A 130,854-nucleotide genomic window follows, 5' to 3' on the forward strand; every position below is an offset into this window, starting at 1 on the left:
ACGTGTTTCACATGGTTCTAAACTTAGCAGCGAGCCAGAGTCAATATTTCCACAATGGGGATCCCCTACAAGAAATTCTATCAACAGCTCTTGCCCTCTTGGCTTGGTGTCCGAGATCCAGGAAAATCCCTCTGCCCAGCCCCACCTGCAGAAGCTATACTGCTGCACACACAATTCCTACCCATGGGCATCCAGAAATCCCTATATAGCCACAAAAAAAAACCCCAACAACTGCACCAGAGGAGGCTTACCTGTTTGAGTTCTCAAACACTCCAAAAATTTCAAACCCTCCATATTCAGCATTTTCCTGCCAAAAAAGAGAACGCAGCCAGGGAAACTACACACAGACTCACATATTTCAGCTGCCCTGCATCAAAAGGTAAAAGGGGGAAGGAAAATTAGCTCATTACTGGATCTGGCTGTACTTCTGCATCCCTAACACGTTGTCAAAATGTTATCTGCTATCTTTGATATTGTTTTAATGTTGGAGGAAGGATAAAGAAATTCTTCTTGCAGCACTGAGAAATATTTTTGATTCTTATACACAGCAGTCAGCTGGTGTTTCCAGAGTTTTTACACAGCTTTTTTGCATTTCAGATACAGCTTCTCTACCGGATACCTTCCCAATGACATCCTGGCAGCTCAGAGTACGGAGAGAGGAAGGAGTTGATGGACCACCTATATCAGCACCACAAGGGGGACACAAAAGGGAGGAAAATTAGGGTGGACAAGGATTCAGAATGCCAAAATACTGAAATATATACGGGAAAGCACACATAGAAAAATTGGATGCTAGAATGAGGCTGTAAATAGAGGTTTATTAATTTCTTCCATAATTTTAGTCAGTGTGTCTGACAAAATACAAATATCTGACTCCAATAGGAGTCTTTATCTTACTATGACACTAGTATAACTTATTGTGGCCCATACTATCCAAACTATCCAGACTTTTTCCTATTTTATAACACAATTGTGTTCTTCAGCTGTGTTTAGGGTCAGATCACATTTTCATTACACCACTGCCATTTCAGATCATATATTTCAACTTCCCATTTACCAGCATGAGCATAACCCTGTAGCTGGGCTCTGTTCCTCAAAGGAAGCTGAAGCACCCCACTGCCACGGGGTGTGTGCTCCCTGCAGCCCTAGGATAAGCTCAGTGCAGGCTGCAGCTCTCTGGAGCAGATAAATCCCAATGGCACCTGCAACAGAGTGCAGGGAACAGCATGAAGCACCCCAACTGCAATTTCCCAGCATTTCATGACAGCAGGTTTGGGGAGCTCCCATCTAAGCATCCAGTTGCAGTTCTACATATAAAACTAATCAGTTTATGATGAAGTTACTCCATTCTCCTCCAATATTTAGCTGCCATTCTGTATTATTTTACTGGCTCCTTGCTGAGGGGTGTGAAAGGAGTTATGTGCAGGCTGAGAGAGGGCACCAATGGATAAAATCCTTAGTAACTTTAATTTTAGCCAGTGGCTAAAGCAGAATGACTTGGGGGACTCTGATGATAAAGGAATGACATGGAGGAAAAGGCTTAGAAAACTAAGGAGGGAAGTGAATGGCAAATGTACCCTGATGCACTTGGTTGAAAACAAAATGCAAAAAACCCAGAGATGGCTTTGTTGTGTTTGGGGTTTTTTTCCCCTCATTTTTAAGTTCTAGAAAGTACAGTTGGTTGACAGAGAAGATGGGACAGCAGAGATGTGCCAGTCCACAGTACTGCTGTCCTGATTTCATCATCACTTGTCTCAAAACTCATCTCTCCATACCTCAGTCTTTACATCCTGTTCACAGTCTCACCATTCTAGAAAATTTTGAATGGCAGAGGAAATCCATCCATCTTCACAGTGAGCAGAAAGGCTCATACACACTAATTTGTTTCCTTCAAAGTAACACTTTCATCTAGTCTTTATTAAAATATTAATTGACTAGAAAAAAATCACTTGTGAAAAGCTGACAATGGCTTTTACTCTTTGGGGAAATTTTAGCAGCCCGTAAGAGAAAAAACAAGGTCCCTTCATACAGACACAAACACAGCTCATGGAGAGCTCGTGGAAAAGACTTTGAATAAGCTGCTTTCATGGTTTGAAAATCTAATTGCCAAAGAGACTTACAGCGGCCACTGTGAGGATGGTTCCCTGCAAGAAACAACACAATAGAAACCATTGGAAAAGGATAAAGGAAGGGGGAAAATGAGAAGGAAGGAAAGGACAAACACTAAGAATTGGCACTCCCACCCATCAAGTAGGTGAAGGCTGCCAGAATTTTCCATCTGGAATTCCCCTGACCCATTGCAAGGCAGCAAGGGCCTGGCTTCAGGGCTGCAGCGACATGATGAGGGTGACAAAAATGTCAGTGTGATCCTGACAGGACTGGTTCCCAAGGAGAAGAAGGAGGTTTGACAGCAGGGACTGCTCTCCAGTTCCCTGTCTCTGGCTTTAGAGGCAGTACCAATCTCAGTGAGTGGCTTGATCCTGTTAATGAAAACTTCTGTGCATCCACATTCCCTTAAAGTCACCCTGGTAACTCTGCCCCTTCCACCTGCAGTTCTCTCCCAACAGCCCTGCCACTCAGTCTCCAGAAATATGTATTTTTATGGAGGAGTCTGGGTATTTTGGAAAGAGTAGACTATGGAAAGATGACAGCAAGCAGGAGTTGGGAACCCTTCAGATCTGTCCCACTTCCCAGCTACTGCTGTGACCCAAAGCCACTGCACCACTGCTCTGTGGGACAGGGAAAGCAACAGAAGCTCCTGTAGGACTTTGGAAGGGACTGTAAAGATCATCCAGTTCCCACACCCCTTCTGTGGGTAGGGACACCTTCCACTAAACCAGGTGTTGGCATATTTTTTTTGGCTCTGTCACTTTACATTTATTATTAAAACAGTCCCAAGGCTGTGGCTACATCTCAAGTGTAAATAGCGCATTTGTGTACTACACCAGTTTATGGAGTGGGTGTCTGTATGATGGATTAGTAAAATTCCACAGCATGTTTTAGGAATCAAACACAGACCCTTAATCAAAGAGGTCAGACGCATCAAGTGTATTATAAATTTGCTCTCAGCACAAAAAGCAGATTAAAACATTAATTTTTGGTCTCAGCATGTTTTTGATTCAAGCACATTAACTGTCTTTTCTCCCCTGTATATTTTCAAAAGAATGACTTGTTTATAACAGGTTTAGGCAAACTGGTGTTAGAAAGGGAAGATGACCCTTTCTTTCATTAAATATCAAGATCTAGACTTGCCCTGTTGGAAGCACAAGTGCTGAATTTATTTATGTCAGAGGAGTGGAACACAAAACTCAGAGCACATGGATTAAAATCCAGCAGTTTCCTTGAGCAGTAATAACCATCTAACCAGGGCAGCAGTAGCTAATCCTCCTAGCACTTGTGGCTTTTTCCTAGCCCAGGTCATATGCCTGGAGTCACACACTGGAACTGAATTCTGATCACCAGCACAGGGCAAGAGGTTCAGGACAGCTTCCCAGGAAGAAAAGGCCAGACTGCTACCAAATCACTGCCCAGGCCCTCCTGCCCCCTCACCCCTGCTCTCCACAAGCCACGTCCTGGGTTTATCTGTTCAATAGAAATTCATTCTACAATGAATGCATGTTCTATGTGCAGTGTTACAAAATTCTGTGAAGCAAGAATGAACTTCTCAGGTCTCCCAGTTGATTCTTGGAAGCCCATTAAGGAATCAAGCGAGATGCCTGTGGGGAATTGCAAATGAAAGAACCAAGTATTCTTTACTGAAGTTGTCCAGATCAGCACACACAACGAATATTTGCTGGGGATCAAGTGATCTTGGTAGCTCATTGGCACCAAAGATTGTATTTTTCTCTGTAAAAACATCACAAGCTAATTCTTGGTGCAGAAGGGATTGGTCTCAGGGCAGTTTGCACAGCTCCATCCCCCAGCAGCTGTGCAGTGTTACCATTTTCAAAAGACTTACCAGCATTGCTATCTAAGGATCTTGCCTGGGCTGCATGATCCAGAGGCAGACACAACAAATTCTCCTCTGTAAATGTCAGTACTCACACCTAGCGAGCTCTGCTTTCCCATTAACACACAGATGGAGGATCAGACCAGAGATCAAATGTCAGAGTTACCCATGGCAGGAAATTTATTCCGTTTAGATGGAAGTGAAAAAAAATACTGAAGCTTTTTTTTTTTTCTAATTATGTCTCTAGTTTTGTGCAACATGACATAAATTTAAGGTCAAGAGAGTAGATGGAGGTTTTGAAAGGAGTTCTGATTTAAATCCCCCAAGAAAGATTGAGGATGATCATTAATAAATTGTGGCTACCTTGATGCACCCAGAGGAAACTGCTGGGAGGCAGGGGGTGGAGGCTGGACAAATTCACCGAAGAGAGCCTGATGAGTTTAAGATGACTCAGCTGTCAGAGGCACTGGGAAGCTGAATTCACTGCTCCCACCCGTGGTTGCTATCTCCACCAGCTGCAGACCTCAGCCAGCATCTGCCCACCTCTTACTGCAGACAAAGTGCAGATGTGTGACTCCCTCTCACAACATGCTGGACAGGGATTCGCATCCCTACTAGCCAGAGTTGGTGTCAGGGCTGAAACTGGAGCTGGACATGGTTTGGCACTGGCTTAGCAAGGAAATAAAGGCAACCTTCTACAGCTGTGCAGGAGAACCCCCTGTTCCTGCACAGTTTCACACCAGCACATTGTGCTGAGTGCCTTTTCCATATTCAAGCAAATGAGCACTGCAACGTTTATAAAACACTTGGTAAGTTCACATTTCATTTTTGCTATCTATTCATTTGGCATCCAATTCATATCCTCTGGTCTGACAGCACTGGCCACCTCTCCAAAGCAGGTTTTGAACTTCAGGTGTGTCTCAGCCGTCCCACTCTGGTGGGTCTTTCTCATCTCTAGTTTTCTAAATGACTTCCCGAATCAGGAAAATGGGGAGGATACAACAACTTTCAAAGTCACCTTCAGGAGCAAAGAATACAGGGCCCAGAATAAACACACATTTAATTTCTTTGCAGCATTGGGGGGCATCAGAGAATACAGAAGGCAGGATCTGGAACAAGAGCTACAGCCCTAGAATTACACCAGCTGTGGAAGCACATTTACCGTTGTTCGGGCTGTGTATGTGAAACCTTGCATGAACAACATATTTGCTATACAGTGTTAACACAGCAAGTGTCAAACACCAGTGCATGCTCAGAAGCAGTGGCAAACAGAGCTGGGAATCCAAAAACCATACCATGGTCTGCAAGGGACAAAACAAACAAACAAACAAACAAACAAACAGAAACCACCAAAAAAAGGCAGCTCAAGGTCTTGGCCGTGTTCTTCATTCTTCTTTGGTTCTGTATTTGGAATACAAGCAATACAGAACTCGCATTATAGCCTTCGTATCTCCGTTCACAATATCTGTGGATACACAAACCAGAGACAACAAAACCAGATGGGAAGTATTAGCAATCCCTGGAACAGGATGAGACTGCACCTGCCAAAGACAGTCTCCCACATTTCCCCAATTATAATGTGAACTTGGACAATCGAATTGCAACAGGAAGCAAAATAGGAGCTACAGAGGTAGAAACTAATAATTTATTAAATTAACATGACGAAAAGGGACTTCTGCTGCTGGAAGACAAATAAGGGCAAATAATGCAGAGTAAGAAATTCACTAGCAAAGAGCAGAGTAAATAATTTAATAGGGTTTTATATCTTGAGGGTTTTATGATTATTCTATGTCAGGAATCATTTTTTTGTTGTACACTTTTTTTGCTGACACTTTATTTTTTTGTTGTAATATTTCCATCATGTTTTGCTGCCATTTGATGCGTTGGTTTTTATTGGATTTTTGGTTTTGTTTTGTTTCTGTTGTTTGGGGTTTTTTCATTTAGTTTTCAGCTTCTTTCCTCTTGGCTATATAAACTGCTCTTTTATTTAAAAATCTCAGTGGAAGAGGGTAATGGATTCAGAGCGGTTTCTGTTCTTATGGTACTGTAAATCACTAGGAGAAAGACTAACAAAGAAACACTAGTAAAATTAGATCCTTGAAGATTCTAAATAGTGGAGCTCTAGCAGTGACTCCTAAATAATATTAAATTCACTCACTAGCTGAGGATTTCCCCAGTGAAGGTAAAGGACTTGAGGATGCTGGCATCAGTATTTCTTATATTGATCAGCTCTGTGTTTGAGGCAGTGCAGAACAGCCATAGGGGAGAAAGGAAAGCCAGAGGGGAGGAAGAAAAAATTTATTTCTTTTCACACAAAAGGTGAATCTCAGCATGGAGACCTGAGCCCACACTCATAACTCTGTTAATGTTAACATAAATAAAAGCTCTTTAGCTTTCCAGGCTCCTAGCTCTGTGCAGCACAGCAAAAAGCTCACAATTTGCAAATGCCCAGCATGCAAACTGCTGACATCACCAAAGCAGTAGTGGGAAGAGAGAACAAAAGGAAAAACAAAGGAAGCCCTAAATCCTCTCTTTCCCTCTCCATGATACCATGTGTTATGTACCCTACACATGCACCCACTCACAAATAACTAACAGGGAGCTAGAACTGGAATACTACTTGTTATTTTTAATAAAGATTTGACTTCCTTTTTCAGCAACAAGCTTGTAGAGGAATGCAGGGATTATGTGCCTTGCAAGAGGTCAGACTGCAACCATAGCACCACCCATTAATTAACCACATCCTTCCTCCCATCAAGAGCTGTCACCAAATTTTTCTGTGGAGTATTTTAATTGGAAAGCTGGACTCATCCAAATGGAGCTTGTTTGTTTGTTTTTGTGGTGGAGAAAGAAAGAGGAGTAGGCATGTACATTGATTCAGTGATTGAAGCATTCACTAGAATGAAGGAGATCAAGCTCCCAAGCCTGAATAACAGCCACTAAGAAACTGTGACTTTCATATTCAGGAGACTGACCCACGACTCTTCTGAGTTTGAATAGACTAATCAGTGTTTCTGATTTTCCAGAGAAATTCTTCAAGGTATCTTCCCACAGAAACAAGCTCGCTTTTAATGCATTGAAAGTTTTTATGAGACAGGAAAATAGCTTTGCCTCCAGTTCAGCTGCTGTAATTTCCCTAGGAGCTGTCACTGGTTTAAATTTTAACAAATACTGAATTACTAAACAGTTTAAGTTTAGTGTAAAGTTACTAAACTTATAACAACCTGAATTTTTTAGTATAGAAATAATGATTTTTTTTTTAAAAAAGGTCTTATACCTCTACAGTTCATTCTGCATGAGGAGCTGTAGGGCGGCCATATAATGAAATGTGCCAGTGTCATTTTCAGAACCTGCTTCCTGCAATTACCCAAACTTTTGCTAAGCTGGGATGTTAGCAGTTCTATTCCAGGTAAGTTTGCATGTCATGACTCACCTTCTGAGTTCACAGGAAAATTCAGAAGGCCTCCCTCTGCCAGCAACTCCAGTGCCAGGTTAACATTGTGGAGCTGTTGGAGACAGAGATATTAATATAGCTGACAATATTTTCTAACCAACAAAAGGTTTTAAAAAGTATTTCTCTAGTAGCTGAAGATACTGATTCATAAATATGTACTCATATTCCTCTCCTTAGTTTTGATGAAGTGCTCTTCAGGATTTTTACCAATTATCATATAAAATTAGATGTAAAATCCATCTCCAGCAAAACATATCCCATGGGGTGGGCAGAAGAATCCATTTATTTAAAAATAGACCTGGCATGTGAAAGACTTGTGTTAATGGGGAAAACAGGCTAGATTCCTAACTGGATCTAATGGATGCATGAAGTACATTTCTGGGTATTTTTAAACAATGCTCATATGCTTACCACACTTGGAACAAATGAAAAGGGAAAAGTTCTCTATATTTCCTTCAGAATTGCAAAGATCATGTATGATTGTTAGCTACAAGTTTCTGCTGTACTTCTAAAATGTCTATTCCCATTAATAGTAGTGATGATATCCTTAATAACACTCATCAGAAATTAAGCCCACGTCTATGAATGAAGGCTGAGGTTTTTTTTCTCATTTTTCCTCACTGCTTTTTCTCTCCCTTCCCCACATAAAAGCAGCATCACACACATAAGCAGTAGTTGTAATCTATTTTCTTAAATTAATATCACTTTCTAACAGCTTAAGGGTAGTTGTTTACTTGCCTGGTAATTAGCAAATTCCCTTCCTCTAAAAGAGTAACAAGACCTGAATGAAGCTCAGATTGTCTCTTCCTGCCTTCCCTGAGCTACTGGGAAATTTATCCTTTGGGATAAATTGTTCCCTGTTATGTTGTGACAATAAGCACAGGAGTCCCCCCTGCATAAGCCGGGCAAAACCCCTGTGCTCTGAAGTGAAGCAACAGATTTATGTTTCACCTGGTCTTCTGGTTTACAAGTAACTGAGGCTGCCTGTTTGGATTCAGGTTTGTTTCCTTCCTCTGACAGTCAGCAGACTGGAGAGCTTAAGACCATGCAGTTCTACATAATTTGCTGATTGGAATGAATAAATCAAATGTTTCCTTAGTGAACCAGCACAGGCAAAAAGGGCACATTTCCCTCTCTGTAATGCACATCACAGATTTTCAAAGAATGGTAACATGTACATTTCAAAAAGCATCTTCAGACAGAAATACCAATAATTACCCAAGAAAGGGAAGCCTTGAAAATAAGGTGCTTTTTCCAGCTGTGCTTTCTGACTCAAAAGAGCTGGACAGTTTTCTAGAATTTACAGCTGGACAGCAGCCAGGACATCTGGGATGTTTCAGCTCTGGGCCTGTTTTGGCAAAAGAATCAAATTCACGCAGTTTTGACAAGCACATGAGCCCTCCTTCATCATCATCATCTTCATCTCATGACTGCACAGCTATCACCCCTAGTTTCAGCCTGAACCATGTTGTGATCCTATCCTTTGTCTCAGAAAACACACACCTTTCTACACTCACGAACACCCAGAGCTGCACTTCTTTACAGTTGCTTGTAAATGCCTTTTTTAGCAATGAAGACCCCAAAAAAACCTGCAGCAAACCTGTCCATGTGCAGTGTTAGCTTCTTGCACCTCAAAACTGATCACCTCCTAAATTCTTGTCATGAAATTGTTTTGGTTAGAAGGAACTGTAAGGTGAATGCACCACACTGATCCCAACAGTGCATGTGGTTGTCACCATTCCAACAACAAATGAGATCTTTTAAATCCCAGCAGAGGCTACGTCTTTCTACTTTACTGCACCAATTAATGTCTAAAATACCAGGGAGTTAGAAAGCTCAGGGGAATTGAAAGACACGTTTTGTGTACAAATGACGGCTGAACTATGGCTGATCGATATTTTTAGTTGTCAGCCCGATTTTCATTCTGTAATGAGCATCAGAGGAGAAACAAATTGGAAATACCACTTTGGCAAGCTGTTCAACAGCAAGTCCAGTCGTCAGGAGTAACTTTGCTAAAATGAAATTACTACATTTTGTAAATGTAGTACATTCTATGTAAAGAATTGTACTGAAGCAGTAACAAACCCCATTGTATTCTTCTCTGATGCCAGTGACGGGCAGGGTAAGAACTAGGAAGTCTGAGTTTGATTTGTACCAGAATTGTACCAGGGCTATCTCATTTCCAGAAAGACATCTGTGAGGCTAGAATAGGGCTGAACCAAAAGGAAAATGGTTATTTTTGAATTTTAAAAAAAGACAATATTCAGTGGCTTCCTCTGAATAAAGCTAATGGAAATGTTAAAAATTTCTGTCCAACTCAATGTGAACAGACCAAACAATTTTGAAAACTGAGTGGAAGAGAAAGGGAAGAAAAACAACTGTAAGGAAATGCTTTGATTATGTCTGATTAGACACTTCAAAATGTATTTTCCCTTTTCTTGGATTAAAAAAAAACCCACACTTTTTTCCTACTACTTTAAACTGTTACCAACTGACAGCAATAAAATTTTGACAACATTTGAACCTAGGTGTCAAACAATTGTGCTTTTAAACTTTCTGATGAAAAGCTCCATGGGAATATTTATTTGTTAATATAGGACCTATGAGAATTTTGTTTTACAAATATATATTACCCAGGGGCATTAACTGTGCCAAGGTTGGGAAAAAGATGAAAGCTTCATCTGCGCGGGGAAGCCGTAATGCAAACCATGCCAGAGGAGAGATTTTCTTCTCTGGCAGCTCTCAAGCAAAAAGATCTGACACATTTCACTTCCAGAGATTTGAGCACAAAACAGGAAAAATATCTGCAGTTTCAAGATTTTCAGAGCTACTCAGAGACCCAAATGAATAAAAGCCTACCCACACCAGAGACAATCTGAAAATACCTCAAATATCTCAAAATATATCAACATTCCAGACCTGTGGAGGAGGCAGCCCAGCACACATTTCCTTCTGGCTGGTGACAGCTTTTACTTTTAAAGCACAGATGAAATCTGCCTGGTAGAGGTGGAAAAAGATGCCAAGCAGGTCTGGCTGCATATGTTACAGCCCCCAGCCTTGGGGGAGAAAAGGATGTAAACTCTCAAGAGCTACCCAGACACAGACGGGCCTTCAAAATGTTCTGGCCATATCTTGATTGAGGTATATTTTTAGGGCAGCATAAAGGAGCTCACAGGGATCCAGTTCTGCTATGCAAGACGTGCCATCTCTTCAAATCCTGTTTGCAGGACAGACTGGTAGAAGAGAACGCACCCATTTCCCAGCACACAGAGCCCTGGATTTCACCAGAAGGCTGCAGAAGCATGGCCAATGCCAAATAAGTGCAAGTAACAGGTGTTTGCCTCCCATGAGAAGCTAATTTTGAAGAGGACACCGACCTGTTCTGAGATATTTTGACAGCACCAAGTGCCTGTGTTGGCACTGCCCCAAACCCCCCTCCTGCAGACACTGTGGGCTTGATAATTCACACACAGCAGCAGCAGTGCAAGCAAGAGGCAGAACACACTGTTTTATGGCTCGAGCTCTAAATAATTACAGAACAACCTACCATTTCCATGGTGCTGGCCGGAGTCAGGAAGAAATTCCTTAAATTCAGAAAGTAACCCTCTAGTTGTCCAATTAGGAGAAGTAAGATAACCCCATCTGAAAACTAGATGAGAATTACCTGACTATTATTTGGTTTTAGTAAGCTATTCCAGTAAATGCCATTCTAGCAACAAAGGAATTTAAATGTCACTCAGGCAAGCAGACCCAGCTCCCTCAACCCCTTCCACAGTGAATTTCATATTTAGTTCAGTAAGGCTCCCAAATTCATATTTGTGAAAATACAGCCTTGGAAAAGGACAGCTATTAAAAAACTATTCCAAGTAGGAAAACATTTCAGATGAGCACAAATGCATAACTCTAAATAATATAAAATTGTGCCTAGTTACGTATGACAAAACACTTGAAAACCTTCTTTTCTTACAGTTGCCCACTGGAAAAATTCAGCAGAGCACCCCGTTCACCAGAGCCCAAGGTGCTCAGCCCAAATTCTCTTGCAATTTCATACTCTAAAGAAGCTCTACAGTCAGAGGATGAGACTTTGAAATGTGATGAAAATAAGGCTTTCGTACCATGAAGCAAATGCAACATCAACAATCACTAAATACAGCAATCAACTTGATTTCCACTTTAATGTTCAGGAGACCTTAATTTCCATCCTGACGAAGAGAGCAGAGGAGGGCTCTGCTTAGGAGCTGGGCAGACTCTGAAAATTACTCCCTGTACCATTACAAAGGGCAGCATTCAATGCAAAGGCTGTATTTTTGCATGAATTATTAGCTTCAGAAACTTCAGAGACCAAAGCTTGATATCTTAACCTAAACCTGGAAATCATTATGTTGCCAAATTTCAAATTGACTGTATAAAAAGGAGAATTCCTAATGGTGAGAGGAAACACCCAAACAGCCAACAAAACATGGGTACCATGCAACGTGGAGCACGCTACCTGAGATTCGATGTCTTTCACATTTAATCCTAATTTTCCAACATGCTGGTCAACAAATTGCAAAAGTGCCTAAAGAAAAAAAGGGAAGAAAGGGGGAAAGGAAAAAGTAACTTTTCTAGTATTTAAGCTCAGCCTAACAGATTTTGATGTCTACTAAAAAAGTAAATTACCTTTTTTGCAGCATCCAGTTTATCTGGAGCACAGCTAAATAATTCATCAAAGGCATCATCTTCTGTATCAAAACAACATTAATTGGTTTCATTTTTAATAACTGAGAGATCAGAGCTTTAATGTGGCTACAGAAGGAGAAAGGTATTTGCAATTTACAATCCAAGGAGGAAAAGAGTAACAGGGAGGCAGAGAAAGATGCTGCTTTTATATTTATCAGAGGACAGAATGACAGGCTTCCCTTCAGCCTGACCACATCAGAGAAAACAATTTACTTCATTCAGTTCTGTAATTTTCACCTGCAGAGGTTCTCAGTTTGTGCTGCCACCAGTCTGAGCACTGGCTAAGTTTCATAATACTATGGTTTATTTTTTTTCACTTAGTTTTTTTTTTTTTACCCTGAACTTCTGGGATAAAATGCAGGGAGCAGAAGAGCTATGTGTTTTACTGCTCTCCTCAAACAGAAATGTCAGTTACACCAAATTTGCAGAAAATTACCAATCCTCCTTCCTTCAAAAAACCACAAGCAAAATACAGAGACTCTGCCCTTCCTCTGAAAACTCAGAGACCTCAAAAACGGCCAGTTCTGCCACCCAGTTTAAAGAGGGTGAGAAGCTGGTGCCAGCAGAGCTGTGCCAGAGAACTAGCAGGAGTCTCACACTTCCAAGGAAATGAGATCCATCCAAGTCCCACGCTCACCTCCCCTTTCTGCCCCGGTGCAGCAAAAGCAGGATCCATCTCCTCACCCAGCCACAACCCAGCTCTGGTTCAAGCATGAGCAAAATATTTGAAACACCCTAAGCAAGGAGAAGCACTCTGGCAGCTCAATTAAATGGAGAAGCAGCTTCTACAGCACAGGAAAGCAGAGACAGCTTTGCTTAAGGGAAATTTCTCCCAAAAGACAGAGACAGAGAAGCTTCTTTGTGAAAGGGATTCCTCGGGCTTCTCTGTTCTGCGGGTTGCTGTGGGAGCAATGTCAGGGAATAGGTGAATCCATCAAAGAAATCAGAGAGAGCCCTCTTCTGGAGCCACGCTTTGGGATTTCTCTCTTTGCTAAGAAAGCTGTGTCAAAAATAGAGAGAGAGAGCATCTTGAAGAGTGAATTGCAGATTTCTCTTCCTAGCATAATCAACCCACTACAAAAAACACCTAATTATGGGTTTGGGTTTTTTCTTCCTTTGTTTTTTTTTTGTTTTTTTTTTTTTTTTTTTTTGTTTTGTTTTGGTTTGGTTTTGTTTTTTTTTTTGGTTTGAGGCAGGGGGTGAGAGTTGGAGGTTTTTTCACTTTTTCAGCCCACGCTATAGAACACTCAGTGAAATAAGTGATAAATAGATATTAAATTATATATGTATTGTTTACACCTCTGCAAAGGATGAAAATGGCAAAATAACGGACGCAGCAGAGAATTCAAATGGTTGCCTTGGTTCTCTAGGGGTGCAGTGTGCTCATTTGCAGCAGGGAAGAGCAGCTCACACTGAAGCCCAGACCTTCTGCAGGCTTTGCCCAAGGGGACATTTTTCACCTCAAGTGTTTCCCAATCCTCAAAAGCCCTAAGGGTAAAAGCTCTGGGGATGTTTGACTGAGCTGCCATCCATGACCCAGTAGCAGTGGATTTCAAAATCTCATTTGCAAACTGTGGGAAGCAAGGTACAAAAACCGGTAGAAATGAGAAACTCATTTCTGAAACCTTTATAAATAGTTCCAACAGTGAACATGGTCCATGCACAAATCCAAGCTGGCATTTTGCCTCCAGCCAGGTTTCTTTTTTGGGTCACCAACCCACCTTCATGCCCTGTCTGCCCTCCTATCTGTTGCCTGTAGCCCACAGGCAGTGACCACCCATTTACTGCCTGCCGGTGTGAACAGGCAGTAACAGAAGACATTTGGAGAAAACCACCAGGAGAAAATCCATGAATCTCCATTAACTTTAGTGGGAGCATACTGATTTTATCATGGGGTAAAAATGGATCAGGACATGGTGTATAAAAGCACATAATGAAACACTGAACTTGGCAATGCCAGCACTTACTTGACTGCGCTTCTATATTCTCTCTGGAAGTGCAATAAAAAGCAAGAATTAGAAAAATGATTCAGCAGAGCTGATCTTATTCATAAGCTTTGCTTATCTGCTATCCTGTAAAGCAGGAGATAAAGTTCAAAGTGGCATTAACTTTATGTCAGAGTGACTTTCCAACAGACATTTTTAAGTAGATTGTATATCTGTGTGGGGTCTAGGAAGCATATGAGATTTTAACTGACCCACACACCTATGAACATTTATTTTACAAGCACAATCCTCAATATCCTCTTCCAATAAGCTGCTCATGATATTAGAGCTTGAAGATGTTTTGGCATACAAAAAATGATAGTAGGAATATCTGTTTCCAGTTCTTAGAATGATGTGCATGTTTTTTTGGTATATAAATGGTGTCTGACTAAACTGCCTTAATAATGGCAGTACCTCACACACTCAGCAAGTTAAAACATTTCTTTCACAGTAAAATAAGAAAAGAACTGCCTCCTTTCTATTTATTTACAAACAAAATAGCAGCAAATTTAAAATAGATTTAAACCTTTGTGGCTTTAGAAAATTTCCAGTTTTATCTGGCACAGGTAAATTTGCAGTACTGAAATTTTATTACTATATTTTCTATGAAATTCCATGGCAATAACAAACACTAAGTTTAAGGAATAATCATGCATATTATTTTAGATATAGAATAAATAAAGGTATTGTACCATAATGCCAAACAGGAAGAGGGGAATAAAAAAAAAAAAAAAAAACAGAAGAAATCAGAGAAACAACTAAACAACTCACATGCATATACATGCCTGGGCTCACACCTTTCTCATCATCATGATCCCGGCTACTTTTTGTAAGGGGGAACACACCCACAATGTTTCTTTTCTGATTGACAGTGTAAAAAACAGGAATATCCCCTCTTACTTGTTTTCTGTGATATATTCCACCGCATTTGATGTCTTTAATCCTCTGGAGATGGTCTGTTGAAAGGACAGTAAACAGTGTTGGGTTTATCACACAAAAAATAGTCTATAAACAGGCTTTCATGACCTGTTTGCTGCCTTACATAATTATCAGAGGGCATTTATTCAATAACTCCAGTACCATTAGTACAGGTACTTTGAGAGATTTCTGCTTCCTTCTGCTCTCTTCAAACAGGAAATCTCTTACTTCCCCTTCAGAGGAAGTCCTCGGTGTTTGCTGCTCTTCCCTTTCATGAAATAAAAAACATTCTGTGTTTACATACACTGGTGGTGCTAATTTTTGCAATTATAAATTGTAAATAAATAAATTAAATACACATAATAAAATAAAAATATAAAAATATAAAAATAAAATAAATAAAAATAAATAAAAATATAATAAATAAATATTCTTCCAGAGTCTCAGAATTGACTTTAAGAAACAAAATAGAGGAAGAAAACATGTAAATATCTGCATGTAGAGAAAAATACCAAAATATTACCCTAACAGAAAGGGGAGTAAAAACTCCCATCACCTAAAGAAAGAAATAGTCAGCATTAAAAACCTTCATGATTTATGAATACAATCTTCTATTTTAAAATATTTAGAGACAGTAACAGCAGAATTTCTTCATTTTCTTCTTTACAGAGATCAACATCTGCTTTCACTTTCGACCATTCCCTTGTTTGGCTGAGGAAGAAAAACAGCATAGTGCTTTTCCCCTTTTAAAGACAGAGTATCCAAACCGAACACTCAGTCTAATCCAACAAACTCAGAAATTGAAAGGTGTGGTTCCCAGAAAATATGAATATCTCTTTCACAGCTGCACACACATTTCTTCTAATTCTAAGCAGGTTAGCCTTGTGAAAGGACTCTAGGATCTACTGTAACAAGTACTGAAAATACAAATACCTCGATGGTGATTGTCTCCACTTGAACATTTGGAGGCAGAGCCAGGGTGGGTTCAAAGTGCTTTGCTATTGCAACCAGAAGATGCAGTGTGCTCAGTAAGTCCTTTGCCAAGATAGCTATAAATGAAGAAAACAATGCTCAGTGTGTAAAACATGTGAACTTCCCTCCAGCATCATGACTTCTCCCTGTGCAGAGAACCCCAGAGTGATGGAGGGCCATAACACTGGTGGGACACCAGACTGCAGTTTGTAAAATATCAAAATTTAGCAATAACACAGCTTAAAAGTGAGATATACAGGGATGCTGAGGGCTCTTAAGTGATCCACAAGCCACACACTTAGAGGAGGCAGACCCAGGCGGGTCAGATATTTCTGTCTCACTTTTTGATTCAACTAATAATTGAAAACAGGTTGTTTAATTACTGTTCTGGCAGCACATTGCCTTACAGCAGCCTTATAGCACAAGAAGCCTGTGATGGATAATTTTGATTTCACTTCTGCACCTACATTCCACACTCCATTTCAGCTGACTTTCTTCCAGTTGCAAACACTTGGCCACAGCTTCCAGAATCACTGAGAGTTTCTTTCGCTGTTTTTTTTCTGTTAATGCGATCTTCTCAACATCCAGCTTGAGAGATCCTAAGTTTTCTTTTACAGGGGATCCGTAGGAAGAAGAAGGATGTATTTTAACATCATTGTAGGAAAAAAGAAAATATTAGAAACAAAATGGCAGTGGAGCACACAAAGTCTTGTTTTAAATGTTCAGTATCATTTAAGAGCTCTGCAAAAGGGAGAGGACTCAAGTCACTCCTTGTAGCATCATCCCCCAGCCCTAGCTCTTTCAATTTCTTCTACAGAAATCCAAGGAGTGAATCTTTCCTCTAGATAATGTACAAAGTCAATATCAATTCATATATAGAAGAAATCCAAGTTCATTGCTGAAGCAAGTAAACTATGAAAAATCAGCCAGTTCTGCTCATGCTGCTGCTCTCAGCCCTGGTGGAAAGGAAATAGATTTAAAAGACATCCCCAAGGAGAGTGAAAAGGAAAAGAAAAATGTAGTAGGGACAGGAGAGATGGAGAAATAGAAATAGGTAACAGGCTGCTCCAGGAGGCCACATCTTTATACAAGCACCACATAGTGCCAAAGGCCTCTTAGATTTTACTACTTCCAGAACCAGAACAGTTCTTTGGACCCAGAGCTTTTCTTTTTTTTTTTCTTTTTTTTTTTTTTTTTAAGGCAGGAAAACATATGTTGCCATGCTGATTCCACCCAATGTTTCTGGTAGCACCACAAGCCACCTTTGTGTTCCTGGTTTATGTTCCTGGTTTGTGTTCATCCTTCATTTCAGAAGTGCTGAATTTCCCACTTCATAGTTAATCTTTTCATTCCGTCAACCAGCAGGTATTAAGAGTTTCTTAGAAGTAAAATAACCATGTGAAACAATAGTGGGAATTTGTTCAGAATTGTGATTATCACAGCTGGCCCTCAGTGCAGTGAGAAGTGATGACAGGTCCCTGCTACCTCAATTCCTGAGTGTCATAGCCTCAGACCCATATATCACAAAGTTCTTCACCTATCTACTATTCTTCCTGATCACAATGCTCATCCTAATCATTGCCAACAACCTATTCATCCTGTTCATCGGCTGAGAAGGAGTCGGAATCATATCCTTCCTACTCATCAGCTGATGACATGGACGAGCAGAAGCCAGCACTGCTGCCCGCCAAAAAATACCTCTGTGAAATATCTCTGATTTGAAAGTTCCTCCATGAATATGTCTGCAAGAACTAAACTCAAAGGAGCAGCTCACCCAGGAGATGATGAAGTACCAGCCCATCATACAGGTCCTCCTCCAGACTTTTAACTACTATGTGTTCCTCTTTCAGAGTTCTGTTGATCCAGTCGGTCAAGAACTGCAGGGGAAAACAGAGCAATTATAATCCTGTTGTTCAGACAGCACAGCACTTGGTGCTATATTCTGTTTCACCTCTCTCTTCAGTCCCTTATCTTAGATCTTGGTTTGCTTTCAATCTCCACTTCCTTTCTGCTTTTTGGTTGTTTTCTAAAGGGTTAGTTTTTCCTAATTATCAAGTGAGACAGACATCTCGCTACTTATATTCCGAGGAATTATGTTATACAGCTTGGGAATGAGACTCTCTTCCCACTTCCACCAGGGAAAAGGCTGCACAGTACATTTCCCATCCCCTGCCTTCATCCCACATCACAGAATTCACACAAATTCAACTGCCAGGCAGAAGTTTGTAAGAAAAGAGGCTTGGCTCATTCTGTGGGTAGTTTCTTGTACTCATCGACACTATTAACATTCCTCCCTCTCATCTCCTGGTTTTGTTTTCTTTTTCTTTCTGCAATATTGTACCACTCAATCCCCAAATATCTCCTTGGAACTTTCTTACGTGGCAGTCCTCCCACTGGCCTTCCAATATCCTTCCTGCCCTTGCAAAGGGGAAGCTGCTCAGGAAGCCAGGTCTGGCTACAAAAGGAAAGTGCTCCTCGATGGAAGAACAAAGCAGTTCCTCAGTGCTTCTCCAAGCATGTGTTTTATTCACATGTCTTGAGGGAAAGGGAATATGACCTGGTGAAGCAGAACAGAAAAGCAGTAGCCCCAGCTGGCTGCCAACATGAACATCCTTCTTGTAAGAGGGAAAGGTATTGCTTTTATTGCTGTGATTGTTAAGAGTGAGTGTCTGGAGTGGATTATATCCTTCTCACTTGCTGTAAACAGAGGAGAAAATTCGTACCAGATTCCTGTAAGCTTGCCAACATTAACAAAAATGTAAGAAGGGTTTGAAAAGAAAAGTCTCTGAGAAGCTTGAAACTGCACAAGAAATAAAAAAGCCTGAACTGGGAAGCTGTCAAACTGTAAAGTGCATCCTCAGCTGAGAAGTAACAAGAGCAGAAAGCTGTGCTTTTCAGCTGATGCTGGGTGACACTTTGGATGTGCGAGGGGTAGAGCAGAACCCCAAACACAAGAGTCCGGCCAGAGGGAAGTCAGAAAAGCAGCAAGCACTGCTGAGCACCCCAATGGCATCCCTCCTTTGCTCTCCCAGCTTGACACATCCTGCATCCCTCCTTTGCTCTCCCAGCCACGTCCACAGCCTGCAGCTCACACAGTTCTGCTTTCTGCCCAGTTGTGAGGGCCCCACTCAGCTGCAGAGCAGAGCCTCATGTCTACAAATGAGCAAAACAGGGAAAGCAGAAAAGGAATACTTCGAGAAGTTTGCTGCTGGCTTCCGAATGTAACCATCTTCTTTTTTACATGCAGCTGGATATTTATAGCAACTACAGGGAGACATTTCGTGTTTCTCAGTTCTCCAAAGTCACCTCAAAATGAAAATGCAGTGAAAGTCTCTCTCCCCAGTGAGTTTCTTTGCTTCCCTTGTTCTTCCCTTGAAGATTCCTCCCTGTCCCTCTCTCCATCCCAAATGTTTCTCTAGAGAAGCCACCAAATCTTTAGATTAGGAAGGCAATCAAGGGGCACTGATGGAAGCCTGGAGGACTTTGTCTCCCTCAGGACACAATTTCCATCTCCTCATTACCCAAAGAAAAGACATTAGACAGTGATGGACATAATTTCAGGAATATTTGACAGGAAATGGATTAAGCACTGAAGCTCACAGAAATTTTCATAACTAAGGAAAGCTCTTCATTTTTGGCAATCTCAAAATAACAAATCCAGTCTTTCTGTAGACAACATAATTGCACTTTGCAGCACCACTTTTCAGACTTTCCCTTTGGTATAACAACATCATGAAAACCTGACACAAAATCAAATCTTTTTGATCAAATGTGCATGAATACCTAATATAGAAACACACCTACCAACATGCTTATAAATGCTACAAAATACAAACAATGGCACATATCTTAAGCTGCTTTTCATAATATTTATAACAATTTCAGCACCTCTATAATGCAAGGACTGCTGGTCTCATAAGACACATGCCACTTTTCTTCCAGGAAGTTTTATTATATTATTATTTTATTATAGGGACTGTGCCATTAGAGAAATTGAAACAGTGATTGAACACACTAGGGAGATTTTCAAAATTAGATGGAAATAAAGTACTTGCCTCTGGAATAGGACTCATCCTATTTACCTAGTTACCTCAAGAAGGTAATGCACCATACAAGGGCCTCAAAGCTTTCATCCTGAATTCCTGGTGACTTGCATACTCTTCATCCCATCCCCCTCTACTGTGTGCTAACCTTGCCATCTGAGCCAGTTGCTGGTGAAGGCTGCTGCAAATCAGTAGAGTGCTCCTAAAAGTTACCATGGGATCAGTGCAGCAAACCTGCACCATATCTCTCTTTAGTCACAGCAAATGCTGACATGGGTCTGCTTGAGATCCCAAAATTCCCAAGAATCCCTGGATTCTTGTAGCTGTTAGTTACCATCACAATGAAAGAGCGACTGGGTGCTTCTGGTGTGGCTCACCCACACAGCCCAGGTTAGGAGAGGTGTCACATCAGAAGCCACTCAGGTTTGTATCTGCACTCCACACCCAGCAGTGCTCACTGCATTGCAAGCTTGATCCTGTATGGCCCCAGCCATCCTGATGCTGTCCTGAACAAAAGTTTGGCTTCCTTTGTGTGGAGCCCAAATGCCAAAAGCAGAGCTCATTCCCATCTGTAGAGAGTGGGGGACTGGAGTCAGAGGCTGGGCAATTTACAGGGCTGAAAGAGGTTAAAGAACAAGGTTCTTTGTTTGCTTTAGCACAACTCAAGGTGAGGGTTAAACAATGCAGTAAAAGAAGTGGTACCAGCTTCAATTCTTCCAGTTTGGGGTTGTTGCTTGAGGTTGGTTTTATGAGTTTCCTCTTCTCGCCTGTGGAAGGAAGCAAACGAGATCCATCACAGTTATCAGACATGACTAAAGCACGTGTGCAGCTAAACCTGCCAGCAGTTTGATATTCCCAATATGGCTAATTGCCCGATGTAGAAACATTTATTTTTCATTTTAGCCAATTCATTATGAGCAAGAAACTGGTACAGCAGACTACTAAGCCTGCTGTTGGAAATTATGCTTCAGTGTACTTCAAATGAATAAGATCTAGATGGACAATTCTAGAAAGAGGAAAACACACTTGGTCAGATTTACATGTGTGAAATTTAAAGTTCAGATAAAGAACCAGCTGGACTTTGTGTTGCTTCTTCATGATCTGCCCCCAAAGAGTCAGCAGCCAAATTACACACACAGAGCTTACTCATTTCTGATACACCCATGGGATCACTGCTGAAAGATACAGAATTCATGTGTACAGCACATTTTCTGTTTGGCCCTTCAGGTGGTTCTTTGGCCTTTTTTCTGTCCTGGTTCACAAAGCACATACCTTTAGCGATGATGTCTTCAGTTAGGAATCGATCAAGTGTAGAAGGCTGTGTAAATGCATTTAAAAAGTCTGGATCCATTGTCTTTAATCACTCCTGGTAAACTGATGAAAAACATTGGGGGGAAGGGAACATGAGTAAGGGACATAAAAATCAAAATTAGTGCTAAGAAAACAAACAAATTGAAGGGTGGGTTTTTTTATCAGTTACTATTTCATCACTAGCTGCTTTTAATAAAATCTGAAAATAAATTAAAATGTGTGCAAAGAAAAAGAAGTTAAAAACAATTTTCATTTTTTTATGTTGATCATCAAAATGTAGGAAAAAAAGACATGAAGACCTGAACTAAAACTTGTTTTAATCACATCTAATTGTATTTTCCCTGTATTAGATAAGTAAAATCCTATTTCAACTGAAGTGAAAAACAAGCTTTCAGTTCCTAGGTATTCATGGATATTTGCTAGAAAATATAAAAATTATCAGTACTTAAGGAGTATTAAATCAAGAACGCAGGAGTTAAATTACTGAGACAAGTTACTAAATAGAAGCAGCTTCCTTTATTGGACCAGCTGGTACAGATGTGGGGAGACAAGGACAGCTCTTGGCATCTGAATAGCCTCTTTTACAAATTCTAGTATAGAGCCATAGAATCAGTTAGATTGGAAAAAACCTCTGAGATCATTGAGTCCCAACTGTTCACCCACCACTAAACCGTGTTCCCAAGGGCCACATCTGCGTTGCTTTTGTATCTTTCCAGGGATGGCGACTCCAACACTTCCCTGGGCAGCCCCTTCCAATGCCTGAGTGCCCTTTCAGTGCAAATATTTTCCCTCATGTCCAACCTGGCCCTCCCCAGCACAGCTTGAGGCCATTTCCTCTCATCCTGTCCCTGTTCCCTGGGAGCAGAGCCTGCCCCCCCAGCTGTCCCCTCCTGTCAGGGAGTTGTGCAGAGCCAGAAGGTTCCCCCTGAGCCTCCTTTTCTCCAGGCTGAGCCCCCCCAGCTCCCTCAGCCCCTCCTGCTGCTCCAGCCCCTTCCCCAGCTCCGTTCCCTTCTCTGGACACGCTCCAGCCCCTCCATGCCTTTCTTGTCCTGAGGTTCCCAGCAGTGCCCCAGGATCTGAGGTGTGGCCCCAGCAGTGCCAGCCCAGGGGACAGTCACTGCCCTGGCCCTGCTGCCACCCCATGGCTGGCACAGCCCAGGTGCCATTGGCCTCCTGCCCCCTGGGCACACCTGGGCTCCCGTCCAGCCGCTGTCCCCAGCGCCCCCAGGGCCTTTCCCAGCTTTCCAGCCCCTCTGCCCCAGCCTGCAGCTGCAGGGGGTTGGTGTGACCCAAGGCAGGACGGGCCCTTGGCCCTGTGCAATCTCAGAGCACTGGCCTGGGCTCATGGATCCAGCCTGTCCGGGTCCCTCTGCAGAGCCTTCCTGCCCTCCAGCAGATCCACACTCCCACCCAGCTGGGTGCTGCCCACGAACTGCCTGGGTGTGGCCTCAATGCCCTTGTCCAGATCCTCACTAAGGACATTAAACAGGACTGGCCCCGTGCTGAGCCCTGGGGACCCCACTGGAGCTGGCCCCACCTGGATGTGGCTCCATTCCCCACTGCTCTCTGGGCCCAGCCTTCCGGACATGCAAGAAGCGAAATGGCTCTTCATAAACTAAATGCACACTGATTTAAGTGCCAGAAATCAGAATTACAAACTGCAACTCTACTATGGCCTGCAGAGGTGAAAGAAAGTACAGGAGGATGAGGGCTCAGGACACTTAGAGCAGACAATGGGTTCTGGCATGAGTAAGAGAACTCATCCTTCCCAACAGTCCAAAAATCTTTGGATGTCAGAGCAGAGCAGATGTAATGATCAGACTTTTACTGCCAGGCCACTGTAGGAGAGGGAGAGGGGATGCTGACTGGTTTTGTGCTTTTTTTCAACAGAAAATGAAATGCTCCAGAAGTTCCTGCAGGAGAGTTCTTCCCCTCCCTAGCCACGGTGCCCACATTGAGAGCCCTGTTTCCTGACTCTTCCTGTGAAATGAATGGGAATGGCACTTTTAAAAAACAATCCAGAGCATTTAAATCAGTGGCTAATCCTAGTTTGAGGAATGGAGTTCCCTCCATTCTGTTACCAGAGACAGCCCTGGCTGGTGTTGCAGGTGCCTGAAGGGAGGTGCTCCCACCACCCAGAGCAAGGCACCTGCTGAAAATGCAGTGGCACAGAACATCTCCAAAGTGACATTGCTCTGCTTGACAGCTTTATACACCAAACAGCACAGTGCTGCTCTGAAGGCTTCCACATATTTCCCACAGACTCCAGTCAGTATGTTATGAACATGTGTTTTAACAAAGATTTGTCAAAGCTGAGAGAATATCAGTAGAAAATAGCAATTGGATGCTTTTGCACATCAATCTGGTAAAACAAATTGGTACAAAATTGCCAGCAAGGCACTAGGAGAAAGGGTCACAAGAGAATTAATTTCATTATGGTGGTGGCAAAACTGAGTGCTATCTGTAAAAAGGTGCTTGATAAAAAAAAGATAGGAGAAATTGAGTGATGTAGTGCCTGAGGAACAACTGAACTGTGTGAGATAAGACTGCCCAGATGAAATTAACTGAGAGAAGTTAATTAACAGAGAGTAACCCGAAGGACAACTTATTTTTAAATTAGGTTTCTGACAGCTGTGAAGCCTTGGGGAAGTCCAGCTTATAACAGAAGTGATCTGTGTGAACCACAACTTACTCAGCTTTGCAATATTCCATTTGTGTATCTTTTACTTCCTTCAACTATCAAAGTGGTGTGTGTTGCCTGCCACACCCCAGGCTCTTTTTGACCAAGGAACCTGAACATCAGAAGCCACTCTAAAATTTGGAAACCTGTAAAGAAAGGCCTGAAATTCAGAATTTGCAATAAGGTAGTGTAATACCCTCGAGGGCCTCAGTCCTGTGTGTCAGTCAGAGTTAAAGTTGGTACTCTGGGTAAGAAACCAGAACCCCAAAATCCATAAACAGTGCAAGGATATAGAGACACTTCCCAAAACACTTGAACAGTCTGCAGTTCAGCCTTCCTATGGCAAAGCTGGGGGCCTGGTCCCTAGGAGCTGCCAGCACATTTATTCCCCATGAGCTCCCTGCTCACCCCTTGAACATGTGTCTGTCTCCCAGCCCTCAGCAGGGAGACAGACACATCTAACCCCATCTCCTGTTCCTTGCTCTGACCCAGCAGCTGTCCCTGAAGGCACCAGGCAAAGACTGACTGATCCACATTTTTCACACCGCTGTGTTAATGCTCCGTGTCACTCCTGCCCTACAAGCCCAAAGCCTCCATCTCTTTCCAAAACTGAGCAAAGACAGCCTACAGTTACCCTTCCCTGGAAAACCAGCTGCTCATCCCCAGTGCTCTTTTCTGAGCTTCCTCCAGCATGATCACAGCCTTTTGGAAGTGCTAGGAAGCAGACCTGCCCAGATTTAGAAGGGTGCACTGCAGCATGCACAGTGGTCTCTGCTCCTCTCCTCCTAAGTCCTGTTTGCCTTTTTCATCACCGCTGACCCTTTATTGGGAATTATGTATTAGATCTCCAGGATCTTATTCCTACATAGCAACACACCACTAAGAGCCCATCATTTATTGTCTTTCAGCTCACATTTATCAGTATTGATTTCCCACAGGCATTTCAGAGCCTGAGAACTACAGTTCTCCAGCATTTAATAGACTCATTGCTTATTACTCTTAATTAGCATTCACAAGCAGCCCTTCATGTGGCTGTGCAGCATATTGGTGAAGCTCGGTCCCAGGCAACAGCCTTTCAGAGAATAACATACTGCAGGAACAACACAAAATGGAACATGCCAGGGCTGGGACACCTCCTTGGGTGAGCTTTTAATGAAAAACAGGAAAGGTCAGAAGAGTTGTTCTCACACACAAATTTCCATATTTGCTGCAACCAGCCCCTGCTGGTTAAATTTGCTGCTCAGAGCTGTGGCTGACATCCTGGTTTTCCAGCCCCTATCCTTCTGCACAAGTTTTTTTATCAATACTTGGAATACATCGTAAGAGACAACTGCTTGAATACTGACTGTACAGGCATTTCATTACAGCATCTTTAAATAAAATATAGGCTTAATTTTGGACTATTCAAAGGAAATGGCATTCCCTGAATGAAATGCTCATTCCCTGAGAATGCCATGGATGTACAGGCTTTCCTTTAAATTTGATTTCTCATGTGCCACCTGCAGTGGCTGCCGAGAAGGGAATTGTTCTTAGGTCAGGAGCTAGGTTATTGCACAAACTTGCAATGTCACAACTACTGATAAACAGCTAATTCTCCAGCTGAGTCAGAGCTCCCTTTTCCTCCATGAGCCTTCACAGGGTCTGGCTCCCAGACATCCCCAAGGCACCACACAAAGCACTAATGGGGGTCTCTGGCTTACAAATCAGCTGTAGAATATTCACAAGGCACTTTCCAATGCTACCAAACTCTTTCACCTGTGTCATTTCCTGTTTGAAAAGACAAAAGCCCTACTCTGCCTAGCTCAAACAAGTAAATCACATGAAGGAGTAGAAAAAAGCCAAATAGGAATGTTAACAGTAATATTTCCACCTTTGGAAAACCAGAATTAAAAAATAAATAAGGAGAGGAAAAGAATGCATATTGTGCACCTAGTTTAAAACTTATTTTCACTTCCCTGGGTAGTACCAGACTTCTCAGGAGCCATCTTTGCTCAGAAGCATCAGAAGAGATGTTATCTTAGTAAGAACAATACACACACAGAAAATCTTCCAGTTAAGAACACTAATTATGAAAAAAAGTGCCCAAAGGAGCCCAATTTTCCAGACTTACTCTCTTTCAGTGACTCTCCAGAAGCTGTTCCAAGACCTTGTCCCAGCAGTAAGGATGCAATTTCTCGGGGAGAGGGCTGAGCCCAGGCTTGGAGGTCTCCCTGCAGGGCAGCACAAAGCACACAAAGGGGAAGTTGTACCGCAGCGCTCTGCTCTTAAAAACGAAACCATGGTCCCACCCGGAACTTAATTGTGTGTGCTGGTCCCTGCTGCAGAGACTGCAATAAACAAGAACACAAGTGCAGGAAACATGCAGCCCTGCAACTCCTGGAGCACCAGAAAGTATTAAAATGATATGATTGTTCTTGGATGGCACTGCCCAGCATGACTGGGCTGCTCTCCCTCTGGGGTGACTCACAGAGCACTTGTGCTTTGTATATAATCAAAAACTAGACAGAAGCAGGTAAGATCATGTTGCAATACACCTCTACTTGATGCTCCTTCAAGTATTTTATACAGCAGAACAGCACCACTCTACAGCAGAAGGAGAAACCTAGAAAATTTATTTATTTATCCTTAGAGAGTAAGTTAGCCACACCAGGGCCAAAAACCCAGATGTGAGATATGACTTATCTCCAGCAGGCAGTGCTGCTGCTCTTCCTCCCCTTTCACATCAGGGATTAAAGAGGGAGAGCTCCCTACAGAAGCCACTTTCCCTGGACATTTCCTCCAGGTGTGAGTTGCATTTTTTGTCACACCTATTTTCCTCCAAAACCTGATGCAGTAACCAGTGCATGGAGTATCCAGACTCATGTAGAACAGCAGTAGTCAATCCTGTATGAATTGCATTTGATTTCATGTCTATGATGCCTAAAGATTTTTTGCTTTTTATACATTTTTTAAGTATTTAAGTATTTTAAGTATTTGTAGCTTTGCAGATGACTGTTAAAACATGGTTATATAGTTCCTAGAATTTTCCGACCCTGTCTCTTAGATTTTAGAGTAATAAGCAATCCCTTTTAACATTCCTGAAATTCTGTTGAGTCTTCTGAGTCTTGAGTCTGTCCTTGTTAGAGGTTCTCAAGAAGAGAACCTCTAACAAGGACATTTTGTTTTGCAATCAGAATCTGAGGAGACATCACAAGAAAACAGGGCAAAGAAGTCTCTGGATGAGCTCCAAGGGGCTGGCCCAGGGTGGGTGTTTCTGTAAGTTCTCAAAGCACATCTCATGCACACATCCCCACCACAAACACCTGGCCCCCAGATGAAAATAGCCCTTGAAGAACAATTCAAGGATTCAATAGCAATAAGAAGTTCTGATAATGCATTTTCCTGCTCCTTCACATGGCCCTGCTGTATTGGAGAGCCACTCTGTGCACCACAGCAAAGGGAAGCTCACCATCCATAAGTTCTTCCCACAGATATTTCCATTGAGAATTAAAAAAAAAGTAGAAAACATAGTGATCATTATTTGTTTATTTGAATAAATAGTACAACTGTCAAAAACCATGCATAAACATTCCTGCTGTGAATTTTAGCAAACATAGCATTGCATTGTAACTTGCTTACAGTACACAACTCTTATCACTAAGATGGACGTCTCCAACATATGAGAAGTCCAGAATTTTATCTGCAAGGCTGGTTTTTAGTAGTTAGAAATCCAGAGTAAACACTGTTAAAAACAGTAGAAAAGACTCTTAAAAAACACATTAATACTGCAAGTACTGGGGTGTAGGGAAGAGGAGTTAGAAATCCTATATGGTTTAAATTGATTTAAAAAATCTGCCACTGTCCATTTTTCATCTTGAAAAATAGAATGCAGCTGAGAACTATCTGAGCTTTTTCAGTGGTAATACATCTCACTGTAACTGAGTGTGTCAAGTAAATGCACCTAAAAGTCAAGTTGTATGGACTGGAAAAAACAGACATTCATTAAGTACTTACAAATGTGGGAGCTTTAATGCTGCAGAGCATTCAGCATTCCAAATGAACTCAAAAGGATTCAGACTGGTACCCATATGTAAAACCCCAGTAACACAAAGATATCATGAATAACATCTTTAACACTGACTCAGCTTTCTGAGAGGCAAAGAATTATGGTGCATGTGTCACAGAAAGGCATGACAAAAGCAGGTGTTCAGAGAAGCTTTACCTACATGGCTCCTCTTGGAAACTGGGCTCACTGGGATGAAGCCACACTTCAGTTCAATCTGCCCTGCTCACAAATCTGGTTAACAATAAATACAGTGTCTACAGAACAGTGAGCTGGCCAGACAGCCAGGAGCCAAGGAATGAAACAAGTATTTTCCCTGTGCAACATCTACCAACAAACAAGACCACAACAGAACAGGCTGTGACTCCTGATCCAGGAGCAGTCCTGGCTGACAGGGATATTAACAGAAGGAATGCTAAGGGGACCAGAAACACAGAATTCAACAAAACAGACACTCTTTTATAACCTGTCATAACCTGCTCACCTCTGCTTATGGCCCTGAAGATGCCAGCTCTATGATCCCAGCTCAGAAACAACCATCCCCCTTTCTAAAGCCAAATCACCCTCACCCATCTCTTCTTTTTATCTTCTGTTTGCTTTTGATATTAATACTGCTAACAATTTCAAAAACTACACTCTCTGGAGGTCTTTCCCAGCAACTCAGAGAATATAAACAGAGCTAGCACCTCCACATCACCTGAAGGAAGGAGGATGGAATAACAACTCTTTAACAGACTTGCTTCCCGCAAATAACCCTGCATTAAACTAAAAGTTTGAGAGACCTTTCAGCTCAGTGACCTTTCAGCCTCTTTCTTTCCTTTATTTCTCAGCACAAAAGTTAGACCAATTTCCTTCACCTGTCAGGAGAGCTGTCCACCAGGCCTTAGCACCTCTCCTGGTGCAATTCTCCTCTGTTGGTGCTGTGGTGCAGTTTAGTGGCCCCATCTGAACTGCACATCCTTGTTTCAGGCTCAGTATAAACACTGAGAGGTCAGCTCCTTCCTAAAGCACAGGCATGCAGAGATTCCTCAGGAGAGCCTTGCAGAGCAGAGGAGATCTAAATTTTTCATGCAAAAAAAGGGCAACTTCCTTCCATCTTTCTTTTTTTTTTTTTAAGAGGTGTGAGGAGAGGTGATCCAAGTAATCCAAATACTAGAACTCAGAACCCGAAAATACAAAGCAAAGAAGCAGAAGCTCATTTCTCTCCCTCTGAGATGAAAAACTATTTGAAAAAGGAAGGACAAAATCCCAATTGTAAAATTATACCGTTCAAATAGCATGTTTCCTCTTGAATCTGAGCTCAAAGGCAAATAATGTTTGGTGTAAAAAAAAAGATATTTAGGGAAAGAAGATGCCGACTTACAACAGGACTCAAGTGAGCCCACGGAGCAGAGCAATTGCACCTGCTCTCCTTCAGGGCACTCTGCCTAGTGCTTCAGCCAAAGGAATGGATGCCCATGAAACAAAAGTTGCCACTGTGATACATAAAAGCAGCAATCAAATCTCTCCTCTCTGTGCTCAAAGGAAAGGGGTGATATTGAATGCATATTGCACATATAATTTACTCTGGAAATGCCAATCCCATTTCCTCCACAAGGCTCTCCTCAAAAAACCACTCAGATGGCTCCTGTTCCAGCACATTCCCTCTGTTAGTTTCAGGGAGGACAGGGAAAAATGCACTAATCCAGCCTGTGCCTGTGTGACCAGCTCTGGACCAGCCTGACTGAAGCTGCCCAACAGGTGACAGTGGCCCTAGCAACCAAAATTTCTCCTAGAAAAGATATTAAATAAAAAATAGACACCAAAAGATTAGTTGGTCATCCCGTTGCAAGACTTATTCTGTGTAAACACTGAATGAAAGCAACACTGAGCAGAAAGAGGTGAACACAAAAACTGAAGCTTTTGCCATTAGCTTCAAACAGGGCCTGTAATTCCCCTCAGCCAACCCACCCAACAGAACACACAAACCCTTATTTAATAGAAAAGGCTCAGCTTCTAAATAAATTCCAAAGGTGATTTTCTATTGCTAACACTCTAAGCCTGGAAAATCATGAAATGCCACTTGCAACCAGGGAGTATGCAAAAGAGAGTCTTCTGCAGAAGCAAAGAATCTTGAGCCATGAGGAAAGTCCCATATTTTCCCTGCTTATTAAAATAGTTAGTGGTATATTTCCTTTCTCAAAAGAACATTTGTGGCTTATAGCAAACAACAGATCCGTTTGGCAAAAGTGTGAAATACCTACACATTTTCAAGTGACCTAGAGGATACACATGCATCATTTTTAGTGGGATTGTCTTACAAACAGCTACAGAGAGAACACATCAGCTGTAGGAAGAATGCATGAAGTACATAGCATAAGGCACAATGGGAGCATGCAGAGGGCGTGTTTATTGTAACTTCTGCCTGGGGAGGTTGAAGGATGAAGAGACCTCAGCAGCTTCCAGGATCACTCAACGTTCTTGTACTTGGTGAAAAGGTTGTACAGAACCCTGAGGGTAGACTTCAGGTCCAAGTTGACAACATCTGTGGAAGAAAAGGAGAAATCCTTAATTTGCATTGTGTTTTCCCTCATTTGTCCTAACAGGAACAGAAGTCCCCACTTCTCTGAGCTGATGGAATTGTGAATTAAAAAAATCCACAGAGTTCTGATCTCCCCAAGCCTTTTAAATGGCCTGCACAATTTGCTTCAAAACAGCTTTACAATCCTACAGTCACAGGTAACTTCTCTCTGGGAAACAGGAAGGTAATTCCCTTCCCCAGGTACAAGTGGCTACAGAGAAAGTCTGCTTCTGTCAGAGAGCTGGGATAAAGGCTTTGGGAAATACTCCTGATGACTTCCCAGGACACAGAAACAGTTAACAAGCAGTCACACACCTCCTGAGGTACTGAACCACATCCACAGCTCTGCAATGATATGGTCCATGAATTAACAAAGACTGAATCCTTAGCAGACTCCAAGCATTTATTATTTAATAACCCCTCTTATCACGCTCAGCCAGGGAACAGGTCAGGAACAGCTCTCAAGAAAAAGCTTTCCTGTTAGCACCTCTCCACCTATACTACAATAAAATGCCAAGAATGCAGGGATTCTGGGGGGAGGCACAGGACAGAGAAGGCAGAAGAGGTAGAAAAAAAGTTTGGATATAACATGTCAGAAATGAATACGAAGCAGCAAAAAATACACAGTGACCAATATATATGGAAGCAGAAGTGTGGAAGAACAGATAATTTAAAAATCATCACAAGTCCTAGGAAGACAGCAAACTGTTAACAGACCAAGCACAATTAATGTGAGGTCCAAGGGAAACCCCCCCACTGTCTGCTCTGAAGACTCAGGACCTCTCCACCCTCCCCCCCCCCCCCCACACTAGATACCACTCTAACCCCTACACTTCATCTGGTATTTTCAATAATCTCTCAAATATTCTTTCTACCCTTTTTGCCTGTATTATTTTACACATTTCATTTATGATTTTCAGTTCACATTTGCAGAAGAATCTTCTCCTGCCCCAAAGAAAGATCCTAATTGCTGTGAAGTCATGCATCCTGGAAAAAGAAATGTCCTATTGGGAAAACTGAAATACAAAACTTCCCATTTTTCCAGGTATCCTAGAAAGTTGATACCCAAATTAAAACAAGCCAACCCAAATTAAAACACAAGCTTAACACTGAATGTTTTCTTATTTTTCTTTTTTTCTATCTTCCAGTGGTGAAAATTCCATTTCCATTCCTTGACAATCCAGACCAGTGGTTAATAACCACTGCTGCAAAAGTTATACTGTAATTCCAGTCTACCATTTTCCTAACTTTCAGACCTTGTTATGTCTTTGGCTGCTGCATTAGACTACCGAGTGTGCAGTGCATCCTGCCTGTGTGGGCAGCAGCAGTGTTCCTTACTGATCAGTGTCTAACAGGTATTTCCAAGAATAAACATATCTCAGCCTCATGCTTCCTATAATAAGATAAAATATGCACAGCTATAACATTACCAACAGCAACAACTAATAAAATGTTAACTGAAAGTGGCCATACACTCTAAAATTACTTTAAAATATTCCATTAATTTAAAACTCTCACAGTCCATAACGACCTCATTTAGAGGATACTAAATTAATCCAGCACAACAAGGGTTCTGCTGCAATAACTCAGCACCAAGTTCTGCTGCTGGCCCAATCCACTGAATTTAGCTGGAAGAATAGAGAAGAGGAGATGACCTGTATGGTCCTGGTTTTGTTTACACCTGTACACAGACACACTACAAGATTTAACAAGACCTATTTCTTGCAAGCACTGCAGAAAGCATGGGCTATAGGGGTAAAAATGATGTTGTGATCTAGACAATGTTTTTCCTTAAATCCTACAAGGAATTGAACTGGTTGGACAGCCAGGCCAACCACCTCAAATCCTGGGGGCAGTTTTGGGAATCTCACATCAGAACAGGCATGGAGCGTGTCCAGAGAAGGGAACGGAGCTGGGGAAGGGGCTGGAGCAGCAGGAGGGGCTGAGGGAGCTGGGGGGGCTCAGCCTGGAGAAAAGGAGGCTCAGGGGGAACCTTCTGGCTCTGCACAACTCCCTGACAGGAGGGAACAGCTGGGGGGGATTGGGCTCTGCTCCCAGGGAACAGGGACAGGATGAGAGGAAATGGCCTCAAGTTGTATCAGGGCAGGAATCCCCAACTATGTATTGGGAAAATTTCTTCAGCAAAAGGGGCTGTCAAGCATCAAAACAGGCTGCCCAGGGAAGTGGTGCAGTCCCCATCCCTGGAGGAATTTAGAAGCTGTGTAGATGTGGCACTTGGGGATGTGGCTTAGTGGTGAACACGATGGTTCTGGGTTAATGCTTGAACTCAGTGGTGTTAGAGGTCTTTTCCAATTCTATTATTCTAATCCAAGAGGAATTTACTACCCAATTCATGCTAAAGGGCGTGATCCACCTGACAGGCTTCCCAGCCTATTGATGACCAAACAATGGATCAGAGTGTGGCATTAACAGAGCACAATTATACACAGAATTCTTTGGCAGAACTTCAGATTCTCTGTCAAAATGAATTACTGTTCTGTGAAACACATATTGCAATACATGGCAAGATCTTACAAATGACACTACGGTGACAAGCCATTCCCAGGCTGTGACTGTCCTCTCCAAGGGAGCAGTTTTTCAGGAGCCACAGTCAGTTTCACAGATACCACACGAACACACTCACTCCAGCAGCTGGGAACTGCTGCCAGGAATGGCCACACACAGAGAAGAGGAAGGAAAACACAAGAGATGGTACATCCTGCAGCAGCAAAAAGCAAAAAAGGAATGTTGTACGAGCTAATTTGGCTCTCCAGCTTATATTAATTACATTTTCAATCAGTAAAACACTTAAAAGCATATTTTGCTCTGTATTGAATCTCCACAAGCAAGATCCGCTATAGTGTTTTACCATTCATGACAGCATGGGAATGTAGGAAAGCCTTATGAAAAGGTAACCTCTTCTGGTTTTCATCATTCTTTTCAGCATTTTCAGGAGCACTTTTCATCCCCCAGTTTACAACAATGTACTGACAGCATGTATAAGCCATTTAATACTGTCTTTTGCCTTTTCCCCCCTCTACAACCATCTCCTCTGTTTTGTTAATCAATTTACTATCACCACTTTTTCTCATTTTAAGTCAGAACAAATGTTTCTTGAGGGGTCCTTATTTTCCATTGTTATGCAGAAGCTTGTAACATACATGGTCTGTAACATCAGGAATAAAAATTGCTCATTTAGCAGTCATAAAGTTTTAATTCCTCTTTTTATCCCTAGTGCAAGGAACAATGCAGACCTCATTAATAATTAATTTAAAAGTTCAGAGACTTAAAGGGGAAACCTGGGTTTTACACTTTTTAGTTCTGACCCCTTCATCCACATAAATCAAGAAGATTGTTTTCTACTGGTTCTCCTAAAAAAAAAACCCTAAAGCCTTCCAGTTATATGTCACTAAAATCCAATCTCAGGAGTCCAGAGTAACACCAGCTGCAAGAATCACAAGAATTAGACCATGAAAAGCTTTCTGCTTGGATTGTTATTGCAAACACCAGCTGAATTGATCATGTAGCACAGAACAGCTCTTGAATGACTCACTAAAGCTCCACTTGGACACCTCAGTGAATCTGCTCCAGACAAGAAGCACGGGCAGGATATACCCCAGGAAAAGACAGCAAATCCTTTGGAAAACCCTCAAGGGGCCCATTCACAGCTCCACCTTGTGGTACTGATGCTACTTTGAATGGAATTGCACTTGAAATACACCTGCTTGATGACTTTGTACACAATTTAAAGCCACAGTGGCACGTCCATACCTTCAGGGCGAGCTTTTGGCTTCTTCAGGCCTCCATCTTGCATCAGCTCAAAAGCAAAAGAAACATTGTGCACCTGAAAGACAAAGGGTTTACAATCTCAGAGTTATATAGGCATCAAAAGCCTTCAATAAAATTTTTTTAGATACTTTATTCTCTCTGTACTTGATAATTTTATTTAAATCAATATTAAACATTTACATGATTAAGCATAGCAGACCATGAAGTGCTTGGTGATAGCAGTTCCTGGGCAAGCTGTGCAGAGAATCTGCAAAGTAAGCTAAGTACAACTGTACACAAAGAGTTTCTGAACAAGCCCCCAGAGATCACACAGGAGCACAAATTCAGAGGAAAGAAAATGGACAAAAAGGGAAAATGAAAGAAGGTAGGTGTCTTCATTTAATCTCTCCTTTGAGGAACAAAAATTACAATTTAAAGAGATCTGCATAGCAGATTTCTTGTCAACGCTTACTGAAGTTTAGGCAAGGTAATTAACATTATGAATTCTGTGCAGTTTTGTCACTGCACATGACAGTTCTGGAGAGACACAGATTACTACTCAGGACTTTATTAATAATCTCTTTTACCTGCTGCAGTTCCTCCTCATTCATTGTGACAAAACCAATCACTTTCAACACGGTATTCTTTTCCCCCCAAAACACAGAGCCTACCTCTCCTTCTTCAATTTACAAATCCCCATTCCTCAAGGCTAAGTCTCCACACAAAAGCTGGAATACTGTAACTTCTGGAATACTGGGTAATCTTTATGAATTCCAACCATTAATGATAAAATTGTAAACAAACAGATGCTGGCTGCAACTCAGCACCCTGCATTTCTACAAGAGCAAAAACTGAAAATAATGGGACAAAGAAGCAAGAGAAAGCAAAATGGGATGTGTGAGATGTAGTAGAGAACCATCCTTCCCAGAGATGCACCTTTGCTGAGGGGCTGACAGCAGCAATGTGTGCAGGAGCCATTATGAAAACCCCACTTTAAACAGCACTCACAAAGCATTCCATCTTTAAACTTTAGCCAATGTTTCCAGTTTTGACCTAGCCCCCTCCTGCTGCAGCTCAGCCAACACAAAACCTGTCCTCTGCCCTGCAGAAGCTGGCAGAATGAAAAGCAGAAGGCACCTGCAGGACTGCAGCAGGACCAGGCTCAGGGCATGCTGATACACCATCACCAAATATACAGAGATGCATGTGCAGGTCTGGGAACAACTGCAGACAGAGGCAAACTTTTGATTGTCACATTAAAACACAGCCTAAACACTTTTCTCATTGTGAGCACAAGGAGGGACACAGGACAATGGAGAAGTGTGGGGCTGAGAGCAAAAGACCTACACACAAGAATGCTTCAGGGAGTACTACAATCTAAAAAATTACTCTGGTTATGCAAAGTACTACACAGTACAAGCATTCATTATTGAATTTATTCACCCTGGATATTTGTAAGCTTTATGTGTTGTCTGATGCCAGGAACAGAGTACCTTTCTTCCTTAACTATGAGGAATTTACCCCTTCATTTCATAATTTTTAGTGGTTTTAACCATCAAGTGCCACAGCCTCTTTGCTACATCTCCAGAAGAAAATGTACCAGCTTCTCTTTCACTTTGCACAAGGAGAAAAGATAAAACAATTGGAAAAAAAATGTGATAATAATGCAGAAAGAGCATAACCTCAAGTTTCTACCCACCTTTTGATCAAAACTTTCAGGTGTTAAGTAGAAGTTGTGAAGAGGAACAAAATAGTCCTCAAGGAGACCCATGAGCAAAACCAAGTAAACACCATCTGCAAACTAAAGACAAATATGAGGAGAAAGCATCTGTTTGCAAATCAGCATTCATAAACAAGAAGAAAGAATGCTTGGCCCAAATTATGTACCTTGATTTTTTTTTTCCTTTTTTTTTTGCTAGCACAGAAGTGTGAGATGGTTCAGGAGTCTTTTCTTGCTTTCCTCATGTTCATTTAATTTGCTTGAGGAATCCTGCCAACTTCACAGCAGTAGTTAAAAAACCCCAAACTTCCTGGGGCACATTATACACCCCCAGTCCCACTGCTACAGTATCAGGAAAATTTCAACCACAATCCCTCTTAAGTTGTGTGTGTTAGACATTCAAATCTTTGCCCTTAATCAAAACTTGAAAATAAGTCTCCCCTGTCACAGGTAGGAAGTTGAATTCAATAAAAGAATTTTTTTTCCCCCAAGTCAAAACAGATTGTTTACGGTTGCAGAAAACACTAAATAAAATCCCACGTATTTTCAGCCACCCTATTCAGTGTTCCTACCAGACCAGATGGCCACTGCCTGGCTAAAGGGGATAATGTTATCCAGTTCTAAGACTTCCCACTTGTGATCATGATATGGCACATGTGACATCCTCTAAAAAATATATTCTTGGGTATGGCTAAGGCAACAATTTCTTGTGACAGATCAGATCCAGTTGCCCATTTATTTCAGCCAAGCTGTAAAATAGCAGTGAATGAATGACTGGTATTACAGCAAGCCAGGCTCAAATGAATTACCCATACTCCTGGTATAATTCTCTGGATATCATTGGATACGTGTTTATCATTTTGCTGAGACAATAAGATAACCATCTCTCCGGCTCAGTAAACTCCGGAAAGAAGATCTGCTTCTGCTTAGCCAAGCCATGTCTGAAAATTTGCAATTTACACAGATTACATCAAAGAAGACAAAGCCTCCTACCTGGGTTTCCAACTCTGTTACTTCCAAATTCAGTTTATTCAAGTGTTTGTTCACAAAAGTGATCAGAGACTATTAAAAAAAACCAGCAGAAACAGTGATGTCAGACACTACACTCAGTGCTGATGTGAAAGGGTTAACATAACCTTTAAAGACATTTTTCAAAACACCATAGGCATGTTTGCTGCCTGCTTTTGCACAAATAAGTACACAGGACTTATTTGTTTGCACCAGATGCCAGAACTCAGCAGATGGTGCTGTTACATGCAGCTCTCCCAGCAAATCAGGCAAACTTTAATGGCCTGGGAAAATGTGATGACCTCGGTGCCTGAAGATGAAGTGAGCAATAGGTGCATTTACTGTCCCCACTATTTTTTTCAGGTTCTTGAAGGTGCCAACAGCAGAGTGGTGTGCACACAACTCTGTTCCTGGAGGGATGTGTGCAGCCAGCACGTGGATTACAGCCAGCATGCAGCCCTGGTCTGGGATTTCTATTCCAGATGCAAATCCTGCCATCACAAACAAGACCTGTGCTAATGGATTGAAGCACAGATCTGTCAGCTCACTTCCACCACTTACAGAAGGGACACGGAGCAGAGTGTTACCACTTTTATTGTGTGGAAAGGGTTAATTCCTTATCCACTTAAAAGGACTTTTAGAAAAGACATTTCAGGCTGGAAAGATAAAAATCTTCCTGAGACTTCAAAGCATTATTTTAAAAGCACACATCCTTTATTTCACACAAGGGGAAGGGACAATTTACAACACTGATCTTCACATACTGCTCTCCTAATAAGCAGCTTAACAGCCAGGCTGGAACAATCTGATGGAACTACATGGAGTCTCTTATTTATTCCCCCAAAGCAGCAAGAGCTGGCAGAGAGAGATAAACAGCTACATTACCCCTCTGCTCTGTCTAACACAAAGCCAGGCCAAAAATACATCTGGATGGACGTGCTGTGCAATGATGCTCAGCCTTTAAGGACAAACCAAGGGACCACAGGAATAAGTGCTTAGCACCTGGGCAAAAGCAGCTCTTTTGTAAAAGCTTTATATTCAGCAAACTTCTTTATGGGTGAAACACATTTTAATGTTTGTAAAACATCACAGTGATCCTTGGGGATAAACACCCCTTTCACTACTTCAAATTCCTCTTCTGTTATTTGCTGGATGCTTCTTGATATCTTTCCAGAAGCACAAAAATAAAATGCAATGTGGAAAATAAAGCTGGAATTTTAGTTTTTACCTTTTTGACTACGCTGAGCTTGTCTGGTGCATGATCAAAAAGAGTGTCAAAGGCATCACGCTCTGGTTTGGGGGAAAAAAATTAAAATCAGATCACCTCCAACAGCACAAGTGTGGAAAGCAGGTTTCCTGTCCAAAACCTAAAGGTTTTTCTCCTCAGAAAGTCATGTAACAAAGACCCAAAGTAAAAGTCAGCACCCTACATGCCAGAGCAAACTGCCCGGGGAATTTTAGAGGTAACTGAAAATAAACATATTCACTGATTTCACTTTTCTGCCATTCAAAATTGCTACACAAAATATGTGGGTGAAAGAAAAATTAAAATGAAACACAAATTATGACTATACCCCAATCCTAACTTAAACAGCTATGGTTGCATCCACATTCAGTGTCAAATTCAGATATTGATTTGGTTAATTTAAAATTACTGGTAGTACCCCTGACATCAGTAAAGCCTAGAACTGAAGTCAACTGAATTCTGATTCAGCAGTGTATGAAGAGCAAAGCCTACATAAAGCTTTGATTTAAATTTAAAGATTTAAATTATGTTTCTACCTTCAAAGCACTATCAATATCTAATCAAATCTGTTTTCAACATAGCTTTTAACAGCTTTTTCATAAAATAAAATACTTTTTATTTACAGAACACATTTTAATAGTTTTCTACTGTCAAATAAATATATTTATTATCTAAATTCCTTTAGTATGTGAAGGTACATTATTTAGCCCCTATAGCTCCCTGACATTACTCATTTTCCAGTGCCTTATTAATATTTAATGTAGATATGCTGCAAGAGGAGAAATTATAGTTTTGACATATTATAATGGGCAAATAAAGAAAATAAATTACTTCCTTTCATCCTTTACAGGAGCATACATCTTAAAATGAGAAATGACTTAATGCCACTAAAAAATAAATGCAAAAAGGGAAATCTCTTGGCAGCAGCAGCAAAAGAAGTGGGCTTTGTTTAGAAGACCAGACATACAGTTGGTGAGGCCTAAACTTCAAAGTCTAGAAAATACAAAGGAGATAAGATTCTCCACGCAAAGGAATTAGATCTGGTCCTACCCATTATGCTCCACATCTGCATGGAGTAACAAAACCTGCCCCCACAACACATTCCAACCTCATGGAATTGCTCAACCCATTGTCTTGGTCTGCTCAAAGAAAAAAATTACCAGATTTCTGTGCCTGACACAGATCAAACAGAAAAAAAAAATTCAGATTTAAGTTTGTTACTTACCAAATCTTCCCATCATCATTCTGCAAGTCAGAGAATTCAAAAACATGAAGTCAGTTAATGAATAATCAGTTTGGGAAGACAAGAGAATGGCCCTAAAAGGAGTTGCCCTTCAATATGCAGAGGGTCAACAACTTGTGCAAGTTCAGGAGTCTGAGCACATCACAGAGCAGACCCAATGTGCTGCAGGAATGCCCCCAGCAGAGCGCCAGGGAAGTCAGGGAAATCCATTTGAAATTAATGGAAATACTTAGTTAAATCTTGCACACAATTATGACTTCTTATCTGTACTTTTTATGATGAAGGGTGAATGACTGAAAGTGCTTGTATGTGTATTTCCATAAATATAATCTAAACCACACAGCTTACAAGAACCAAAGCCATCTATCTCACTTTAACCTGTTTTCTCTGAAGAAAACACATTCTATGTGAATATTATGTAAATAAAACTGCTATGTATGAAATACATACATAGCCAGTGACATCACCAGACATATGTAGATGTTTATCAGCTGAGAATCAGGCCCTGATTTGCACAGAGGAATTGGAAAGTATTCAGTGAATGCTGGATTCTGCTGATCACTGCATTTTTCATAGGTGTACTTCTGTCTGGATATGCAACACATTAAGCAGTAACCTTCTAATACTGTGTAATATCAATTAGCTCCATAAAATATACATATAAACACACAGACAAATCTGCAAACATCTTTTTTGCTAAAAAATGTCCAAGCCCCAGCCTGCAGATCACATCTTGCAAACCACATCTGGAGGAGAGCACAAGCTCACTGCATTGTTCAAGGGCACAGGAGAGGGGAAGAATTTTGGCCCACAAACCTGAGGCAGAGCTCTGATCCTATAAAAACCACTATGAGATCTTTAATGTCCACACAGAGATGTTATGATCTCATTTCTGTGCGCTTCCATCTGAAAGATCTACCCCACTAAGCACCACATGGTGCCTCATTTTATCTTCAAAGCCATGGGAAGCTAAGCCAACTCTACAGGGAGCCAATACACCGATAAACTGAGGGAGGGCTCATGTAAGCCCCTCTTAGAAAAGATGCCTTCAGGCCATGTGAAGGAAAACCTCAGCTTTCAGTTGAAGCCAAAATGTATGTCTAGCCTTCTCCTTATAAAAAGGACTGTAAAAATATACAGCAAAGTAAGCTGGTACAAAAACTGGAGAGGGAAGAGGTTTATTTATTTATTTATTTTTGCTGAGCTCATCTCTCCTTACAGTTTTAACTGCACCGCTTCAGTTTAGAGAGCTAGGTCAAAGAATTGCCTTTTTTCAAATGAATTCTCCCCCAAAATATCTACATTAGCCCTTCAGTTAATAGAGAAAATAGCGCTAAGCAGAAAGTAGAGATACAGAGCTACATCCAGCAGGCAGGGGGGGAAAAAAGGCTCACAAAAGTCACTTTCAGTTAAAAGCTTCTAAGACACAAGAATTTCCAGAGAACACTTCTCCCTTGTAGCATATTTTCAGAGACCAAGTCATTTCCATGTGGTTAAAAAAGCACCGCATGAAAGGATTTCATTAATTTAGCAAGGATGGAGGGTGATTAAACTCCTCTCTCATGCTAAAAAACGGCCTCACATCCTGAACAGAAGTGTTTTGTGCTTACTCTGTGGTGGTCGTCAGCTCCTCTGAAACATGAGTGGTCTGAAGGAGGCCTTCACGTTTCTGCAAAGGAAGATGGAATTAGCAAAGGAGCTCATCAAGGGCTCATTCAGCACCTTGCAGAGCACCAGAGGACAGAACTGGATGAATTCACAAGTTTCACAGAGGCAGAGGTGAAACAGCCGACACAGGAGGATTCACCCCCAGAACAGTGGCATTGATCAGGCTGACAGCCACAGGGATGTTTGGGAAATGGGTATTTGCACCTGTATTTGCAACTAACTGCCTCACTGACAATCCTCCTCCTCAGACCACCGTCAGCATCACGTCTGGAATACAATTTGGAGTTTGTCAGCCCCACCTTAGATCCCTGCAGGGCAGCTGGTCGTGTCACGGTGCCAACCAGCAGCTTGGCACATCTGGCAGCCTGGCTCTTCTGGGACACAAAGGACATGGATGGCTGGTCCCAGGCCAGGGCTCCAGAGTGCTGGCACAGCTCTCCTAGCACAGGCACGGCACTGGGGCCACTGCCACACACCTGACAGGGACACACACATCCTCCAAGGAAACACAGGGAACACAAAAAGCTCAGCTCATGATTTCACAATGAACAGCACTTCCCTGATACCAGGCTGTCTCTCCTTGGCATAATTTTCTGCATGAATAAGGAGTCTCTACCCAAGAGAAATAGCATGTGTTGAGACAGTCTCAAAATACCTCAGAGGGTGGAAGTGCTTTCACCTGAGTGAAAAAACTCGCTAAGCATCTCCATGGGTTCCTTTCAAAACTATGCCTGAATGGAGGAATTTCTCTCCTCCCTTCTGTGTGCTCAAAAATCTGACAGAATGAGCTCAAATCTCAGCAGCCATCTAGGAACCAGGTCTGTCAGAATGACTTAGGGGAGGGTTGAGGGAAACAACCCCCACAGGCACAAGCTCTGTACATCTTTACCATCTCAGTTGAACCTCAAGGAAGAATTTATTAGGGAGAACAGCTTTGAGCAGAAACACATCCTTCCCCAGAAGTAGTTTGTGAAGTCAGAATTGAAATCTAAAAACCTGTAAGAGGAGTTCCTGCCCCTCCACTCCCTACTGAAGAAATGAAGGCAGGCAGAGCTGCTGGAAGGGAGGGAGCCTGGCTGGAGGCACGGGGGGAGCTGTAACAGCTCCACGCCTGCTGGGGCCCTGGGCTTTGTGCTGCCAGCTGGCCACATCTTCACAGCCCTCACTTCCCTATCACACTCCTATCTCATCCTGCTCCCCCGAGGGAGCCACGGGAACGGCGCCAGGAGCTTTGGGGGGAAAGCCAACATGACAGCATGGGTGGAAAAATGAGGAGGCATCTGACAGGGCAGTGATCTCCTGCATACAAAACAATGCTGTCTTTATTCCATCCCACCACATCTCTGCTTTTTAACTCAGGATCTTCCAGGCACCCTGAACCCCAGGGAGAAGATGGTGTAACCTGTGAACAAAACCTCAGTAAGTGATGACTTATGAGTAATGCCTCCAAGTGCCTGATAAGAAAGAGGAATGGATTCCAGCACTGGCTCCCCAGCTGGTAGAAAAGGAAGCACTGCTCCCCCTCCCAGGCAGCCCAGCATGCTTCTCTCACAGCAAGCCTAGGTCTCCTGACCTTGCAATCCAAAAGCAAATGTCATTCCTCAATAAAATACTGATTTCTTCCACCACTGGCACCAGACACATTTATTCTTCATCCTGCCTTGACTCTGACCTTTCAGTCTGCAACTCACACGAAAAGGGAATTACTGCAAAAATACCCCAGATCTCCCAGCAGCATCAAGGTGGGACATGCTGCAATTTTAAGAATGAGGCTGACACAAGCTAAGCATAAAAGATGACAATTCCTGAGCTTTGCAAAAATAATCAATACAGTGAGCCTTAAGGACAATTTTTCCACTTAGTTCTGAGAACTTTTTTTGTTTTCCTGAATTAGGGTATTTCTTCACCATGCAAGCTTACATTTAGAATAGCAGGCAGTCAAGTCAGCTGGAAAAACTCAGTATTTTCAGTCCTCACTGGAAGCACCACCAAAACCAACAGTTTCTCTCCTCCCTTCCTCACTGGGGAAGGCTGGAATGACAGGCATGTGTTGAGTGACACCAGCATTAAAGCATGTATATCACCCTAGACTCTTAACTCAGCTCTTAGAGTAGCTCTCACAGAATTTAACTAGAAGGCTCACTTGAACCCTTGCTCTGCCAGGACCCTGCTTGAATAACTTGGGCATACATTGCCATGGTTCCTCAGTTTGCTATTTCACATGAAGACACCAGCAAGAAAATGAATTCTGGAGGTGGATTTCAAAAAGGTTTTCACGTTACTTGGAAGTAACTGTTTCAGGAACTCTGCTCTTGAGAGGGGCTGTGCCATGGAGGCCATTATGAAATAATAAAAAGATAAATGTTTTTCTGCTGGGTTGGTCTTGTAGCTGTTCCACATAATATAGAAAGACAGCTAAAGGTCCTTCCTGCCAAGGAAGGTAAAACAGAAAGTCATCTGCAACATGTTTGTGGGTTTCTGAGCAAACTAACAGTGCAGGACCAAAAAAGGATTGTTTGCATTGTTTGACAGACCCAGACTGAGCTACAGGTATTTCTCAGACTCGAAATAAATTATTTTTAATTAAAAAACATATGCAACACCTTAAGAAAGTCTCAGTCTGTCACCTCAAGATGCTAAAGGAAGAGAAGGACTTAATGGAAGAGCAGAATTACCATGGAACTGTGGAGATCTGGATAAACACCTTCCATGTAGCACAGTGCTGTCATAATATTATCACACTTTGTGGAGTGGGACACTGAAAGTAAGAGGAAAAAAGAGCCCACAGCACTGACACAAGCTCATAAGGTGTTCTGCATTGCTCTGGGATGGGTGTGGAAACGCACACATCTTGGCTGAGAAGTCACTTGCTAAACCACTTTATTTTCATGGTATAAGCACAGTCCTTTTGGGGAAGAAGCACCTCAGGGATCTGCACAGTGTGAAGACAGCTCAACAAGTGGATAAAAATAATCAAAGTCACCCATGAAAATGAGACTTAGCTAATTTTGCAAATTTCAGTGTGGGTGTGTTCCTGCACCATACTCCCACAGCATCTTGCATGGCTTTCTTGCTGCAGGGTCAGTTCTGAAAGACTTGCACAGAAGTCACTTAAACTGTTTATTTACCCCTCAAATGTATATCCAAGCAAAAAGAGGCATTTAAATGAAAACCTCTCAGTTGACACCTTATGTAAACTGTGATCTAGTTTGAAAGAAAACCCTGTTCATTGTTGGGATATATAACAAGAGATCACTTCAAAACAAATTGGTAATAGTGGCAATAATCTTAATAGTGGTTTTCTTGTTTGGATTAGGAACACTATTCACCTCATCACCATTCTGTTTGTCATTGGAAGAACAGAGGCTAAATAAAGTCCATTTAAAGAGATCTGTGTTACTGAACCAGCATGTATTTTTAGACTAGATTATGGATGCTGAACAACAAAAATTCAGTTTACCAAACTAGAAGGCAGAAGGTTATTTTTCCAGAACAAACATGCTCTGTTTCATACCACTCCTTGCTTGCCATTTAAATAAAAAAAGATTAAGAGTTGCAAGCTTTTCCTAGCACTGGGTTAAGGGCTAAGAGAAGCCTCCTCTTGCACAGTGCCCGCTGTGCCCATGCCCAATGCCACGACTCCAGGCTCTAGATCCAAGAGCAAGAACCTCGAGGATTTGACTTAAGTCCCACTTTACCTGACTCCTTGGGGACACAGGTGTTGCCCTCTCTCCTGCCTAGTCTCTTGTCAGCCTTTATGTCATCCTGTCATCTAGTCTCTAGATCCAGGGACTCTGCTGAACCAGATGGAGTCTCCTCTATATCCCTCCAACAGGAAAAGAAGTGAAAACCTTCTCCACAGGCATCTCCACCTCTGCTGTAGAGGTGGATGGCTCTGAAGCTTGAACTAAGGACAAGGAAAGGGAGGCTTTATCTCTCTACCTTATATTTTTTTCTGCCTTAGCAGTTAGAGAAGACACTTCACTGTACAGGGCAGAAGGAAGTTTTTCACATCAGAGTGTGAGAGAGCTGCTCACCAGCTTATATTTATAGATTCCTCCTTATCTTTCCAAGACCTACAATAGAAATTTAAAAATAAATTTAAAAATAAATCAGCCTCCTTTTTACATTCATGTTACTTTATAACTAACTCACTGTTCTGTAATTCAAAATCACCTCCTATAGATAATACACACATTTATTATGAACCAGGGAGCATCCATCAATTTCTCATTTACATCACACCCTGCATGTCTAGAGCATCCAGGCTGGAAAACACCATTACTTAAATATAAAGCAAAATGAAGCTCATCTCATCAACCACCCTGCATCTTGGGATGGGATCACTTTGTCGTCTTCGTTCTTGAAAGAAAACTCACAGCTGGAACAGTAAATGGCACTTGCAGAGTGAGTGCCACAGCAAACAGGCACTTGCAGAGCAGAGTGCCAGCTGGAACACGTCTGCCTGGGATTCAGCAGCTGGGAGAAAAACTGGGTTCCCATGGGAAGCTTTCACTGGGCTAGAAGGCAAGGAAAAAGAAGAGGTACAGATGCTTGGAAGTAGAGCCTTTGTAGAAGGAAAGGTCGACACAAAGCAGAGAAAGGAATAACCAGAGCAGTATCTAGGGCAGGGGGGAAGCAGCCAGGGTTCCTTAAGTCAGATCTCTCCCCCATATCTAAGGAAAGCTAACAAAAACGCAGGACTTTGAAAGAAATGATGAAAGTCTATCAGGCCTGCCAAGGAAAACAACGTGTCTAAGTCTGCACATGAAGTCATTGGGGAAAAACAACACTGCTAACAGGCATTCCAGACTGGGGAGATTTTATGTCCTGAAACTCCTTCCTGTGCTGTTTAGGTTTCAATGGCTTCTCTGCAAAAATTGCATGGCAAAAACAACTGCACCCCAGTGACGGAAATTGCAAGCCAAATGCTCCCTTATACAAAATCCCATTGCATGCTTTGAGCTTGCTATTGCAATAGCAAAGGGTGGCCCCAAACCCACCAGGCATGGGCTGTCCTCGGGGTCTCATTTAAGCACATGCAACCCAAAAATGCATTCCCAAGCATGGGACTCACCAACCAAGTGGGACTCACACCCATTTTCTGAATGACAGGAGATGGGAGGCAATGGGTGGGAGCAGCCCAGCCCTGCAGAATCCCCTCTGCTCCTCCCAGAGCTGGTACTCACCCGTACAACCACCACCTGCACAGACACGTGCTCAGGCAGCCGGATGGGAGCTCGGAAATGCATGGCCAAAGCCACCAGAAGGTGCAGGATGGAAATCAAATTCTTGCCATGGATGGCTGCAGGGAACAAGGGAAATGAAGCAAGTGAAAGGACACTGAGGTTTTATTTTAAACAAACAGCTCTAGCGGGAAAAGGCAGTGAAAAATGCTTTTGGTCAACACAGTCTTTTTATCCTTCTTCCTCTTTTATCTGAATTAGTAAGGCCTACAATGTAACTTCACAAGTAGCTAAGCCTACATTCAGCCCTTCCTTTAAGCATAACTTACAAGTCCCAACCCTCTCTGATCACAGACAGACAGACCCAACTGCTTGGTTTTCACAGCGCTGGAGGATACTGGGGAAAAATGTTCTTAGCAGACTTCCTAAGTGATAACACACTTACTGAGACAGAAAATACAAGAAAAGTCCTTACAGTCAACATTCCACTTGATTGTCCAGCCATGGGGTCGGAGTAAATCATGGACAGCTTCCAAGACCGTCTGCAACTTCTGCTTCTGACCAATTTCAGATTGTGTCACCTCTGCCACATTCAGTTTACGGTCAGCCAATTTTTCTGCATTTGAAAAACAAGCAAAATAAATAAATAAAAAGGGTAGGCAAAACCAGATTAAACTGTGTAGAAATAAGCGCAGACCAGTGGAGTCCACTAGAACTTTTCTAACAGAATTATTTTCCTTGGAAGGAAAAATAGCTGGAAGTAAAACTTTCACCAAAGTATGTCAGCTTCAATAAAAATGTGACAAAACTGGTAAAGTCTGGCTGAACACACTCATCAATCAGGTGTCAAAATATGTAACAACTTTCACCTAGACATCAAGCTAGCAGCAATATTCATTATACCTCCCAATTTCTTTCACTGCAGGAAAACATTTGGCACAACACAGCCTTTACTCACAAGGAATCTGAACAGGTGTAAAGGTCTTTTTTAAAGCTAGTTTAGGACAGTAAATGGGAAATATTTTGTATGAACATTTACTTCAGTTTGACAAGCTTTATTTCAAGTCAGCTGAAGGTATGAATTTAAGCTAAAGCACATTTTGCATCCTCAAACCCTCAAAACTCCTATCACCCAGGATTAGCTCAGTGGAACTAATTAAAAAAGTAAGTTGGTACAATCTTGTCATGTTGTTGACATTGTCACATCATAGTTGATTACTTCCAAAATGAAATAAACCAGGAAAATGTGTAATATTCCATTACTAAAATTTCAGTTCTACTTATGTAATATAACTATTTGTGGCCAAAGTCAAAGACAATTCGTTCTTCTCTTCCTCTGTGTTGTGGCCCTTGCAAAAGAGACAAGAGCTAAAATTCTAAAAAAAAAACCAGGGAGCTGAGGAAGGTGGGGTAGAGTCCTCCAGCCATCAGAGCAATGGGAACAGCTCATCTCTGTTCTCGCTCCACACACATAAAAAAATGTGGCCAAACTCACTGTGCTGATCTGTCCAGGATGCCAGGACTGGTTGGCCACATTCCAGTTATATACTCTTCCACTCTCTAAAGAAAAAACATACTTCACCAAAACTGTTTTCACAAAATTAAGAGTCTAAAGAATCTGAAGACTCTTTCAGAAATGTTTCAGAGTTGTCAAACTTCCTCTTTTTCCAATAATGGAGATATTTCTGCTCTCAAGTTCAAGAGTATGCTTCTTCTGGATGTTTTATCTAGCTGAAGATATCTGTGTTGTTTTTTTTATTTGTTTGTGGGTTTTTTTGTTTGGTTGGTTTTTTTTAAGTGGCAGCAATACAAAAGTGTTGTGGCAGCAATACAAAAGTAACCCAAAGAGAAAAGACTTGGAGGTTATCAACTAACAAATACTTTGAACGTCTTGAATGTTTCTAGCAATCTAAAGTAGGGATTTTTTTTAATCAATATTATTTTATGAAGATCATTAAAACAAGCAAAATAAATTTTCAGTCACATGTTAAGGCCTCTGCCTATTCTCAGTCCAGATAATCTATCAGTCAGCAAACAAATTTATTTCCTTTCACACTAACATCCATGTGTACCAGGCCATTCCAGCTTCTCTGAGTGGCACTGCTTGCCCCTTGATAAAATTAACTAAACAAAGAGCTCCACCTCCATCAGTCACTTACTAATATCTTACTTCAAACCACTTCAGCATAAGCCCAGTGACAAGCTGTTCTTTTATCCTCTTTTGGGGGGCCTGGCTATCAAGACAAACACCTCTCACTCAAAAGGAATGGTTAACTACTCCTTGAAGTTTAATGACCACACCTTGTTAGTTTTTCCAGGAAGGTGAGGGAAGGCACAAAGACACTGCTGAAGAACAGCACAAGACTGGGGCAGAGCTGTGGTAGCTCCAGGTCAGGGGAGATGCATCTGCTCTCCAGTCAGGGGCCCAAAATGAAGGAAATGAGTGAAAGGTGGCGCAGTAAAAGATCTCAGGCTGCAGTATGTCCAGGTCCATCTTTCCTCCTGTCAGATATGCTAAGTCTGACTGATCTACACAGAGAACCATAGAACCATTTGGAAGGCTGGAAAAGACCTTTAGATCACTGAGTCCCAGCACTAACCCAGCACTGCCAAGTCCACCATTAAACCACATCCCCAGGTGCAAGCCAGTAGCCTGTGCCAAGGCTTAACCACTCTTTCAGAGCAGAAATGTTCTCAATATCCAACCTGAACCTCCCCTGCACAGCTTGAGGGTGTTTCATCCTGTTCCCTGGGAGCAGAACCCAATCCCCCCCAGCTGTCCCCTCCTGTCAGGGAGTTGTGCAGAGCCAGAAGGTTCCCCCTGAGCCTCCTTTTCTCCAGGCTGAGCCCCCCCAGCTCCCTCAGCCCCTCCTGCTGCTCCAGCCCCTTCCCCAGCTCTGCAGAGTTATGAAGAAAAACTGGACTCAAGCACATACTCCCCAGTTAAAACTACCTGTACAATGCTGATCCATACAACATTTGGAGGCTTCTGGCTGCAGGCTAACCCTGAAGTGTTAAAAGCACTCTTGCTTCATTCCTCAAATCATTGTTTTTGAGGAATTTCAACTGCACGAAAGCTAATTGTCATCAACTAATTTTAAAAGCTTGTGGATGTACATCAAAACACCTCTCATTTAAGGGGCCTGTGCAGAAAATCCAGCAGCCAGTGAAACAGCAGCACCAGGTCCCCCTGCCCCACTGTGACACACACACCCCACAGCCCAGCCCACTCCTGAAAACACATCAGAAGTGAGCTGAGAGCAGTCTGCCTAAGAAAAAGTGTGGATTTATACAGTACTGGAAGTCTCAAGCCTCTTTGCTTTCTAAAAGCATCCCCATAAATCACTGGATTATCCTGAGTCTTCCCAACTGTGCTTCCTGCCTCCACACACACATTGCAAAGATGGAAGGGGGCTGCAAAATTCCAAATTCTCAACAGAGTGTATCCCTCATGTGTCATTCACACAGAGGTGCACATTTTGAGCACATGTCTGCTGCCATGCATTCTCTTTTTCTTTCCCCCTCCCCCAAAAGTAATACTTTTAATCAGGACCTCAACACAGCTCCCAGCCCAAAAGCTTTCAAAAGCAAAGTACACTGACAAAATTTTGGACCACGTGGCTTCTGCTTGGCCCCACAAACACAAATCTCTTCACTCCTTTTCTACCCCACATTTCAGCTGCCTGGACTACAGTCAGTCCATGAAACAGATACCTAGGAATTATCTGGATTTCCTCCCCTCTCAGCAGACAGCCTGAGGAGAACAGATGGAGAAGGTGAGGCAGCTTTCAGTGACATCAACATATCCCTGAAATGCTGAGTTACTGCACAGTCTGCAGATTGGGAGAGGTTAATTTTGGGCCCTCCCAGTCTTTGGTGTCACCTTCTCTGACAGGGACTCACCCAGCAGCTTCTGCAGCACCTGCCCATCATAAAGGTCCTCTTCAAGCTGTTTGACAATGATCCTCTCCTCCACCAGCACATCATTAATCCAGTCAATTAGAACCTGCAAGCACAAAAAAAAGGAGACAAATGTCTAAAACCAACCAAAATACGTTCCTTTCATTCAAGGCAGTAATCAGGACCATAAAACAGATGAACTGCAAGCACATTTATGTATTTCGAATTTGCAGAGATGAGACCTGAATTTAAAAAAAAAAATTAGAATAAAAGCATCTGATTGTCCCTTATTGTTTTTAATTCAGGTCTTGACAACAGGACAAGGCATTTTATCCTCAGCTATTGCAGAACACAAAAGTCCAGTGTAAAAATCTTGGTCAAATGGGTCTGATAATAATTTTACCATTTTAACAGTTCCCATATGCTGACCACCATAACCACGAAAATCATTCAGTCTCCTGTAAAACTGGAATGAGCATAAAGAATCTTCAAAAAGAAAAGGAGCTGAGCTAAGTTTCCCAGGTACCAAAGACAACTATTTCTGAACAGTCACAGGAAAACAAGCCTTGACTGTTTGAAGCTGGTAGTAATATTCTCCTCCAATTTACTACTTGGAAATTTAAATTATTTTCACAAAAATAACACAGTTCTGTGGGAAGAGACACAATGTTAGCTCCTGCTGCTTTCTAGGTTCCATAAGATAAGAGTATTGCCAATCACAGACATGAAAAATCCATTGACTAGAGCCACCTGAAACAATGAGCTTCATTTAAAGATTCTGTAATCTTCCAATTTGCATCTTACAAAGCTGCAAATTCTTTAAAATCACTTTCTGATTAGACCCCAGATTTCTGCCTCTTTTTGGCACCTGTGATGGCTAAGAAGGTTCTGGGGTTTTATTATACAAGAGATTGTGAAACAAAAGCAAATAAACAAAATATACGCAGGCTTGCAGTGGAAAACACCACCCTAGAACAAGAATCCTAGAACTAGAGCATTTGAATATGTTTGGCACAAGGACATTCAGCCTAGCTGCTGATGTTCATTCAACCTAAAAACCTCAAATAAATCTGGCTAGGCTTAGTGACCCTGAAAAGGTTTACAACCCAAACATGAAATACTAATGCTTCATGTACCTCCAATCCATGTCTTTAGTACTTCCAAGGCATGGTGAAAATACACAGAGCTGAGAGTCAGCTCTAAAAATAGGGGCAGTGTGTAAGTGGCAAGCAAGCTTTAGCTGAGTGATTTGGCAAGTGCTCATTCCATAGAAAGCAAGGATCAGCATCAATGATCACCTAGGTAAATCACCTTTGCCCTCTAAACTGTCCAGAAGGATTAAAAACTCAGTAATAAAAATTACTCTTCCAAAGATCTGCCATTGAAAAGAAAGGTTTTCTGGTAAGTTATTCACTACTCAGTATCATCAACTTGTGTGAGAGGTGGTCTTGTCTCACACAGGTACAAGAGGGGAGGTGAGTGAGGACATATGGGTACACAAGGATGAGCTCTGCAGCAGCAGCATCATCATCACCCCATGGCTCCCCTGGGGCAAGTCAGCACAGGATCACCACTGCTGGAAGCCAATGAGATGCACAATACTAACTTTCACCTCGAAAACTTCACCAGTTATACAGAAAAATCAATCCTAGATAAAAAGACATCATCTAGAAAGAGATTTTTTAAAGGTGACTGCCTAATTCCATAATTATACAAGCTTGAAACACAGACATCCATTAAAAAATCAACTGAAGAAATCAAAATCATAAAATGTTTAGGTCTTCTGTAAGACTTACAGAACAGACTTTCAAAAATTATCTGAAGCTCAGCAGAAGATATTTAATATAATCAGACCCCATTACAGGCCCTATAAGAAGAGGTTGGATTTTAAGAAGTCCTCAAAAGCTTTGTTAAAGGAAGACTCAGGATGCTAAACTATTTGAAACCATTATGAAACATTTTAATTTGTTTGTCCTGTGCTGAATGGTACTGAAGCCAGAATCTAGAAAATTCCAAGGAATTATAAATAAAAGACTAAAATGTAAGATCCAATATCCCATTTCCAAGAGTGTAGATACACAGGAATCACAGTACAGGGTCTTAAAAAAGGAAAATACATACACTATATGCTAATTACATGTTTCACAAAAATTTAGAACTGAAAAACTTTAAGTAAAAAAACACAAAAAAGACAAATTAAACAGGTCTAGCCATAATGATTTTATTATTTTAACAGTTTAGTACCCAAATCAAAGAAAAATATCCCAAAGAACATTCTAACTTCTCTACTATTCAGACTACAACTCAGCTTCAGCTCCACTAGAAAAAATGAGTTTGCAAAGGAAAAAAAAAAATCCAGGTGGTTTTTTCCAACAGCTGCTAAAGACTGCAAAGTACTGCAATGGAAAAAAAAAATCCCAAGCCTTTCTTGATTCCTTGATTATGTCTTAATTAGAAACCTGGAAAAGTTTTTTTTTCTTTTTAACTTTTACAGATTTTTTTTCTTTTTAACTTTTACAGAGGAAACACCACATTGCTTGTTGAAGCGTTGTAGGAAGAGAAATAGTTTCTGACTCTGCTCACGGAACGTCAGCTCATCCAGTTCTTTGTGATTGCTCCTTCATAAAAATGCAGGAGCAGGAAATATTCAATAACCTGAATGTCTCGGAATTTTAACAGCCTGACACAGGCACATTGGTGCCTGGTGGGAAGCAGACAAGATCTTCTCCTACGCATGGAAAGATGCTTAACCTCGATGTGTCTGGTCTCACACTCCTCTACCCATTCCTTCCTTCCCGTGCTTGCACTTCATACAGCTCAATATTACATTTTGGGCTCATAAAAAGCTGCTTTTCTATTGCCTTCTATAATATTTGGGGCTAGGAGCATGGTTTTAAAAATTTAATGCGCTATTCTGATGTCCTCACAACTGTGCCTGACACTTCCTGCACGTCTGCACTCATCTAAGGCACTTTTGAACTGGGCCAAATGCTCAGACATATGCACTTGTAGCTGCAAAAATTCACAGTTCAAGGGCATCAGGACCCCACAGTCACCCCTGTACAGTAGTGGAAAAAATGCAAAACAACTCAAAATACATGAACACATCTGGCATAGCGGGAAAACAGGAAGCCCAGCCACCAAAACCAGCCCAGAAAGAAAACCCTGGCTTCAATGACCCACTTCCCCTCAGCTTCTCGGGAAATCAGGAAACAGAGATCAAAGGTATGAAAGTAGCTTCAGGGCTGAGCATGAAAGTTAATAGCAAAAATTCACATTCAGGCCTCATGGCTAAGCACAAAGCACTGGCATCCTGAAAGCAAGGAGAAGGCTTCTTGTTGCCAAAAGCAGATCACAGAGCATTTAAGGAGCTCGGTTTCATCTGGTCACACGTGACAAACCACTGTCAAAGGACAGTGGCCTCATTTTGGTTTTCTCTTCACCTCAGTAAATCTAAAAAAAGCCATAAAACCAGAGATGGGAAAAGTCTGTATCTTCCAGGACAGTGAGTGTTTTACTACAAATGAGAATGTTTACTCTTTTCAGGAGTGTCCAGAGCAGCAGTGCTTGGATCTGTATAAAGTTTTGATGAGTCTTTTAAAGGCTAGAACTTGTTGCAGTTATAAGTCAATCTTACAGACAGCTTTGCAGGGAGGAAAACTACCTTACAACTGTGGCTTGCTGCCTGTGGTCAAGGCACTTTCAGACAGGACCAAACCCTTGCAAGCTGATGTTCTAAAATTCTGCGTTCAATTAGCCGAAGCTCTTTCTCCTATTTTTCCTACTGAAATACAGAAAACGAGCAAATATTGGACAACAAGTAAAAGAAGCTCACATATTTCAGACACTAAAAATAGAGCATTTTGCGAATGCAGTATTTATACACACATATAAATAATAACAGTAACTCATCTCTCTTTCCCTGATCTGAATTTTCAGTTTTAGGTCTGTTCAGCCATCTACCAAATTTTCATTACACACAGGGCAAATGAAGTGAGTTTAAAAAAGCTGCTGGCCAGAGAGGGAACTTCGCTGAACACTTCATACTGACAAATTGTGACTATTTTTAGTAAACTGTCCATGGTGATAGCATACAACACTTACAGGCATAACGGTTTGCATATGTGCAAGAAGACTTAAAGCAGGTATTTTCACATCCCCAACTAAGCAGCCTTCAACAAGGAGATTCTCTGTATATTTGCTTTACTACGAGAGAGGAATGAGGCTTTTTCTTGTGTTTTTCATCTGCTGGTCTCTGTATTACCACAATGCTGTACAGTCTGTCCCTCTAGAGTTACAAAAGCTCTGTCAAAATCACTTCCAAATGCCCAATCTATAATGCATATAATTCCTATGGCATGAGGTTAGCAGAATTAAACCAACATTTGGTGGAGACAAAGAGGTACTAAAGCAGCTCAACAGCAGATATCTCTGCTGCTTCTTTGCACTGAGATCCATTTACCCCACTGCATTCAACTGGCAGGACAGAAACACTCAGCATCAGTAATGGCAAGCTGTTGGCACATCTAACTCTGGTACTGAAAGAGACCTGGGCTGGCCCCAAGGAAACTGAGTTCCACTGCCAGCTTTGAAAAGGCACCAGGATCTGCTGCTGCTATTGGCACATTCCTGTCTGAGGGGAAAGAGAGAAGGAACCACTTGGAACTATAAAAACCTCCATCTATTCAAGTTCCCACTCCTCACTACTCTACGGAGAGCGTTCCTTTCAGGCTCTGCGGGGCAGACACTTTTCTGCTGGCTGCGTTTCTAAAGCACAGCAATTCTCATCCAGCACTGGGACTCTGGAAAATGCCATTACCACCAAAGAAAACAAGGAATAAATTACTCTTTTTTTTTTGCATTATCCAAACTCTGTAGTATAAAGCAAGTTTTGCCAGCATAATTCAAACCACCCCTTGGCTTACAGACTGACACCAACACAGTGTGCATTCGCACCAACACCGCTGAATCGCTGTAAAAACTCACTGCAGAGAGGTATGCAAGTTGTTAGCAATTACCCAAATTACACAGGCATTCTACAGAACACATCTCTCCTTCGGGGATGAGCCCAAGGAAACAATCTCCAGTTCCATGCTGCTCCCTGCACCAGCTGATCCCATTCCCTTGGAACATCTCTCCTTGTGCAAGTGTGAACTGGCCTAGTGACCCTGAACCTGATTCTGCAATGCACTCAAACATTATCCTCAAGCGTTGTTCTGGCCCTGGTTTTCATTCCTCCCGGAGGCTTTCAGGTTTTTAATATGAAAAAAAAAAAAAACTTGCTCGACTACAGCATCTAGGGAAGACTTAGACTTGTATTAAATTCAGCAGGAAAATTCACAATTTAAAAGCAATTGCAGTCTCTGTATCAAGTCTCCTGAATCCCAGAGGACATCTGGTTCCTCCACTGCAATGACTCTTTGATAATATCACTGCTCCACTAGCAGAGAAACCACATTACATTCTGAGAGGGTGATGCAACACCACTGCACCTTTGAGAGAATTAATGGATTTAGGTACTAACAAAGAAAGAATGTGCAGTCACTTAATTTAAAACCACAATGTACTCCTGGTGAATTAGAATAACAGAAATTTGAGCACAGCTCCTTGCTAAGCTTAGTCTGATGTGGTTTTGTGATGCTAAACACATGATTGCAGTGGTAATAACAGATCACTGGGCTTGTTTTAAAGATGCACCAGGTGACCAGTTTGCTGAGGTATTTGCTGAAGCAGTTCACTTTGGGGAAGCAGCCAGGGTGTGTGCAGCCAGGGTGCATCAAGTTTTCAACAGGGAATATGCCCAAGCTCAGCCCCCTCTCAGGAAATTATATACTCTATCCAAAGTTTTCATAGCCACACGGATATAGCTGGACTGTCATTTCCAACAAAATTATTTTTAGAACTACTTTAAGGAAATGAAGCGAAAGTGCAGTGGGAGGAGTAACACCAGCACAATGCTTTTTTGAAAGACATCCCACTTGTTCGGGCTCGCCGTCCCTTCTCTTCACGCTCAAGCTGGCACAGTGTTAACCCCAACAACTTTCTGCATAGAAAAGGCTCTCCTAAACACGAGTCCTTCAAGAGCAAGCCCTCTGTCATGCCAGGTAGGAACTATGGGCACTGCTGAGTCAGGAAGTCTCATGTAACAGCAGCACATCTGGGCACACCATGTCAACACCTAGGGCAGCTGTGTCCATCGACGAGACAAACTCAGAAGCACCTGTCCCTGAGCCAGCACACAGGTAAACTGAGGGCAGACTGCAGGGCAAGAAGAACCTCAGTTCCAACTTTCCCAGGACACAAGAGGTCCCTTCCTTGTCTCCTAACATTTCAGTCCTACTCTTTCTTCTCCTGAAACCTCACTAATGCTTTGCAAAGCTCCTTCCCAGCTTTCAGAAACAGAAGGTACCTACATTTTATGTGTAGGGACTGCAGACAGACTCAAGCCAAGCACTGACCCTTGCTGTCATCATCACAAGGACAGAAATGGACAGTGGAGCTTAACTCCATAACTCCATGGGCACCCTGACATTCAGCCTTGCCTTGTCCCTCTCACTGTTTCTTTTAGCCTTACCTTGTTTTTGACCTAGCTCTCAGTTTCCACCGCTGCATTCCAGTAACAAGTTGCCATCCCTCAACTGTGTTCTTGGGTGACCAGCTCGCAAATTACTCCAGCTCACTAGTTAAAGGTTTGAAGAAGGACCAAAGATTGATTTCCTACCTTGATCAGCTCCTTGAACTTGGGGTCTTCTTTTGAGTTAGGATCGATCATAGTGCGTTCTTCATTCTCCTCTGTTCAAGTGAGAGGGGAAAACTTAGTGAGCTCCACTTCAAATGTGCACTGCTGAAACTGCAACAACTCCACACCACTAAGGGACTTGTCAGCTGACCAAGAAATGGCAGTGCCTACTCATCCTCTTAGCCAGGGGATGTCCAATGACCCCAGTGTCAGGCAGTTTCAGAGACACACAGAAAGACAGCACAGCCCCACTTCCCTAAAACCAGGAATGTCTCCCCTGACCTTCCCCTGCTCCAGCCCTGCCCTGTGCAGAATGCTTCAGGAAAATCCCTGTCCTCATGTGGGGCACATTCATAGTAACACACTAAAAACCACAGTGACCTACTTTTCTCCTTCTCCTCAGTTTGAATTTAACTTCTAATTGAAAACACCTGTCCCAAATTGCAGCACCTGGAAGAACAGAGTGAGCTTAATGCACTGCACTCAGTGCAGTTGCTGAGATCTGGGCTGAGAGTTTGTGCCTCCACCCTCTGGTTCCCCAAAACTTGGTCACACATCTGCTCTTGAGTGCAGGAACTCCTCAACCTTTGACTAAGCTTATGAAATAAAATTACCCCACCTTGTATCAGTTGTGCTGGTGCATGGGGGAAGAACATAAAGATTTCACAGGTGTAAAGTCTTCTATTTCTTCTGCTGATGACATGTGTGAGAAGTGCTCTCTAATGGCCAGAAGGCAGGCCATATTCAATCCCATCTTCCTATTGATTTTTCAATTCTTTCTTTCTTCTTATCAAGGCAACAAAGTTTTGGTATCACCATTAGTCAGGCCATTGTCACACTGCTCAGTGAACCCCTAAACCCTGGCAGTGACCAGCCTACAGTGACTTCCCACTGCACAGCCAAATCCCACTGCTGTCAGATGGGAAACATGACACATCCTGGACTTGAGGCTGACTACACAGTAGTTAGTAACCAGTATCTGACTGGTTACCTTAGACCTCACCCACACATTTTGGGGTCAGTATTTTTCAGGGCTCTTCATTTTTATCAAAAAAAAAAAAAAAAAAAAGACTGTGCTACCTAAACACACTTGAAAAATTTTCACAAACCAATGAATAAGACATTAATTCTTTTGCTGCCTTTTTTCCCAGCCTGTTCTTTACTTCCTCATTACTGCCTAGGGTGAGTCAGGCAGTCCATCATAAGGAAGTGACACCCACTACACACCCAAAACTCTAACCCTGAACAGGACTTGACCCATAACAGAACATGATTTACCACAAAACTCATGGTGATCATGTCTTTGCAGGACAGGCCTTCAGCAGCAGTACTGCATCTTCTAAAGACATACCCAGCTTTAGTGGTATCCAGAAGAAATCACTGGAGACACTCCTGGTCCAGACATATCAACACAGAGCAACCACCCACTTCATCTTGGGAAAAAATACTTTGCATTTCCTACTACTCTCCTAATCAGCAAATCCAAATGAATAACACTTTCTCAGTTTAATGTACTATTTTATTATTTATCCTGATGTTTGCTTTACTCTTTCATAATTAGCTTACCTCAACTAATTGCATAGATTAAGAGATATGTGGCCAGGAAAGACAAAAGTGGTTTATTTCAACAAGTTTCAACACTTTTTGCCATTAAATTATGCTGTTTCTCTTGTAGGGACTCAGTGAGGGAATGGGGATGGAGGTGGGAGACAGTCCATAAACTACCTTGCTTGGCACTGCTCTTCAAACTCCATTTAGCCTTTTTAATTTCTAGTCTACAAGTAACATTTTTCAATATTCACTTCCAATCCCCTCAGCTCCAACTGGACGATCTACATTCTGCACTGAAGCAATGACGTGGGGGCCACAGTGGCCCCCTTCACAAACCATCCCTGCAGCATAAAACTTTACCTAATAGTGTATCTTCTGGATGGATGTCCACAGTGCTTGGGCTCATTGGTGCATTGATGGCATTTTTACCTTCTTCTTGGAGGTCACTCACTGGATAGAAGGGAAAAAAAAAACAAGAGAAAGAGTGTAATAAATGCAGAGTTGGTGTACACGTAGGGGTTGGGCATTCATAGTAACAGACAACATCTGGTAGATCCATTTTAGAACAGGAGCACAGTTCATGGCATGAAGAACTGCAGCCACAGTGGAAAATAAAATCTAAGTAACATCCTTTTATAGCTTCCTATTAACAGAGCTACCACAGAAGTGGCTGGAAACTTTTAGCAAGTAAACCAATTCTGTGGTAAGAACAAGCTCAGAGTGCTTGTTTCTCCGGAAGAGGTGTGAGCTTTGCCTGCAGGATGGGCCCAACCTAGAGCAGACATCAAACTGTAAAAACAAACCCCTTTTCTTACAGCATGAACACTCATCACTGCCCTTTCCAGCTGCAGAACATGCAACTTGCTACTGGCCTTGTTAAATCCTCAGAGAATCCCAGGCAGACCCACCAAATAAAGATGAAAATGTATTTAATTCCAGTGTTGCCACTTGATAAAACAGATGTGCCATGATCTGCTGAACACAAATTGGAATTTTCTTACTTCAAGCTGCCCTAAACTTACAACTCTCACTGGGAAGCTCAGTAAAGCACGCATCACAAATAAAATGGATGTTGAAACACTTCCCTGCATCCTGCCATTAGGAAGGAACTAAACTTGAGGACAAACACTGAATAGTTCTTCAGTACTTTCCCAGAGCTTTTCAGTAAGAAAAGCACCAGCATTGCTGTAACACTTTCACACTCTCCAAGGCACATGTCCCCCCTTAAACTCAGATGACACTGATTACAAGGCATGAAACCACAAGAGCCCCGTTCTTTAGTGACAGTTCTGTGTAAGCCTGAACTACAATGACTTGGGGCAGCATTTGTGGTAGTGCAGTCTCCTTTGGGAGGGGTCCCACACTCTTTTCAGGGAAAAGCAAGGACATTGAAATAAATAAGGTTTGCTAGGCAAACTTTTCTCAGGAAAGAAAAGGAGGAACAGTTAAATAATGGTCACAGTATCTCTGCAAGCTCTCCCCTTCAAGAGCAGCCATTATTCCCCTTTCCAACTGGAAAAACATTCCACAACTTGACATTAGCATGCAGTCTGTGAAGGTTACAAAACCCTGCATCAGGACTTGCTGTTTTTCTGCCTCACAGAAGTGGAAAAGACAGAGATCCTACCGCCACAGAGGAAGACAGGGAAAAAGAACACAGTGCAATCCCCACTTCTTCCCTCACAGAAAATTGAAACAGGTGCTTAAAACAAGTTCTCACATTTCTTAATTGCAGTCTCAAGAGGTTACTTAATTTTGGTTCACAGCATGGGACTGATCACCACTAAAATCCTTGTTATGGAGTGCAAGCAACAAACCCCAGTCTTGTATTCTGAGACCTGATGGTTTATGCCCCATGGTTCCCCACTGCAAACAGAACACAGCGTTCTCAGGCCGAGAGTTCTCCTCTTCTAAAAAGGTGCTGGTACAGAAATTCTTAAGTTCCCCTTTTCAGCATTCCTTCTCCTTCTCTTGAAAAAGTCCACAAACAAAAAAGTCAGGGAGCAAGAAGGCTTCCTACAACAGATCAAACCAGCTCTAACAACGTGCCTTACCCAGCCCTGTTTGCTTTATACCCAACTGCAGCTTTCTCACCCCAACAACTCCTACATTTTGGTACCACCAGGAGGCACACGACAATTCACGTGAAAACTGAAGTTTGAGTTTTAAAATCCTGCTACGACTATAAATGCCCAAACTTCAATTAAAGCAGACTTACTTAGGAACTACCAGCCTTGTTTCTAGACATAGCACTTTTCATTATCACATCAGTGCTGTCATTCTGGGAATGCCAAGAGTTCAGGGCATCACTGTTCCCAGGGCTCTGCAAATGCAGAGGAGAGCTGCTAAGTTCCTCTGGGCAGTGAATGCATGGCACAGTGTATGTATATGAAAAAAAAAGATGCATACATTTCAAGCCAGAATACTTCTAAATGCAGCTAAACTAGATTTATTCCCAAAAGTTCAAGTAAGGTGATGCACTTATTTTATTTTAATATAAAAATTATCTCTATTCTTCCTAACAAAAACACCTGCTTTCCGAGCAATTTACTAAAACGGAAGAAAACATTAATGCAAATTTGTGTATTAAGCCCCCATCCCTCATGACATGAAGAACCACACAAAACCTTCATACTTGTCTTCAGACCTTGTGCAGCTGTGCCAGATCCCATGGGACCAAAACATCCTCTCTCACCTCTGCCAGCAAAGCAAGGCTCTGCCAGCAGAAAGCTTCCCAAAGCTGCCTCCCGGGGAGAGCCCGGCACACCAGGTGCTCATGAAGAGATTCCTGCCACAGAGGAAGCGTTTCCTACCTCCTTTTTTGCGCCTCCTGCACAGCAGTCCGGCCATCCCAGCCCCAGCAGCAAGGACAGGTCACAGGCTGAGCCCATGGGGTGTCTGAATGCTGACGGAGTGGCAGCAACTGGATCCGGCACTGCCACCTCCAGACTGCCAAACCCCCTAATTTGGGCATGGTGACACGGGAGCAGGCACTAGGATCAGCTCCCAGCTGCCGGGGACAGGGGCCAGCAGGGAGGACACAGCCCTTGGCTGTGGTCCCAGCCAGGAATCCCTCCCTGTCCCAAGAGAGCCCGGCACCTGCCTTGGCCCACGCTGGCTGCCTAAGGGCAGGCACCTCGGGATGCTGCTTGCTGTGCATGGAGCTTCCCAGGAAAGTCACCTGCACCTCCTGGTGAGGGCACAGCTGGCCCCAAGGGACACACAGCTTCCCAGAGGCAGCGTGCAGACATGCACCTGCACTCAGAACACAAATTCTCCAGGGCACTCCCCACACCTGCAGCGCTCCAGAAGCTTTCACACTGTGCTGGACTTTTTCGCTGCTCACTGCCCCCAGTATTCACTTATCGCTGCTGAGCAAAAAACAGAAGCAGGAAAGGAAACAGAGCCACAGTGCTGGAAAGAAAAGAGAACCCACAAATGAGCAAGCCAAGGCAGTTAACAATCAGGATGGAGCAACAGGTACATTTCTGAGAACCCAACAGGTATTTTAATGCAAATTTACAACAAAGAATGGCTTTCAGCCCATGCCTTCACAAACCCAAAGGTACTGTAGAAGATCATGGATATTAAAAGATTGGCTAGTACCAGCAGCAGTGACTTTGCTGTGAGGCTTGTATCAGAGCTGTCCATGCAAGAGGCAGTGACTGGAGAGCAGAGCTGTGCTTGCACAACAAGTTATAGTCATGATGGTCCCACATGGGGTATTACTGCTCCTTGCCTGCCCAGTCACAGGGCACCTTCTTTCCCCCTTCCCTTCCCCACAGGGAACAGTTTCCCCTGTGGTGATGGCACAGGTCTTTTGCTCCCAACCCAATGCTGCTGTAAAACCCCTTTCTCCAAAGCTTGATCATTCCATTTCAGAGACCAGTCCCAGCCAACGTGCAGCATGAAGAGGCAGGACATTGAGAACAGGCTGCAGGAGCACAGCTTAATCCAGGCTGGCTTTCAGCAAAAACCCTGTGTTTTCCCCTAAACTAGAAATTTAAATTCACCTGAAAAGGTCACTGCTCTGCTGGTCCCCAGGAAAGCAGCAAGGGTCCCTGGCAGCCCTACAATATTTTGACAATCTCCTGGCAGTGTCAGCAGTCAACATGATTAAGTCACATTGGAAGCTGTGCTGGCCTTTCAAACAAATTAACAGAACGATCAGATCACACAGACATGGAACAGAGCACTAGATCTGTGAGCCAGGCAGGCTGTCTCAGACATGGGATTACAGGCAAGCTGCACACAGCACAAACAATTAGCTACAGAAAGTGCCACCAGAGCTGTCAAGGAGTTCTCAAAAGCCAGGAGATGGCCTTTAAAGTTAGCAGGAGCACTATAAAAAGATGCCCCAGCTTTCTCCTTTTTAAAAGAGTGAACTCATATCAACAGCTTTCTACCTTCACTCTTAATTTCAGTGTAATTTTAAAAGGTATCAGCAACAGCACAGGTCACTTCAATCTTTGCCATTCACAGCCTCGTTACTAAAAATCTGACCACAAGCCTCTGCATCTTACAAAAACAGATGGAAAATGTTACTTAATTTTAGCTCTGGTTATTTCTGACTGCAAGGCTGAATCCCACCCTGCAGAAAGCAGCAGCTGTTGTGACACTGATCCCAGAGTTCCTGCGCTTCCCTTTGCATTCAGCCAGTGCCCAGCTGGCTCAGCAGTGCTTTTACATGATGCGCTTCCACCTCGTGATTCAATCCTAACTTTGGAAGCTATCAGGCTGCTTTGAGGTCCTTGGATGAGGATGGTCCTTGCAGATGATCTGTCCAGGGCACTTCGTCCTCCCCTCTGGTGGGAGCAGCACACAGACAGCAAACTTGCAATGCCCAGTAACTCAAACTGCACAGGAAGCTCCTTCCTGCCCCCAGGTTCTTACTGCTTCCCAAGTTTCCTCCTTCTCACCACAGACAGAACTGTGACCAGCTGCACTTTTTCAGGCAGCAACTCACCTGCCTACATTCATATATATCCTTATAGTCCAGATCACCACGTGCAAAACAGAAAGCCCAAAACAGAAAGACCATTCTTGGCCCTTCCAGAGCAGCAACACATCACTCCCTCACATCTCAGAGGAGAAGGTGGACACAGGGCAAATCCCCCTGGTTAAGCAGCAAACCCTTACATAAAAGATCAGGTATCAGCTGGAGCTCCTGCTTCCCATGGGGGAGGTCAGAGCAGAAGGCAACAGGTCCCTGAACACTCTGCAGTGCCAGCCCCTTAACTTGCTCCTCTGCCTGTCACAGACTAACACAGGCAGCCATGCCCACTACCACATTTCTACCTGACAGCTAAAACTCCTACAAAAAGTGCTCTTGAAACCTGCAAGCTTTCTAGGCCCATTTAACAAAAGGAGTTTTGCTAAATCTCACTGTTTCTAAGAACAACTGATAAACTGAAAGGTTTCAGAACCTGGCCCAAACGTGCTGCTGCACTGCACTCTTTTCCAGAGGCAAACCACACACAGCTCAGACTACTGCTCACTGCACATTTACAAAAGGCCCTGAGAGCCTTTCATAGAGGCTGCAGGAGAAAGACAAAGCGGCCATTAACTATAACAGAGCATTAATAATCCCAGGCAGATCAAAGGCAAAGACTTGACCAAATCCACATAAAGGCTCTGTATCAAGGGACTGCATTCAAAGCAGAACTGTGGTAAAAAAGCAGATTATTTAAATGCCTCAGCAGGAAAGCCACTTGCAATGGCCAGACTCTGGTACATAAAGAAATGGAAAGGTGTAAAAGAAAAGGAAAAAGAAAAGCCAAAGGCAACTTTTAGGAAAGAGCTGTAATAACACTTTTGGTTTAGTTGCAGAGATCAGGCCACACTTGCTTAAATAGATGTGTTAAAATTTACACAGGTAAGTGTAAGTCTTTCTGCAACTGCCAAAAGAAAGATCTCCCTTTTATCTTTGCCAAAGGTAAAACACATATCTGGCATGGTAACAGAATATTCAACACTTGTGCCAGCTGGGAACATGTATAAAAAATTCGGGCTTTCTTTTGTTTGCGAGGGTGAAATACTGCTTTTGCATTTTCACAAATAAGAAGGTTCCTTTCTTTCTAGGGAGTTGTCTGTGGAAAGAGGATTTCCATTTTTTGGTGGTGTTATGTTGCTGTCTTCATCAGGCAGGGATCCCTTACAGCAAAGGCACTCAGACTTCAGACTCAGACTTCATCTTGAGCCCTACCTGCCACTCACCCCTTCCTTTTACAGAGGTTACTGGTTCCAGAAGCCACATTATGTCACACAGTGGGGAAACTGTGTGTCTGAAAACTATCCAGATAAGAAAGAGGAAAAAAATATAAACTTAATTTTCACTGCGTAGACACACAAACATTAATGCTGGGCAAAATTAATTAAAAGAGCCAAGAAAACAAAAAAATAACCAAAACCAACAAAAAAACCAACCAACCAAACAAACAAACAAGCCCACTCCACCCCAGACAGCAGAAATACCAGTGTGGACAAGAATGGTGTTTTAAAATATTTGTAAAGTTACACTTAAAAGGAAAATAGATGGATACCCTCAAGGATGCGGAGCAGATAGCTTCTACACTCCAGGACATGCACTTGCTTTGTCCTGAATAGATTGCTTCAGTCCCAAAGTTTTTTGACTGGGAAAAGCCAGGCAAGAATTAAAGCTAAAGAGAACCCTAAAAGCAGCCAGGGAAAGCTACTCTCCTCCCCCTGCACCCAAGTTCTACTTGAAAATGGGGAAAATGTACTCTTTCAGCCTCTCCCAGGTACAATTCCCTCCCAACACAGAAAGGGTAATTTCTCCCCACAAAATAAGGGTGGAGGGTTATGTACTCCCAAGGACCCTGCACGAGCACCAGAACAACTCCCAGCAGAAGGGGGGATGTGGAGCCAAATCTGACATATGGGAGCAGAGGGAAAGTCTGGTAAGAAAAGAAAAGGACTGAAAGAGATGTCCACTCCTTGTAGAAGACCATCAAGGCATTTTCAATTCACTGCCACCCATTTTCCATGAAAAGCTGTGCTCTCCTAGGAAGTCCTTAGCTCTCTCTCAGGCTTTGGTGTACTCCTACAACCAAAGCTGATGGCCACAAGCAGCTGAAGGAACAGCACCGTCATGTCTAGGAACTCAGGCCAAGATCCCAAATGAAGCAGGTTGATTTCCACAAGATGCCAAGCACCAGCAAGGCTCCTTTAGCCAGAAGCAACTTCAGAAACCAGAATCAACTCACTGCTTAAGGCATCTACATTTAATGGGTCCAGTGAAGGCAAACCAGCAAGGGAGGGACAGCAGAAGCTGTCAGAAGCAGAGCTAACAGCACTGCTCTGGAATAGGGACACCCAACCCGTTCATTCAACCCTTGTCTTCTGCAAGAAGAAATCTGAAGAAATCTGGGAGAAAACGGCACTTCAGTTTACAGCCTCCTGCAAGCTCTACCTCTGGATCCCATCCACATCCAACCCTGCAAACTTTATCAAGAGAACACTCAGCTTCAAAAAAGTCATTACTGCAGCTCAGGCTAGCATGTTTTACAAAAGACCAGCTTTCCATTCCCCCACAACTTTCTTCCACGTCCTCCACATGGTCTGGCACTTCATTTCTAGGTAGGTAAGTGAATGAACCCCCCCCTAGTTATCTGCCAAGCAAGTTTCCCCTGCCTCAGCTTTCTGCTCTCCCCATATCCTTTGCACAGAGGAATGAAAAGGTCACCACCACCACCACAAGTAATCTATTATGCAAATATGAGAACATTTAATGCTGTTTGTTCTTGTGGACATGCCGAGAGAAGTACAGAATAACAGACTCACTTCTAAAGGGACTGATGGCAAGTGAGCAGCAGCAAGGCTCCGTCTTCCACAGCCCGACAGCCAAACTCCAGGGGAATGGAAAGGAGGCTACAGATATGACTTGCACTTCAAAAAAAGCAACTATTTAACTATTTTGCTGGTGGAACATGATTCTACAGGAAGAACAAGCCAAGATAAATGGCTCTGAAGACCACAAAAAGTGCACATGCCTCATTGCTGCAACTGCCCAAATGTCACCCAGAAAGACAAGAAAAACCCCAAAAAACACCTACATGCAGCAACTCTACTTGCAACACACACATTGAGAGTTTGCTAGCAAATACCAGAGGACCAGTGGAGGGACAGGCCACACACCAAACCAGAAGCTTTACCCTAAACACTCAACACAGAGTTTTCAGTGTACCATATCCCGGGGTTGCTCATGTCCAGCTCTACCTTTCCTGTGTCCTCCCTGCACCCAGGGCTGTAAAGCAGTGTACTAGAACTGAGATGAAAGATCTGTGTAAGTAAAAGCCACAAAATATAAGGGAGTTTTCTCACTGTTTTCCAGACATGTCATATGAGGGAAATTATTGCACTTGTTGCTTTCAGCAGCAGAGGAGCTTGTCAAGACAAGCACTTGAGTGAAAAGCACTACAGACCTCACAATAAAAGCCTGGAACTCAGAGCCCACAACCAGAAAAAAGCCAGCCCATGATGGGAAGGTACAGTGGAGATAGTGGCTGCCATAAAAGCATTTAGATGTTTAACTCTGTGGGGTTTAAGTCAGAAATAGCCCCAGCATTTCCTAATGGAGCTGCTGAAGACTACGTAGAAAGAGTGGAGCCCCTTCAACTGACTTTGCAGTTCAGTCTCCCAGGCACAGCCCTCAAGGGATATCAAAATGCCCTCATGAAACAAGAGCCAGCCAAAGAATCAAATCAAAACACAAGAAACACACACAAGTCCAAAGCACAAGAAAACATCACATTTCACAAAGTATCAAAAAGACCTGCTGCTGTTTTTATTCATTCACTTAGCACACCAAAGTTTCGTGGGATTTGCAGTTAGAGCTTTCTGAGGTCCCTTTCAAAGCCTTTGCACTGGTAACACCGGCCCTGTGAGCTAGAAAAGGTGGTGCAGGACATCTTAAAGACTTTCAAGCTCAGTTATAGCTCAATCCCAAACCAGGGAACAGGACACATCCCAAAACATAAGACAAAGAGCTCACGCAACGCAGGTGTAGCCCAGAGATGTTCTCCCTTGTCTTCTTGCATCTGTTCTGACTCTGTCCATGACTGCAGTGGATATGGAATCTTTCACATTCCCCACAGAGAATCACCTGGCCAGCTATGCTGCAGCATGCTAAACCACCCAGCCCCCCAAAACAACAGTGCCCATCTCCTGTGCATTCAGCACAAGAGTGAAATTCCCCAGCTCAGACAGTTTCAAATTGTGTCTGCAGTCTTGGAGAAACTTCTTACCAACCACTGGATCAAGAGCAAATGAGGATGCCTTCCACCAAGATTCTGGGTAGCATGGCACCTGTACCTAATGCCATTCACAGGAAGAAAAGTCCCTCACTAAAAATTCTTTTATCAGATGGAAACAAATATAACTTTCTCCCTCAACCATACAGCAAAGAGTGGACACTAAAGCCAGTCCCTCTCATCTTCCCATTACAATCTCTCTCTTTCCCTGAAAAGGGACCCTCAAAAAACTCAGAAACAGAGAGAAACTCAGAAACAAAGAGAACCTTAGAATGATCAGAGAAACCTTCCTTGGAAGGACCTAAAAAGTTCAGGTTGAAGCTGGATTGTTGCTGCATTAGGTTAGGTCAGGCATAACAGCTTCTTCCTTTCCACATGCAAAAATAAAACCCAGCCACAGTTTGTGTGGTAGACAGCATCAGATCTGCTTCACAGGCAGCACATCTGGTTTGCTCCTGGCACGGCAGGGCCATTTTACAGCATGACGTCCTGGATGCAATTAAAATCCACTTTCCCAATGATATGGCTCCATCACACAAGCTTATTTAATTACCTAATTTCATTACCTATCCTTCCAGTTGCAGAGAACAATGAGGGAGGTAGCAGGAAGAGCCAGCAGATCAATACCTGGCTCCAAGTCTGGTTAGGGTCTTGAATTTTGGATTTTTTTTGATCATGGATCAGTTTGCATGACACAAAGCCTGGTGGTGACAGATGGGATACATCTGTCTCAAAGGGGATAGAGTCTCTTGGGAGGCAGCTCTGAAGGGCAAATGGGTCCAGGAAGGCTGGACATTCTTCAGGAAAAGAGTTTATCACTTTGGAAGGAGGGCAGGCAACTCAGGACAACTACAAAGGTGGCATGAGGTTATGCAGGGAGAAAAGTAAGGGGGTCAAGGCCCAACTAGAACTTAATCTGGTAAAGGACAATAAAATCTTCTGTAAAGGACAATAAAAAACGTTTCTACAAATGCATCTGCAGCAAAATGAGTGCTAAGGAAAATCCCCACCTTTTACTGCATGCAATGGGGACACATGACGAAAAAGGCTGAGGAAAAGGCAGAGGCACTAATGCCTTCTCTGCCTCACTCTTTCACAGTCAGACTGGTTCTTCTCCTTGTACCCAGCCCCTGAGCTGGAAGACAGGGCCAGGGAGCAGATCAAATCCTGGAATCAGTTTTGGGCCCCTCATGGCAGAAAAGACATGGAGCGTGTCCAGAGAAGGGAACGGAGCTGGGGAAGGGGCTGGAGCAGCAGGGGGGGCTGAGGGAGCTGGGGGGGCTCAGCCTGGAGAAAAGGAGGCTCAGGGGGAACCTTCTGGCTCTGCACAACTCCCTGACAGGAGGGACAGCTGGTGGGGTCAGGCTCTGCTCCCAGGGAACAAATGATGAAGCAAAGAGGAAGGTTCAGGTTGGATATGAGGAAAAATGTCTCCACTGAAAGGGCTGTCCAGTACTGGAACAGGCTCCCTAGGAAGTGTTGGGAGCCACCATTGCTGGAGGTCCCTACAAGATTTGTATATGTGGCACTTGGAGACATGATTTAGGGATGGACTTGGCAGTGCTGGGGGAACAATTGCACTTGATGAACTTCTGCAACTTGACTCCAGAATTCTAAGTAGAGCATCAAGATTTGTGTCAGACCAAATTCTGCAGAGTGACCACGCCTGCATTTCCAGTGGAACCAACTCACTGTAACAATACTGGGAGCCATACATGGGGAAGAAGGCAAACAGGAATCCTGAGGTACAATTTCATAATCCTGCTCCTGTGGGAGAATGTTAAGTGGGAAGTGCAAGTGGCTACTTTTTCCTATAATTTTTGAAGAAAATCCTGTCAGTTTTGCAAAGCCTCCAGATCCATCTGCTGGACTAGGCAAGCCAGAGAGTAAACAACACTATTCTATTTTAAAATGACAGAAGCTCTACATCTGTTTAATGGCACAAATGCATGCATCTGCCAAACAGACCTAGTGGAACAACACTTTCTGAGGATTACACATTCTTCTATTTAAAGACACTAAAAGAGACACGATACCATGCCTCTATACAGACATTTCCTCATCCAGCTCTCAGTCTCCTTCCTTACTCCAAATAGACTGTGTAAGCAACTTCCCACAGCTAATTAAAAATTAGCAGTAAGGCCATATGGCAGCTATAATGGAAAATACACTATTTCTTTTTTCAGTGGATTTCATTATGATTCAACCACACAATGAAAGAAGCACTAAAGAAGGAACTGGGATTCCAGGAGCCAGAACAGTTTGCTTGTTTTATAACCAACACGCAGCATACATTGAAAAGAGTTTTGTAAAAGTCTGTATCTGATTGCCAGACAGAAGATTATAAAGAAACCTTTTTTGACCCGGAGAAACAATCATTGAGAGGCAGAACTGAATTCCCAGTTTTCTCACCACCAGAAAAGCCAAAACAAGATTCTCATCCCATGGCCTCCCCTCTCAGCCTAAGGCCTCTGGAGAGAGACAGTTCTGCAGAGAGTGCAAGGAAACAAATCAGTGTACAGGATCTATAATTAGGAGCCCCATTGTTCCTCCAGGAGGAAGTGACAGTGATTTAAGGGCACAGAGCTACAGACCCTCTGCTCCCAGTACGTGCTGCCAGGTGCGCCTGTTCTCTCCACATCTGGTTTTCAGAGCAGGGCTTCACTGGATTCAGATTACAATAGGCTGACACCACGTGTTTTCCATCATCCTGTTCCACCCAAACTAGACATACACAACAGAAGTCACGAATTTTGGGTTGCAGCTTTCCACTTGGCCATCAGAAGAGTACAAATTAGGGGATCTACACCTGAGCACAACATGCTTCACCCTGGAGAGATCACTTGGCCGCTGGCCTGTCAGCTGTGCAGCACAGAGGTTTCTGTTCCCCCTTCCCATCAGCGCTGTGCCCCTCCCAAAGGCAAACAGGGTTTGCTTACACACAACTGCTGGGTTAGACCCCTGCCCACAGCCACCACAGCCTGTCCTGGGCAGAGCTCCAGCATCCCGGCTCAGGAACTCCTCCTGAAGGCAGCTGGCAAAACCCCTGGATAAGCAGTGCTGCCCTACTGGTGACACTCCCCTTCATTCCCTTCCACCTCCATCCTCCTCACAACAATTCACACCTGCCTCAGCAGGGCACAGGTACTGATGCAGCCCGTGACACCAACCAGAGACAGGAATGCTACAGCCACCACAGAACCCCAGAGCACCCCGAGATGGAAGGGACCCACAAAGCATCAAAGCCTAACTCTGGCCCTGCACAGACACCCCAACAATCCCACCCTGTGCTTCAGAGCGCTGTCCAAAAGCTTCTGGAGCTCTGGCAGCCTTGGGGCCGTGACCATTCCTGGGGAGCCTGTTCAGTGCCTGACACCCTCTGGGGAAGAAAATTTCCTAAACTTCAACCTAACCCTTCCCTGACACAGCTCCAGCTGTTCCCTGGGTCCTGTCCCTGGTCATACGGAGCAGAGATCGGGGCTGCCCCTAAAGAGCCCCTAAAGGTGAGGTCTGCCCTCAGTCTCGTCCTCTTGAAAAGACACAGTGCCCTCAGCAGCTCCTCAAGCCCTCCCCAGGGCCCTCCACCATCTCAGTAGCCTCTCTGGCTGGATGCTGGCAGCCCTCCTCTGGCCTCCACCAGGCAAAGCAAGGGCCAGTCCACACGATCCCTCGTGAGTGAGAGTGAACACCTGGGTGGGTTGGGCTGTGCCCCGAGCAGAAAGGCTGAGCTCATCAGTGACAGGGCACATCCCCAGCACATCCCACCGTGGGTGTGCCAGGGTGGGGACAGGCAACCAGCAAGGTCACCGTGAAGAGCTCAAGGCTGAGCAGAGTAAGGCACTGGATATTGTGAGAGCAGAGCAGAACAGAGCCTGTGCCATCAGCCTCATCCTGACACTGGCACAGGTCAGACCATCCTCTGGAGCAACCTCCGTGACCTTCAGGTCGGCTTCTCTAACAAAATACCTGGATCCTGTTAGTTCAAGGAACCTGGAGGTGTGCTGAATTACTCTAATCATCAGAGGCCAGCACAAGGAGGAGCCTTTGAGAAACATGGTCAACTTCCTTTCCTCCTTCCTTGCTGACCTCCAGATCTCCTGAAAGGGCTGAGAGGAGCAGGAGGGCTGAAAAGAGAACAAGACTCCAGGGCTGAGAAGGCACACGCAGCCCCTGCACCCTGCAGGAGCGACAAGGATCACAAACAATGATGGTACAGGCAAGGCAGAAACTCCTTCTCCTTGTGATACACGTCAGTGTCTCTGTATGATCACGTTCCCCTTTGAGACATCATATCCCAGGAACCCTGACAGAGACAACCTCAGGGATCCTGCAGGCTGAGATTTCTAATGATGCCCGAGAGATTTGTACACTTGACTGGCTGCATTTGAAAGCTGACAGCAATTTGGCATCCAAATCCCACACGGGCAGCTCTAAAGCAGCAGCTCTGCTGGACTTCCACAGCTACAAACCCCAATCTCCTCAACTGTGACTGGGAAGCTTGTGTGCACAAGGCACAGACAGCTGAAACACCAATTCCTGCAACCAGCAGACTCTGTCTCGCCCTGGGTTTGCCTCAGACCACGTAAGCCTGGATGCCTTAGCAGCAAGTTGTTCTGACATGCTTTTGCAATGAAAAAAGCTTGCCAGTTTATCTCCCAAATCTCCCAACATCAAAGGACAATCCAAAGCTCAGAGCAGTGCACTGGAAAACTCCAGCAGCTCCATCTGTTCTCAGACCCACTGGCCTGGAACAGTCCTTGAAGTACCTAAGAAGGCATTTAGCACTGTCATGCATAACTACATACTCTCTCTTCTGGACTGCCCCCTTGCCAGTGTGCACATCAGCAGGATGCAGGTATATCAATGAAGGATCTAAACATCCCAACTCTTACAAACACGAGCACACAAGCAGTAGGTTGATGTATTTCTGATAATGCACTGCAGAAGACAGCCTGATGTCCCTGCACAGATTCACCAGTGAGATCAGGAGTCCCTCCTTCACACTGACTTTCCATGAGTTTGCTTTGCAGCTCCCCCCATTCCCATCAAGTCCATGTGCAGCTCTGCAGTACACCAGAGTCTCACAGGGCTCACCCAGAAACTCCTTGGACACAGCCAGATGCCCCCTTCTAAAAGTCTCTCTCTCCTGGGTCATAATTAATAAATCCTTTAGAAGAAATTAAAACAGGTATGATTGAACAACTGCTCTGAAATAAGGGTAGACTTTAGGGAGAAAAGGATTGGAATTCTGGTTTTGGAAAACTGGAAGTGTTGATAACCACCCTGCTAAGCTTTTACAATGAAGTTCAACAGTATTCTTACACAGAATCTTATTTTAAAGATTGCAACTCTGGGAAAAAAAATACTTTTGAATGCCTGTTTTTCTTAAAGGAAGGCAAGGCATTCCTTCAACACTACTGAAGAGCTACAGAGCTATTTCGTCTGTGTTGCTGCATGCTGTCTGAAAGAAGACTTGGAGCTGTAATTCCAAACTCACTTGTCTCACCAGGAGACCGTACCTAAAGCTGCACTGGGTGAACCATCCTAGCCTAAGCACAGCTACAGAGGAAAATGTGGGGGTTATGATAGTGTTGAAAGCACAATTCTTGTGCAGGTGAAGTTCATTTCAGTTGAGACATTGACACAAAATACATTCCCAGTACAGCTTTCACCAGAACAGAACACAGAACCAAACCAGCACCGCTCTACCAAGACTGCAACCAGACCTGGTCAGGCCTGAGCTCTTGAGGAGAAACAGCAATTCAGCTACACAGGTTCCAACTGGAAATTTAGGTCTGTTTAAATCAGTGGTAGAAAGGATAATAAATCGAGGCTGAAATATGAATCTATGTGTGTTTGCACAGACTTTCTATATATACACACATATCTGGAACAGAGTGCAGCTTCAGCATAACTACTACTACTGCAGAAAGGAACTGCAAATTCCTTTCTTAAAGAGCAAGTCATTCTACTTAACTGGCACTCATCTCACCTTCTGCAGGGGTATTTCAGCAGCAGTAGCACATCACAATGCACAGACACACTTCTCCAGCCAAGCATCCTCTCAGTCTGCAGCTAATGTACTCTTGTGAAGCCAGACAACAGAATTAGACCCCACTCCTTTTGTGTTTGTCTCTCCATCTGCCTAAAAATTCACTGCCACATCCTGTGAGTACAGAAAGTAAATTAAGAAGGGAGTGAGACACCATCAGGGCACCTCACCACGACACCAAGACAGGGATCCCAAGAACAGCACTTCGGCCTCCCTTGATATGCACAAAGCCTTCCCTTTATTCAGCTCCTGTTGCAATACTCCTGCCCTCTGCAGTGCTATCCTCTCTTTAACTCCCCTCTCCTCCTGATTTCATCAGGCACAAATGAATGGCCCTTTTCCAGAGCAGACTCCTCAGCCCTGTGCCCACCCTCCATCATGTCATGGGAGACAGCACTAAGCAATTGATTGTTTTATTTCTCTCACTGACTCCCCCATATTGGCTATGCACACGCAGAGCTACAATAACAGAAAGGTCATTTGGCCAAACACCTGCTGCCCAGATCTTCCATACAGCATGTCATGAGGAAAATAAAATCAAGCTTTGCAATGGGGCTGGCAGTGAAGCTTGCAGCAAAACCCCCTCCTTTATTTCAGTACAGCAGCATCGCTCTGACAAACAGGAAAAGGCAGATTTTTCAATTTCCTTTTGCAGATGAAGTTGAAATGTAGTACTACCTGAAACAGTATCTTTTACAAAATCTGAAAAGAGGCTAAGGAATCATCTGGTTTAAAACCCATATCTTGTATGGGCCCTGCCAGCACCCCAACAGTTTTCTAAGGTATTTAAAGCAGATTTTGGAGCTCTTGAACATGTGGAACATTTGAAAGACCAAAATCACATTATCATGGAATGGTCTGGGTTGCAAGGGACCTTAAAGCCCATCTCATTCCATGCCCCTGCCATGGGCAGGACACCTTCCACTATCCCAGCTTGCTCTGAGCCCCATCCAGCCTGGCCTTGGACACTGCCAGGGATGGGGCAGCCACAGCTGCTCTGGGCACCCTGTGCCAGGGCCTCAGCACCCTCATGGTGAAAAATTTCTTCCTAATACCTAATGTAAATCTCAGATACATCAAGACAGAGATGTGGAACAGTAAACATCAAGCAAACATAGATATTTGCAGATTTCCATGTGGCCTAAACAGGGAACAGGGAGAGAAGTAAAAACCAAAGCGGTCACAGAGCACTGGAACTGACACATCCCACTTTTCTAAGGATGTGCATCGTGACTGATTGTAAGATTAGGAGCACACATCTCCCTCCACACTATCCCATGGCCTTTCCCATCCTTTCTCTGGCCAAGTCCCTCCCCAGTGGGCTCTCCAGTACTATCATGGTGTGGCTGAGTTCATCTGCTGGTGTTCCTGCTGCAGAGCTCCTCTGAGGTGTTCCTATACTCACTGGTGACCCATTTTGACATAGCCTGCAGCTAGACTTTTCTCCCTGGGACATTTTTACCCAAATTAGGGGTTAAAAATATTCCTGGGAAGGAAGAGGAAGGGAGGAGCCAAACAGACACTGAGATCACTCACTAGCCTTCCATAGGAAACCAGGGTAAAAACGGCTTCCCCACGAGCTGCTCTTTCTCTCAAGTCAAGGCTGCCTAAAAATTCTTCCCAAAAATGCATTTCAATAAGTTATGAAATAATTAGCCAAAAAAAAAATTTAAATTTAGATGCTCATTGTTAGCAGATGCACATTATGGTTATTTACAACCTCTGATTAAAGAAATGAAAACCACAAATGAGAACTTTTTCAGGATCATTACAGGGAGCTTCGAGCTGTGTGGCTCAGGAGTTGTGCACAAAAGTGAAAAGGATTGATGTAAGTGGATTTTAGCTCTCACAAAGACCCGTTAAAGGTCCCTGTATGAGCACAGCTGGGACAGTGACAGCTGCAATACACAGACAGGCAGTGAAAGCAAGCAGAAGGTATGAAGAGCCCTCAGGCTGGAGCTTTTGGAGTGATGGAGGCAGAGGAGGAAAGGATGATTTCAGGCCGTGGCAGCCTCAGCATTCCCATTTGCCGCGGAGAGGACAGGATTTACTCTGGGAAGATCGTTCTGACCCCTGCTGGTCCCCTCAGGCAAACCCAGCAGAAACCTGGAGGCAGGCCAGGAATTCCCAAGGGCTGAGCACATGGGGAAACGCCGACCACATCTGCTTCTACCAGCTCATTCAAGGAACGCCACCCAGATGACGTTCTTCTCCCAGATGACTTCTGCTCCACACTCACTAAAAAAAAAAAAAATTAGTTTCTAGCCCTGCAGTTTGCTCCTGGGGCTGCCCAGGTCCTTCCACAAGCCATGTTCCAGCCTCTCTCCCCCTGGTGCAGACCCCCAGCTCATGGCTCCTACCCCTTGGCCCGCTCCCATTGCACAGGCATGGCTGGGACACGGCTGGCTCTCCACTGCAGAGCTGCTCCACAAAGGGAAAAAGCCATTTCCCTTCTCAACAGAGGGGCTGGGCCCCTGCAGCACCAGGGAATGTCACACCAGCGGCTCCTCAGGCGTGCAGACAGTGGCATTTCAGACTGGGAGGAATGCTCTCCCAAAAAGCTGCCCCTTGTGTGCAGCTTCCTCCCCATCACACCGACAGAAGTGGGGCTGGGAGGCTTTGGTGTGGTTCCCCACTAAGTACCAGGCACAGCGACCAAAAGAGGCCCTTCCACTGCCATGAGGAGCTGTGGCCACACAAGAGGGGAAAACCACAGGCAAAGGCAGCAAAACCAGCGGGTGGCCCCTGCTGGAAGTGGTCACCTCAAGAACACAGCCTAGTGATGCTGGAATGCCTAAGAAGGGAAGCTGCCAACCTGTTTCAGCTTTGAAGCCACCTTTGACATGCACTATTTTGGAGCACGTGCTTGGCCTCCTTGCCAGAGATGATTTTTTTCCACTATCTTCCTTTGGATAAATGAGATCATCTCAGGAAGGCACAACTGCTTGTGCTGCTCCTCAGTAAAACCACGTCAAGGAAACTTGATTAAAAATAGATAACAAAGGAAACACCAGTAAGCCACACCAAAACAGGCAGCAGAAGGAAAGGGAAGCAATTTCCTTGAACCAGGTTTCAAGGCCAAATATTGTGTTTTTAAAAATTAAAAAGCCGTCTTCTGAATGTTGCTGGCAATTCATAGACTCAATATAGGCAAAACATCTTCAACAGCCAGCTGAAAGGAGGCTGAAACTTGAATTACATCCCTTCCCTACTCACGGCTGACACTAGGACAAAACCAAGGACAAAATCAAGTCACAGTTGTGTTAAGCCATAGGGCAAGGACACACATATTTCCTGCTGGCAGATGCCAGGGGTCTGGGGATAACACGGACACAGCTTCTCCACAGAGGCCAGTACCGGTGAGTCGGGGAAGCTGGGGAGAACAGCAGACACCATCCCCAAAGGACACTGCACTCAGAGGAAGGGCACACGGTGAGCCTTCAGCACTGAGCCAGCTTTATCAAGTCCAGCAATGAGACACCTCCCTTTTCCAACAGCAACAGCGCTGCTATCTGCACAGCCCTGGTGAGGGCCGGCGGCTCCGGGGACGCCTCTCAGATGTGCCCACACCCCAGGTCAGGGTGTGCGGCGGGGGCTGAGCCCCCAGCATAGGTGCTGGTCCACTGGGCTTGGGCTGGGGAGCTTCTCCAGGCTCTCTCCAGGCTCTCTTGCCTCCCTGCCCAGGTAGCAGCAGCAGTGACATCCCCCACGGACACACTTGTACAGCCTGGGCTCCGTGTGCCCATGTGGAATCCTTCGAGTGAGGTGGGTGGGATGGGTGTGTCTGGTCTCTGGGCACAATGCCTACACCAACAAAAAGCCTATGGATGAAGGGACCTGGAATGAAACACGGGCAGACTTAACCGTTCCCTCTGGCGTCCTCAGCTCTCACAAGAAAACGACAGCCACAGTCTCGTTGGTCACCAGGAATTTATTTTACAGCACAAAACGGGTTCTGGGCTTACCTTCCCGGACATGCGAGATGAGCTGATGTCCCGCCCTCCATCACTTCAGTCTCCCCCATCGCCGCCAGCCTCCCCCCACAGCTATCAGCCGCTCCCCATCGCTGCCATCCCTCTCCCATGATTCCAGCCTCCCCCATCCCCGCCAGCCGCTCCCCATCGCTCCGGCCGCCCCCCACGCCCGTCCCCAGCCGCGCTGTGGCTCTCGGGGGCGGGCACGGCCCCTTCGCGGGGCCGCCGAACAAAGCGCGGCTCGGGGGCTCCGCCGCCGCTCCCGCGGAGGAACGGGACGGGACGGGACGGGATGGGGCGGGCCGGGACGGCGGAGCGGCCGCGAGTCACGCCGCCCCGAGCACGTTCCTTCCTTCCCCCGCGCCGGCGAACTCACCCTCCTTGGCTTTCTTCTTCCTGGCCAGGGTCCCGCCGAGCTTGCCCAGGAACGACTCCTCTTTCTTCATCCTGTGCGGCCGCAGCGTCGGGGACCGGACGGGCGCGGCGGACATCGGCTCTGCCGGGGGCTCGCCGGGGGAGCCCGCCCGGCCCTGCCCGATCCCGCCCGGCGGCTGCGGGGCCCGCGGAGCCGATCCAAGTCCGGCAGCGGGGAATCAGTCGCCCGAGCGAGCGGGGCGAGCCCGAGGTGTGCGCTCGCTGCACTGGGGGCGGGCTGGGAGCCGCCGCGGCCACAGCGCCCTGCCACGGCCGGGAAGTCCGAGGGAGGCGGGGGCGGGACAAGCCTCGGACACCCCCGGGTGCCGGGGGCGGGCACCGAGCCCACCCGAGCATCACCTGCGGCCAGGCGGGCGGGCCCTTCCCCCGGAGCACCTGGTGCGCCGGACCCACGCGGGTGGCAGGAAAAAAAGGGTAAAAAGCATTGCGGCAAAACAACACCCCCTGTCCCACCACAGCCGGACCAGAGTGGTGTTAGGCTTGAAAGTACACAAAGATCAAATCTGAAATGGCATCCTGTCTTAGGAACAGTTTTATATAGTCCGCATCCTGCAACAATTGGACACAACTGGAGGCAAACGCTCAGCATGTGCAATTTGTCAGGGCACAGCAATTCCTTGCTGGCTTCGTTCAGGTGTGCCGCCTAATTTTGCCGCCATGCGCCCCTTCTGTCAGACCAGCCTGCTTTCTCCTCCTGGCATGTGGCCTGTCAGGTCTGACATCTCCTTTGTGGGAGGATCGAGGAGAAGGAGCCCTTGGCTCTGTGTTTGCCAAGCCACCGCCTCCCAGGTGTCGCCGCACTGCTGCTGCCATCAGCACGGTGTGTGTGCACAGAAACGTCCCAAACCAGACACTCGGTTGGGATCCCACAGGAAGAGTTTCTTATTCCTTATAATTTCACAGCAGCTTGATAAGGGGGTTGTGGAATACACATTAAAAACAGGTCCTGAGGAGTTTCTAGTGTTAGGGTCTGGTCCTGTTTAAGCCCCTGAAGTGATCCCACTGATTTTAACGGGACTGCTGAGTCCCCAAAGTCACACACAACTTCTGTCCGTGCTCCTGCGAGCAGTGTCCCTGTCGGCAGCCCTTGCCCCAACAAAGGAGCGCATTCAAACAAACACAGTTGGCTCAGGAGCTGCACACCCAGCTTATATGGGACAGATTTGCAGGCTTGACCTGACACAGAGGCAGGACACATCCAAAGCAGAATGTAGCAGAGAGAATTTTCTAAGTTTCATTTGAGATTTAACCCCAGCTAATCCCCTCTGTCATCCAGACCTACTCTTGTCCCGCACCTCCAGCTGCTTTTGTACAGTCACTTTGGCAACTAAAAGAAAAACCCAACAAACAAAAACCAAAATCACCCAGCCCAAGCTTTCCAGTGTGACTGAGCATGAAGTCACCCAAGGGCAAGTGCCAGCCGAAGGGAAGTGGAGAGCACACATGACCAGGCTGGGAAAGCTCTTTTGAATGGAGCGCACACTTCTGTAAACTTTATTGAAACTCTCCTTTGGAACAACAAATAAATTTCATTTCCTGCAACAACAGTGTGTTGCCTGTAGCAGAGGCTTTTAGACTGCAAAAGAGAATTTACCAGGGGTGGGATCAATACCAGTTACAAAACCACTTTGCAAAATTAAATAATTAGCAAGGGCATCAACTGCATTCTCCTGGCATAAGCCACATGAGACCTTTTACAAGTTCAAGCTCCATTTTCAGTTCATCAATAACCTGAATTCATACAAAACCCACACAGTAATGTTGATCTCCAACAGGACTAGTAGATATTTTCATTTAATAAAATGCATACTGAAGTCTTAGATTACATTTAGCTTTAAGGCAGTGTGGAAAAAGCATTTTATCCAATTTCTGGGGGGAAAAAAGCCCCATAAAAATCAATCAGTTCTCACACCAGATTTTTTAAAATGAAATTACTATCAGAAAATGTACGAGTACAAACTTTCAGCAAGAAAGCAAACAAACTGGTTAATTTACACACATGGAACAAATGGTAAACAAAACTTCACTGACTCCAGTGTAGCATTCAATATGTAACCACTTAAAAGAAAGTGTCTTTTAATAATTGAAATAAAGCCACACAGACAGATCCATTCACCTCTGACTTTGATGTCCTATCTATTTATAAAATGCTTCAATGTATAGCTAAGTAGAAAAAGCATTCAGCCTATTGCTGAATAGGAAAAAGGAGGTGGAGTTGTTTGAGATAGGAGAGCCCATGGCAACAAAAAGTCAAATCGCACTTCAGAAACACCAAAACAAAACCTGGAGCCTTTTAAAGACTTATCAAACAAATAGGGCTCTTCTAAGCAGGAAATGAAGAGCTTCCACGACTGCTTTGATCAGTGTTAGTGCGCAGTGATTTAACTGGCTAATGGCCACTAACAGGGACACTGCTGCTGCTGTGCACCAGGTCAGTGGCCTCCAGTTCAGAGCAAGCCCAGCTGCCTGGTTTAAAGTCTCCATAATGAATGAAATACCAGCCCTCTGCAGCCAGAAAATTCTCTCTGGTACCTTCCTCTCATTAGGGATGAGATTCCTATGTATTTCTATAAGAAGCTATTCAATATTCCAATAATGAGGGTATTATCATTTAAAAAACTGCCAGAGCATAAATATGTAATTTGAGAGAATTACACTAAAAAACTAAGCCTTGTTTAAAATGTTTTTATTTTCAGCACTGAACTGCTACTTTAATATTTAACTGACCATTTAAAAGTCTGAATCCACATCTACTCATTTTAACATTGCTCACCTTTTTGACAGGTGTTGTTTCCTTTATTTTAACCTCATAGCACTTTATACTCCTTTCAAAATTTTAGACCACCTGAAGTTACTGTTATTACATATATGACAAAATAACAGTGACATTGAATATATGGTCTCTCTTCATCAGATATTGAAACAAGGCAAACCCAGCCACTTCTTAAACCAGCAAATCATTGGTCATATTCTATTTTAACACCACCTGTACTGACTTAAAGTTTAAAGACACAAGACACAGTTAATTTTTCTTCCTGGTCTGCCAGATAAATGAAATTGTGTTGGGGGTGTGACTGCTGGTGTTTGGGTTTGGTTTGTTGTTTGGGGTTTTTCTGGGATGGGGGGGCAGGGTTAATAATGTTATTTATTAAATACTGAGGCAGGAATGTACCACCTAACTGATGCCACTGATTTGCTTCAGAGTGCCTTCTATTATGAATTCAATTTAACTGAAAAGCTTGTACAAAGACCATTTATCCCGTGCAGATGTTGGCTCTGAGTTCATTTTTAACTTAACAAGAGAAGAAAGCACAGGATACACTGAGCACAGTGTCTCATCCCAATTACAGTAAAATCATCCAACAGCACTGCAGTTGCTAACAGCGATTTAGCACTGCTCTCACAAAACCCACACCCACTATCTCAACAAGCTTGCCGTGGTTGAGAAGCTGTGCAAAAATTCTCCTGGAAAAGATTCCTACTGAAGCTGTGGCTGCAAGTTCCAGTCCTCTTGAAAACAAGACAAGAATAGCAGAAAAAACTGTAGTGTACACTCAAATTCTGTAGTTTTGGGATTCTTATGCTCTCCCATACAAAGTTTTGGATAATCTTCGAGATATCTGACCAACCTCCTTAGTAGTCCCAACAAAGGACTCATGGTGTTTTCTTTCCCCAGAACACAACAGTAAAAATTCACATCTTTTCATGTGAGTGCTCACCCAGCCCAGAGGAGGGAGAGCCAACATGACCTCCCCTCACTTTTCAGTGTTTGATTATACATGGGAAGGTCTTGGGACACTTCCCTCAAAGAGCACAACAGGGACAATTCTATACAAATGCCTGACAAAACCAGCAGGTATTTTGCAAAGGTAGGAAGTACTAAACCTTAGTTGCTACACCTCTTCAAAGACTGGCAGCCAGATCTGTGTGAAAAAAGGCACAGTGACAGCAAAGGTACTTATGTTGAAGCACACTTCTGTATTATTGAGGTCAGCTTTATTTTTAAAGCTTATATTTTCAAATGAAATATGTGAAATACGGTTATGGCCTTAGTATGCCAGCTAACCTGCCCCTTACATTCTCACAACCTCCCAGTTTCCTCTTCCACCTTCACCTAAGCTCCCTAGAAACTTACTCATTAACAGCACCTGAGAACACCAGATCTTCCAAATATAAAGAGCAATTTCAACTTTTTTTATATAGGCAGAACAGCTGGAACCCACGGTCTTAGAAGTGGTGATGAAAATATTTGCCATACTTCTAACATGCTACTGCCACCTTCTCCCAGGCTCGTGGGTGCCCTGACACATCACTGAGACCCTTCAAACCTTGTCCCAGAACAATCCTCTCCTCCCCAGGCCTCCCTCAGCCCCCAGAAAGTGCTGCAAGCAGTGAATTAAGACCACAGCTGAAGGGACTCTGCCAGCCTGGTGGGACCTCCAGCCTCAGCACTGCTCACATGAAATCAGGAGGCCACGAGCACTTTCCAGATGCGCTGTTTGAGGACACTCCTTGCCACCTTGCTGTCCTTAACAGCGGCATGCCTGAAAAGCAAGAGCATCTTCACTAGTCCACAGGTAAACTGATATCCAAAACTGTCCATTTAAACAAACACCAAGCTTCTGAATCACAGTTCTGGCTGCAGGCCTTACTCTGTTTATCCTTTCATCTGGCCAGAAACACAACCACAAAGAACATGGATTCAGATCTGCCCAAAGCTCTCCCACGGAACACTATGGCAGCTTATACTGGAATTCTGATTTCTACCTTATCCATTTTGAGTATCTGGGCCTCTGCTGCAAAATTTAAATGGAAATATATTAATCATACAATATTCCATAGAAGCAACCACATAATCCAGGTGCTTCTTCCAGAAGAATTAAGACATACTTTCTGTACTGGATAGCTTTCGTGCACTTGTGGTATGCCATAAGAAAATGTTACTTTTCAACCTAGTGCAATGCTAGTAGGAAAACAGTGATGCAGGTGGAGCCTCATGGAACATGACTTGCTCTTATTATCCTACTGGACAATTCTCTGGTGAGTGGCACAGCGAGGTCTGTCAGAAGATGTGCTCAAAAGATCTCTTCAGCCTTCAGCAGTTTCTTCCATTCCTCCCTTGATGTTCACAGAGCTCTCTCAAAGCTTCATTGTGGCCTGGCTGGTGCGTGGTGTGCACACTGGGTTTGAGCCCTAGGCCTGCTCAACTCAGAACATTGCTGAGCCCTCTCAGCCAGCTGGGCTTAAGGTCTTGTGTCATAATAAAGTATAGCACTTGAGCAGCCTTGAGTAAACACAGTGTGCACAAAATAGAACTCTTAAGGCAGCAGAATGCAGCTAACTTTGAACTACTAGGAGAAAACCCTAACAGTATTTTAGTATCTAAACATTCACATTAAAAATATTTTTATATGTCAAAATGTCGACAGTGCTGGAAAAAACTAATAACATTTGTTGACATTCTTGACATAGTTTCATATTTTATCTCATAACAACAAAAGAATAATCAAAAATGCTAGGTTAAATACATACTTGCTACAGTATCTGTTAGATAAACACACTGAAAAAGTTTTTTTATATCAAATTTTGCTATCTGAAACAGCTGACTTCTGTCATTCACACCATTTGGAAAATCTGTAAGCCTAGTGCTGCTACTTTATAAGGGGAGGGAAAGATATTTAATCAAAGCAGAGCTCTGCAAATCCAGACAGTCCAGTTTGTAGCCTTCATATTTTAGGGAATTATCAACTAAACCAGATTTAGTTACTGTATTACACCAACAGCAATACATACCAATGCTAAACCAATGTATAAAACTGTGTTCTCTTTAAAAAGGGGGGTAGAGTTTGAGTGCTGACTTGATTGGAAATGAGCTTTCGTGGTAGAGTTTGAGTGCTGACTTGATTGGAAATGAGCAGTCCTGACATATGCAGCAAAGTCAAGCAGAGCACCAGCATGTCCAAAGATGTCTTTAGCTGAGCAGAAAAAAAATCAGGAGTTTAACAGCTCAAATATTTATGTTCTGCTCCCCCAGAATCTTCTTTGTATTGTGATTTTAAACCTGCCAACACTTAACAACAAAAAAAAGTGAATGTAGATACAGGGAAAGTGCACTCCTCATATTCTCTCAGCATGACCACAGAGGGTTGATACACATAAAAATAATCAGTATGCAACTACCTCCAAAGATGTTAGGACCAAAGTAGTGAATAAGTCCATCTTTATAAACTGGATTATACCCCAAGTGATAAAGTCAGAGGTGACCTAGAGAAGAAATTAGCATCTCAACAAGTCAGGAGAAAGACACAAAGAGAAACCAGGAAGTTCTACACCCTTCTATGTCTGGAGTCACTTTTTGCAACTGCTACAAAAAGCTGCTTTTGCAAGACATAAATCAAAAGCTTTGCTGAGAGTTCAAAGTTCAGAGCCCTGAACCTTTCAAAATTATAATTTTAGTACTTACTATGCTAGACAGATGACTTGAATTTTTACAGTATGTAATTCAGATTTTAGCAATTTAAACAGAGGTGACTTACAACTGAAATATATTAAAATCAGAATATTTTGATTCATTTAGAACCATTAAAATGGTATAGTTTTTGACCTGTAACAGCCTTTTCAAGGACTTGTGGTTGGAGGAGGGAAGGCTGTGCAGACCAATAAAACTCTAATGATATGAACCATATCCAAGAACCAATATCTGACACAACTCTAATACTTCAAGTAAAAACCAACAACTAAAAGCTGTAAGATAGACTCCTACAAACATTCTCCCATCTTTGATAAGAATCAGAGGTACAATGAACCTTTAGAGCATAATTATTTAATGTAGTTTCTTGTGGAGTCCAAGAGGTAAATCACTCAGCTATGTATCTGCATTTCAAGGAAAAAGGACCATTTTGAATTATGTTATAGTCTTGATTTCATCTCCAAAGCACAATTTCATTCCGTGATGTAAAATATTTCTGCATTATAGAAATCTTATTCCTGCTCCAAACTGAACACCATCACATATCCTGAAAAGAAACAAACAATAAACAAAGTAAGTGATATATAAATTACTAATGAAATGAAAAATCAATTCTCCCTATCCCCAAATTCCAAAGGTTTTGGCTGACAATGTTTTTTTAAAATAAATGTTTTGACAATCTGTCATCCATATGGAACATTTATATTTCCAAAAAAAGCCCATAATTTTGAAATTGCTATTATACATTCACATTGCCCACAGAAACAATACTACTCGTGTACAAAAGACTGGATTATCTCTCACAATACTCACAAACAAGAACAGGCCTCCTGAAGCTTTTAATTGCATATTATGATATTTACTTGATGCACAGTGGTTGCTAACAAATGAATTTGTTCTTCTTTTCTCTTTATACATAAACTTGTTTTCCTTTTTCAAGCAAAGACATTAAACTAGGTATTTATTAAAGACAGCAAATGAGGTATTTATCCAATCATTTGGGTTTAGAAGGCTTAAGAACACCCCACAAGCTGTTTGAGTGATCACTTCCCCACAAGAAATGAAGCTGCTGCACAGCTATTTGCACGCATCAACAGCTGCTCTCAAGGGAAATGAACTGTGGCACTTGGGAAGCAAAGTCATAACGCAGCTGTGCCACCAAGGTGAATAAAGCGGGCTGGGAAAGCAGCACCGAGACGTCTTTTGGAATGGACTAGACAAACCCACATGGCACAACTGGCTCTGAGAAAGCAGACAGGAGTGCAGGAGCCTCTGCAGAAGCCGGTGTACCAAACCAACCTGTCTCCAGCCTGTACTCCCATGGGGAAGCAGTAGTTGAGCTCGAGCCTGGCGATGTTTCCCAGGCGCAGCACTATTCCCGCGCCGTAGGACCAGCGGATGCACTCTGCCAGCCTCTGCAGGTGCGCCCTGGGACCGTCACCTGCAGGCAAACACCAACGGATGAGCAGCACAGCAAGAGAGCAGAACTAGAATAAAAACACTGTGATTTCCCTTGGATCGTTGGCTGGTCTCTATGTCCCACTATAGGGCACCTACTAGCAAGAAGGAGGAAATGAGTAGTAAAGATTTCAATGTCTTTACTGCTCTCTTCCAGCGCCTGAAGGGAGCCCACAGGAAAAATGGAGAGAAACTAAGTTACAAGAGTCTGGAGTGACAGAACAAGGGGGAATGGCTTCAGACTGACAGAGAGGAGGGTTAGATTGAATATGAGACAGAAATTCTTCCCTGTGAGGGTGCTGAGGCCCTGGCACAGGTTGCCCACAGAAGCTGTGGCTGCCCCATCCCTGGAACTGTCCAAGGCCCAGCTGATGTGGCTTGCAGGAACCTGGGATAGTGGAAGGTGACCCTGCCCATGGCAGGCAGGAGAACAAGAAGAGCTTTAAGGTCCTTTTCAACCCAAACCATTCTGGAACCCTATTCTATGATTCAGTGGGTCTCTACTATTTTTAAGTTGATTGAATTATCTCCCTCCCATATGGATGCCACCTTTCTTACATCAAGTGAGGCAGACATCAAATATTACTATATTCTAAACCAGACTGAAATCATATTGAAAAGTCATAGATCAATACACTGAAATGCATCCTGAATAGAGTTAGGGATGGGAGGAAGAAGAGTCCCATCAGCTACCACACCCTCATCTAATGCCACCACTTTTTCTTTAGTTCATCCCAGTAAACACCAGAACTCCACTAAAACATCATCTTTCATTCTCCCTTCAGAATGGTGTAGGATAGCAAGTGTTAGTTATACACTGGTCTGCAAACATCACCTGTTCATAGACACTACCATTATCCTCCTGGCTCTCTTTCCTACAAGTTGTGCTGGAAATTATGGAGAGAGCTAAATAAACTACTGGCAATCTGTCAAATATAGAAGTAAAAAGCAGCAGATTTTTGACATGCACCAAAATATATACAGTAAACAAGAGAAGAGGGTTTTTTTATTCTGTTGAGTCTTACCATAGTTGAGATTGCAGAGATTTCCAGCATTAAGGAAGAAATGTGTTCGGAAAAGGTCTCCAAACCCTCCACGGCCAGGCCGGAAAGGGAGAGGGGTGTAGAGATGCAACCCTCCAGCCCAGTAGGCTTCTCCTCCCAAGTAATCACCTGTTTGGGCAAAATGTTGGAATAAACATTTGCATTTTAATTTACTATGGAACACATTAAAAGAATCACTTGTTAAAGGTACAAAAACACATCCATAAGTTGTTTTACATTCCATAAGTTCATATTCCACTTCTACCCTTTACAACTCTTCCCATTTGCTTCCGACTCGCTCCAAACTCACCACTATTAGTTTGAAAAATTAGAACTTCCACATTTCTTTAAACCTCCCAAGGGAAGTACATTTTTCTTCCTTCCCTCACCAGAACAGCCTGAGACATGACAGTTCACCAGAATTACCTCCTGGCCACCTTTGCAATACTTCTCTTGGTAATAAAAATGGGCAATTGATACAACTGAACGATTAATTTCAAAATAGACTGGATATTGAATCCATTGGTAACAGCAGAGGAAGGCACAGAACTGAGGAAGCTCCTGGCACTCCAAACACCTCTGCTGAGCAGATTATCTTTCCCCTAAGCTACCTGAACATAGGCTGTATCAAACAAACTGTTGCTATAACATGTTTTGGGAACTTTTCCAGCTTGAAGGTTGCTTACTAATTAAAATTACACACTTGAAGCATGCAAGTTTGAATGCACACATGGTTTATAAAATTAGTAATTAATCACAGCTTAACTAAGAACTGCCTGGCTTTATCCCATTGTGAACTGATCTGTAAACAGCATATCAAGCCATAACACTTCTCAAAAGTAGAGAATGAGTGTAATTATTTCCAGGTTATACAAAGTTTAAGGACTCTCTGTGACACACTAATATTTACAGTATTGTCAGAGGAGGGGGACTTAAAAGTGTCAGACCTTCACTCTGGGGTCCAATGCTGTACATACTGAATCCACGCACACTTGTTGGTCCACCAAGGTAAAACCTAGTGAATACAGAGAAATTTAATTTAATGCTTCACTTAAAGGTGACTTTGTAACAGGTTTAGTAATGTGATCTTTAAACACCAGCATTAGAAGGCAAAATTTGCTGCAGAGTGAACAGAGTCACAATATGGCTTTGTGTCTGAATAAGCCTATGCCTGTTACAGAATTTTGCAGGTGGTAAATACCATTTTGCAACCAGAAATATGGGTAGGCAGAGCTACTACACAGCAATTTATAAATTTTTACCAGCCCAATATGAAAATAGCTTGAGTGTGAACATGCAATTACAGCTAACTACAAACATTTTATTCTCCTCAGAACTACTACTGTTTTTCTCTTGTGCAGAGTTTTCTATATACAATACCTCCGTTGACTGGGGAAAAGCCCCCAAACATTTAAAAAACTTGCCTGTCAGCTATACTGGATGGCTTGTCTCCAATAGGTACCAGCATTCCCCCCCAGAATGATGCTGAAACCACCTTTGGAGAGAAAAACAAGCTGTTTATTAGTACTTATTCCTCAGGGACAGCTCCCATCAGTCTCCCAGAGCTACAGCTGCTCATATCCTGTGGATATCACACCCTGTATGTCAGATTTGCAACAGGATTTTCAGAAAATTCTTGATGGCTGCTGCCCTCTTTCTTTTATGCAGTGCTGTGCCTTGAAAATGTCAATATAGCATATTTGAACCAAATGCTACTTCCACAACAGCTTAAGGGAGCACTCAACCTCATCCAGCACCTCTTGTCTTGAGAATTTTCATGTCTTGAATTAAGACAACACCACTGCCATCAATTATTCCTGGCAATTTGAAACCCACAGAAGACCAAGTCCAACAAGCAGCTGCCAAAAATGTACAATTATAACCTGTCTGTAAATTAACCTTATAATTACATGAAACCACCTTCTGTGACTCACTATACTGACATCAAATAAACTACAGAGTTATCCTTTATCTATAAAAAGTAATTCTTGCTATTCAAGTCACTGAAATAAATAATTTAATCATTTGCTTGCTGCCTGTGTGCCAGGTGTCACTGATAGACAGTGACATCTTCTGTCAATACCTCTGGGATAGAAATTATTGAAACCCCTGATTTTTAAATCTTCATGATGCAAGTGGATGCTTAATTCCCCATTCAGCTCTGAGAAGAATTTATTGCACTATCTCCTTGCAATAAAAAACTTCTTTCTAAATTCAGTTAGAAATATTCCTGGGATATGTTGAAATTCTTATTACAGTTTTTCAGTATTTTATTTCAAAATCCTATTTCCACCTAATACTGAATCAATGCTGTTGAAATCAGCCTTCCCATTTTTTCCCAATAATCTTATACACAAGAAACAATTACATGCTATGATACCAAGATGAACAGTTATATATTCAACATTTCAATTAAAAAGGAAATTAAACCAGGATTATAAAGAATATTCATAAAGGTTTCAAATTTTTAAGTTTTTCAAAAACTTCCAAGGTTTTTGAAAAATCCCACCTAAGGAAGACCACAAAGAACAGACGTGACCAACATCACTTCTAGAAGGAAAATCATTCTTATGGTAAACTGTGAAAAAAGTTCCCTCCAAAATTCCCAATTTTCAAGTAATTGTGCACAGCAGGAAAGTTAAAAATACAGACAGTCCATTTTCCAGAAAACAGAATCAAGTTATCTATTCCAGCCATTTTTCACAATCTTTTTCCTAATCCATAGTGGAAAATAATCATAAGACATAGGTTTAAGAGCCCCAGAAAAACCTCAGGTCAATTATTAAAATATCTTTAAAAAGTTTACCGAATCCCATAGCAGTTGCTTATTCAACTGAAATTCAAAATCCTCTTTCAGAAAGCTCACATCTCCACCTGTGTAGCCAGCCAACTCCTGCAAAGACATAAATTTATGGAAGTTGCAACAGATATTATATGTTCCTTTCATCTAAAAGTTCAGCATGTCTGCATCAGCACAGGCAATATTTTTCTTTACAAGAAATACAGAAACACTGGCATGGTGAGGGAGCTGATTTTTGGACTGAGCCACACATGAATCTGAGCCTCAGAATATTGAGCTGCATTTTTTTCTTTTCCAAATATTAAACCAAACTATTGCTTTCCAAGCCATTTTATAAATGAAGGCAAGATAGAATGGAGCTGGAAAATGCAGCATCCAAAATCAAAAATGTATTTTCCTAGATCTGAGAAGATTTCATCTGGTGAAGAAGGGCATAACACAATTCATTATTTTCAGCTCTCATGAAATGACTGAATTAACTCAGTGTTAGAGGCAGGATCTAACAAATTACACAGTACCTAAACACTGAATTACAGCCACTTCTCTCACTCACAACAGTCCACTGCTGCTTACTTTTACTTCCAGTGGCATTTCAAATCTGCCTCTAAAGCACCAGAGAAATTAATGATTCTGAAGTATTACCCATACAGCAGAAAACACAACTTTTAGAAAGGCTCTGACTGTAACAAGAGGGAAAAGCATGTTCTCAGCCAAAATGATACATGCATATGCCTTGGAGAGTTATTTTTACCCAGTCTTTCATTTTTAACTCTCAGACTTAGAAATTATGTAAGTAGCAACAGGACTGCAGCCTGGCAATCTGTGCATGACAGTGTTAAAAAAAAGGGCCAATTAATACCCACTGAAAGTCTAGCGCAAATAGTGTCAGGGCAGTGTCTCTCAGCTAATAAATAATTTAATGCTGATGGAGAGGCTGTGCTCTTTGACTAATGGCATAGAAATGAAAATTTTCCACCATAAAAAAAAGTTTCATGATTTACACTGGGTAAACAGAAAAGGTAATTACCAATCTGCATTGTCTCCTAGTCAATTTTAGATTAATTTCTAACTTTAGACATCTTAACATGAACATCAATTAGATAAATTAAGACTTATTTGAACACACAGATAAACTTCAATAATAGCACAAGTGATTTAAAGCTACCTGATTAATTTTCAGCAAAGCACCTCGTTTTGGCAAGATTGAGGAGTTCCGGGAATCAATTACCATGGCATGCTGAAAAGAAGAAAAAAATTTGGGTTAGGTTCTCATATCTGTTGAATGCCTCAGAGTGACAGCATTATTTTCCTTCCAAAACTGTGCAAACAATGGAAGACAAGCACAGCTCCAACTAAGATTAGTGTAGCTACATGGATTTGGGAACAATATCCCTATAGACTGGCTTTGTTTGACATTTACAGGCCACATGAAATGCATACATTTATATTTTCTGCCCATGGCACACACCAGAAACAGAGCAGCAGCCCAACTGCAACCCACCAATCTGCGAAGAGTTTATCTCCTACAGTTTGTAAGCTGTAAGTGAAAGATGGCAAGTGACCAGAAGCTGGCATTGGGAAGAATGTTTACAAAAGGCTTAGGATGAGAAAATTTACTCTTCCTGTCTGTTACAAAACAAAGCAATTCTGCAAAAAGAGATGGCAGGTGAGACAGAGGGAGAACAAGTCAAAACCTAACAGTCAACTATAATTCTCTTAATTCCCTGCTCTCCCTTTGGGCCTCCTGGATCACTCCATGGCAATGACTGGACACAGCACAATATGTCTGAAGGAAAACACCTTCCCTCCAAAGACAAAAAGCTCCTTTGGTATCACTCCTAAGTATGAGACGACTCAAAGTTATGTGTTTTTAAAATATTATAATGAAAAAGCCTTACAGAGAGAGAAGATTTTAGAGAGTGTCCACTTTCCTCTCGAACAGAAAAGGATGCTGTTCTAGCAAGGCAGCCAAGCTCTCTCCACACAACTTCCCACTTCACTGTGTGATTGGTCTTCCAGATGGGAAACTACAATAAAGGATTGAGAAAGTCATTAAAACAATTGTTACAAAATTAAAAAAAAATATTTTTTTTATATTTGAGCCTATGGCTTTCTTCCCAAACTGCTTGAAACAGAGAGAAACTCTTTTCCATTTCAGAGTTATGCTAATTCTGCTCCAGCCAAGAGAGTTAGATGCACACAAATTAATCCATTCCAAATGAAAAATATCTTGAATTGGGCTGATACAGCAAACTAGGCAGTCAGCTGCCTCTCTGAAATGATAATTAAAAAAAAAATTGAAGAAAAACACACTCGCATTTTTATATCGCCAAAATGAGAGTGAATTGGAACAAAAAAAATTCCAAGATGCACAACCTCTGTCATTTTCAATTCACTGACCTCTTTCAAATAAAGACAAGTCAACCCTGTGCATGAGTGATTCAATTATTCAAAAAGTTAAACAAATATTTCTAAGAGCCCAACTGAAATGTAAATGAAGCATGTGTTACACTCCTGCTACACTCACATTATATTCTGCTGATATTCCTCTGTCTGTTTCTCGAAGAGAGCTCCAAGGGAACTGTCCAGTTACTTTGTATACATTAACTGAAAAACTGAAACACAACATTACTGGCAAGTTTGAAAGGGAAACTATTTAAGGTACAGCTCTGAATAACTACAAAAATTTAAGAAACCAGCTCTGCTACATCATTACCAGACCCTCAGGAAAGAATAAATGCAACTCGTATTCAAGGAAAGATCTTTTAATTGTTTTATATTCCTTCACTAAAAACAGAAGTAGTGAAAAACACATCCCCTACTTTTTTTCAAAGTTTCCAGGCCGTGGTTTGAAGAAGGACAGGCCGTATGACGTTTCTTTTGTTCCATAGGAGAACTGGAAGGTCACCTTTTCTGCCCGTCCAAGGAGATTTGGGAACTTCAGCCCAAGCACCTAAAGAAAATAAATTTTAAAAAAACCACCAAAACACTAGACAAACAAACAAAAACCTCCCCACGCAATAACATTTTATATTGTTTGCTGCCTTGCATCTAAATCATATGCTGAAGACAGGGACATCATGAGAATTAGAAATTAAGGTATTTAAAAATACTTGTAACTGAATGTAGTTTTTTTTCTCAGTTAGTTTTCTCCCTGCACTGGCAGCAAAAGCCAACAGTGCAAGTTACAATCAAACATCCAACTTTTATTGCTGTTTAGTAGCTGCTGATTTAATTTGCACTCTCACTGAGATATCAGTACTGATATTACTTCCAGCAAAATCTCCAAGCCTGTCTCAAAGCCCTGGAGAACAAATCTTTGGCACAACAAGCAGCTGCTCTGCAATTGCAGACTCTCCCACTGATCCTCAGGAAAAATCCCTATCAGAGAGGGCTCATCAGAACCAAAGCAAGGGAGAATTACCACTATGGAGCCACTTCCCTGCAGTTTTGTTTTCAGCACCAAGATCCTCTTGCAACCAGACCTGATGGTGGCACAACACAATTCTACAATTCTCCAGAAACTACTGAAACAGTTTTGCCTATTCTGACACAAATTCCTTGCATCCTTCAGGCAGCTCTTGGCCCTCTGACAGAAAAGATGGCGCAGGTTTCCTCCCAACACAGACACCACCACTGTACTATTGTTGTGTATTCTGTTGGAAAAGAATACTAAAAAACTCCCAAATTCTGACTGGAATTGGGATTGACAGCTGTTGGAAGCAAACCAGTAACCCGAGCTTTGTAATGATGGTTATTATGCCATAAAAAGAAAAGGCTGTTAGTATGAAGTACTAGATGTATAAGCTCCAGCTGAATTTAAGGGATTAGAATAAATAAATCTATTCAACTCTTAAGGAAACATAGTCTGGATTGCCAATATCAGTGTATACAAGTCATGCTTTTAGAGCATTCACAAGTTTTACTTCTCTGTGATAAATTAAAATCAAACAGAAGAGGAAGCTGAGCACAAAAAGAAAAACCCAAGCAGCTTTCAGTCAGTTCTGAGCAGCGCTGGAAGCAACAGGTAGGATTCCCTGCTGGTTTCCTTCAGGCCGCAACACCATGAACCTGGCTCCTGGCAGTGGAGCTGCATAAGCAGCTCTCAACTCACCCAGTTCCAACTCTCCTTGCACATGCAAAACACCATCACCTGAGTCATGTGGGATCTTATCCAGGTTAAAAATACCCTTAAGAGGACAAGGATGAGCCCCTTGATCTGGCTTATCCACCAGCCCCAGGCACAGCTGCCCTGTGCAAGTGAGAAGGCAAAAGGGGTGCAGGATGAGCACCTGAAAGCACAACCTGCTCACAGCAGCACTTCTGGTAAAAGCACATTCACAGACCAGCAGCACAGCTGGTGCTTCCTGGGGCAATTGGCAAATACTGTTCATACAAGATTTTAATCTGATGCATCCTTAATTGAGTCATATGAAAACAAGTCCCAAAGTTTGTAGAATTCATGAAAACCTACAGCCCAGAATAACTGATGCCAGGCTAAAAGAGAAAAACAAGAAAAATTTCTAAGTCAAATATAAAGCATTTTGACTGAGAAGAAAAATACTTCCAAGTATATCTCATAGAAATAAAATGCTAAATTCCTTACTAATCTCTCCAATAGATTAAACATCTTAAATAGTAGCAAGAAATAATTCAAGAAGTTTCAAGAATTACAGAACTAACATGCTGAGCTGGAAGTTACAGCATTGTCCCCCAGTTTAAAATAGGCTTTTGCTGAATGAAACTCTGCCACAAAGGCCTGACAAAGTCTTAGTAAGGCTGGATCACCAAATTCCTAGCTAGGCTTGAAACTAAAGGTAAGAGGAATACCAAAATGCATTACTAATAATTTGAAGCCATCCATACCATGCTGCCTTCATTGTTGCCAACCATGGTGTTATAGCTCCCAGTTAACCTTCTCAATTCGGTTACCTCAAAGGTCACGTCTAAACCGTTTGGAAGGGCATCATCCCCTGAAGAATAAATGAAGTGCATGTTATCTCTAAAGAGATATTTTAAAAATTGCAGAGAGGAGGTTACTTGAATTATTTGAATACCGAGTTAAGGCATAATAAAAGTCCATGCTACAAAGGGAAATGGCTTGAGAAAAGGACATTTGGATGTAAGTGCAGAATTTGACAATCACAGGATTACTGGCTTTAATCATTTCATGTCAATGTGATGTGCAATACCACTACAGGACACATTTTCAAGCTTTCCCTCATATGTTCCTTGAAACTGTGGATTAAGGAAAGCTTACTGTAATTATTTTAAGTGCTGAAAATTCACTCATGGACATACACATATATGCAAACACAGGCAAACAGATTTCCTTCATAGGGATAACTGATGTAGATACATTTGTATGCACAGCACACCCAACTATTCATCTAAAATATATATAAAGGTATACAAGACTAAGCTACACACACAAAAAATATCCAACCTATTACACAGGGAAATATACATTACAGGTATGAATATATGAGAATAAAGGTGAAGATAAATGAGGGAATACACACCTTGGCAGGTATCAATCAGAACATCCACCTGTCTAAAGATTCCAAGACGAAGCAACTTTTCACGAGCTTCGTGAGATTTCCTCATCACCTACAGCATGAGAAAAGTAGCTCAGTCACAGAATCAGAGGATATTTGGGATGGAAGGGGCTTTCAAGACAATCTAGTCCCTTTGAGTCTTTCAGGTTAACAAAAAATAATGAGGATAAATTAAAATGCAGCTAAGTTGTTAAATATTCACAGATTTTGTATATAAAGACACACATGTGCACCTTCAAAACAGAACACAACCAATTTAACACTTGCATCTGCAGAAATAATTTAGATCCAGAGCATCTGGCTCAATACCTTCATACCTTTTGTTAACTTGCTTCTTAATTACTTTAATAGTTAAAACAGTTATTCAAATAGGTTCCAGTAGTTACAAGTTATTTAGGGGGCTCCTGTTCTTGACAGAGTTGCCCCATGTCTGAAGGGAGTTGCCCAAAGCAGGAAAAAGAGATTAAAAATTGTAATTAATTTTTAAACAGCAAGTCTGTTATTCACTGCAACACTTACATCAATGAGATTTTTTGCCTTGAAAACATCAGAGATTTCACACATGATGATGTCATCTTTGGTCCGTCCAAGTCCATCGAAGTGCACATGCTGAACCACCACCTAAACACAACAAATCTTTACACACAAGTACTGGATTTGCACCTAATAATGAGGATCAAGGTCACCAATGCACAAAAATTATGTGAGAAACCTTGATGATTCCTAGGGCTAATTCCTGCTAACCTCCATAATCAGAAATGACTGCTTTCTAAGATTCAGGGACATTGTTCCCATAAGACAAAAATGAAAGAAAAGAGACGTCTAACACCAAAGCTAACACTGGTTGTAGCAGAAGAAACACTGATAGATTGCAGCTGCTGGGGTTTTAGTTATAAATGTTGTATGGACAAAGAAGCAACTGCAGAAATCACACAGTACTAAGTGCATAAAACAGAATTATGTAGTTAGTCGTAGTTATTTGCTACTTCTTTCATCCACTATACATAAGCAAAGAATTAAATCAAGAAAATCAAACAAGTGTACAAGCCACAAATATTTAAACTCTGTTAAAATCACCACTACCATAGAAGCAGTGCAGTTTGAAATGCAGCTGAAAATCACTCCCATTATAAGGTTTTCTACTTTCATTTTAATACATAATCACCTGAGACAATTTTACTGTAAAAATCACAGCACCTTCCACACTACCCAGTACAAATGGATGGCATTTCCCTTATTTTTCCAGTCTTTTCAATGAATTATAATTTTAGGGGTAAATGTAAAAAAAAAAAAAAAGATCTGCTTCAACTAGTTGTCAAGTATTAGAACAGGCTGCCCAGGGCAGTCACCACCCCTGGATGTGGCACTTGGGACATGGTTAGTGCTGGACTTGGCAGTGCTGGGTTAACAGCTAAGACTCAGCTTAGAGGTCTTTTCCAACCTAAACAATTCTATGATTCTATACCAGAGTTTGTAAAAGAGACTATGCAGATTATAATAACTCTGTAAAAAATATTTGTATGACTCTGTGTATTCATGTATAATACAACAGCAAAATAAGAGCAACCTTCTATTACTGCCAATTGCTGAAAAAAACTACTCTCCAAATAATTCAGGATGTTGCTCAGCCACTTACATCTTTGTTTTCAAGAATTTCCTGCTTGCTCTCAGGTTCAACTTCAACCAGTTCAGCTTCCTCTCCCAAGGCACCAAAGTCTGGCCCAGCCATTGGAAGAGGCTCCAGACTCTGAAAGCATAAGAGAAAACAGCATTTAATAGGGTACACAGATTTGTGACTGGTGCCTTTTGTAAATGAGAAATACCCGTGGTTCTCAACAGTGGGCTCATCCAATCCTAAGGGAAAAAAGCAAAAGAGAACTAAAATGAAAGGAATTACCAGAACGCATGACACCTACCTGCTTGCTGAAATTTTTAATAAAAGCTAAATAGCTTCCACATTGAATGACTTCTGAAAAATACTCTTCATTCTTCCAAAAAATAGCCTGAAGTTTTAAGACAGGCTTCTTGTGTAAAAAGCTGAATTCCAGATTCTTAAAAAAACCCTTAAAGCTCAGGCTGTCACTTCTCTAGTTCAGGTTTTAAGAGGCAGAAGACTATGAATGTCAAACAATAAAATAAAAAGGGTGTTCTCAGAATGCTAGTTTGCTTTGCATGTATTTATTTATCTTTATATTTCAGTATTCTTTTATTTTTAGCCTTATTCTTTTCAAATATGGCTCAAAAACCTCTCGTTCTGACCATCAGAGCCAAACACTTTAGGGAAACACAGCATAGCTTTATTTATTATACCTGAAAGAGTCCTAAAAGAAGACTTATCAGAATAGCTGCTTTCCTGAACAGTAAATTGTTTTTGCATCAAAATTCAGTTAAAGGATGACAGAAGCTTCTACCACTGCCACAAATTTCAGAAAATGTGAAACACTCTGTATCCACACAATATTGTCTAGCAGTTCACACCACAGATGGACATAAAACAGAGAATGCAAGCAAAAAATCTTGAAACAAAACTTACATTAGTCATGGCATTTACATACTCGAGAGCCTTAACTGGAGGCAGCTCCCTGAAACTGTTCTTCAGCCTTAAAACTGACCACTTAGACCTCTATGTTTCTTCTTTAGGTACAGGAACATGGCTTTGGAGCTTTGTGCATGTATTCACAATGATTTCAGGCATGAGGCCCCTCAGCCCTCTCCAAGCAATGCAAGGCTCCAGCCTCCAAGTCTCACCAAGGGCACCTCTCTTTGCACTGTGTTTTCACAGCTGCTTGGTTTTGGGTTTTGTTTGGTTTGGGTCGTTTTTACTCTGTTTTCATTTCCCCAGCCTCGTTCTTGCCAGCCCACCCCCTGGGGAGGTCAGCTCTGAGAAAGCCTCAGGAAAGGAGTGAAAAAGACCCAAGTATTCTATAGGCAGAAAATTACTAAGAAATTTATCTCCTTTGTGAGGGTGCTGAGGCCCTGGCGCAGGTTGCCCAGAGCAGCCGTGGCTGTCCCATCCCTGGAAGCGTTCAAGGCCAGGCTGGATGGGGCTGTGAGCAAGCTGGGCTAGTGAAAGGTGTCCGTGCCCATGGCAGCGGGGACGTGTCACCACACGACCATAAAGGTCGCTTCCAAGCCGCCAGTGTCAATGATTCTGTAAGACCCCCAGAAATGAGCTGGGAAGGGAAGGCGCCTCCGAGCACCGGCACAGGCTCCGACGCTTTCTCTCTGCCCTGGCCCGACCGTGCCGCTATCGGCGGGCTCGGAGGCGCGGAGCGGATGAGGCGGGACACGGCCCCGATCGCAGCCCCGGCCCCGCTCCCGGCCGCGCCGTGCCCGGCCCGAAGGTCGCGGCGGGGAGCGCGGGGCCCTGCGACCTTCGGGCGGCCCCGGTGCTGCTGCCCGGGTCCCACCCCCGGCGGGTCCCGCCCCGGCCGATCCCCAGGGCCCCGGCCCTCACCCGGGCGTGCACGGTGCCCATGGCGGCAGCGGCGGGGCGGGCGCGGCCTCGGCGGCTCTGGCGGACTCGGGGCGCTCAGGGCCGCAAGACGGGGGCGGCCATGACAGGCGGCCCCGCCCGGCGCCAATTGGCCGGGACGGCGGAAGGGGCGGGGCCAGGGGAGCGCTTCCCGCGGCCGGAGGTCACCGAAAGCCGGGGAGTTCACCCCAAACCCGCGGGAGTCGGCCAAACCCCGGGGAGTTCAACCCAAACCCGCGAGATTCAGCCAAACCCCGGGGAATTCAACCCAAACCCGCGAGATTCAGTCCCGACGCGGGGAATTCAGCCTAACCTCGGGGGGTTAATCCCAAACCCAGGGAATTCACAAACCCAGGGAATTCACCCTAAACCCGCGGGACTCACCCTAAACCCGGGGAGTTCATCTCAAACCCCGAGAATTCACCCCATACCCGGGAATTCAGCCCAAACCCAGGGGATTCCCCCAACCCCACGAGTTCGTTTCACCCTGAATCCATGATTTCACCCAAACTCCCGTGTTTGTTTCGCCCCAAGCCCACTTGTGTCAGCCGAAACCGACGGGATTCCCTCCAAACCCGGGGAATTCACCCCAAACGCAGGTGTTTCATCCCAAACCCATGGGATTTGCCTCAAACCCGGGGAAGCAGATTGGGCACTTGAAAATGAAAGCGCGTGTTATAATTTACTTAAAATTGTTGGTATCATAATTATTATTATTACTACTACTATTATTTTATGCTGCATTAAATTGTTATCTCTGGATATTTCTATATTTCATTTTTATATTTGTATTATATATTTATAATCCAGTTGTTATATATTAGTTATACTTTAAATTCCTGATATATATGCTTTAAAATATCTGCATTAAATATAAATAAATATTTTAGCACATCTGTTTTTCATAGGACAAATAATAGGTTTTTATTATCTAATTTATATTTAGTTATCTGCTAAATTAGTTTTAGCTCAGAGACAACACACCCTTTGTTTTCTCCTTTCACACCCAACTTTCTCTGGTTTTTAATTATTTCTGTTTAAATGCAACAAGCTATTTGTAAAATAACTGGTTGTAGAAAGCAAACAAAAATCCCATCAAAAAACAAGAAAAGACAAAAAAACCACCAAACTTTAAACTGAGGTGACATTCAAGTCCAGCCGTAGTAGTACTCTTAAAAAAACCACCTCAGATCTATCAATGACATCAACACATTCTGATTTAACTTGCACTAGGGTGAATTTCAAGAAAGCTCAGAGACCATGGTAACAGAGACTGTTTTTATTTTAGAAAAAGGAGACAAAATGGGAGCTGTGCCCAACAGAAAAAGTGGTTAAGGTTGATTTAAATGTAGTTAATAGAAGTATTCCAACAAAGACCAGAAGCAAAACTTGGCATTCCTGATTTAATTCTAAAACAAACTGGTAAATTAATCAATGAAGACGATTTAAAACAGATTTTACATATCTTAATTGTTGTAGGGGAATACAGTATGGGAGAATGAAGGTGGTATAGAAGGTAATCTTATCCCCCAATGAGTTGCAGCTGGACCAACTACTAAAGACCAAAGCAGGCCTGATCTTAACAGGCCACAGCTGTAGCTGATAAGAACAAGTGGTATAACAGAGTGGATTGGTGGGATCTGGAGTAAGAGGAGTCAGATGATGCCCCAACAACTGGGAACAGTCACTGCATAGAGGAGCTGCTTGTGAGAAACATTGAGGAGGTATGAAGCTCTGGTGATACAAAATCCTTGCACTATAATGACGTTAGAACTCGTGATATCTAAGATGACAAATTGTAGTTAGAGCAATTCCAACATTTTTCTTGCAAGTCTGATGATATATACACCCAAAAAATGAACAGAAGAGTTGAAGTAAAGTAGCACCAGCCTTGTAGAGTACAGAAATAAGAGAGCTCAGCACTTCCTCCCCCACCTAAAGTCCATTTGAATATTCTAAAATGCAGCACTCCAAGCTTAGGGAAATCACAACTGAGAGATGGTTTGAAAGGCAGGCCCAATTCAAGTGCTACAGTTTGCCCAAAGCTCACACTCCCACATCCCAGCTCCTGAGCATCACAATCCAACCCCTTTCCCGGGACAAGAGGCCCTCAGGCAGGTCTTCCCTGGGTTGTGTAGAACTCCCTCTCTGGAATGAGAAGCTTCCCAAGGTCACATGCTCCCCCCAAACACAGGTACAAGTCAACTTTAAAGCCATTATTGTTTGCTTCTACTCAAAAATTGTACAAGACCTGATAAACCATGAGAACAGCAATTAATCCTAATATCACTTTCCTTCCCAGATGCCCTCATCCACTAATGCATTGTCTTTGTTAAAATCATGCAGAACCTTTGTAGTGGAAATGGTTTAAACTGCCATTTCTCAATAGAGGTATGATTTGGCTAAATTTTCTACCTATTATTTGAAACCTCTGCAGAGCTCCCTAAAAATTGATACTTCCACCAAGCCTTACAATTTTGCTGTGCCTGACAATCTTGGGAAATTCCTTTGGGTCATCCTACCTCACTAAGACAGGAGGGACACCTTTCTTTTTCTTTCTTTAGCAACAGGGAAGTGAAAGAAGGAAAGAAAAATCTCTGAAACTGGAGAGGAAAAAAACCCTAAAAATGATGGGGCAACAATTAGAGAGACAACCTAAACATCATTCACCACTTGCTATGCATTGATTTTTGTTAATATCTTCTGTAAAGTTTAACACCTTTACCACATACTGCTTGCTACTAACCACAGTCACTATTTTACCCACTTTTCAATACTTGATCAGGTATTAAGCCTTTATGTTAAGTTCCAAAAAAAAAAAAAAAGTCCTCTGAAGTCACTGAAAGTCTGAAATTGTACTTGTTTACACTTCAGGGGAAGGTGTCCCATTTCTCATGTCATTTTCACCTGAAGTATTTCAGGAGAGAAAGAGACACAGAGGAAAGGTAATAGGAACTGCAGAGTACATACAACAACCTAGAATAATACTGTTCCTACAGTATCTTGTGCAGACAACTTTCCATAAACACAACAGTATGTTTAAATGTAAGGCAAATGACACTGGAGGCCACTACGAAACTCACTTGTGTATTCCTCTTAAGGGAGTAAAAACCCAATTTCATTTAAGTGCTATAAAAGTAATCCTAACACATAATATTGTTAGGAATTACATTTTAAAAAATGTTCTGTTATCTATGCCTGTCTAACAACCTGTTTACAGAATTTACATGCTGGAAGTAATTTTAAAAAAGATTTATTTCCAGAGAGACGCTGTTTAACTACAAGTCTTAGTACAGCTGATTGAGCTGGTGCTTCAACAGAGCTATAATCTGTTACTTAGTATAGCAGCCACTGTTTTTATAATCCTTAAAACAGTAAGAGTCCCAAGGCAGATTTGTCAGGAAGCTGTAAACAAGTAATTTCCCAAGACTTATTGGCAACAAACAAAGTGATCCCTAGTCTAGGTTTGAATTTTCTCAGCCCAATTTCAATTTTGGAAACTCTGGAATCTACTTCCCTATTAATACTCTGGAGCAGTTTGGAAGCTTGTCTCTGAGGAAGAGTCAACATCTATTTCCAACGCAGATTCATCAGGATTTGGGAGGAAATTAGGATAGACCTTTAAGTCAGATTGCTCCTGGATATCAGCAGGAGCATTTTTCATAGTTGAGTGCATGAAGCATGAAGACTCCCAGAGCCAGCTCTCAATGTGTGCAGCAGAGTGAGGCATTTTAAGGTGGCAGTATGAGGAACGAAATTCCACGGTAGATGGGACAGTTTGACATTGTCTTAGTGATGCATAATTGTCTTTCCTGTTTAAAAAAGAAGCAAGGAAAATGAAATTATTAGTGTTTCAATGGCATTTTTGTCATGTTTACAAGTAGCATTCCACTTTACAATCAGCTTGTTATCACCAACCTGAACAAGTGGAACAGAAATTGTTTACACTCTAAACCAGCACCTGAATCACCAGGTTAGCCCTTTCCAATTTGAGAAACAGGAAACTGAAGTTTTATCCAAGAACATCCTTTTTTTAAAAAAAGTTTTCTCTTCTCTCTTGCAGTGCTTTTGGGAAAAAAAAAAAAAAAACAACAAAACAACCCCTCTCACAAACAAAAACAGCTCAACTTGCCATACACAGACACTTCAACACTGTTCGAGCTGCTTTTCCACAAGGAAAAACATGTTTCTGTTTAAGCATGATGCAGTGAGCGAAGAACCCCTCTTACAAGTTATTTCTGAGACAAACTTGTGATTCTGTGTCTTCCCAAAGCCTGTCTCAGATGAAGAGGCTCAGGATTTTTAAGACTGTAATATGAGAGACTTCTAAATAAGGGTAGTAGCAGGAAGGTGGCAATCCCCAAATTTATTCACAGAATTCAAAGAATAACTAGGCTGGAAGAGACCTTCAAGATCATCAAGTCCAACCTGTGCCCTAACATCTCAACTAAACCATGGCACCGAGTGCCACATCCAGTCTTTTATTAAACACATCCAGGGATGGTGACTCCACCACCTCGCCAGGCAGACCATTCCAGAACTTTATGACTCTTTCCATGAAAAGATTTTTCCTAATATCCAACCTATAGATATTGTGGAAAAGAATCAGAAATATCACTAAGTAGGAAGAAAAGACACTGAATTACATGTGCTACCAAGTAACTGAGGAGAGGACAGTAGGATAAAGAGCAAATATATACCAAGAGCTACATTTTTGCTCAGAGAGATGCCTCAAAGCCAACTAGTGTTGGCTTTTCTTATTCAAGTAAAGACTTCAACTGATTTCAAGAAGAGAGAATTTCTAAAATGGCATCATTTGCATGCAGCAGCACTGCACTTTACCTGGCTGTACAGAACAGCTTGCTTTTAGCCTGGGCGTAAACCGTGGCAGCAATCCGAAAAAGCTGCTCCTGCATCCATCGAACGTCAGCAGGCATGTCAGGAAACCAGTTCACTAACCTGCAGGCAAAACCAAAACACAGTTTTTGTAAGCAGGAGATTTAATCTCAGTTATGTTTTTACACACCCTGTCCCACATCCAAAACAGCTTTTTTCCCCCCAAACCAACTCCCCTAACCAAGGTGTCCATTTCTTCCCAACCTCCCTGAATTGCCATCTAACCCTTTCATCTCTCTTCTATAAGCTAAGAAAAGGGGCACCACAAATCACTGCATCTCTCAGTGGCTGGCCAGTGTGTGCATTCCACACCCTGTGACTAGCACAGGAATCCTGCAAAATATTCCTGTCTCCAAGACCTCTGTGGTCAGAACTTTCTGCTCAGTTTAAAGCAAGGTGGAAGAGGAAGGAAGAACAAAGAGAAGGCAAAACAAGAACAATGTACCAAATGTACTTTTTTTCCTTGTGATACCCCGTAAGGGGAGTCAGCTACATCAGAGTGGGACAAAGAGGAAAACCCCAGAGAAACATCTGGAAAAACTTGCTGCCTCCCCATCCACCAAAAATGGCGCAGGTGGCACAGAAACAAAGTACTTCACTGGAGTTCTATATGGTTTTATTACCAGACCTGTTTTTTCAAGATTTCCTAAAGATAGTCATGACATCTGCTGCTCAAGGACTGAAATTCTCTTAAGCAAGCACAAAGCTTAGGATTCATGCTGCATTCATTGAGCATAACTTCTCCTTGACAAGAACTGAAACTTATCAAATTAAGCCCTACTTCAAGAGCAACTTTCAGTCAACCTAAACAGAACTGGTAAGAGAATTTACATGGTGAGTAAACAGTGGATTTCACTCCAGATTTCAGAAAGAAGCACAAGAAGGATGTGGAGAGAGTTCAGATACCCCTGCAGAACATCTTAATGAAGAATGTATTCCTGGAAAGCACAACTAAGGCTGCTTTTTTTGAGCAATTACAAGGTAGCTATTAGTAATATGAGTATGTAATTTAAGAATCTTCTTAATATGTTTATTTATCTAGCCTTGGATTATATAGGCTTTAGGATGCATCACATAGGTAGAAATAATGGGTCTTTTGACAGTTACCACTTGAATTATTGAGTTCCAGAATGACTCCAACACTGAACAAGCTCTCAATGAGCACATTTCCAAAATGATGATAATTCTAGAAGAGTTCTTGACAAGTTCCTTACCGTAAAGCGACCGAGTAAGCAGACTCCACGGGGAGTGTGTACGGCAGCATCAGGTAGGATATCACCCGCATGGGGAAGAGTTTAGAGAACTGAGCATAGAACCCACTCTGTTCTTTACAAGCTTCCTGCAGTGCTTAAGAATAATTATTAGGGAAAAGATGTTACACTATCTGAAAGCAGTTTCAATAATTAATCTCAGAGCACTCTTACCATAAACTTTCCTTATGATATTTTAAAATATGAGAACACAGACTCATGGCACAGGGACAAAACACACTATCCAGAACTTCTAAGCAATAATTCTATGAATTAATGTAAAACAAAAAAAAAGTCAAAGTTTGCTACTCAGATTTACAGCTAACAGCCTGAAGCATGCACCTTTACGAAGTCTAGGAGGTAGACTCTCAAATATGCTCTTCTCCAAAGGCCATGGATTTTGCTTTAGCTGGTCATTTAAGCTGGTCATTTTCAAAGTTTCCACTCTGTTATTTTCTGTCAATTTTCTTCTCTTCACATGGTCAAGGTGTTGTTGTGCAGCCTCATGGGGGTTTCTTTTTGTGAAGGACAAGTGGATATAAATTGAGTCATTCAGAATACCTGAAAGAGTCAAGAGCTTTCACTTAGGTTTGATCCACAGGTCTCCTGAGTACCTGTACAGCACCTGACATCTGTGTGTCTGAACAAAGATCTGTCCTGAAGGAACACCATCATCTACCCCATGTCAAATGCACCTGGCTCCTAGGATCCCACAAATGTTTAATCACAGTGATGGCTCTTCTGAAGGTTTAGGTCTTACTTTTAAAGACAAGGAAAAAGTGAACAATTAAGTGAAACTGCCCTGGAAACACACAGTCATTTACCAAAGTTGTGTTCCTGCAAGAAAGCAAGGATTTAAAGGAGAGGAGAAAAGCTATTTAATATGTATTTGAAAGAAAACACCTAAAACACATCATATATTTGGAAATTTGACATGGCAGGTATCACATGAGTACTTTGAGGTATAGCTACAACAGGGTTGAAAAGGAAAGCAACTAGGTTATAGTATTTTTTTCAGTTGTATCCAAAGTACATATCTAAATCAACACGGGTTGCATTGCAAAAATGGTGCCAGTTAAGAAATAGCATTGATAACTACCTTAGAAACAAGCACTAGATCATGAGTACAAAGAGAAGAACACAATAATTTTATTTACACTTGGTTTCCAGAAAATCATTATAAAATTACATATGAAATAAGACTACCAAATTTTACTAGAATCTATAGCTGCATACAACAGAACCTACATCCTACCTGCAAGTACTAGTAAAAGACAAATGTCAAAAGAATATACAGTGAATTTAGCAAATGAAAATATCTGAAGTGTCACAGATTGGGGGGGGAATTAATTCCTACAGATGAAATAATAAGAAAGGTGATGCATAATGAATGACCTTGGAAGGGTTATAATTATCATTGATTAAGCTTGATGCAAAACAACCCTGTGGCAGAATAAAAACAAAGTTGATCACAGGATCAGCAGAGTGAAAAGGAGGACATTAGTGCAATACAGAGAGGACATGGGGCAGAGATACCGAGAAAGAACTGCAAGGAATGTCAGATATTAGTGTCAGATGGAAACCTGCACACAGGAAACCTGTGGGTGCAGGACAGCAACAGAACCCAGCTCAGCACAGACAACCACAAACCAGAGGCTCTTTGTAGAGTTTGTGGTTGTAGCTTTTAATCACATGGTAAAAGCTGTAAAGCAAGACTTTCTCATTACATAATAATAATAATAATTAATAATAACATTATAGAAAATCAAGCTCTTAAGCAGAACTGTAAGGTTCTTCAGTGAAGAGAACTGTTTCAAGACTACTTGAATATTCAGTAACCAGGTATCAGCAGAGTGCATCAATGACTGCTCCCATCCTGCAGCTGGTACTTTCTGTAATAGTGCTCAAGTTTCATTCCTATTCCCATTCCTGTGATCTTACCCAGTACCAATTTGCTTCTGCATCCAAAGACTACGGGGCCCAGACACATTTAACACATCCTAATTAACTTCATCCTAATATCAAGTTACTGTTTTCAACTTGTTTGTCTCAAAGCTTGCAGAGCAACAATATTTATCAGTATAAAACATGTTATTAGAATTCTAGGAGTAGAGTAGCAGAACTCATAGTTCTTCCTAAACTTATCTGGGTGTCAACAACTGCTCCATTATAAGTTGTCATCTTCTTAAGTCTTTTCTCACACAAAGGGTTTGTCTGTGACTAAGTTTTTATTGTTGTTAGCCAGCTCCCACTTCTGGACTACCAGAAAATCACTTGGATGACAGCAGAGAGGAGGTAATAGAAGTACAGGTTTCAGAGGAGTGGGAAGCAGTAGCCTATACCCATCCTGCACAATTCAGAAAAAGCCAAGTAATAATATGATTTGGCTAGAATTGGAATTTTTGGAAATTTCACTTAACATTTACTTCACACAGATTTGACAAAACTCCAAAAGTTCAATTTTTGTGTGGCACAGTTCACCTCAGGTGAACTGTAACTGTGGCATTTTCTGCAAGAATGAAACTATCATGATCCTTCTAAAATTCTCAAAGACCAGCCCCCTTCTTATCTACACACAACCCCCTCACTCTTTGTTTTGACATGGGGTTTCTTTGTTTGTTTTTTAAACTTAGGTTAAGACCATATACTCAGTAATTTTCTGAAAGTTTAACATACCATTCTTCTTCAAGAATTTAAGAGCATCCAAATATCCCTGCTCACAGATCTCTCCAAGTACCTGCAAATATAGAGTAAATGAGTCAGACAAATAAAAAGAAATTTCAACTTCAGATCAACAGTTTGAAGAATAAAGAGCCACTTTCCTCCACCTTCCACTATTGTAAGAAAAAAAGCCACTTTAACAATTGCTGGAATACAGCAGATTCAGGTTAATATGGCTACTGTGATGATGCATTCATGATCATGTACATTAACTTAACTTTCAGCTGTTAAAGATGCACGGAATGATGGCATTCAAACAGTTTGGAAGACTTCCCTCTCCTCTTGTTTCTTGATTAGCTCTTCAGAAGCTGCTAGCAGCAATGAAACAGGGGGTTCGGAGTGTGTCAATTCCCCTCCTTCCCTCCCAGTGCTTCTCACTTCCCAAAGCTTTGAAAAATCAGCTGTGCAATTCTGATCCTCAGGCTCAGACTAATTTTTGCTATGAAAATATCTTTTACCAGCTGCAATACCAGGCTCACCTACACAAGGGTACCAGTAAAAGGAAAAAAAAAATAAAGCCTGCATAAGTAGAATTTAGAATTTGTCTTGAAGTGGTCAAAAAGTCTGCAGTTTAAATATATCTGTAGCAGTCAGAAAAATTGCTTCTTTGCTGTACCATATCCCAAGCCAGTTGAAAAGGTCTGGTTTTATTTTTTTGTTTTCCCAATTTTCACGACAGCAACTCAAGAGCATTTCCCTCTTCAGATCTGCAACTAACAGCAATGAGCAAAGTTTAAAGGCAACTTGCCTGTGACAAGTATTAATTAATATCTTTACAAAACCATGACACTTAAGAACTTCTTCTAATTTCTTAGCAGGCAAACATTTCAGGACTACGAACTGACAGTTGTTAATTTCCCAGTGTTGATTTTATGATAGAATCCTGTGACAATTCCCAAAAAAATACTGAAAGCCAGTAGCAGGGTATGCATTTTTAGCCCAAGAGAGACTAAAACCAAGAAGGACATAGACAAAACATGAAAAAATAGAAACAGTCACACAATGACTGAGACATGACTGTCCACAGAGACATTTGTGTGACTGGATGAAAAGCTAAGACACTGCAACTTTCTGCAAAAGCTTTCATGTGGAGAAATGAAGCAAAGCAAGGCAGGGGCTGACCTTGGGTTCAGGTGGAAAGAGAGCCTGTGTTAAGCGATAAAGGTTGCCCAGGCTGAACTGAATGCTGGTGTTGGTCACGTTCATCTCGTGGAAGTTGGCTGACTTGCCCTTGGGACAGATGTCACACTCCCCAGCGAAAGGGGACACTGTGATGGTGTTCTTACACTCATAGTGAGGCAAGTTGTCACTGATTCCTCCATCCACGTAGCGCTACAAAAAGGAGTGGAAACAACACATCTCAAGGGCTGACAACGTCTGACCAGCAGAGTCCCTCACACAAGAATGAAACAGCAATTAAGGCTGCAGCTTAAGCCTGGTGCTCCCAAACTAAACATTTTGAGTGGCATGATCTGCTCTCTAAAGCCAATAAACATTCCTACCTATAGTTCCATAGGCAGTGCAAGCATATTCCCTTTGGGATTTTTCAGTATGTTTTTTTAAAGATGATAATCCTACACAACATACAGAGAAAAGCAGCTCCATGCTTCAAAGTTCAAGTTCCACGATCCTAATCCATTCTAACTTACAAGTACTCTTCATAATTAGAATTTGATAGAAAAGCATCAAAAAAGATTTGGACATAGGGAAAGTGTGAGTAAAAACAGACAGTGCTTCAGAAACTTTGCCAAGTCACAGACACCTGTTGTGCTTCGTGTGCAAGTTCCAGGTTATGCTTTTGGCTCCTTCACACTGAATCACCCATTTCAGTAGTTTTAATGCATCACCACCTCAGATATTTTAAGATCCAAGCCCCAAAGTGCTCTGTTTTGGGGTAACTACTGTCTAGTGCAGCAGCTGCAGTGGCTACAGACAGCCCACTCCATTCACTCCCAGCAGCCAGCTCTCCAGTGGGCCACAGGGAACTGGTTTGTTCCCACACCACCGGCTTTGCTGGTTCAGAGGCTGCATTTTCCTCCTTCCTAAAAGGGCAGCAAATCAAAACCATAGGTCCTTGTCAAACATAAATGTAACAGAGCAGTGATTTGAGCAGGAGCAACCTGGATTATCAGTTTCAGCTGCCTTGATACTCAGGCCCTGACCATTCTGAGAAACACATTAGGAATTTCTGAGAAACACGTTAGGAATTAGGAAGAGAGCAGCTCATGGCCTGTCAGCTTCCCAGGATACCCTCTGGACCCAGCAGCATGCAACTCCTGCTAAATTTTAGGTGTGTAATGCAATCATTAAAGTACAAGTAAAATCCCCAAGTCCTTTGTGACATAAATAAAATAAAACAGGTCTGGCAAAGGAGGACCCTTCTCATGAAATTATTAAAAGCTGGAAGTAGGAAGTACATATCTGAGTCACTGTTCTACTGATCTAAATGATTTTCATGATTTGGAGTATCTGCTCAGCTGTTCCTCCAAGTAATTTTTTAAATCTAAAACCACTGCTGTGTTTGAAAGGAGGAATGCCAAGCAGTAAATAGCAAGATGCCCCAAAGTTTACATTTTTGACATTCTGTTGTGCTTAAGCCTATAGGAGTCATGCCAAGCATATGTAACTGTGGTGTTCTTACCAAGTTACATCAAAAAATGCCTCCTAAGCATTAAAATAGTCTCAAAATAGTTGCAAAGATTAAAATAATAGAATTGTGCCTTCCTTTCCTCAAAATATGGCCAAATAAAGCCTCCTTTGCATGTTTTTGTGCTCTGAACTAAGCTTTTTAAAATAACATTGTTGTCTGGTGACAAGAACTGAACAGCCAGATTAGCCTGGATCCACCTAAACCTTGGATGTAGTCCAACGTCCTGTTTTCATAACACCTTTAATCTGGAAGAGTTTAAGGAGACATACAAGGTTTAGAAGTACAGATAAAGAAAATCCCTATACAGTTCTAATCACTTTTGCTTAAATTTCAGCATGAAGAAAAAAAACACCAAAAACCAAAAAACACTTCACATCCGTTATTGACCTTTTAATACTTGCAAATTGCCTTGAGAACAGTGTGTAATCAAAGACATTTAAAGTTTTCTTTCTTCCCTCCCTTCTCCTTGTGCAAAGAGCACCAGAGTTGTGGAGAAAAAGCAAATGTAAGTGAATAGAACAGGGTAACAGCCACTGATGTCACTGCCTTGATTTGAAATGCAGATCTGCTTCCAGACCTGTAATTACAACACCTACAACAAACCATGCCAACTCTCCTGCAGATTTTGTCTCTTAAACAGAGGATTTTAGAGAGCCCAGTACAGCCATGAAGTATTAAGAGGCTTTGTAACCAGCAGTTCCTGTGAAGCAATAGAACATACTGATATACTGATATTTTGCCTCTAAAAAGTAAGCTTTCTTACACAGAATACAAATGCCAGAAGGCAATAAAAAGCTTTGTCTGCAACTAACTGAACACAGAACTTTTTTCCAGTTTTAAGGCAGATCTCCTTACAGGCAGAACACAAAGATCTACAATAAATTATATTACAAGATATTTTTTTCAAAACTTATAGGTGACTCTTCCTGTAAATCTGTGCAGGTGAAAGAGCACCACTTCCTTCAATAAATATTTATCCATAGGTAACATAATTGTTATCTTATATCTTTTTCTTTTATTAATGAATTTTAGGGGGCAGAGGAGGGACAGAGAGACAATCTCTGTGTGTTAAAATACATGTAATATCTTCCACATATTCAGTGTTCCTGTCTTTTTTTTGGAAAGTTGTTACAGCTACAGTACTAGAAGCTATGAAGAAGTTATTGACTTTACAGTAGGATAACAAAAAACCCCACATACATTCTTAATATTTTCAGAATATATAGAACTATTTTTAGATCTTAACAATAGAGACTTACCACACCTCTAAATGATGGTGGAATGAAACCACAATAAATAGGGACAAATGAACTACAGATTAAAGCCTGTAAGAAAATGAGATCATAAAAATTAAATGTCAACTGTTCCATTACTAACATAAACACTTATCTTTACAAAATAAATTCTTATTTACTAAGGCTATAGTTTCATTAAATCCACTGCACTTTTAAGGCATTTATCCTTTTTATGACTGATTCCTTGCACCTCCTCCCTAAAACAGTTCACAGACACATTGACTAGGAAAAGCAGTACATGAATCTGGTTTAAAAATGCATGAATTCCTCTTTAAAACACTGTCAGAGTAAGAATACCTGAAATGCTTAAAGCAGAAAGAAGTTTCTAAAGTAAGTATAGAAGTTTCAAAAAGTTGCCAAAAAGAAACATACCTGTATAACTTCTTCTTTAGAGTTAAAATTAGAGATCAAGGCATTCTTGCCATCTGATACTCTGGTCAGTGAAATACCCAGTCTGCCCGATGACAACTGGTGCACGTTTTCTGGGAGATTTCTCATCAGCCCTTCTCTTAATATCTTTATCACATTAAAGGAAGGATGAAGAGGACCCAGATTTCGCTTTCTAGCTTCTTTGGCTACTTCCAGAACGTCTGCACAAGCCTGAGCTGGAAAGAAAATGCATTGCATTTAACAGCAGAAACACAACCCACATTTGGGCTAATAAAGCATATCTAGAGCTCCAAATTATCTCAGTACTAGAATGAAAATGCAAGAGCTTTTTAACAGATAAAGTAACTGTCCAACATGGTTAAGGAGTTTAGGAGTTTTCTGAGAGACAAAAAAAAAAAAAAAATTAAACTTTCAAAAAGATCTCTTAGTGAAGATTAAGCTACTTATATATCATTAAGATGTAGATTCTAAGTGTAAAATACCCATATGAGAAGACACTTGCATTAGGAATTAATCATTCCAGTAAAGCATTTTTTGAGGGGGGAAAAAAAAAAAAAAATGAACCAAACTTAAGGTTTTAGGGCACCATTTTTCCTCATTGATACATAAAACACACTAAAGGGAGCATGAAGTGTGATCTGGTAGGAGTGCGAGGTAGGTGCATTTTTACAGTAATAGACACATAATAATCTTTTCTCCAATTAAATCTATGTTTGGGAACTTCAAACCACTCCAGAAGACAGGACTGAAGAACACTAAAATCTTCTCAACATTTAGTCACAGGAGGAAGAGCAGCTCATCCACCTGCAATGGTTTGTTTGAACTTAGAATGTCCCATTTCTCCAGGACACACTATGAGGAAATTGCTTGTCAGTTTGGTAGAGGAAGCTCAAAGCAACACCTTATCAACCTGAGTGATAGGCTTCTAAAAATACTTTCAGAACTTAGATACTTGGACCTGCTAGAACAGATAAAATTCAATTTATCAGGCTAAATGTGAGCACTGCACTGGCAACAATTCTGCTTAAGCCTTTGAGCACAGATTATTTTCCAAAAATATTACATTTCTACAATGTTATTACCCTCTCAAATAGCAATAACTAAACATTTATCATTCTCAACCAAGAGTCTATGTCCAAAAGAGCGTCTCTACAAAATCAGAGGTATCAGACACACTTGGTTTTTACCACTTCAATTGTTTCACTCCATCCTCACAGAGGGAAATCTTGGGCCACAAATCCACTGACACAGGTAGCCTGACACCAACACCACTCCAGAAGACAGAAAACAATTTAGACACAGCTCATTGTTCGTGGTCAAATATATGTTTATCTTATTAAAACACATTCTACACACAAATAAAAAATTACACAAGTCACATTCTGACCAGTGACAAAGTTACTTCCAAAAGCAAAATCAGGCAGTTCTAGCAGTTCTAATTTTCCCTATATCCAGATACTTGTTACCAACTCCCTTTTTTTATTTAGTAATGCTCAGTCTTCTAAACTTTCTAAAAATAGCCATGTTGCAGGAGCCAGAGATACTGACCTACCAGAACTCTGGCCAGGAAGAGCAGTCTTGGAGCATATGCAAAAATTACCATTTCCAATATAAATACTTTGGAAAGCTTATGCACCAAGCAAGTCACTTGCTTTTTCTAAAATACAAACCAACACACAAAATTTGATTTAGCAGTTACCCATTGTCTCCGCACTCAAGAATTTCTATGTTCAAAGTAGTTCATAGGGAAAGAGAAGACAAAAAAAAGTTGACATATTTTGTTTATTGTAAGCTATTTTAAACCCTGGAAGGGCTCCAAACCCAGGGGAAAAAAAAAAAAAGGAGAAGTTCTATTCAATAGTATGCGATATTAAACACTGAAAATTTACAAACCTTCTTGTTAATAATTCAACAGACTTCAAAGTAGTCCAACTTCTTTTCCTTCTCCCTTCCTTTCCAACAGGACTAAAATGCAGTTACCTCTTAGGCTGGTGTATTCCAAAACAGGAAGTTCTCCAAAGGGGACTAAGGGCTAGAGCTCAAGTCAAACTGGGATTTTAGACAGGTCTTGGTCCATCTGTTTTATTTTTGAAACACAGGAGAGCTAAAGAAATTAATATTCCTAATAAATGTGAACTGTTTCTTGATACAGTTCTGCATTCTTATTTTTAATTGTCTTTAACTATTCATTTATTTCACTGAGTAAAAGCTGACATTGTATTTGCAGCCTGCACCAAACCTGCTCTCTCTAAGTGCCTCACTGGAATGGATGATCACAGCATCATCAAAATGCCAGATGTCCAGGACATCCAAGGAGGGCAACTTTAACATTCCAGCTTGGAACAGCCTGGAATGCACTTCATCCTCTAAACAACACTCAAGGCTAAGCTTCCCAACCTCCCCCAAATTTAATTAGAGAAACCTCTTTGTCAATCTATAAAAGTACACCTTTCTTCTCCATTCAATGGCTAATGAATGTATTTATCCATTAGAGAAAACCTTTCACTTAAAATATCTTGTGGCTGCAAGGCTGTAAGAAATTAAATAAGTTCTTCAATTTCAGCCACAACCCCTGCTCACAGATTTGCACACCCTGTTTTGTGTGCACTGGCACACAGACCAGCTCAGGGCTGGGTCCTGGCAAGCCCCAAACATCTCCAAGTGTGGAGATCCCACAACCTCTCTGGGAAGCTGTTCTATTATTCTACCACTCTCATAGCAACTGGCTTTTCCTTACACCTCATCTGAATTTACCAGGTTCCAGCTTGTACCTGCTGCCTCTCGTTCTTCCTCTCACCTCTAGGAAGGGCTGGGCTCTGTTTACCCACCAGAAAATGCAACTGTGATAAAAAAACATGGGACTTGCTAACACCTCCAGCTGCAGGAACCACAAATACTGCACATTAAAGTATATCAGAGTAAGAGAGGCATACGATACAAACTCACAAAATATATCCTATTATCATTGTAAAACAGTTTCTTTACAGCTTATTTACCATCCTCTGCTTTCACACAAGCTCACAAAACACAGCAGCTAGAAACTCAGAGAATTAGCATGTGAGTACCTTATTAGTTTTGTCAATGTACAGCAGTTAACAGATTTTAGAATGTGGGTTGTTTTGAATTATCTTGCAAGTGATGCCTTTGTTTGGTTTTTTCCCCTCTGCAGTAGAAACACACTTGCCCATGGAATCTGCTACCTTGGACAGTGACCACACACATATTCTATTAGTTAGAGAAAAGCAAAAAGCTCAGTTGACATATAAGATTGATAATAACTGGGAAAGGTTATGGTCTGAAATCTACAACTCTTAATTATTAAAGTGCTAAACCATTTAAAAGCTGTTATTAACTCATACTGCCAAATAAACAATATACATTTTCTGGGCTTAAGAGTGCTTCAAATATTTAAGACAGCTTCCTTCTCAAATAATTTACAATGACTTAAGACATAAAACTGGGTACGTTTTAAAAATACCAGCTATTGGGGAAAAATATTATTTGTTTTAAAAGCTAGTAGCTGGTTCATAATAACTCAAGTGTGTCATGTTTGGACATTACAGCAAAATTAAATTAAGCAGCACAAGTTTACTGCTAAAGCTTTGAAGAAATTAAGCTTATGTGCTACAGCTCAGCAGTTAAAGCAGCAGGGACAAGCACTGCTCTCCTGTACTTACAGAGAACGTCTGCTTGTTTCTGTCAGTTGATTTTTTCCTCATAAATTTAAAAGCAAAACCCACAAACTCTCCAATTTCAAAAGAGATAGTCATTGTTCTCCTCCTCTTCTAAGACGAAATCTGAATTTACAAAATCCTCTCATTTTAAACCAGTCAAGGTTGCTGCTAGCAAAGGCAATCAGTATGGAGCAATGAACTAGACAAGTGATACTCAGTGGATTCTTTAGTTTAGAAAGAAAATCATTTTCAGATTTTCAGATATTTCATATAGTTTTTTAAATGGCAATCCTGTTGCTTTTCTTAAACACCTCGATATATTGATAGCTTTTATCAAGTTTAATTCATTACAAAAACGTATATTCATGAGCCCCAAGTACGTAAAGTAAGGTGTATTTTCGTACTGCTAGAAAATAGGTGTGTATTTCACAGAGCACACTACATTCTGTTTCAATCTAACATCTTTAATCCGGCATAAATACAACACAAGATTACCTCTATTGTTTAAATGGCAATTAAAATCAGTGATTTTAATCAAACTACTGTTTCTAACCATACACCTAAGCGACCTTTGCAATATACACCGTGCCCAGATTAGAGAGGAAAAGCATGTTAAAGCTAACCTAAGCCCTGACCTTAACTCTCTTAGCCTTACCCCAGAAAGGAGCAGCTTTGGAGGAAGCAAGATAAAGCTGCCCGGCACTTCACGTGCAGGGAGATGCTCCATTTCCCAACGAAGCGCAAACACTTTGTTTACAGCTGATGACGGGGCTGGCCCAGTTGCTCTGGAGGGTGTTAGGGCTCGGCTGCCTCCCACTCTCCCAGGTAATTCCTGGACTTTGGACAGCGGCGCTGAGCGCAGCCCCTCAGGGGAACACGCACGGGAGGAACTCCGACCTTTCGGCTGCGCAAGCGTGCGAACCGCACCGGGCATCGCCAGCACCATTCCCTGAGCCACGGACCCCGCTCGGTTTTAATTCCACCCACGGGCACACGTTTTAGGGGGGAAGAGAAGCAGAGAATCGCAGCCAGCCCGGTCCGGCCCGACCCACCCCGGCCCGGCGAGCTCCCCGGGGCCGCGCCCGCCCTCCCGCGCCGCACAGGGCCCTGCCCACCGCACCTGTCCCTTCCCTGCCGCCCGCCTCGCCCCGCTCCCCCGGCCCCGCCGCTGACCCAGAGAGCCGCCCCCGACGAGGACTGCGCCGGCGAGCGCCCCGGCGGAGGCGCCGTAGATGTGCCGCGCGTCGCGGATGACGTGCGGGGCGCGCTCCTGCAGGCAGGTGGCGGCACCGATGTGGTAGACGCCCAGGAAGCCGCAGCCGGCGAAGGACACGCTCCAGCCGCCCTCGCGGTCCAGCATGATCGCCGGCGGGACGCACGCCGCGGCTGGCGGAGACAGAGTGCTCCGGCAGCGACGGCCGCTGCCCGGCGACTGAGCGCGCTCAGCGCGGCCGCCCCTCGCGTTACACGGCGGCCGCGCCCCGCCGCCGGCCGCGCCGCAGCCAATCCCGAGCCGCCGCTCGGTGGCACAAGGCGCCTCTAACCAACCAGAGGGCAGATGCAAATTAGGCCCCGCCTCCTCGCGCCCCCGCCCCGGGTAGAGAGCGCTCCCGCGGTGCGATCCGCACCCTGTACGCCGCGTCGCTCGTTCTACCCGGTCCCCTCAGACCTGTCGGTCCCCTCAGACCTTTGCCTCAGGCAGCCTCCGCCGGTACCCCAGCCCGCCTGTCTCCCAGTCCCGCCCCGAGCAAAGCGGTCCAGAGGGGCGCGGCCTGCCCACCGCGCTTCCAAAGCCGCACGGCGCCCGGTGGGCTCCGGGGTTAGTAAGGCGCAGTGGGGTGCGGGGTCAGTGAAGCAGAGTGGGTCTGGGATCGGTGCGGCACAGTGGGCTTCGGGGTCGGTGCGGCACAGTGGGGTCCGGGTCGGTGAGCTGGGGTGCCGGCAGCCGGCCGAGCAGATCGCGCCCTGTGATCCCAGTTAGGAAAGGAAGGGATCTGGGATCTGCCAGGCACGGCGGACAGCGGGAGGCGGCGCCGCTTCCCCAGCCCTTGCGGGCCGAGGTGCGGGCTTAGCAATCACCCAATTATCCCCGGCTCAAAGGAATCCACTGCGCCAGCGTGTGCAGTCATTCATATCGCATGATATTCTCTGTTTAATACTCCTGAAACTTAAAGAAAATTCATGATGATAGCAACACTGGGTTTATAGCGGGAAGATGATAGAATAATCTGCTTTCAGGTTGCAATTTCAATCTGCAAACAATTCTGTGTTCGTGTTCTAGCAGCATTTTACAGAAGGAAGTTCAAGCAAAGCAGCTAAATGCCATCTGAAGTCTAGAACAGCATCATCTGATACAGTTTCAGTAGTACCAGCTGACTGATGCATCAAAACTGTCAGGTAGTGGTGGACTTCTGGAGGTCTCATAATCTTTAAGACTCTGAAGGCCTCATGCTTTCAGCTCTGCAGGCTTATTTTCCTAAACAACAGTTCAGATATTTCTGTGTAGTGCTGCATTTCAGGCCAGAGATATGCTCTAAATAATTTTCTCCTCAAGTCCTCTTAAATGCATCTGAACATGTCCAGGTGGGGTTTAGCTCCCTGTAAAAGGGACAGGTTTCCTCTAAAATTTGTAAGAAATGGCACTTGTATGTGACTCTGTCACCACAAATCCCTGACTTCCCATTAGGCTCACCCTGCAATGCTGGTAGAGATTGAGTAGCTCAGAAGGGAATTCACAACAATTACCTTGCCCAGCAGGGAGCTCCCCAGGGCTCGACTATGAAGATAAAACAGAGAATAGCACCTCTGAAATCCTTCAGGATTTAATTGCCTCACTCAGGACTGCAGAAATCTTCTTTAGCTACCTGCATGCAGCATTGGATTATAACATCTCGGAAGAGTCTAAGAGGAGCTCATGCTTTCCAAATACACCTAGGAGAGGTTATGTTGTGAGACCTTTTATTTATAGAAAGCACTGCCATGAAGAGAGCAAAATTCAAGCTCTTTTTCCGTGGATTTGAAGCCATAATTCTGCCTCTGAGTTAGCACCTCAAGCACTGGGCCATATTTCCAGTTTTCTCACTTCTAAGTAACTCTCTAGACACTTCTGTCTTGTTGGGCCATTCGGTTTCATCCATTCACCATTTTAGTGAGCAGAGCAGGGAGTGTCCTAATCCCAATCCTGCCCGTCTTTAAGGTGCTTCCCATTATTTAGGAAAAAGAACTGAACCCCTTTCACTTCACAGGGAAGGAAGAAGCTGAAAAGACGAAACCAGATCTCACACTTCCTAGAAGAGCCTTCTTTCATTAAAAATGTGATTGTGACTCCTGCAACTTTTCCATTCTCTTCTAAAGGAAAAGCCCAGCTGTGCTGTATTTTGTGTTCACTTCATGTGTGCTCTCATGCTATTTACTCAGACCATAAGTGTGGGAAGAGTACCATTTCTTAATCCATGTTTTGGAAAATGGACACCAAGGTGTTCAGAGAGGGACATTTCTGGACATTTACAGAAGTCTGTCAGAGCCAATTAAATGGCAGGCAAGCAGGGGATTTTCAGAACATTATCACATCAATAGGTTTTTCAGGGCTAAGCTCAATTTTGTTGGTAGACATCAACTCTGTTTGAAAATGTTTTTTTAATCCCTAAACTGTCACTAGAAGGCTGTTCCTGAACCACATTTCCTGAATAGTCGGGAGGATTCCTATTTCTCCTGTAAAATGGTCAGTTCATAGCCATCTGCTCTTCTGATTTGGGTCCTTTGACATTGGTATCTCCTGTATAACACTGACAATGGAAAGAGTGCTGAGTTTTATTCCCTTTATTCCCCATTCTGTGACACTCAGGGAGCTGAGCTCCTCTGGCTTCCTCTCATGACACAGGTGCTACAAATGCTCCCCAACCAGTAAAGCAACTGGTCCTTCAGATGGGGCTTCTCTAGAGCTCTACATAGTCCTTGCTAGGGAAGCAGAATCACAGATTCTGATGACTTGTACTGTGATGAACTGGTAAATCCAGGTGCTTCCCTATCTCAATATACATCAATGTTTTTAAATGTATTGCCATTCCCTCAGTACACAATACCAAATTTGTTTCCAACACTAGTGTCCCACATATGCCCAGCCTTTTTCATGATCTGTGTCTTCTTGGGCTGCTTCTAACAGATACTGCAATTTCTCTACTACACCATCTCTAGCTTAGCAAATAAGATCTCTTGCAAGAAAAAAAAAAGGCAACAAACAAAAAAAATTAAGCTGAGGTGCATAACAACAGGATGGATCCCATCCAAGAAATGAGATACAACCTTGTCACAAGTACTACCAACCCTACTGCAATTGTACAAGACAGAGTTTTGAGATATATATCAAGTTGATACCAAGTTTTTGATCAAGCTCATAGTTTATATCAAATATTGTTGACAAGTATCAAGTTGTGTTTTTATCAAGTATCACTCCATGTACTATATGCTGCAATTTGTGTTGCATACACATCTTAAATCTTTTACTGAATCAAGGCCATAATAATTTTCCCATAATTCCAGGAATATGAAGCAAGGCCTGAAAGGTCTCATGAGGAAAATCAAATGTATTTCAGTGGGGTTATAATCTACCAGGAAACTTGCATGCAGCTTGCAAACCTGTAAGCAGACACTGACCCAGCCCAATGTCTGGCACATGAACTCAACAGACACACCTTCTGTTTGTCATTTAACCACCCTTCCTCCTTTCCATTTGGCAGCTATGTTAATCATGATACAGGCATGCCATTTTCCTAAGATGTGGACTAAATAAAACCTTTCATGCAAAAAGAGAGAAATTGGTAGTGTACTTGTAAGGTGCCTTTAACTCCTTAGGAGAAAAGTACCATTTAAATACCTGCAGGTAGCTCAAGGCACATAATTTATGGGAAAAGGAAGCACATGGGATTGAGCACGAGCAGGAAGTGACAAGCAGTACTGGGCAGGTAACAAAGTATCAGGTCTGAGATCTTGGCCAACTGTGTAAATCTGACAACAATTTCTGTCATCAGACCAAGAGATTCAAGAAATGACTGCTAAACCCAGCTTGGAAATGGGAAATGTTTTCTATGGTGTTTTGTTTTTTTTTTTTTTTTTTTTTACTTTTAGTGATTCATTATTAAAGCATTTATAAAGAGATTGGTGTATCACAGTGTAGCCCAGGACACTTGCCAGTGCAGTCTGTCATGTGTGTATGTCCTTGTCAAGTGATCATCTACCTAATCTAAAAATATCAAAGCCTCATCTCTGCCTAATACCTTTCTGGAAATGTTCTGCTGTGAAAATTTTCTGCAGAAACACAAAACATTTGTTTGCAAAGTTTAGGTGCCTTTGGTGAGTAATGCAGCCTTGGCTCATGATAGAAAGTCTTGCTCTCCTCTGCCTAAGAGAACCCAAAAAGCAAAACCAAGGGATTGCTTTACATTCCCTTTGAGATCTCTTATGTGGGATGCTGCAAGTTTATACCTCTTGTTTCAGTGCATGCAGGGGAGAAAGAATATGAGCTCTGCTGTCTTTGTTATTCAGGTAATTGCTTCCTATGTTCCTCTGAAGACGCTAATTTGTCACAGAAATTATAATCAATAACAAATTTGAATTCTACTCCTTTTATGGGATCATCCTACCAGAGCTGGATAAAATAAGAGAAATTCTACTGGATAAGTAGCCAGGAGACTGTTAAACAGCTTTTCCTCTTTAAAATGCATGAGGAACCGCAGGGCAGGAATGGAGAAGTGTTGAGTTACAGAGGGAGGTAAGCTGAGGACAAATACAGACCATAACCTGGACAAGGAATTCATCACATCCCTGGTGCCAAGACCCCACGTGCACGCTCACCACTGGCAGGGCTGTACACTGGGGAGCAGGGACAGAGAAAGGACATTGAAATCATCCTGCCAAGATAAGTTTCAATGGTTTTTAGTCCGTTTGCAACATCAACTGAAGTCCCCTCACTACACTCTATTGTCAGCCTCACAGAGAAACTACGCTTGGCACAAGCATCCTTCCTGTTCCATTATTGGCTGTCAGCTCTGTAACTATATGGACCAGCAGAAACTCAGGCACTTGGTGGGGATTTTTCTCTTTGCATGTCTTATGACCCAGTAAGCTTGCAAAGGTCTCAGGTTCACTACTCTCAGGTTACTTTGGCTAGAGGTTGTTTTAGTGAAAGCTGCTTTTTCCCCTGGGCCTGATCTAACATTTGAGTATGAATTTGGGAGTTTAGGCTAACGTTCTGGTGACTGTTTCTAAGTCATTATTTTTGTGTACAGTAAAGCTGAAGAAATTTGAGAGTATGAGGTCAAAAATTGGTTTGTACATGTCCAATACAGTAGGTGATGACAGTTTGAGCAGTTTTAGTGCAGATTCCAAACTCCACAGTATAACCCTTTGAACTAAGCTAAGAGGTCTTCTCTCTGACTTGCAGTTGCGACTGTGGACTAACAGACTCCAGTCTGGGCAAAGGGAAATCAGCTGTAAAGGTCTGTATCAAAAGGGCAATACAAAACCTAAAACCAGATAGACAAAGCAACCTCTGGTGTTTTCCAGAGGTTTCTGCCATGATCTTTTCCAAAGGAAGAGAAAATCAAAAATGGAGCACCCATTTCACATACTTTTTGCTAGGTTCCAACACAATTCATTCTGTAGAGAGCCCTGTGCTCTCTGTGGCTGAAGCATGTGGGTCGTAGGTCTAGCTTTTGAAAAAATCTCTTTACAGGTCCTGTTTCAAGCTGTATGTTCTTATAAAACAGGGATCTTCATTTTGGAAGCTGTATTGGAACTACTTTCTCTGGTTGCTTTGTCTTTGGTACTTAGTGTGCTACTACCTGGCTTGTAGTTTACTTGTGCAAACAATTTTGTCACTGTGGCTTAACCTTAAAGTATAGGGGAGGTTCTCAGACCTAGGTGCATCCCATGCCCTAAAAATTCTGACTGTTGAAATGCAAATTCTGCTGCCAGCCCTTTCTTCCTCTGGGTGATGTGGGAGGGACAAACATGATAAAGCAAATTTAGAAAAGATAATCCAAAGAATGCGTTTACTAAAAAACCCACACAGAACACACATGCCTTTGGCCAGCTTGTTTGCAAACAGGTGTCTCTCAAGAACAGGCTGTGACAGCAGGCAGAGAAGAACACCATACAAGGGGCACCACTGGCCAGGGTCTGCTTAATTACAGTGCATGTAACACCCTCACTGATCACCAGAAGCTTGCACCTCGTGTTAAAGGACTGACAACAGCGACCGAGTGCTGGTGCCAGAGGCTTGCTTTGTCAATTTATTGGAAAAATATATGTGCACTCAGCACATTTTTATATCCAAGGGTGGCTGGAAACCAGTGTAACTGGTTCAGGTAGGAGAAGCAAAGAATTTTCATATCTTGAATTCTTTGGTGTGAGCTGTGTTTTTCCTTCTCAATGCAAAACAGAAAAATCCTGAGAGTTAAATTTTGCTTCTTAGGTCTGATAACAAAAGCCATTGCCTTTACTCTTCATAATTTCAAAACTCTTGCATGGAACAAATAGCCTAGAACTATTTCACATGAACATGGTCCAAATACTGTTTCACAGGAACATGGCCCATTAAAAAAAATATTTTCACTTTATTTTTGTTTCATAACTTTGTGGCCTGGTATGCATGTTGCAACAGTTTCTTGCAAAAGATCCCGTGGAGTTCTATACATCCTGCTAATGAGATACAGCAATGACCATGCCCAGTGCTGACTTGCAACCTTGTTTTTTATTAATTACTTTGGCCTTGCCCTAGGAAAAGACTTCAAACCTGTAATTGCCCTAAAGACTAGATGTTTGTCTTCCCAAGTCTAAGACAAATAATATTTAGGGAATTATTCTAGATTTAGATATGTACAAATGTACACTTTCTCTGGCAGAATATTTCCCGAGAGTGGTGATGTATTTGAATCTTGTCTTGCACACAGCGATCCATTAGCCAGGAAATGTACATGATTATTTTATATTCACCTCTTTACGGGGGTTCTCATTCTGCAGAGAAACAGCTGGTCCTTCATTCACCACCCCTGAGAGGTGGAAGCTCGTGAGAAAAGTATGAAACTAACATTTGTAATAAAAGGAAATGATTGTTTGTGTACACAGAGACCAGTAAGCTGCTTAGCATGCATTAGCACCTTCTTAACATTTGAAAATGCGTTAAGAAATTCTAGAGAGGAGATTATGGAGCTGAACATAGGTGAAGATGTTGTCAACAGAGTGTGTGGGTGGGATGTAAACATACAGGCTGTGCATAAATATAGGCCTTTGGTAGAGCAGTCTTGGTTCTCTTGATTCCTTAAATACCAGGGATTTGAAATTCCTAGGTTTTTTTCCTTCCAGCTGGAGAAGGGAAGGAAGTTGTCTGAAGCACATTGCACCTTGCAGATGGCTAAACCAAACCACAAGCTGGTTGACAGAACGACACAATGCCATCACAAAGGGGACAGGACTTCACAAGTGCCACAGAAATTTGCCCAAAGGACCTCATGCAGTTTGCCTTGAAAAGCAAAAAATTCTAGTGAAATTTTGAGCAACAATACCAACCTAGGCAGTCAGTGCCAGCCTCTGCCACCCTTGGCTGCACTCATATTCTAGATAAGTGCACAGTGGATTGGGTGGAAGAGTTGCAGTGCCAGGAAATAACTTTTTCCCCCTGTTTCCCTCTGTATTTGCCTACTTAAAGCTGCTGAACAGCAAACCAGCCGTGGCCTCAGCATGGAAAAGCTTCCTTAGGGCTTACATAAGCCAGGTGACCTGGGGAAAGTCATTCCCTGGCACGTAGCAGAGGGGACCTGAGGTAGGAGGGGAGGCAGGCTCAGCAGGAAGGATGTCCCTGCGTGCTGCACAGCATCTGGGAACCTTTCTGCTCGCTCAGCTGTTCTGCAGGTTTGAGGCACTTACTGAAAGGCACCCTTGTGTTGTGAAGGTGTTGGACAACCCACCACTGCCCACTGTGGCCTGTTACACCAAATTCATTCTGTAGCCACCAGGCTTCCAAAAAATTATGAGAAAAGAAAGAAGAGACATTTTAGGAAGCCTGCCTTTTCCCTAAAAGTCTCCAAAGTTCCTGTTTGTGGACCTGGAAGTTTGGAGCAGCTATTCCAGAAAACAGCTTAAGGAGAGTGGCTAAAGTCATTAGAGCTAGCGACAGTTTCACCTCTGTGTGCCAGGAGTTCTCCTAAGTGACCTTTCTCAGCCTGGACCTGTTTGAATCATCAAATTATAGTGCAAAAAGGAGGATTTGGGGAAGGCCCTTTGTCCTGTAGCTCTGCTGTAAGAGGAATAGAGAGGTTTTTCCTCTTCTTTGTAGAGGAAGGATGTTATTTAAGTCCAGTGAGGAAGACATGTAAGCTGTGCATCTCTCATTGGGTCAAAGTAAACATCTGTTCTCCTCTTGCTCCTGTGAATTATGTTAGGCAGCCACGTGTGCAAGGCCCTGGCTGCTGTGAATCCCATTTTGAAGAATTCACCATTCTTCCCAAATGTTGCACAGGAAATTTTGACACAGCTTTAACACCAGGTAAACTTTATGCCAAGGGATCAAGTGTTTCAAGAGAGGTGATGAAATGGTAAAGGCAACAGTACCAACTCCTTTGGCTGGTCTGACTTTCACCTAGATTCATTGGTTTCATTTTCATGTAGAAATGATCCAATTTTTCAGTAGGCAAATGATCAGTACAGCAGAAACCAAGAACCTGCTCAACTCTCCATTTAACCAGGAATCCTGACAAGTTTAAGGAGGATGAGGGCTCTGCAGAGGGACCCGGACAGGCTGGATCCATGGGCCCAGGCCAGTGCTCTGAGATTGCACAGGGCCAAGGGCCCGTCCTGCCTTGGGTCACACCAACCCCCTGCAGCTGCAGGCTGGGGCAGAGGGGCTGGAAAGCTGGGAAAGGCCCTGGGGGCGCTGGGGACAGCGGCTGGACGGGAGCCCAGGTGTGCCCAGGGGGCAGGAGGCCAATGGCACCTGGGCTGTGCCAGCCATGGGGTGGCAGCAGGGCCAGGGCAGTGACTGTCCCCTGGGCTGGCACTGCTGGGGCCACACCTCAGATCCTGGGGCACTGCTGGGAACCTCAGGACAAGAAAGGCACGGAGGGGCTGGAGCGTGTCCAGAGAAGGGAACGGAGCTGGGGAAGGGGCTGGAGCAGCAGGAGGGGCTGAGGGAGCTGGGGGGGCTCAGCCTGGAGAAAAGGAGGCTCAGGGGGAACCTTCTGGCTCTGCACAACTCCCTGACAGGAGGGACAGCTGGGGGGTCAGGCTCTGCTCCCAGGGAACAGGGACAGGATGAGAGGAAATGGCCTCAAGCTGTGCCAGGGGAGGGTCAGGTTGGATATCAGGAGGAATTTTGTCATGGAAAGGGCGCTCAGGCATTGGAAGGGGCTGCCCAGGGAGGTGGTTGAGTCCCCATCTCCATCCAAGGAAAGACTGGACATGCCACTCAGTGCTCTGAACTGGGTGACAAGGTGGGAATTGGTCACTGTCCCTGTCTACTGGTATTAGCATTTAAAAATAACTACCAGGTCCAGATCTTCAACTGCTGCAAATCGTTGTATTTGCTTTTCAAATGTGCTGGTGAATTGGTTTTTGAAACCAGTAAACTGTTCTGCTTGAATAATACTTTTATTTGGAGCAGTTCCCTTTTACTTCAGTGATGTTTTCCAATGAGAAAAACAGTATAAAATTTGTAACAGAAATTGTACAGGAGTCCTGACATTTTTCCCAGTTCTGCTCTGCTGGAAGACCAAGGACTTTTCACTTCCTGTTACTTTGTACTTCATCCCTTTTGTCCCTTGTCCTGCTCTCCTCCTTCCTCCTCTGCTTCCATGTTTGTATGCTCCTTGTCTTCCCTTCCTTCTCCTGCCGCTTCTTCGATTTTAGCCTTAGCCGACTATTAGCTAACTTCAGAAAGACAAAAGTGAACAGTTAGCTGGGTTAGAAAGCTGAATTGGAGAGGGTAAGCAGGTACCAGAGGGAGGGAAGCTGTGCCTCCTTGGCATGAGCCAGCTGGTGGCTTGGCTCTGTCTGTGGCCTTACAGCAGGGTCACTGCAGGCTGAGGCACATTTCCAAGTGTTTTGGGACTTGTGGGCAGCCCCTGCTTCCCTCTCCCGGGTGTGCAAGGGAGAGGGCACAGCAGTGTGCCAGCTAAAACTGGTTAGTGGGTCAGGGAGCTGGCTCTGGCATGGGGAGGGACTGACCTTACCTCTGCCCTCTGCCATTCCCCAAAAAACACGCCATGGGAACCAGGCTGCTGCTGTGCCTGTTCTTTCAGAAGTCCAGAGCCTTCTGCAGTTTCTGTCTGTGCTGTGACCAGAGTGACCAAGGGGTGGGGGCTTTTTGGCCTGTCCATTCTCATCGACCCGGTCTGCCCTCTGTATGTCCCAGGCAGACGTCCCTGATGTGCTCCTGATGTCTGTACATGTGCCTTCTAAGAAATGCTGCTGAGGACCATTCTGGTTACATTTTTAACCATCTTAAATTGTGTACTAAACAGTAATTGTCATCTTCTCAGGCCTCAAGTTCTTGTCCACATGCTGGACAGGCACAAAATAATTTTGTCTCCTTCCCTAGCCCATTCTAATTTAGGAATCTAGGCCACCATGTCACACATAGTTCCCTTTACTCCCCATTCCCCCCACTTCTTTTGCAGCTGCTGAATGTTGGCTTGCTGTAGGGAATTTGGCTGTGGCATGATGTCAGTTATGTTGTGAAACAGCCAGACTCTGATCTTAATTCCTAACTGGTAAAGGCAGAGAAGCTCATAACTTCAACTTTACCCTCAGTGATCTGTCCTGACTTGTCCTGGGGAATGAATAATACTCCAAAAATAGGAGTAAATACAATGTCCTTTCCCTAACTAAATACTGACTTTGGTCAAGCAAAGAAAAAAGATTTATTTCCTTCAGTCCATTTCAAAAGCAAAGCATGAAGTTTGATCTCACTGAACAAGTTCTGAAAAAGAAAACTCCCTAATTTGATTCACCCCTTTTTCAGAGAACACCGTCACTGCTGCCCACTGATTTCCACTGAGCCCTCTGAAATGTGCACACACGCACAGGGCAGTCCTGTTAACTGAACTGAACCGTGCTTCTGCTTTCAGCAAAAGATACTGTTCTGACTGCCGGCCGATCAACCGCGGCTCCGCCACCTCGAAAAGGATCATTTGCATCCTGCTGCACAAGAGACCAGGCTGATACTGATCACTCCCAGGATTCACAGCAGCATCACAGGAAGCTCATGAAGATTGCAGTATGTGCAGGCAGAGGATTCACCCTCCTGTAGCAAGTTCTTAGCTTTTCTTCTCCAAACCCAAGAAATAGGTGTTTTCCTAGCACAGCTGATGTTCCATCATCTCTGGATGCTCTGTGGAGGGAAGGAGATAATTTACACCTGTTTAAAGAAACACAACTGCTTTACTGCCCTCCCCCCTCAACGCTAGGAATGCAGAGTATAAGTGAAGATTAACAGGGAGACTAGGAGGGAGAAAGAATACAGGTAGTTGAGATAAGCAATCTTATCTTTAGATGACCTCTTTTAATCTTATTTATTGCCAAGATCAGTATAAATCCAAGTGCATACTCACAAGTGCATACTCAGAAAACAAAAAGGCAACACACCTAGTATTAGTAATTTTGCATTATTTTGCATTAAATTTGCTAAGCAGAACTAGAAGCTTGGCATGGTTTCCTGAGGGTATTTCAAAGTTCAGCTAAATAATCATGCTTTATAGACAGGAACTTTCAGTGTATTGTCAGATAAACTGTTTCTCTAGCATAATTAAAGGCACATATTTTGATATTTCTCTACTCACAGATGTCCATGTGGCTTTGCCTGCCTCTATTATACCACAAAAAAATAATACACAGATATCTACATACATATAAATATATATATACATATATATATACATTGATATTCAGGAAAACACTGAAAAATACAAGCAGACACCAAGGTTAGAAAAGTGCAATGCATAATGTAAAGCATAAATGTGTCTATGCAGTTAAATCATTGATGCTAAGTTTGTGATAAAATAAAACCTCAGTTTATAAACACTTATGATGCAGTGACAGACCTAAAACTGTATTTTGGTGCTTATATTGTTAGTTTTTCTATATATATATATATATGCTCATGGTTGCATTTCACATCTCATGGTTACAGAGGTTGAGGTATGTTTAGTAACATAAAGGAGATTAAAATATGGAACTAATGAACTAAAGCTTCCCATTTCTATTTGCTAACCAGACATAAGGAGGGGCAATTTCTTGAGGAGGTCCTTGACAGCTGTGTGCTGTGAAGTCCTTGAATGCCCCCCTTTTCCTTGCCTTTCCATGAAAGCCTTGCCCTTTTCCTTTGCTCTTAGCCTCTGTAGGCAGCAGACTCCTTGCCCTGTTGCTTCAACACCAGGCAGCCCTCCAGCCTTCCTCCAGCACATGTTGCAGCCCTGACCCCATTAATCTGGCCAAAATGCTTTCAAAGTCGAAACACTGATAATCATGGGACTTTCTCCTGTTGTCAGGGGCAAGCAATCTATTATCTTCACAGAAAATATCTGTTAACCATGGGTAAGTTGTGAAAGTAAAAATACCCCATGGGCTGTCTGATCCATGGAAAATTAAAAATCCAGAAAAATTCTTTGCATAGATGCCTTCTTAAAGAGACTTTAAGAGGTTTAATTGGTTTACAGCTAAAAGTATTTTCATGTAGGTAGCCATTGATGGGTCAAAAAGATTAGTTATAATTCAATAATTCTTTTAAGGAGTATGTAAAGGCAAATCACTCCTCCTGGATCAGTTTCTAAATTGGTGGGGTAGGGGTGTAATTAGTTTGAGAGTTTTTAGACAAGTCTCCAGTTACCAGTCACTTTGTAAAATATGATTTCATATAATCTACATTCAAATCCAATGTCCCACAGAAAGAGCACATGGGAATATTCCCCCATAGTTTTACGGAAAGGCCCAGCTGTTAATCACTCACTGATGAATCCTAGAAGTATGAGGTCTGATGTCAGATGTTGGCCTACAGTACAAACCCTTCCCACCCCACATCCCAGACAGCTCACAAACACTTTATTCATCCTGAGTTTTAGAGACCTCAGTTCCCTCTTGTTCCAGATTCAAGGCAAGATATATTCTATTGCCATCTGTAGGGCAGTTGTCTGGTGTCAAGTGGGCAATTCTCCTTATCTCTCTTCCCGAGTGATCGTAATCAAGGTCCCTCAGCAGGGGACATCTGCTGATAAGGGGCTATTGAATGTCACCCCATGACTGATAAGAACTATAACATCCCATTGTGAGATGCTCCGCCCAGAGGGAGGAGCCAAGCATTCCTACCCAGATATAATCTGGAGATTCTGACACACCACACAGCTTTTTCTCCACTGGACTCCCCAGAGGAACAGCAGCTGCTTCTACTTCCACGGGTCCGCTGAGGAAGAATACACCCCTTTCCTACCGGACCCCCTGCTCCAACAGAACCACGCCTGACACTCCAGGAGGACTGCAGCCCCTTTTCCAACTGGACTGCTGCCAACACCCTGACCCACAGGGTGTCAGGTCGTGTTCTGACTCTGACGGTGTTGTTCTAGTGTATTGCATTGTTTTATTTTATAATTTTATTTTTCTTTTCCTTCCCTATTAAAGAACTGTTATTTCCTGCTCCCATATTTTTTGCCTGAGAGCCCCTTAATTAAAAATTCATAGCAATTTGGAGGGGTGGGGAGGGTTTGCATTCTCCATTTCAGGGGAGGCTCCTTTAGCAG

General features: G+C 42.8%; 4 protein-coding genes across 8 annotated transcripts; all 4 read right to left on the bottom strand.

Moving 5' to 3' along the window:
• Positions 1–4,432: 4,432 nt before the first annotated feature.
• On the bottom strand, positions 4,433–26,260 carry PARVG (parvin gamma). Of its 3 annotated transcripts, XR_014616195.1 has the most exons (14): positions 26,142–26,260; positions 21,313–21,414; positions 20,743–20,807; positions 17,772–17,874; positions 16,465–16,605; positions 15,959–16,074; positions 15,008–15,063; positions 14,090–14,112; positions 12,063–12,124; positions 11,893–11,961; positions 10,951–11,052; positions 8,622–8,751; positions 7,383–7,455; positions 5,378–5,414 (listed from the first exon to the last, which is right to left on the bottom strand). XR_014616195.1 is itself a non-coding variant. In XM_084206643.1 (13 exons), exons 2-13 carry the CDS (start codon positions 21,389–21,391, stop codon positions 5,335–5,337), a joined length of 969 nt encoding a protein of 322 aa, XP_084062769.1. In that variant the 5' UTR covers positions 21,392–21,414; positions 26,142–26,260; the 3' UTR covers positions 4,433–5,334. The 3 variants fall into 3 exon arrangements, 2 of the variants coding, with proteins under 2 accessions (XP_084062769.1, XP_084062770.1); XM_084206643.1 differs by lacking the exon at positions 8,622–8,751 and having other exon boundaries at positions 4,433–5,414; XM_084206644.1 differs by lacking the exon at positions 8,622–8,751 and having other exon boundaries at positions 4,433–5,414; positions 21,313–21,406; positions 26,142–26,235.
• Positions 26,261–27,559: 1,299 nt separating this feature from the next.
• PARVB (parvin beta) lies at positions 27,560–78,571 on the bottom strand. Of its 3 annotated transcripts, XR_014616201.1 has the most exons (14): positions 78,337–78,571; positions 59,023–59,112; positions 57,094–57,164; positions 50,376–50,478; positions 46,948–47,088; positions 46,476–46,591; positions 41,229–41,287; positions 39,601–39,620; positions 38,358–38,419; positions 37,115–37,183; positions 36,101–36,202; positions 34,405–34,477; positions 28,771–30,597; positions 27,560–28,571 (listed from the first exon to the last, which is right to left on the bottom strand). XR_014616201.1 is itself a non-coding variant. In XM_084206794.1 (13 exons), the coding sequence occupies exons 1-13, from the start codon at positions 78,449–78,451 to the stop codon at positions 30,521–30,523; spliced, it is 1,098 nt and encodes a 365-aa protein (XP_084062920.1). In that variant the 5' UTR covers positions 78,452–78,571; the 3' UTR covers positions 27,560–30,520. The 3 variants fall into 3 exon arrangements, 2 of the variants coding, with proteins under 2 accessions (XP_084062920.1, XP_084062921.1); XM_084206794.1 differs by having other exon boundaries at positions 27,560–30,597; XM_084206795.1 differs by lacking the exon at positions 78,337–78,571 and adding an exon at positions 61,476–61,573 and having other exon boundaries at positions 27,560–30,597.
• A 1,395-nt stretch (positions 78,572–79,966) lies between these two features.
• Positions 79,967–99,313, bottom strand: SAMM50 (SAMM50 sorting and assembly machinery component). The gene is made up of 15 exons (XM_084206536.1): positions 99,181–99,313; positions 97,360–97,470; positions 96,243–96,344; positions 95,688–95,775; positions 95,032–95,138; positions 92,988–93,118; positions 92,693–92,780; positions 92,064–92,192; positions 91,331–91,402; positions 90,172–90,258; positions 88,790–88,860; positions 88,313–88,380; positions 87,348–87,494; positions 86,164–86,305; positions 79,967–85,411 (listed from the first exon to the last, which is right to left on the bottom strand). Exons 1-15 carry the CDS (start codon positions 99,199–99,201, stop codon positions 85,366–85,368), a joined length of 1,410 nt encoding a protein of 469 aa, XP_084062662.1. The 5' UTR covers positions 99,202–99,313; the 3' UTR covers positions 79,967–85,365.
• Positions 99,314–101,312: 1,999 nt separating this feature from the next.
• LOC311153916 (patatin-like phospholipase domain-containing protein 2) lies at positions 101,313–117,434 on the bottom strand (the record flags this gene model as incomplete). Its single annotated transcript, XM_084206034.1, has 9 exons — positions 101,313–103,010; positions 104,041–104,157; positions 105,309–105,441; positions 105,687–105,905; positions 108,021–108,081; positions 109,188–109,397; positions 111,975–112,040; positions 112,383–112,615; positions 117,248–117,434. The coding sequence occupies 9 exons, from the start codon at positions 117,432–117,434 to the stop codon at positions 102,719–102,721; spliced, it is 1,518 nt and encodes a 505-aa protein (XP_084062160.1). The 3' UTR covers positions 101,313–102,718.
• Between the last annotated feature and the right edge of the window lie 13,420 nt (positions 117,435–130,854).

Source organism: Fringilla coelebs (genome assembly GCF_963513975.1).
Source record: "Fringilla coelebs genome assembly, chromosome: 5".
Lineage (NCBI taxonomy): Eukaryota > Metazoa > Chordata > Aves > Passeriformes > Fringillidae > Fringilla > Fringilla coelebs.

Coding starts and splice junctions, on each gene's coding strand:
- PARVG (XM_084206643.1), bottom strand. CDS start 21,391: ATGGATCCAGACTTTTTAAATGCATTTACACAGCCTTCTACACTTGAT. Junction 15,064..15,958: donor TGGAGACAATCACCATCGAG/GTATTTGTATTT, acceptor TCCTTTCAACAG/ACCATCTCCAGAGGATTAAA. Junction 11,962..12,062: donor AACTGGATGCTGCAAAAAAG/GTAATTTACTTT, acceptor TTTTTTCTTTAG/GCACTTTTGCAATTTGTTGA.
- PARVB (XM_084206794.1), bottom strand. CDS start 78,451: ATGTCCGCCGCGCCCGTCCGGTCCCCGACGCTGCGGCCGCACAGGATG. Junction 47,089..50,375: donor GGTGCTGCAGAAGCTGCTGG/GTGAGTCCCTGT, acceptor TTTCAAATGCAG/AAAAATTGGCTGACCGTAAA. Junction 30,598..34,404: donor GCCAAAAGCTCGCCCTGAAG/GTATGGACGTGC, acceptor TTTCTTCCACAG/ATGTTGTCAACTTGGACCTG.
- SAMM50 (XM_084206536.1), bottom strand. CDS start 99,201: ATGGGCACCGTGCACGCCCGG. Junction 96,345..97,359: donor AAATTCTTGAAAACAAAGAT/GTAAGTGGCTGA, acceptor TGTTGTGTTTAG/GTGGTGGTTCAGCATGTGCA. Junction 92,781..92,987: donor CCTGGAAACTTTGAAAAAAA/GTAGGGGATGTG, acceptor GTTGTGTTTCAG/TTTTTCAGTTAATGTATACA.